This window comes from Gallinula chloropus (assembly GCF_964237585.1).
Source record: "Gallinula chloropus genome assembly, chromosome: 2".
NCBI lineage: Eukaryota > Metazoa > Chordata > Aves > Gruiformes > Rallidae > Gallinula > Gallinula chloropus.
Window position 1 is genome coordinate 88,208,547 of NC_140086.1, and position 144,179 is coordinate 88,352,725.

The window sequence follows — 144,179 nt, forward strand, 5'->3', positions numbered from 1 at the left end:
CTACGCGGAGGGGGCAGGCGTGAGGCTCCGAGGGGCGGGGCCCGTGTGCCGGGGGCGCTGCGCGCCTGTTGGCTGGCAGAGCTCTCGCGAGAGTCGGGATCCGGAAGCGGCAGTGGGGCCGGTGGGAGGTGGTTGAGGAGGCGGCGGCAGAGGTGGGTGGTTGTCGTTGTTGCCGCTGGCGTCGGCGAGCGCAGCGGCGGAGGGGGCTGACAGCGGCCCCAGCCCTGCCAGAAGCGGCCGCAGCGTCAGTTCCGCGCGGGCTTCGCCGCGGTAGCGCCTTGGCAGCGGTGGTGCCGCGTCGGGTTGTAAGATGGCGGCGGCGGGCGGGGGCAGCAGCGTGAACCCCTTCCTCAGCGACTCCGAGGAGGACGACCCCGAGGAGTCTAGGCCCGGCGGCGGCGGCAGCAGCAGCAGCAACGAGCCGGCCGGGTCGGTATACTCGCAGCAACAGGAGGCGGTGGCAGCCGCGGGGAGCCCCGAGGAGCTGCCGGGTTTGCGTGCGGCGGCGCCGGGGGATGCTGGTGGCGGTGCCGGGGCGGGCGGCGGGGCCGGCGCGGGCCCCGGCGCGGGGGAGCCGCCGCGGGTGCCGATGGACGCGATCGCGGCGCAGCTTCTGCGGGACCAGTTCTTGCTGACGGCGCTGGAGCTGCACACGGAACTGCTGGAGAGCGGCCGGGAGCTGCCCCGGCTCCGCGATTTCTTCTCCAACCCGGGCAACTTCGAGCGGCAGAGCGGCACGCCTCCCGCCGGCGGGGCCCTGGGCAGCCTGGGCGGCAGCGTTCTCGGGGGAGCAGGCGGCCGGGAGCCCGGGTCCGGGCAGCTCAGTAAGTGATCCTCCTTAGGGGAGAGGGTGGTGCGGCGGGCAGTGCCGGGGAGGGGTGGTGGCTACCGGAGGGCGGACGGGGTTGGAGGGGGATGCCTCTCGGTGTGGCCTTGGCAGGTGCCTGTCGCTGGGGAAGCTGGATGGCCCGGGAGGGCGTTTTGAGTCGCTCCTGGTTTTCTGGGGGAGGTCGTAGGACCAGGGCTGACAGGGAATCAGAAGATGGGATGCTAGATCCTGTCTTACCCTGGGCCTGCTCACCAGCCTTACTGAGCCTAGCCTTCTTGTGAAGGTCACGTGTGTGCTAAAGATGGAAGAAATAGGAGGGAGTGAAATTTCGGCCTTAATTTTTAGCCGTCTTGGTGTTTCTTGTGTCTTTTTTAGCGCCTGCTGTTGAGAAGTAAGTTGTATACTGCCAGGGGAAGGAGTTGGCTATTAAGGCATGGCTGCTACATTTGAAACCTAAAAATTGTCCAAAATGGGGTGTCAGGATCCAGCATTTTATTTCTGCTGATGCATTCTAATGGCTATGCCATCCAAGGATAGGTCTGAATTTCATGGGTCATGCACAACTAATACAATGTTTCCTATAATTAATGCTGGCGGGTTTACCAACTGCCAGCAGTCTTTGGCTAACCACCTGGGCATTTGGAGTTTGGGGTATAAATATACTGGGTTACCTTAGCTTTTGGGAGGAAAAAGCGGCTCAGGTATTTGGAAAATCACCACATAGCTGATCTTCAAAGCCTTTGAGTTTTAATAGTAGAGCAGATGGCTTAGAATAAAGTTACTTTTGTGTTTTATCAATGTTACTGTTAACAAATGTAGTTCTGAGTGGCTTGTAGAAGTGAGAAGCTGCCCAGTCACCTGACTTGAGGACTTACTGAGTTAATGAGAAGGTATTGAAATGAAAAGAGCTGTGGTTAGCAGCCAGTTGGAAGACTTATTTTTGTGTATTCTGCATCTTGTAAATAGTCCCATATTTTTGTTTTTAAAAAAAGTTTCTAATGCTGCAAAGACATGCAGTTACACTTAAAGTTTGTAAATAGCTCATAGTATCCAGATAGCTGGGATAATAGGAGATATCTAAACTTTCAACTTGATACTACTTGGTTATCTTATTTATGAAAGCTTAGAATTTCATACTTGGCTTTATACAGCTGAGAGCCGTCTTCATGTGTGGCCGGCTTCATGGTAAGACTGGTGAATGCTGGAAAAAGTCACACTTCGAGGCTTTGGGCTGACATAAATTTGTGTTTCCTTAAAAGCTGCTTCCTTGGGGATCCCAGTCAATTTGTCAGATCGATTAAACATTCTCTTTTCCTTGTTATGAGGAGTCCATGATATGTTGTTTCTAGTTACTGATAATGCGCGTGCTCCAGTAGAACTAGAGAAACAGCAGCCTGGGTAACTTTGGTGTTACGTGAGCAAAAAAACCTGACCTCTTTGATCCCTGGACAAACGTGTACGCTTAGATGAGAGCATCTTAATGATTAGTGTCCTCACCTGCTGAGTGATGGATGGTGATGGGACATCAGGGGAGCAGGCAGGGGAAAGAGAGAGAGGAAGAGGGATCAAAACTTCTTTTGGAACATTTTAATAATACTGAAATGTGCTAAAAATAAACATCAAGCTAGACCTTAGGTTAGAGGTTAAGTGAAAGTGTCTTGAAATTTGGTATCTATAACAGGTGAGGGTGTGCTTCTCAAAGGATTTTTTTTGTCTCAACAATGATTCAAAAGGCAGCTCATGCTGAGCGACATTTAAAGGTGACAGATCCAGAACAATGAAAAAAAAGATAGATTTTTAATAGCTCTAGTAGATTTTTGAACTTCCTGCTGTCAGACTTTTTTTTGCAGCCTAGAGCCTAGCATTGACCTAGCAATTGCCACAGTACTGTTTGTTCACCTCTTTTCTGGTTAATGTCAACAAGAGTAACAGCTTCACACCTTCAAATGTACGCCAGTTTCCAAGTGTTAAAAAACAGATTGCAGAAGACTCTGGACTGAAAATTGTACGGTCTTTGCAAGAGTTATTTTCACTTCCTTCTTAAGTATCTGGTATTACTGGATTTAGGTAGAGGACAAAGCCACTGGTCAGACCCAACAGGAAGTCTGAGCAGTTTCCTAAGTTAGTAAAGTAGCTTGGTTCTGCTGAGAGGTCCAGGCTGTTGCACCTGCACATGTGGGTCCTCACTCGGAGACTTGTGGAGAATGTCTGTGAGAGCAGCCCAGGTACTTTCTCTGGTGTTTGAGAATAAACCAGCAGTTTCCGTCATAGAAACGGTTGATGTAGAAAGTAGCAGGCTTTGGCGTGATTGTCATTTCAAGGTCACTTGAACTTTATGCTTCAGTGAAAAAAAATTCTTAATGTGGTCAGATTTAAAAAAAAACCCACCCAGCTATTTCTTGCTGTTGATGTCTGAAATCAGAATTTGTTCTTAACCCTAGCTTTGCACCTGCTCCTCCCAGCCCCCAATTCAGAGCAGTTTCTATGGTTGTACACTGAGGTTTCTGATAATTTGAGTGGTTGCAGAACCTGGTGATTCTTATTGAATGTGAGGTATGTTTGGAATGCTGCCTGAGGATTTTCATGGAGTAATGGAAAGCTTCGTACTGTGCGTTCCTGTACAGAACAGGATAATTTCAGTGCAGGTGTTCATTGTCACTTTCCAGAATCCTTTTAGGAAAGCTAAACTATGAGTGCATGGTAGAAGTTCTTTTTTTCTTTATAGTCTGCTATAAAGAGATTTTAATGAAGCATCTTAGGATTTAAACAACTAACATCATGTGGTCAGCTAGTGACTTTAAAGCTGTTTTGTCTTTGACCCATGCTTCAGAGCACTTAGTTACAAAAGCAAATGATAGTCAGATGACTAGGATTTCTGAGGTTTTTGCAAAAAACACCCTTTCATTTTCCAGCAGCAGTAATGTCACAGCTGGGAACAGAGGTTAAGATACCTTGTAATCAAAAATATGGAGATATGCATTGCCTACCAACTTCGCTCCTCTAGTTTGAAACAAATTCACTTTTTGAAGGGTTGACACTGTTTCTTTAGATGCACAGAACTTGTATCTGACATCCTTCATGTCCTGCACCTCTGCTAGATCTTCCCAGACTTCTATGACAGCTGCTTCCATTGCTTTCCACAGCAGTAGCTTAACCTCTGCTAGACCCTTTTTAGACCACTTTTCTTATGCTACTCATGTGAGTGGTATGGTTTGGAAGTCACTCCTTCATACAGTAGTCTAGATTTCTTTACAAGATTTTGGTTAACACCTATGTATTAAATTCATATTCATGTCCTCTTCCCTGTCATCTTTGAGTAAGAAAGGACGTACAAAGTGAGATACTTGAAATTTAGAAATAAAGAAAATTAGAAATAAAGATGTCTCAGATGCCTCATCCCTGTTCCCAAACCTCATGTTTTCCCATATACACATAATTCAATCTTAAGCATATTGGGTAAAGAATTGTTTAAAAAAAATGTCATTGATGTGATGCCCTTTGATTGCTGTGCTTGGTGAATGCCCTTTCATGAAAGGATGCAGCTCACACTGTGAGAACTTGTCTTAAGATCTGCCAATTTTTTCTGTTCATTGCTACAAAAGCTCAGCATTCTCAAAGCATTAAATAGCTTCAATAAGGGGATTGAACATTTATGTTATGTTTATGCTTTTCAGGAGATTATTTGTTTCTAGTTATTCCAAAATAGAGTTGTTTTCTGGGGACCTGATTCCTGTTATATCAAGCTGATCTGTGAGTACAAAAGTATGAGTTGTTGCAGCTTCTTCACTCTAAGGCCCTGACTTTGTTTACTGCTTAGGATTCTTTTTTCTTGTTTGTTTCAGATATTGTTAAGTATCTCTTTGGTTTTGCTTGTAGCCTTTGAAATTCAGATGGGTCCTACTGGAGAAAGCCAGTGGGAAGAGGGCATTGATTATGTTTTTGTGAGAAAGGGATGCCTTGGTAACAGCTTCTCAAGCCTGAGTTACACTGTGACTATGTGCAGGCCCTTGCCTGTGTATGAATATCTAGCACCACATACATGTAGCCTCTAAACAGTGCGTTGAATCTCACCCTAAATGGCAGTGTAAGAAGATAGGAAATTGGGAAGACAAGTAACTTGGGTTGGTTGAATGACTAGTTCTTTATTAGGTGTTCTGTTGTCAGCTCAAGGTGTTGTGTTTGTTACTTCATGAAAGTAAGCAAAAATACCTAGTCTTGTTGGCTGCTTCTCCAGATGCTGTGAGGTGAGACAGTGGGTTTACTACTTGATTTGGGAAAGGTGTGGCTCTTAGTGAGGACAGGATGGAAGGATGCAGATACGTAATCACAGCTGCTGGTATCAGCAGATGGGAGAGACTGCATGTTGTCTCTTCAAAAGTAGTACAGGAAGCAGGTGAAGGAGTAAGAGGTTTGTATGTAATGCTGAAGAAAAGGGGAGCAGAATTCCCTGCGGACTTGCCAAGAAACAATAATGCCTGAATGAAACCTCAGAGGTTTCATATTGCTTTAGTGTTGCCTTTACTGATAGAGAAGCCAGGTGACTGCTTAAACCTCTATCTGTTTTACCAGCACTAGTATTTGTGAAAAGCTTTCAGTGAGATGCACTTCATAGCTTAAAAGTTATTAGTTTAAGACTTCTGCAACTGTTGGAACTGTCAGATGAGTGAAACCAGGTCTGCTGGAAACTGTTTGTGATAGATCAATGGAAAGGCTAAGCTTTGGCTCTGTTGGAGTGATTTGGGATGTAACGGTAGATAGTTCAGAAGACACGATAGTCCCTCTGAGGGTGTAACTACATGAAGAAATGAAGTAGCATGAGATAAGCACAGCAGTGATGGGCAGAGAAGGACAGACAAGTAGCCACTAGTGCTAGTCAGGCAAATAGCAAGTTATCACTGAGTAGTGAGGGTACTATATACCCATCTTATGCTTTACCCTTTAGTAACTTATTTGCCTGTTCTTGTTCTCTTAGTGTGTCCATAAATATTCTGTGGGGAATTTATCTGCTTTAGTCCTGACTTTCTGTTCTGTTCCTGTGACAGAGTTACTGCTGCCTTTCTGTGTTGGGGAAGGCAGAAGTGAACCTCTACATATAAGCACTGTTGTTAGCTTAGTTAAGAGTTTAACCATGCCTTGGATAAAAGCTTCAGCAAGCAACGTGTTAACTTTTGTCGATTTTGGTGGTATGGAAAGGAGAGGGGTTTGGGTTTTTTGAGGTTTTTGGGGGTTTTTTGGGGGGGCATGGGGAAGGGAAGCAACAGTAAGATTAGGTAGAGTTTTGCATTTCAGAACCAACCATTGAAAGCTTCTTTAAATTCCCCTGTACATAATCTCAATTTCACATAGGTTGTATTGAGTTTCCTGCAGCTTTTCTTCCCCTGAGAATTATCTTTCTTGACTGAAGATGTGACTTGTAAAATCTGTTCAGCTGAGAGAGCTCTTGCTGGAAATCTGATGAGATTCATTACCTGATACAAAAAGATTTGTCTAGTATTTGCAAGCAAGTCACAATCAAGTAAATACTGATATCAGCTGTGTTGGAAGCTGATCTGTGTGCAGTCTGTTAATTGAAAATCTGTAAATATTGGACTCGTGTTTGATAAACTCAGAACTAATGGAAATATGGAAAAAGAATTTTTAGGAAGTTATACTTTAAAACTAAACTAAGATTTAAACTTTCTTACCAATATGTAAAGCCATAAAATCTTATGCTGTTGTGTGTTCCAAGTTACAACTCTTTATCTTCAATATATTATGTGTGTTTGGTTTTCTAGTGTATTGTAAAGATGCAGGTTTAAGAAGGTGTGTTGAATTCTCCTTTAGCACAGGCTAAAGCTTTGAGTGCTTCAGTAAAGGCTGTAGGCCTTGCATTTTTATTTATGATGCCTGTGCCTGAGACATGGCACAAAGAATATGTATTTTTTTTTTGAAGGCCAATCTGAAAAAGCCCTTGGGAAATATGGATCTCTATTGCCTGGTGCACTGTAGGGAACAGGCAATGTCAGTGTACTTCCTCCCTTCCTGAGGTATGATGCTGCATGATGGTGATGCAACTCGTTACTTTGCTGTTGAATTGAAGGAAGTACAGTTACTTAAACTCACAGAATAAGACTCTCTTATACAGGAAGTACTTTTTCATCTTGGTTTGATGTTGGAGGGAAGAGAGAGCTATCAGCTGTTTAGTCATTTAATGAAACTTTTGGAAGAGAAGTCATGGCAAATGTAATCATGGAATCGCAACATGATTGAGGCTGGAGGAAATCTCTGAAGGCCAGCTGCTCCAATCTTCCTGCTCAAGTAAGGACACCTAGGGCTGGTTGTCCAGGACCAGGTCTGGATGTTTTTTGATTATCTCCAGGGATGGAGGATCTGCCACCCTTCTGGGGAACCTGCCTCAGTGCTTTGTCTTCCTCACAGTAGAAAACGTATTTCCTGATGTTCAGAGGGAACCTCCTGTGTTTCAGCCTGTGCCCCTCGCTTCTGGGCCTGTCACTGGGCACCACTGGGAAAACCCAGCTGCGTCCTCTCTTTGCAGTTTCCATTCAGGTATTCATGTACATTGATGAGAGTTCTGCCCTTGCGCCCCGCCCCCCCTAAAGCATCCTCTTCTCCAGACGGAACAGTCCCAACTCTCTCAGCCTCTCTTCATAGGAGAGAGTCTTCAGTTTCTAGCTGCTGGGTTTTTTGGGGTTTGGTTTGGTTTTTTCTTTCTTTTGTTTTTGTTTAATTCTTTATAGAAGCAGTGTGGCTGCACATTGTTCATACTGAACTGGAAAATTTTAAAAATGAACTGGAAATTTGTGAAAGGGGAACATACTAGAATTGAAATAGGAAGAAACCTGACAGAATACAATGCTTGAGAATGAAGTTTGGTATTATCTACACCCTTTAAGTAGTCCCTCAGTAAAGACAGCTATTTAAGGACTAGATTGATAAAATTTTGCTCGATGTCAGTCAGAGCGTAACAGAAAGCTGAGTTACTGTGGAGAACGAAAAAATCCTTGTAATGCAAGTCAGTTGATACACTTTGGGAAATCTGGCAGCAACATTGAGCATATGGAGTTAACTTGATGCTGTTGAAGCTTTCTGATTTCTGCTGAAGCCAGCTGGGGCCTCGAGCTGGAAGAAGGATCTCTGTGCCACACTTCTCCCTTAGCTTTTTTGTTTTGGGAAGCTCTGGTAGCTCAGGCGTGCTACAGAATGTGTGTAGGGAGCCAGACTGGGTTTGATGCTTTCCCCAAGGTCGTACACCCCTGGACCTCAGTGTTCACTGCAGCAGCATTCAAATGGCTTTGTCCAGGGACAGCTTAATTCTTTCAGACTTCCCTAATTTGGGTGCTTCCCAAGGCTGCGCGTGCAGTAAGCCCCCACTCCCAAAAGCAGTACGTTAGTGGTATGGCTCTTCATGAGGTCAGCTAAGGTACATCTATATCTTAACCCAATTCAGTGAGTGTCTTATTTCTGTACTAGGGTGCAAGATGTTTCCTCTACTTGTTTTCGTCTTTCTCATGAGTTTCTGCCATGTACCTGTCACGGGGCTGAGGGCTGTATCTTTTTACTGCAGTGCATCTGCAAAGTATTTGGTTTATGTTGCTGGTGATTGTTTTTTGTTGTTGGTTTTTTCCCCACCAGCAAGCATAGGTTAGTTTTCTCCAAGTAGCTTTAGGGTTTTTACCCTTATGTACTTTCTGTGAATTTTCATAGCTTGTTATTTGTATGAAATGTATTGATTATATGTTTTCAATCTATATTGAATTTCCCATCATGGACAAATATTTTCTGAGCATCTTGAATGTTCTAGGTAATTTGTAAGTGGATGGATTTGAAAGTTAAGTAGCTTTACCTAACTTAGTTTCCTTTTCATCAGAAAAGGACTCCTTTTCAGAACATAGAGACTCTGAAAATTCAGCTAATTTCATTGAGTAAGAACACCTGAAAAAGAGCAAGAGGCACTTGCAGTTGCAAATCAAGGTGGATAGGTTAGATGCTTACAGTTTAGTGCCTGATGCAGTTAATTAAGGCTTTTAGTTCCATCTCAGAGTTGCCATAGCAATATGGAATGTCTTGATCTGGTAGAATTTACTGTGTGAGTTCAAATTGGTTCAAAAAATTGATACGTAAGTCTGTTTCTACCATAAAGTTTTTATGCTAGATCAGGTATCTGCTGCCATGGATCAAGTTTGCTTTGCTGACTGATCCAGCATCAGTAAGCTTGGAACAAGTTGAAACACATCCACAAGTTTTAAACACAGTAACCATTTAAGACTTCTGAAAGGAATATTGCTCCAGAGTTGTCTTGTGATACCATTTATAGGAAAACGTTTAATTAATTTATTATTTGTTGCACAACATACCTTAGTTGCTACATAAGGCAACCACAAATTCAGATTGTGATTTAAAAGTGTTAATGATGTCTGATTCTTTGATTTAATGTAAAAAGGTGTCCTGATACTGGCCAGGCCAGAGTCAACCTCCCCAAGCAGCCAGCCCAGGTGAGCTGAGTCAGCCCGGGCTGTTTCCACACACCACCTGATACCACTCCCCATAAAAGGGGCTGCTTGGGAAGGGTGCTCCTGGGTGCCAGTCTTAGTTCAGCAGGGGTGTGGGGTTGGTCCTCCTGTCGTGCAGCACTCTGTAATCATCGGGTCGGTATGGCACTCTGTGTTATCACCGGGTGTGAGTGTAATTGTCTCTTATTGTTCTATTTTCACTGTGCTTTTGTCCCAACCCGGGGAAGCTCTGTCTCTTTCCCCTCTGGGAGGGAGCGAGGTGTGGTGCTCAGCCACTGCTTGGGGCTGTACCACCACGAAAGGACTTGATTAAAGCTGCAGGTTTTTACATGATTTCGCATCTTATTTGAACACTATCCCTCTTGCCAGTTGGTTTATTCACATACACTGTGCCATTCAGTGCAAATGTGGGGCGTAAGCATGTGCAAGTAAATACAAGAGGAAGTGTATTCTTTCTCCCAGATAGCCTTTGTCCCATTTCCTTGGCTTCTACTGTTTCATGCCCATGACACTGTGCAGGACAGCTGAAAATGCACGTTATTCAAGGACCTGCTTTTCCAAACTAGTTTGTCTTGAAGAGAGGGCTTCTGATGCATGACCATAAGGACTAGTTTACTCTAGGTCTTGAATGTTTTAAGGTGGGTGAAATACTTGGCTTGCTGGCTTCTTTACCATCAACAGAAACAGTTCTAAAATATATATTTATATATATATATATATATATATATATATATATATATACACTGTTGCATTTCCTTAAGACTGAACTTCAGTGGTTCTTTGATTGTACCTGTACCACAGAGAAGAAAAGGAAAAAGAAGTGCCAGGCCTGAGTAGTTTTGAAGGAAACTTGTCAATCAGGATCTGATATCAGAGTACTTGCTACTTTTGCACTTTGCTGGTTTGAACATAAAAATTAGGTTGGATGCCCTAAATGTAAAGATAACCAATACCAAATAAAATATGTTGTAGTGTTGTTCTTGCCAGGTGCATTATGAAGTTTTTTCCAACCTTTGACTTGCAGACCCCTTAAAGATTCCACTTTGATCTCTTTATGACATAATTTTCTTTTGGGTGGAAAAACTTTCCATCAGAGGTTCCCCGCTGCATGAAGTGCTTTGTGCGTCCGTTGGGAGGGTGGAGAGCTTAACTCATAACAATAGCACAACTCATCAGGAAAAACTTTTCTAACGTTATGTGGAACTGCTTTATTACCTTAAAGCATGCCATCCATAGTAATGGTCTGTGGGTTGTAGGTTAAAAAACGTTGCAATAGCCTTTTTTAGCTTCTCATTTTTTATAGATCTGAACAGTATTTTGGAATTAGAAAACTTTGCTTGAATTCTTTCATGTACAGCTTTGATTACATGGTTTTCTGACATTTATAGCCCCCAACTACTTTTATTGTATGGTAGTTCATAACATTTGGAGTTTAATTTACTGCCATATGCTAGGGTGTAGAATGTCTGTTGGTTGATTTATCATGGGTTTTTAGTCCATGGCTATTTCTAGAAATAGCCATCAGGATGATGGTGCTAAGGAATAGTTTTTGATGGTCACAGTTTTTCACTTAGATAACTTTCAACGTCTGTTTTTATTCAGGAGAAGCTAGAAGGCACTAACCTGAGATGGTTTCTAAGTAGAATTGTAGCCAGACTGAACTGAGAGGCCTTGTTAAAATTTCCAGTGCAAATTTAATCTAGTGGAAAGAGTGTATTACCACCAAATAAAATTACTTCTGATGGATCAGGTTGTGTGTGTGATACTTCTAGCAGCAACATTAAAACATCTGTACTTTCTTTGAAGTAAAAAAGTAAAAGAAAAAAAGAAAGTCCATGCTTCTGGAAGCAGAGTCTGGAAAGAGTTCTCTGTACAAATCTTTCGTTGTATCCAAGAACATGAACAATGCTCCATAACAGGTTTTTTCCAAGCCTTCGGTAATGTTTGGCATTCCTGTTTGGGAAGGCTGACAAGTAGAAATATGTTAAATGATCAGGTATAATGTCTCCAGAGAGATGTTTTTGTTGTTGTTGTTCATTTAATGTGAAGTAGTGGGTTTTTTGATCTCCCAATAGAGGTATGTGAGGATGGATTCTGCAGTCTTAAGTGATGGTTCTGTAATAGAATGGTGGGCATGGTTTTATCTAGATTGTTGGGCTTTCGACCTTTTTTTTACAATCTCCAAAAAAGGTTTGTAGCTTCCTATGATAGTGTGATGTATCTGATTACAGCTGTTTCTTCCTACATGTAACCATCTAACTAATGTAAAGCTTGGCTTAAATTGGGAAGGATTTTGCCTAGTGCATGGATTATCCAGTAGAAAGCTGCTTTGGTCTTGACTGGGAAGGATTCACCTTGCACTGCATCTTGTTCCATGTGGGTACCAGTCAGAACCAGGTTTCCAGTAGCCAGTTAGTCCTCTCATGAGTTTAAGACATGGTTAGCCTGCTCTTTCAGCAGTGTATAATACAGCAGCATTCTTGTTTCAGGTTTGCAGATATTTTTTACTACAAATTAATGCTTAGTTAGAGGTGCAAAGTGGGGTTTTTTTTTTGGGGGGGGGGATGGGGTGGCAGGTTTTTGTTTGGTTGTTTTGATTCAAGTGTAGTATGATTATTCCTTCTTGAATTTCAAGGAAAAAGATTAAATTCTTCATGTGTTCCATTTTGGTAATTGTTAGTATGTGATGATATGATTTCCTGTGGTCTTAGAGAAAATATGACAAGTTTTTGGCTGTTTTACCAACTGAAGCTTTAAAAATCAAATCAAATGCTTGCAAATTAAATTAAAATAGCCTCTTAAAGATTTAATTTTAAAATATATTTTTCTTGAGCCATTCTGTCAAGAAGTATCACTTGGCTTGTGTTTTTACCTGATTTACAATACTATGCTTATGTAAAGATTAATTAATAATGTATTTTTGTGGAAGACTGCAGCTTATTTATGCTTAATTCATGTACTGGGAGCCTGTGGCTAATATGATGCCTCTTGGTGTCCCTTTAGGTGAGCTGGTAAAAGCAAACTGGTACTACCGTCAGGGTGAATGAAACTTAACCTCTTTCATATTGCATATGTCACTGGAAGGGGATATATCAGGTTTTGAGGGTTTTCTTTTCTAACATTTTCCTCCTTATATAGTTATAGTCAGCTTTTAGTGAAAGAGCTGAATGTGCCTAGGGAACAGAAGCTGTCAGCAGAAATCTGCATGTCATGCAAGTGACAGTTCTGGGAATAACAAAGGAATTAAAATGCCATTCCCATGGAATGAAGCAATATTTTAAAAGATTGTGTAAGTTAATAAGCAGAACATGGTGGTAAACAGGATTTTTAAGTTCACAAAACTATTGCCTTTTTCAACAAATGGATTATAAACCTTCTTAGGTTTAAGTATTGAATGTGAACCTTGGCTTTCTGATTCTGTTAATCCTTTTACACTGGTAGGCAACTATACACAAGCTCTCCTGTACTATCCCAGTCCTCCTCCTGGCATTGTACAAGTATGAGTTAGGGGGAGCCTAAGCTGATTCCACTTTTTTTGTGCTTGTGTAGCTGTGGCACTCTCTGCAGCGAAGGGCTTTCTGCTGTTGTTTATACTTGCTTGTCAAAACTGTTGTTGTTATGTTGCTTTGCCATTTCTGAAACATTAAACTGACAGCAATTGTTTTGTTTACCATTCACAAGGAAAGCCTTTAGCAAAAAGGAGTTGCTGGTTAAAGAGTGTTTTAATTCAGAATACTAGAGAAAGAAATATAGCATCCGTGCACAGGAGACTATTGGTAAGAACGTGCAAATTTTAAGAGCAAAATGGCTTCCCACTGCTGTGTCACATCATCATTGTTCTTTTTCCTAGAAAAGAAACAGAATTTGGCCAAAGCATACTTCTCCTTTTTAGTGATTTCCCTCTGCAAGTTTCTGCATTGCTTATTCTTTGCCAAATAACTAAAACCTATTTTTTTTTATTTTAGACATTTAAGGGAAGAAATATAGATTGCTTTCCTAAAATAATTGATTTTTTTTCTTCTTTTTTTTCCCCACCATCAGTTCAGAAATTAGTTCTCTTTATAATGCTTTAGTTGAAATACTTTACTGGTGTACTGGAGTATGGCTATTTGTACTTCAGAAAAATGGGGATATTTCACATCCCTCAGGTGAGCTACGTGGCCAAGCACAGCCCTTCCCTTGCTGATTCTTCTCCTTAAAACAGCCCTGCTGGTTTTCCTGGTGAAGGAGGCCATTGTGTTGCCAGCAGGGAAGCATCAGTTTCACCCTCTGATCTGTTGCTGTGCAGGTACATCCCTTAAGCAAGCGTAACATTTGAGGTTGTAAGATGTTATTCCCTGAATTTCTTGAGGATGGCATTAGCCTTAGGAGATGACCCTCCACTGGTGACTGCCCTCAAAGAGAGTGGGAAGGGGTGGGGCAGTAGATAACAGGTGCACCCGTGGTGACATTTTAGGTAGGTGAAGTGATGGGGCAGGCCTGCTACTGTTCAGCTTTGGGCAGCCTTCAGCACAGCTCTGCCTGGCAGTGTGTGTGTGCGGTGACTCCACTGGAGATGGTGTATCTGGCAGGTATTTGATAGAAGCAGCAGGTCCCTTTGCTGCCCCCTCTCCCCTCAGCTGTGGCAGTGGTGGAAGCCTCTTGTTGTCAAGTAGCTGGACCAGCACAGAAGACAAAAGGAGCAGGTCCCTCATCCCTTCCTTTCCTGCTGCTCAAAACACCTTCTTCAAATAGATTGTAGACAAAACTAACGCTAGAGGCAGTGTTGAGTGAGATGGTGACCTGGTGACTGAGGATAGTAAGAGGGTGGAGTTACTGAATGCCTCTGTCTACACTGCTGGAGACTGTTTGCAAGAGCCTCAGATGGCTGAAGCCACAGAGAAAGTCAGGATAAATGATGAGTCTGCATTGTTTGATGAGGATTGGGTCAGGGATGAATTAAGCCATCTGGACATCCGTAAATCCATGGGTCCTGACAGAATGCACCTGAGGGTGCCGAGAAAGGTGGCAGAAGTCATTGCTAGGCCACTGTCCCTCATCTTTGCTAAATTCTGGGAAATAGGATCAGTGCCTGAGGACTGGAGGAAAGCAAATGTTGCTCCAGCCTTCAAAAAGGGCAAGAAGGAGGACCCAGCTAACTACAGACTGGTCAGCCTCACTTCCATCCCTGGAAAGGTGATGGAAAGACTTATCCTTGGTGCTGTCTCTAGGCAAATCAATGATAAGAGGGTTGTTAGGAGCAGTCAGCGTAGTTTTACTCAGGGGAAGTCATGTTTAATCTGATAGCCTTTCATGAGGATATAACCCGGTGGATAGATGATGGGCAGTAGACGTGGTCTACCTTGACCTCAGTAAAGCATTTGACACCATCTCCCACAGCATCCTCGCAGCTAAACTGAGGAAGTGTGGTCTGGAAGGTCGAGTACTGAGGTGGATTGAGAGCTGGGTCAAGGGAAGAAGCCAGAATATGTTCATCAATGAGACAGAGTCTAGCCATATCTGGTGGAGGCCTTCAGGGGTCGGTACTGGGTCCTGTACTATTCAGTATATTTATTGATGACCTGGATGAGGGAATAGAGTGTACAGTCAGCAAGTTTGCTGATGACACAAAACTGGGAGGAGTGACTGACACACCAGAGGGCTGTGCTGCCATTCATCAGGGCTTAAACAGGCTAGAGAGCTGGGTGGGGAGAAGTTTAATGAGGTTTAACAAGGGCACGTGTAAGGTCTTGCATGCAGGGAAGAACAGCCCCAGGTACCAGTATAGATTGGGGATTGGGTTAGAGAGCAGCGTAGGTGAGAGGGACCGAAGGGTTCTGATGGACAGCAGGATGACCCTGAGCCAGCAATGTGCCCTCATGGTTTAGAAGGTGGTGCATTAGAAGAGGTGTGGTTAGTAAGTCAAGAGAGGTTCTTTTCCTCCTCTACTCTGCCCTGGTGAGACCACACCTGGAGTATGATGTCCAGTTCTGGGCCCCTCAGTACAAGAAGGATATAGAACTCCTTATGAGGAGAGGCTGAGGGAGCTGGGCCTCTTTAGCTTGGGAGAAGTGGAGACTGAGGGGTGACCTTACTAATGTTTATAAATATGTAAAGGGTGAGAGTGAGGAGGACGCAGCCAGGCTGGCCAAGGGGCTGGACAAGGGGCAGGGGGTGCACACTGGAGCCTAGCAAGTTCCATGTGAATATAAGGAGAAACGTTTCCACTGTGAGGGTGGCAGAGCACTGGCACAGGCTGCCCGGAGAGGTTGTGCAGTCTCCTTCTCTGGAGACATTCAAAACCCAACTGGATGCATTCCTGTGTGATTTAGTCTAGGTGATCCTGCTTGAGCAAGGGGGTTGGACTAGATGACCTTTCAAGGTCCCTTCCAGCTCCTAATGTTCTATGTTTCTGTGACCTCCTTCAGAGGGAGCTGTGACAATGCAACAGCATGTGTGGCTGGGCTTTCCCCATAGCTGGGGCTTGATTCATTGGTGCTTGTAGAGCCAGTTTGTCCAGGAGATGGCTCAGCTGAATTGCTTCTGCTCTGGTGGCCTCTTACCTAACAGCAGGTAGCACTTCTGTGGCCACACCACTTACTTTAAAGACAGTATCCTATAGTGAAGTAGTGGTAGATGTCTTGTGTTATTCTAGTTTGTGTTGCATTAATTGCAGTAATTTCCCAATTTGATTGAGTTCTACAAATGTATCTAGTGGGATACTCAGTTGAGAAGATACTGTTCAGCCTGTGTGTCTGTTGTGTCTGTTTCATTTCCTTCAGCATTTGTTTGGGCAGCTGTGAACAGTTCTCTGTAGATTCAGGATTTGCCAATGTAACACATAAAGACAGTTTTCATTTTAAATCTTGTCTCTACATTGAACACTGAGGACATAATGACTTCTAACAGCCAAATTGGCTTGGTTTCATAACGACAGCATGCTTGGGGGAGGATGATAACAGGGGCAGGAACTTTTGAAATGGGAAAGAGGATTAGCAATACTGGGAGAGGGAAATAATGGTAGCAGGAAACAGGCCACAAGGCTGGTGCTTCTCAGTATGTCTTTGTGTTATTCACTCTGAATCCAGATATTTCTGTCTCTTTGTAATGCTAACCTGTATGGAAAGTGAGCTAGATGTTTGTGGATATCATGAAGACTATAATGATAAGGAGAATTCTAAAGGCTGAATGTGCAATTTAAACCCTACAACTTGGTGCTGTCTGTGTAGATATGGTGCTTCAGGCAGTTTCTGGGTATTAAAATCTTAAAACCCCATGGCTTCTTTTAGTTTCTGTAAGGACCATTAAGGTGGTAAAACTGATATTCACTGGTTGGGAACTGTGGATAGTTGGATTTAAAGCTGCTGATACAATCTTAAATAGCTTTCGATGTGTTTCATTGTGTACATCCTGATAGAATTTTTGATTACCCCATGCTTTTTTCTACTCAACTTGTTTTTTCTTCCTTTTGGAGGAGAACCTTTGCCTCTGAAGTGTCCCACTAGTCACATGAAAAAGGTTTTGTTACTTACAGCTTTAAATGCAACAATAATTGTGATGTGGTTGACCTTACCTGAAAACTTGAGCATTGTTCCTCTGGTGTTACCTAATTTGTAAGAGATATGCAGAATTGAGCTGTGAACATGGCAAGAATGCAAGAGGAAACAGTTGTACTTCTGCTTTTGCCACTGTGATGCTATGTATGAAACTAGGTCACTTTCCTTAAACATCAGCTTTTCATTGAGATCTCTGTGTGCGTTGTCTGTTTCTGTAACTCGGGTCTAGAATTTGACTTCAGAAAATGATCTGGCAGGTCCCAGTGGTTCCAGTGAAATAAACTGGAGCAGTACTTGCTGAACTAGGTGTTTTGAAAAGTCAGCTCTGAAGACTTGCATGCTATGCATGCAAAATCCATGTTCGCTTTTGAACTTAACTGCTCTAACTGAGGATTCCCGTACATCAGATCTGGTTTATTTTCACAGTGGTCCATGTTGCAAAGGTGCTGTAAGAAGAGTTTGGACTGTGCTGCTAAGTGCTATAGAACAGTCTGGAGAGAATTATTAAGTTAGATTAGCGTCTGGAAGAAAAAATGCAGTAGATAAGACCAGAACCTGCAAACAAACAGTGAGCTTTCAGACTAAATACTGAACAGAGACCTTGTGAGGAGCAACGATCTGTTTCATTGCCTGGATGACAAAGCATAGTCGTTGGGAAAAAAGAATTGTGATTAAATACAAGTTGTACACCATCATACACTTTTTGTCCATAAAGCAGACAAGTTAGAGCTGCCAGGAAATTTACTTTTGGTACTGTGTAGCTTGTATCAATTTGACAAATGTGGTATTCTCTGTAGCTTTTCAAGTGAGTATAAATGCTTTAATCAGTCTCAATCCAGGTGTTTTTACTGACCTGGACTGTATGTAGAGAGGGTGTCACAAGACCTGAAGGGACAACTGCATAAAAAAGAAACTCACTGGTAGATTTTTTTCTATTCTTTTTTTTTTGATACAATGCAGTATTGGTGGTGGTGGTGGGGGGGGAGGTGGTGGAATTTAAATACTTCCAATGATGTTATTCATGACAGAATTTGACTGACAAGTGATAAAATTGCTTCTATTTCCACTGACAGTTATGAGGTTTCTGACAGCCATATGGAATTCATTCTTTGTTAATGTGACAACAGCTCTAATGTAATTAAAATTATTTCTGTAGTGCTATAGAGAAATTAATTTCAGGAGGGGAAAGATACTAAGGTACTTAATATAATTTCTGTATGTTCAGTTGTGTTAGGAACATGTTCTATTTATTTTGGATTCTGTCCCCAAGTTATTTCTTTGCATATTCTTCTAATAAAAAACTGAGTATGTGCTTCAGCAGACTTAGTTATCAAAATTGCATTTTGTTTGATCCTTCTCCCCCCAATGACAACCTTACGTTGGATACTGAATTTTTTAATTATTTTAATTTTTTTAATTAACAATTTAATTCTAGAGTGTGAATATTCTACCAGCAGTAGCATGAACTACACTTGCATTGGCTTAATTTTTCAAGGTACTGAAAACCTTAGTAAATAGTTTATTAAGTGAGTATGTGCTGAAGTTAATAGCTAGATCAGGATATATGTAGACCAGTATTTAGTCACGTTAGCATGCCTTAATATACTAAAAAGGGGAAAAGGAAGTAGCTTATTTGGGGCAGTTACAGGTTTTTCTAAAATGGGAACAGAACTGCTTGCGGAACAGTTTGCATCTGTTGGGTTTCTTGTGTGAGCTCACCTGCACGTCCCAGCCAAGGCCCTCATGGGAAAGGGGAAGCGCTGTGCTGCTGTGGACAGGGTAGAAATTCCACCTTTTGGGGAACAAGGGTGAATTTCTTAGTGTGTCTGTTCACTGAACTTGCTGTAATGCTATTCTTTCCCTCCAAATTGGCTGACATACTCATTTCATGGTTATTTAACTGTTAGAGACAGACTTTAGAAAATGCAGTGAAAGTTCAGTCTTGCAGAACACTCACATAACTTTTGAGTTAATGTTTCTGGAATGAGATGATGTTTTGATGTCAACTCTTCAGGTTTTTTTCTGATGTATTTATTTTTTCCCTTCCCTCTCCTTCCCCCTTAAGATCGCGCTGGAAGCATCAGTACTCTTGATTCCTTAGATTTTGCAAGATACTCTGATGATGGCAATAGGGAAACGGACGAAAGAGTAGCAGGTAAGTTGTTTGTATGATATAGGAATCCTAGAATGCTGGCTTTATTTGTCTTGTTGTATATATACACTGTGGTAAATCTTGTTGTAAATGTACTGTAGCCACAGTGTATTTAAATTAAAACTTCTGAAGATGACAAGACTTCACTGTGGTGGCTTAATTAGTCACTTAATGATATAATAATGTTTTCAGATACTTTACTAAAACTACTGTAAATATTCAGGCAGGTGTACTTTTGTATGATTCCAGAAGTAAGCAATATACTTGGAAATTGTGCCCAGTTTTTTGACACAGAACAGTATCTTGATATTGTGTTGCCACCACTACTGTGTAGCTGATGCATATGTGAAAATTCTGTGTGTAGTAGTCTGTGACTACCACGTGGGTAATAGCTTTCTGATGTAAAGATGCAAGTAATCTCTTAAATAGAATTTAAGCATACATGAAACAAGCATTACCAAACCCAGAGTGACTTGGGATTTCCTTAGTTCCATAAATTGTCTTTGCCACAAATCTTTATGGTAGTGCTTTTCTTCTTTCCCATTTGGTTTCTTGATTGTATAAGATTGTTTTGAAGAAGTGGCAGGGGTTTTGATTCTTGCAGTTGTTCTGAACTTTAGGAGGCTGTGGTATTTTTCATTTCAGGATTTATGATTAAGTCACCAAAGGCAGGGACTGCTTTTGTCCTGTATTTGAAATTATTAGAGTAATCTCTTTTTTGTATGTGAGCCATGTTCCTCTAATCCAGGGTTTTTCTGTGTTCAGATACAAAGTTATTCTCGGCTTCTGCAGAGAAACCCATGAAAGCTCTCTAGAAACTGCTGGAGGACTGTTTGCTTCTTGTCAGTCAATACTGACAATATATCATAATACTGACAAAATATCATAAACACATGCATGTGTGATATTTGTTCACATAGTTTAGCTTTATGAAACCTGAAATGATGCAAGCTGGTGTGTGTCTGATCCATGCTGTTATCTCTGCTTTGAAATATTTTCATGTTCCTAAGCTAAGAAAAGGCTGATGAAACGTAGTTCTTCAAAGGATCTTGATTCTGAAATTTCCTCTCTCAGTCTGAAATGGCAGCTGCTGTTGACAGGGAGAGAAGAAACAAAAGTGTTGGGAAAATTTATTTTTTTTTCTTACCCAGCCAGTGCTTTTGAGGTAAAGGACCAGATTAAATTAATGAATGTGAAGCAGATTTAGGTATTTTGATGCACTGGTCTGTAACCACAGATACCTACCGTTCCTTGATTTATATGGAAATTTCCAGATTCTTAATGCTTTCTAATTACTGCCTTTGTCAAGATATGTAGTCATTTCCAGGAGGAAAAAGTTATAAATACACAGCTAATATTCTAAAGGAAGTGTGTTTAAGGAACCCACTTATTTCTGAATTGTGTCCTGGAATACAAGGAAGGAACAAGTAAATTTCAAATATTTAGCTTTTCATCATCTTGGTGGATTTTTCTTGTTTCTAGCCCGTATTTTTGGCACTAGTATTATTGAAAGTGCTAGCTTGATCTTTGCTTGGAGCTGTCTTTAGTAACTGGATTGGATTAGACCTACTTACAGAAAGTAAAGACCAGTCAGAATTGACATCTAGTTGAACCATTTATCTTCTGATGAAACATTAATGGCAAAATATTGATTACTTTCAGTATGAAATGAATATATCCTGAAGTTAAATATTACATTTAATTAAGCATATCCTAAAATAGAAGTATTTGAAGTATATTAATTGACCACTGTCATATGTAATAGATAAGCAAATTATACAACAGGATATTTACATTCTGTTTCTTTGTTACTTTAAAGAGGCTTTTCCGTGGTTTGCTAAAAAGCAACATAAGAACTTGAACTAAGAAAAACTGGATATTGTTTCTGGATATTTGCAAAGACTTTAATTTTTCTGTGGTATCCTATTTCTACTTAAAATTCTGTTTCAGTTGTAGTTTAAAATCTTTTTGCCTCAATTCTGTTTAAAACCATCTACCTAAGCAATAAGGTTCAAAAAACTGGTAAGTATTTAATTCGACATTAAAAAAAATTGTCAGTAGAGATTTCAGAAACTTCCTATCTGGTTCCTTCTTTGAACAAACTCTGGCTTATAACTTCTGCCTTCAAAGTAGTTCTTAGCTGCAAATGCACTTTCAAACATAATCATAAGTCTGTCCTGCTTATTTCTTCTCATGTTCTTTTAGCAAAAAAACTTTCATTCCTTGGAGATAAAATTGTAATCTGCTGCAGGAGCTTGAGGCCTTGATCTGATAGTCATGTTTTTCTTTTGATAGTTTTCAGAGTGAAGTTTGAATAGTTTCTGTTTGTAAATGCCTTTCTCATTCTGTTCTTTGGGGTTTTTTTTTTTACTGTTTGGACAGAACCCATGATTTCCATATCAATTCCCTAGTCAACCATCCAATGAAGGGTAGGAAAAAAATGCACATCAGTCACTAAAAGAAGGTGCTCCTGACTTAAAACTGAAGTTAAAACATATCCAGTTACAAATGCTTTTATACCATGGCAACATTAGAAAGCACCAAATTTTACCTTTTTTTTAAAAATTCCTCGTCTGTGTTATTTTTTTAATCTGTTTTGCCAATCTAAAAATCCCTGGAAATATCTAGAAAGATTCCTGTTTTAAATGGATTTTGGTATTTAAAATCTGTTAGCCCAATTCATTCCATCTGGCACTAGAATCAAAATTTGGCCTAGAAGCAAATAGTTTTGAAGAGTTGGTGTGAACTTAAGGAAGCTGAGTGGCTTTCTTCTCTATTGTTATCAGCTCGACTGAAAAGATGCAAGTCACAAAAGCCAATCAGGATGTGGATGAGCATAAAAAAACTAACTGTAATTTAGAAAACATCTATTTTTTTCCTCATCTATCTGATTTTAACACAAATAGAGCACTGTGTAGCAAACTGGATAATACATTTGTAATCCATGATGAGTTAAAAATATGCATCCTTAGAGGGTCTGATTTAGTAGATGGAAATAACTTGTTCTCTAAGGCTAATAAGTCTTGTATCTAAGTTCATGGATTAAGTGCTGAAACAGTTGATGTTAAGGTGAATTCGGTACTGAAGGATTTATTAGGCTTAGTAAACCTCCAAATATTCATTTTCATAAAACCATCAGAGTTGGTAGGACACCTGTTCCATTCTTGTGGAATAAAAGTTCACCTAGCTTGAAGTCAAATGCCTACAGCATTTGGTGTAAATAGGTAATCTGAAATTCAGTCTAAAGTATTAAATATTCTGCCACTTTTTAAATTGGTTGTGTGCACAAGTATGTTTGATCTAAAAGCTCTACTTTCCATAATTCAAAATATTTAGTATTGCTAGCCTGTCTTTGACATCTACTTTTCTGAGAATCTGATAATTTTAGAAACATAATGCTGTGTTTTCAGTGATGATGAAGTTAGTTCTCATAATCAAACTCCATTACAGTAATTTGTGTTCTTGGATCTCCCTGCATATTAGCATTGGTGTCTGGTTTGACTATGTATCTCAGATTGGCAGAATAAAATGCTGTCCCTGTCAGGATTTGAAGGGAGGAGACAAGTTCAAAAAGCACCTGATTATTTTTGAGAATTTCATGTATCTAAATGCAGGTTCATAGTTTCTGCTTTTTATAGAGCCTTTTTGTTTGTTTGAATACGTACTATGCAGTCAGAATCAGAGGAGCATCTTCAAGAATAACAACAAACCAACCAAAAGCAGAACACAAAGGCCTCTGAAACAGCAATCGCTTGGTAACATTCTGTGTTTGTCCCAGACATGGGTTTGGTTTTGTCATTTTCTGTCATAAGCTCTGTTAAGCAGTTGAAAGCCTCCTAGATTTCCTTCCCGATCGATAGTCTTCAAGGGTTGAACCTGAGGATGAGTCTGCAATAGTTCAGGTCTTCTCTGTAGCTGGTCCTGTCTTATTAAATTAAAATCATAAATGAGGCTGATGAGTCAAGCGTTGGCTTCCCACTACTAGAATGATAAGTTTTCTGTTGGCTTGCTCATGAACTCTCCTGCTGATCATAATTTCTGTAGCTCAATAGTCATGTCTTGTAGTCTAGTACAACTTTCTGGTTCAGGTCTATTGGTGTTACATCCCACAATGTTTCACACTGACTGCAAATATGGCCACTTGCTAGGACTTATTTCAGGCAAGTGGGAATTAGGAAACCTCAGGTCTCGAGCTGGATTGTGATTGTGGCTTCACTGCTACCTATAGTCAGAGTATTTATATTTCTTCTGATTGACTCAAAATGTACAAATCTGTCAATGTCATGGGATCTTTTGGGGGGCATACTTGAGGACGCTGAGAGTTCTACGTATACAAGGAGGAAGAACCAGGAAACAGCAGAACTTGTAACAGTATGTTAAAATATGAGGAAAGCTGGGTAAGCACAACAGCCCTTGATACTTAGAAGAACGACTTGTAAAAGAAAGTTCCAGTTGTCTGTAGTACTTCATACTGAAGCATTCAAAAGTGTGACAGGATAATTCATAGGTTGAGTGTGATAGCATAATTGGAAAAAATACTCTTGATACAAAAGCAAGTACTGGAAAAATTTAGGAATACTGTTTATTTCTTCAGTTTTTTGGCTTGGCCCAACAAGGCTGCTGTTCATCTAGATTACAACTTGTGCAATATCCCACATCACAGGTTGTTCTTTATAGTGAGCTGATCAGTCTGTGGTTCAGTAACTTATGAAGTCACGAGCAAATACGGGTGAATAGAATAAAATCCTTGAGAAAGTTTCCTTTTTAAATTTCAGAGCTGAGCAGGCAAGCTGCCCACTCCTTATGCACTTCTCTTTTAAGGTGTATTAAATTAGCAGCATGAAAATGAAAAATTTTAAAATTGCTAATCTGTAAATCTTGGTATAATGCATAATTGTTTGCTTGAAAGATTCAGGTCTTTTTAAATAAGTCTAATTATTTTTTTTAAATAAGTCTAATTACTATTAGCTGTAGGGATCTAAGTTCTTTATAGAAGGAAAAAGCAAAAACCACTTCAATTTGGAACATTTATCTCCCCTAAGGCAAGACATGTTGTTCAAAAGTGCCTTTCCTTGTAGGAAGATTAACCAACCTCAGAGCTCTACATTTCTGTTCTCTGCTTTCCTCCTGTAGAAGAGAATCAATTTGGTTCTTTCCTTTCCCAGGCTGTCTGCAGCGAAACTCTTCTGTTCATCACTTTTAAGGAGTGTCAGCTCCTCTCAGCAAGTACTGGAATGAGTTTTGCACATTATCAGTTCAGTCAACCATGAAGTTAAAGTTTAATTTGCTTTATCGATGCTTGCAAAGGCTTAATGTGTCTAAGGTACATAGGCTTTACAACAGATGGAGAAGGGGACGGAGAGATCAGGTCATTTATCTCAAAAGTCAGTACTTGACAGTGGTTACAAAGAAAGAGGTTGGAGGTTGCTTTTTTATATAAGAGAATGTCATATCATCAGCAAATGGGGATTTCCAGTGTTGATTTCATGGGTACACGCATTGGGTTAAAAATCGTTGCACATTATGGCAGAAGATTACACTTCAGTATAGCCTCTGAAATAAAGAGCTTTTAATGACAGTTTAAGATTTGATTGAAATTATGTTGTAGCTATTCATAAGTATATATTCTTATGTAAAGAAAAAGCCTACAAACTAGCTTCTTCAAGTAAAAAGCTAAATTTGTGACTGACTGAAATGCTTCGGTGTTTGTATGGTGGCACTTGTAATACCGGTATTAGTGAGACTAGGAGATGAGGTACAATTGTGACAATGCTGTGTTGTGACATGCTGCGAAGTGACAACTTCTCAAATGTAATCTGTCCAGAATTTTCCACTGTATGCAGAGAAACATGCAGCAGAGTAATCTACTTGTAAGGTTGAATGGGTAAAGTCCAAACGGCTTCTAAGACTTTTCAGCATCATGACAGTTCACTAAAAACTAATTCTTGCCGTCTGACATGGGTTTGTCTGACATGCGTGTTTTGGCTTTCTACACCTTCAGACATGTCTTACTCCTATTTTCTTAATGGGATTCCTGAGTTTTTCCTAGTTTGTGTTGTTTTCCTAACTTTTTTATTATTTATATCATTCTAGTGCAGGGCACTCCTGATCTGCAACTGTTCTGGTCATTGGAAATATTTTACAAGAGTAAAATGTTACCACATAGTCATTTCCATGTAAAGAATTACTTAATTTGAATTCTTTACAATTTTCAAAAACTAACAAATTAGTAGCTTGCAACTTAGAATCATGTGAATTAGTAACTCAAATGCAAGGAAGTGCTAAAATTGTTATTAGATACTTTACTACAAGAGCATCTTCTAACTTTGTTGCACAGAAGTATTTGCAGATCAGCATTGCTGAATACTAGAGAGATTTTACATATTTTATTCATCGTATCCTCAGTTGCGCTTTTGTATCGCTGCAGTAACATTCTGTGCATCAAACAAGTTACTTTCATGTAGCAAATGTGGTGTACTGTAGTTACCCCTTCAGTTTCTATTGATAAATGCAAACTGAGTGAATCTTCTTTTCCATGCGTGCTAATTATTGAAACAATCTTAATAACCGATGTTCCAAAGAGCAAACTTGTAGTCTGCAGTAGCATTTCTTACAAGCAAGAGCCAGTGCAGTGCTTCTGCCATGCATTGTCCTCCATGTAAATGCCATGTTCGGTTGTTTCCAGGCAGTGATTAAAAATCCCATATTTCATATATGTATGTATATAAAATATTAGTAGAAGCAGCTACAACATTTCTAGTTTTTTATGGGTAGAAAATAAAAGTTAGATAATCTATTTAGAACATGTTAGCACTTCAGTATGGTAGCTGTTATATGCTCATCTCCTAGTCAGTATGAGAATCCTTTTTTCTGGTGGCTCTATTTAAATGTGATTAGATTAATCTGAGAATTAATGAAATGCTTGTAATTATCTGGTAATCCCTTAAGTAGGTTCCCTTAGATGCTCTAGCTTTAAATGGCTACAAAAAGCCATTTAATACATGTTTTGCAAAGACACAAGGTTTAAATTTTGAAGTGACAATATACATCTGAAATCAACATCAGAACAGTCCAGTGCAAAGAAAGTGCTACTGACCCTATCTGGAGGAAACTTTGGAACATGAGGAACATATAACAGTGACCAAGGGTTGGAGAGGTGGAACAGGTCATTAGGGCAGCTAGAATTACATGGTTTTAAATCTCTAAAGCTGATTCTAGATGACTGAAAGTGTTGGATAGTCTAGAATCCCTGGAAACTTTTAAGAATAACGGACCAAAGACATCTTTGTTTCAAGCTTCTCTGTAAATACTGTAGGAATCACAGAATCACAAGGTTGGAAAAGACCTTTAAGATCGTCAAGTCCAACTGTTCCCATCCTATGCTAAACTATATCCCTAAGTACCTGATTTACCCTTTTTTAAACACATCTGAGGATGGTGACTCAACCACCTCCCTGGGAAGCCTGGGAGAACTGCATGTTTTGATTTTTAAATTTTTTTTTTTTTGTCTTCTGCATCTCTTGATTCAACTTTTGAATGTAGTTTAATACATTTAACTCCAGAGTATTTTTAAATAGAGATTTTAAACAAGATTATTCTTAGTAGTAAAATAAAGTTTCTTTTAAGTTATTTAAATTACTAAAATTTGAGTTTATAATTTTATTTTTTAAAAAATATGTAATCTCAATAGGACAGTACATTCAGAATGTAGTTAAAGCTTTGCTACATGGAGACAGCTTCCTCTGCTGCCAGCATGTTTGCTTCATTTAGATCTGCCCTTTGATTGCCCACATACTCCCCTTGCCCCAAGAAATCAAAATATTTGACCAGTGTGAGCTCATTGTACAAATGTGGGGAAGAAATAAGAAGCATTTCCCACTAATATGCAAAGTTAAAAGCAAGCAAAAAAAGGAGGAAAAAAAGAAAAAGCCCCCCAAATCCTACAGCGAGTCCTTGTCAGACAGCTTGAAATTTAATTTAGCTCTACCTTATGGCCAATGAAACTATGGAAAATGTTCACCAGTTTGCTTTCAGGCCAACTCTGCTGCATGTGTTCATAAGTTCCATAAAGATTGCATGCTTTCTGTTTAATACAAACTGTATATTTTTTTTCACACCCATCCTTGCTTTTTATATTTTATTTTTGTTTCCCTTGCCTTGGTTGGATGCCTGTGTGTGTTTAATCCAAATCCCTGTCCAGTCCTGGAGTTTGAACTACGGAAAGCCAAGGAGACCATACAGGCCCTCCGAGCAAACCTGACTCAGGCTGCAGGTGGTGTACATAAACCTTTTCTTAAGTCTCTACTTTGAACAATGTAGAAGTAGCTGAGCTCGTCCTCTGTGAGAGAGTAAAACGTAGTTACTTTTTTTTCCTCCCCAGAAAATGAAGTTCCTTTGCAGGAACGAAAAAATTATAAATCAAGTCCTGAAATTCAGGTAGGTGGCTGGTGGTAACTGAGCTTTGCATGGACTTTAAGATGGATATGCTTCCACAGTTGGGAGGAAGATGGACCAAAGATGTAGTGTATTGTTTTCTTTTTATTTTTTTTCCAGGAGCCAATCAGACCTCTTGAGAAAAGAGCTCTAAACTTCCTAGTTAATGAATTTTTATTGAAGAATAGTTACAAGCTTACATCAATAACATTTTCAGATGAAAATCATGATCAGGTAAAGCTGACTTGTTTGTGTTTTGGGTTTTTTTACATGCCTGCTTTCCATATTCTGATCTTGTCATAAACTCAAATAAGTTTAAATGGTATTTCCTGTGCATGTAGTTCACTTCATACATATTGAGTAAATACGTTACCTTTTTCATACATAAAGCATGATTTCAAAACACTGCACTTTGAGGAGTATTTTCCTAAAGCTTGTATGAGACAGACAGAATGCTTGCATTCTCTAAAAAGGAAGCAAAACAAGAAGAAAGATACTGAGACTTAGAGGTATTTATAGATTTTCTTGGATTCTGATGGACATCCTTCCAGTTAAACTCGAGAATCTGGAGGTAATGAGGTTTTGAACGTAACCTTTTCCTTAATTCACACTCAGTTAATCTGTGCAGATACACAGTATACATACTGTTTGTCATCTCCTGGGCATGTGTACAAGTATGCTTGATCATTCTGTATCATTGAATACAGTCTTGGAGATGCTCTTGGTAATAAGGCGTTATCTTAAATATTTCCAAATAGAGTTGCACTTCAAGTTTTCTTTAACGTGATCAATTTTATGTCTTGGCTTGCATTTCATGGGCAGAAATTCTTAAACTGTTGGAAGGTTCTAATTGCATTCTGACTGTTTCTGGATGAGCAAAACACTTTGTAACATCAACATCCAATATATATTTGGTGCAAACTAGACTATTGTGAGAAGAATTAAATATGAAGTTCAATGTTAAATATTTAATTTCAACCAGTTCTATTTATAACTGCTCCTTCTATATTTTTCCTACTATTCATATCCTCATCTGTAAAGTAAGTGGGTTGTTATATACAACTTCTGAATCATCCACTTCTGGGTTTAATAATGCTAGGTTTCATACCAATACTTGTGAGGATACAGCGCCCTCCCCCCCCCCCCCCCCCCCCCAAGAAGAAAAGATGAATAATTTGTCCTTTTTATGTGTTCTGAGCTGAAAATGTTTTATATTTTAATACAATTAGCAATAAAGAGGACAGTTCTTAATTCTAAAAAGTAAATATGAACATATTACAATTAATCTATAGAATACACATTTTTTTCCCTAGATGATTCGCCCTGGTCTTTCAAAAAATAACCTTGCCTCTAATAGGTGTATGTAACCAGACTAGAGTACAGTGAAATTTTGCAGCAGTTGGAAAAAGTTTAAAAAAGCAAAACAAACAAAACAACACAACCAAAACTGAAAAGCCCCTCTCCCCCCCATCTACCAACTAAGCATTGGTTTTTAAATCTAAACATTGGAATTTCACGTCATTGAGACCATCACAACTCCTCTATGACAGTACATGCGCTTATTGATATGTGTGGACATGGAAAACCTTGTAATAATGAAGTTATAACTTGTCAGTGAGAAAAGGAAGGATGTATATTGATACTTTAAGGCAGGAGGCCCTAGGATTGGTTACACACCTACACAATTAATACAGGTATGTCCAGATGTCACTGCAAGTATGCTTCCTATGGGTCATCTACAGAGCCATTTGACTTTCTGCTTCTGGAAAATGACACCTGTGCTAGTGAATGGGATGTGAACCAAATGATCAGGAGAAACCCTTCCATCAACTGTACTAGAATTTGATCAACGTGATATCTGATTCTATGAAAGTGTTCACATCCTAGAAAAGAAGGCAATTGTGATCTATGTGTTTGTGGAAGATTCCCTCTTTAGTACATTACCTAGAGATTTCTTTGGGGTGAAACGGCTCTGGGTCATGAAATGGATCCTTGGTTTACTTTTGTTTCTTGCAATCTGATTTAAGCTTTCATCTCCTTTGCTACTGTGAAATCTTGACATAATTAGTTTCTCTTATTCCTTTGAAGGATTTTGAACTTTGGGATGATGTAGGATTGAACATTCCAAAACCTCCTGACCTGTTACAACTCTATCGTGACTTTGGAAACCATCATGTTACTGCAAGAGATGTGGTGGATGTATCGGTTGGTGTAGAAGATGATGAGTTAGAGGCTGCTACTCCTATACTTGGGAGCGTCCCTGTATTTGACACAACACAGTCAATAGAAGTAAGAGATTGTGTAAAATAAAATGTTGCTGTGGTTTACTGTACAGCTTAACTTTGTTGTACTAAACTCTTTTGTGTCTCTCTTGTTTTTAGCAATGTTTAATAGTGCAAAAATTAGAAGATCAAATTAGTGTGTTAAACGGTGAGAAATGGTCTTTGATGGAACAAATCCAAAGACTTGAGAGGTATGTATTTATCAATCTGCTCCACTGCTGATAGATGTTGGAGTTATTCCTCAATGTTTTTCTAGCACACACATGAAAATGTATGACTCACACATAGAGAATTACTAGGAGCTGTTCAGTCCAGGGCAGTCTTTCTTTTTTAATATGTGATATTTGGTATTACAAAAAGGGAAGAGACTTGAAACTGACTGTTTATCTTTTATTACCTACATCATTAAAGCTTGTAATCAGTTTTGTGTTTTCAGTGCAATGTCTTTATTACTTTGAAAACAGAATATATTCTGTGTTTTGTGTAGGTTTTTTTTCTTTACTCAGATTTATTTTACTCCTTAGTACTAAGGTATGTACAGCTTGCAAACATTGTTAGAAAGATGTTTGTTTTAATAACATTTCAATACATAGTTTCTTTTTACGGAGCAAGGCTAGTAGAAATGATAGTGTCTGCCAACAACAGTAAAAAGACATACCATAAAAGTTTGGTCAAAACATATCATTCTGTCAGCTGTAAGATACCATTCTTAAGAGATGCTGCAATCCAACATATGGGGCAAGCACGTAATTTTCAAGTGGCTTTATTCACTTGCGAAGTTAGTGTTTCAAAGGCAGGTTCTGTCTTGTGACAGTTTGTGTCTCAGAGCTCAGATTTCAGCCAGAAGCAGATAAAACTATTGACAGTGGCGAGGTCCTGGCCCAGGCTGCCCAGAGAAGCTGTGGCTATTCCCTCCCTGGCAGTGTCCAGAGCCAGGTTGGTTGGGGCCTTGGGTAACCTGGGCTAGTGGAGGCTGTCCCTGCTCATGGCAGGGGGTTGGAGCTAAAGGTCTGTGAGGTCCCTTCCAACCCAAACCAGGCTGTGATTCTGTAATTCTATTCACTTGTTTGATGAACTCAGACTGTAACATTTTGTGTACTACTAATGATTGAGTAAAGAACTCCGTCCAAGCAGTGCTCATTTGAACAGTTTGTGTGAGATGTTACTTCTGTTAAAGGAATTTTGGAACATACTGGAGTTGAAGAGGGAGCTCGAGTACATTGTTCTTATTTCTGTGCTTCAGTCTTGTGGTTCAAGCAACCTTCTCATGAAAGCTACAAAAATATTTTATTCTTTTCCTTTTTTAGTGAAATAGAGTTTCTCAAGAATGAAAACTTTGCTGCGTCAACAGTTTACGGTGTAGCTCCCCATCCTCCTTTAAAACAAGTGCCTCTCTCGGTCTCAGAGGACAATGGACGGTACTTGGATATCAAGAGCTCTGAGAATGACAATAAATATGGACACACTGAAGAAACAAGCCTTCCTTTATCAACTGAAGTGGATACAAGGACTTCTAAAGATGATATGCTAAATTCTGTGCCCTGTAAAGAAACAGAGAAACTGTCCTCTTGTGCTCCATCAACTAAAACTGCAGTCCACTTTGATAAACCTAATAGGTTAGTGTTGTTTTAAACTGGAATGCTTTACTATTCTTGTCAATTGGATAGATCTTTTTCTAACAGTAAAATAATTCATAGATAAAATGTGCTTTGAATGCAAAGAAAAGACTTTAGTGTACAGACCTGATATTTTCATCTTGTTTATAATCCCTTTAGGAAGGAGTACATTTGAGTAGCCTACGCTTTTAGTATTAATGTGAAGGGCTTGTTTTCACCTCCTACTTGTTTCTAAAACCAGTCCTGTTCCTTGCAACAACAACAAAAAAGCTAAAATCAAAATGCTGAACAGGAAGACAGGATATTTCTATTCTCTTAAACTTTAATTTCATAATGAAATTTCATCTCATCTGCTTGAAGAGTCATTGGGAATTTTTTTACTTTTCATGTGTAGATGTGTATAACTCTCCTGGAACATATAAGAGAACTGTACAAATGTTTTATCATTAGAATGGGTATCCAAGGACACTCTGCTTTAAGTTTTTAATTTGGGGCAAGTCTTCACTGTGTAACTATGATTCTTCAATTAAAGTAGGGTATTTATGTTGTGTCATTAAATGGAGACTGAGTTTGTGTGAATGTTCTTGAGAAAGCCTTTCCAATCTACACACTCTTTTAAAGCTGTTTAGTCAAGAGGGGAAGTAACATCTTCATTAAGTAATAAGTAAACCACTGTGTAGTGTCAGGAATAAAACAGACCACAAATTTAATGAGCATATGTACAACTTCTAAAATTGCAGTTGTGAACAAAGGCACCAAAGTAGCTCTCCTTTTGGTCTTAACCATTGCTATTATTAGGGGAGCAGCTAGCCTTTCTGCTTTGTATTCTGTTAGCTCCCTCAGCATTCTTTTGCTGGTGTTGGTACAATAGTATGTTTCTAGAATTATCTTCCATCTGAAAATACCAAGTAGAAATATATGTGCGATAATCTGTGCAGATGGAAAAAATCAACACCAGCAGCAGGAGGGAAGAAGAAGAAAAAGAGTTGCTACTTCTGCTAGTAATTAACTTTCCTTGCAAACCCTAACTATCCTGTTTTCTCTGGATTTCCTGAACTTCTTGCACTGAGTCGTAGGGGCAGTACCTTGGAGTATTATTAAAAAATTCTTCTCTTCTAGTTGAATAAACGAGTACTTAACAGGAAAGTGTAACTCAGCTTAGATTTTTCTGGGAAAATTTGCAGTGGTTCCATAAAAGCTTCCCAGATTTTATTATTCATTTTATATTCTAGCAGAGTATTGAAACTATATAGTAATCAAAACTTGGAGCTGTCATATACTGATTGCTATAAACTTGTCTACCTACATTCATCTGTGGTTTGTTGCAAGTTTTATTTGGGGGTGTGTTTGGTTTTGGGTTGGTTTGGGTTTTTTTTGCTTAGGATTAATTGGGAGTCCCAGGAGACATTGAGTGCATGAATATAACATTGATGGTTTGGGAAGAGTGAGGATGGATATCAAACCAGGATGAGAACCCTGTGAGGAAGGAAGCATGAGTATCTCTGGTGGGACTTAAGACAGTATTCTCTAGAAAACCAGAACTTGTTTTGCTTCCCACAGTTAGTTATTTAAATATAACTGCATGTGGATTTCTTTGAAAAGTAGTTGAATAAAACCTTGAATCCTCATTGAGTTTTAAATTCAGAAGGATTTAAGAAGAATTACGAAGTTCACTGCAGAAATAAGTAATGCACATGTATGTAGCTATTTTTCTGTTGAGTTTTGGGTTTAAGGTGTCAGTGAAGGGTCAAAGGGAAACACATTTGACAGTGTTTTACAAATCTGTATCGCTACATTTTTTCCTGGATTATGTACTTAATTAAAAAATTGCTGTATTATTACTAAGAATTCCATTATTAAGTATTTTGAGTATTAAGTGGGTATAGACGCATTCTAGAAGTGCTGGATATTTATTTCAGTCTATGGGTGGCTGTTCGTAGAACTGCAGTGTATTCAGAGTGGATTAAGAGATATTAAAACTTAAGACTCTATCCTAAAAGGCAAGACTGTTGCTACTGTAGCTAGGGAGTGGATTCTTGGCATGAATCTTGCCCAGATGGGAAAAGAGGATAGAAGAGCATGTGAGCCTGCTTTATGTGACTGCCCTCAGAGCAGCCGCGGGTGCGTGCCCGCGAGTGAGGACACGGCCATCCCTGGCAAAATGCCTTGTCTGACAGATTGCAGGAGGAAGCACTGGCGGCAGTTTAGATAGGCTGCACCATGTGTATTCATTCAAGTCATTTTAGGGATTTGGTAGTTTGCATCACATACAAGGTGTTTCTGGTATATAGCAGGCATTCCAGGGTTTTTTCAGTAAATTCCCTCTCTTCCCAAGTGTTACGTGGAAGAGAATGGTAGTGTTTGTTTCCTGTATTCATCACAATTTCTAATATTTGAACATCATCACTACTGACTTTCCACTGACTTGTGTGCAGGAGGCCTGGATGGCTTATTGTTTCTGTCCAGCATACATCAAGTACTTTTCTAGACTTCATCAAGGAGAGAAAATTTCTCAACTCTAAATGTAGGCAGCAATTGTAATAGGACCCATGCTGCCTAGGGCTTGCTGTTAATTAACACATAGGGAAATGCAGGGACACGTTGACATGCAGTTTTCAGTCTCTGCAGAATGGGGATAGAACTTTGCCTTTATGTAGGATTTTTATTAAGATTTTAAGTGGGGAAAAGAGCTGGGAAGGAGCTGACCTAAGGAATAACCACTGAAGTGAAGGACAACCAGGGCAAAGGGCTGTCCGAGGCATTGCCCCTCTCTTAATGTTAAGATGCTGCTTTGTAAAACTTGGTGTAAGTAAATCTTAAAGCCTTGAGTAGAACCTGTAAATCTGTCAGTTGAGAATCCATTACAGAATAAGGACTAATGTAACATTAAACAGAGATACTTTGCAACTTGCTATGATCATTTTGTAACTTTTTTTCAAGTGAACTCTTGCACAAGACCAAGCTGGCTGGAATTAAAGCAAACTTACTTCATTGAAATTTAGAATGCTTTTTTAAAAAAAAAAAAACAGTTAAGAAAGAAATTTGAGTTTTAAGTTAGAAACATAAATTCTTATTTAGCATATAGTCAGAAAAGAAAAAGTAGCCTGGTGCATTTATCTGTATCCCCATGGATTAGTTCAAACAATTTTAAGTAGGAACTGAAGTGCTTCCTCCCTTAAAATCATACAGTGTCATTAAAGGATTCACACAGCACCTGGTGATAGCCAGATGCTTTCTGTGCATGTTTTGGAAGGCAAATGTTCTTTTTTCCTCTTTAAGTATAGTGGATGAGACAGCATTAGATTAGCATCTAAATGCAGGCCTCAGATAAGGCTGAGGAACTTGCTGTAATTGGGGAAAAAATAGGATGCTGCTGGGGCTGCTTGCCTGGTTTATGTAATGGTGATTGTTTTCTGAGAACAATTTCTGCCAAATTATCTTCTGATGAGATTGTTTTGAGATGCTTATCAGGGGGTTATGTGTACGCTTAAGGCTTTGAGTTGCTTCGCTGTGCTGGCTGGTGCTGTGCATGGCCATGAGGCACTACTTGTAGAGATACACATCTTCGTTAGGGATTAGGCAGTTAAGGATAGTTTTAAGATCCAAGCTGTATGTTTGAATTCAACAGTTTAGATCCCAAAGTGGCAGTTGAACAGTCTCTCTCTAGTCCTGAAGCTCCAAAGTGACTGACTACGCCACCTCGACAAATCAGAGCATTAAGCAAAACTACTGTTTCTTGTGACTTCTGTCCCCCGTCCCCCCCTGCAGTTTGCATAATTGTATGCTTCCTCTTGTATTGCTAAAGCTTCCTTTACTTCATGTCTTAGTCCTGTTTCTGTCTGTGCAGCAGTTTGAAAGATGGTACATTTTTGGGAACTGAAAGTAACTCTTTAATTAGGACACCCACTCTTTTTTCTTGCCACAAACTAAACACCCTAAAATTCAAAGGTAATTTTAAGCAAAAACTTCTGCAGTGTGCTTCACTTCAGACATGTTTTCTGAATCTCGTTTTTACCTAGCTGGATAAACCGGAGTGGAAGGACTTGTTCACTTTTCTGATCTGTGCTTTCCCCCACTCCCCCTCCCTTTTTGATGATATTTCAGGAAATTGTCACCAGCTTTCCATCAAGCACTACTGTCTTTCTGTCGGATGTCAGCAGATAGCCGTTTGGGATCAGAGGTATATTTCCCAGTTGACATAAATTAAAGATTTCTCATATTCTGCATGGCAGCAGTCGTTAAACATGCAGTAACTGCTTTGAAAGAAGAGTTATTAACATGTATGGAGACATATATTTATGTGCATGAAATGTAAGATATAAGGGTATGATTTCAGATTTTAGCTTAAATCTGAAGCCTGTTGATACATATGTAATTACTGGGAAGTTTTGAGTCTCTACAAGTGGATTCATGCTCTTGAAGTTACTGCCAGATCAAAAGCTGAAAGCTTAATGTGTGTGAGTAAATTAAGTATTTTCTAGTAAGTGATCAGCCTGCTGCAATTATTATTATTCCTTTGAAAGGATATTTTTCTCTTCCTGTGCTTCTTAACTTAAAAAACCCAACCAAACAACAACCTTGGTTTTCTAGGTATCTCGGATTGCAGACAGTGAAAAAAGTGTCATGTTAATGTTGGGACGTTGCCTGCCTCATATTGTTCCTAATGTGCTGCTTGCAAAACGAGAGGTGAGGAATCCTGATATATTAATTTTTATTTTTACCAGGATGTTTTCCTGTTCGTTGTGAAGATAATGTATCTAATTTCGTGAAAGTCTGTTACTTGCAATCATGTTCTTACTTTTATGCATGCATCTCTGCTCCTAGAAAATGGTTTTACACCTCTGTCAGGTGAGTTCACTAAACCTGCATGGTATCCTAATATTTCTTCCCTTGCTTAAGGTGCTTATTAGCATTCAGCAAGGCTGTTACTGTAGGTCCATCTGTTTGTGGTAGCACATATGTTTTTATTCAAGAGGATCATGGTTACTGTGTTTTATAAAGAGCAGAGGACATAAGTTCAAACATCCAATTTGGTTTATTTTATCGATCAGTTTTAATAAGGATTATTTTTCAGGTTCTTTTGCAGCACTGTGTACTTCAACAATATGATTATTTCACCATCTTTTTCTAGAAGCTCCATGTATCAGCCAAGATAAGATTCATCAAAAAAATTCCTTCCTAAGAAAATTATCGATCTTGCTTATATGTTTTTGTTAAATTTAAAGTGAAGCTAAATAAAATGATGAAAATGTAGTGTTTAATTTGAATGTAAATGAAGATGATGATTTGTGTGATCATTCATTTCATATAATGTGAGAAAAGGAAGACTGATTGAAGATAGGGAAAAAAAGACTGGTTTGTATTGCTTTGTTCTAAATACTGCACATTACCAATGTGGGGAAAAAAGAAAATTTGTACATCTCAAACAACACTTTAACAGCCTTATAGCTGACACTGAAATAAAGGGTTTGAAGTCGCATAGCTTATTAAATAAATTTTACTCCTTGTCGAGGGGACCTACAGTACGGTAGACTTAGTACTGCGTTTTGCACATATTCATTTTAAGGCTTTAAAAAAATCCTCAGGAAATTTGTACTGATCCTGTAATCTAAAACTTTGTAACATATGAATAATCATCAGCAGCTGACATAGCAAGTTTGAGATGTACCGTGGCTTGAAAGTTTCAAACTTAATAAAAGGGTTTGTTTTGGTTTTTGGGGGATGTGGGTGTTAACTGAGTGCTCTGGAAATGATTCTGTTAATAGTGCTTCAGAATAATTCTGTGAGCCTGGATCAGTGCTTAATTTCTGATTTATTTATTCCTTTCCTTCCCTCTGCTTGGCAGGATGTGGTATTTTGGCTTCTTTTCACAGCTTGTAGTATAGTCTGTGTAATGCATTTAATATTTTTGTGAGCTTTTAGGCTATTTCCTCCTTATTTTGTTTAACAGTTGAAGTTACATTTGATTACATGTATTTTTGCCTTAAATGAATCATCTGTTTCAATTTGATTGAAAAAGCCACAGGTGAGAGTTGTGTAACTGGATTGCATGGTTAATGTTCCAAGAATTGAAATTTGCTTTAAAAATAGCTTTTCTGAGTTACCACCCATTGCTATTGTAATGCCCTTTCAGATGTTGTCATGGAATTTGAAAGAAAACTTGGGTAGACCATTTGTCAGCTTTTTGTAATACTAATATTAATAAATACTAATCTAAGCCTGGGCTCCCTTCAGCAAGGTACAGTTTCAGGTCTTCTCCAAAACCTACTTTATCATGAGAGAGTCTTAGCACAATTTTACAGAGAAGTGGTATAAAAATATCCCAGAAGATTGTGAGTTTGAGAAAGATACGTTACGGGTTTGGGTGGTCGCTTTGCATTGTAACCAGTTTGCTCTGAGAAGTTACAGTGGTAGTATTTAAGATCTTACACTGTCTGTGCTAGGCACCAGAATTAAACAGAATTTTGTGAGAACTCCCTAAATTACCTGCCTTTGTTCTTTAAGTATCCATCATGTTGAATCCAATTGCAAAATCTTAAGCTGAAAATGCTGTGCTATATGTTTTCATTTAAGAGAAACTGGGTTTCTCTCTGTAGGTTTCTCTCTTTACCAGAGATTCAGAAACTGTTTCATCAGTGCTTTTAACCCTCTTAAGGTTGGCAGGAGGTTGACTGACTTGATAATAAGTGGTCCAGTAAATATTACAGTTGACATCTAAGTGACCAATTACTGTCAGTATGTGTGATGCATTTCTGAAATTACTTTTCTGTGTATCGATCCAGTTTCAATTGTACTTCAATGTCTATAGTTTAGGTTCTGATAGAAAATAAGAAAGAAGGAAAAATACAGTACTGAGCAGGGTTGCTGAGAATATCATTTTAGTTGTTACTAAAAGAGCAGTTCAACTGGGTAAAAATGCATAATGTAGGATAATTGTCTGAAAGCAATTTGTAGTCATTAAATTCTCATGTATTAACATATAAATTTAATTTTGCTTTTATCCCAAGAGCCTCATTTATCCGAACTGCTTGGAAACACGTATGTCAGTGTTGAGATTTGTATGTGAATGAGAAAGGAAGCTGCTGCAAGTCAAATAGTCATTGGAATGAACAGTAGCAAAATACTAAAAACCTGTTTTTCAAAAAAACTCCTCCAACCCAACCCTTTGACTCTGTGTGCAGTCTGTGAGAATGCTTCTTGCAGATAAGCAGCTTGAGTTCACAAAATTTCATCTGCATTGAAATCTGCTTCCTCAATTGTTTTCACCACTTAGAACTAAAATGCATTTAAGAGTATAAAAAAAAAATCAACCTCTATGTATACCATAGAAAGATTGTTTGGGCTAAACCATAATTATTGAAACTTTTTTTAAAAAATTTTTTTGCAATAACTAATGAGTGCAATGCCAATTTCTCACCCTTTATAAGATGTAAAAATCATTATCTTTTTGTCACGTGACAGGAGTAACCTTACTTTTGTGTGCAGCTCTGCTCTGCAATATGTAGTCCTTCACTGGCATTTGGGATGGAGTAAACTTTTTGGCTTAATATCAGGAAACACTTTTCCCTCTCTGTACCTTTCGTCTCGCCTCTTATTTCAGGGCTGGTTTCTGTAACTTCCATTTGTGTTTTACAAACTTAGCAAAGTCATGATATGCATGGCTAAATGTACTGAGAAACAGATTTTCATTGCAGTCCTATGTTTTAAAAGCCATAAAATCTTGGCTTTGTTAAGAAACTGAAAAAGAATGTGGTGTCAGAGCTTGGCAGCATATTTAAGTGGCTGTTTCCAGTGACTGTATCAAGCAGATGTTATTCTGGTTGAATATGGATGAAGATATATAAATTTGAGTTCCTGGGCCAACAATATCTTCTAAATGACTTTCTATTTCACAAAGTAGAGGAGAATAGAAAAATACTAATGAGCAATTAAAGTATTTTCTGTTACTCTGTAAAACAGAGGTTATGATAGGCTTCTGTATACTGTGTTTCTGAAAAACAGGGATAGTGCTGACCTCAGTGTGTTTGCTGGTCTTCTTGTTTACATGGGGCATTGGTTTTGGTTTGGAGGGCTTTTCTGTTTGGAGGTGGGGTTGCCCCTAGCACACGAGAGACACGACTACTTTTAAAATTATGTCTCTTACTTCCCTTGTCTGGATATGAGGGGCAAGTGTAGTTTTCTTAGACTGAAATAGTTGTCTTGTGGAGTGTCCTTTTTGTCTCTCATCTGAAAGCTGATGTCTTTTAATACTGTGTCTTTAAACTTAGCATAATACATGAATATAAGTAGTTGAATTTAAGCTTTATTAATTGAGTTGCCAGTTGCTAGTAGTTTTACTACAGTAGTTTTATATGCAGGTTTCCAAATGGTAAATATGAGGAGAGAAGTACAAAGGTGTTTTTGCAGCCAAATCTGGATTGGTTCTTATATAAATGCATCCCTTTTGGATCTATGAAAGGCTTAATTTGGATCCTGGAGTAACAGACTCATCCCATGAAATGTAGTTAGAATTGTCATTTTAATATTAATGACAGCCAGAATTCTGTCATGTATTAATGCTATGATTAAATATTTTTCTCTTTCTAAAACTAAAAGGATGAATTCTGAACTTCACATACGTTCTTTGCAAGAGACTCTCCATCAGTAGTTTGTTAGTACCTGCAGCTATTTATTTTACAGTTGTCAGAGGCTAAGTTACAGAAGGATATTAACAATAGCATTAGTTCACAATATAAACATTGACTATTAGAGGAAATTAAAAGGGACACACTTACAAAATGTATCATAATGCCATCCTGGTTTAGATATTATAGTCACCCATTGTATTGCCGTATTATTAGGTTAATGTTTTAAATAATCTTAAAGATTAATATCCGAACCTTTGGAAGGTAATCAGTCTTAACACTTAACACTAGTTAAATTTATTATTTGAGATAATTATTTTGCTTATGAACACTCCAGAAAAAAGGTGCTAATTTTGTGAGAAATTAAGATTTAAGACAACTTCTGTCAGGATGTTAGACAAAGCCAATTGCAATGAAGGCAACAATACAGAAAATTCCCCCCTTGTAAGAAAATTGTCTAGAAAAGTAGACAAATGCCTGCTACAGGATGTATTAAAAAACCACAACAACCATACACAATTTTAATATTCTTTTTCTTTGATGCTTTTAAAATATAGGAGGAACCATTTTACATATAGTTGAGGTTATAACCAGTTCCCATTAAAAAGCTACTTTCTTTTACCTATAAAATCCATATGCCCATGTAAATATTGACTTTATTGAAAGCGAATCTGTTCAAAGAGTGAATTCTTTTCAAAGATAACAGAACACCTTGTAAGTTAGGGAGAAGATGTCTAAACGTACAACGGTTAAAAACCCCAGCGTTTCTTTGGAGACCCCTACATGGACAGCCTCACAAAAGTGGAACAGGAGAAGATGGGTCGTTTCAGTTGTCCTGTGCATGCGTTAGGTCAGCTTCATAGCATTGTCCATTGTTCACCTGTACGTCACAGTAAAATGACTTTTTTTTTCTCTCTAATTACACCTGGATGGCTTCTAGATATAAACTGCCTTAGCTATGAACTTGGCTTTTCAGTAATGGAGGTGAGACCTCTGGCACTTGATGGTTTATTTCATGAAGTGTCAAGTCCTGACAGTGTTCTAATGGCAGCCTGCTTGGCATCTAGTGGGAAGACGGTGTTGCAGTTCTGAAAGTCACTCCTCCTGGTATTGTTGACTAACACCACCATGAACTAATTAGTTTTCCTAAGTCAAAGGCAAAAGGGAAAAGAGGCACTTAGGTTGAACACGATATTTAGGAAGAATCCCAAATTAAATAGAGGGGGGAGGGTTGTTGGGGTTTTTAAAAATTTGTTCTTGCTTTATGAATATCAGCACAAGTGGTATTCCTTCCCAAGGAAGGCAGAGTGTTTCAAAGAGCACTGGAAGTCCTCTCCTTGATGATTAATAATTATATCCAGTCTCCATAACAGCATTATGAACTTTCCTCCTGAATTTAAGCACCCAAATGATAGCAGTACTGTGTCTTGTTGGAGAACTACCACTTTTTTCAGCACTTCTCTGCTGGTTTTGAGAGTGGAAAATCTGAGATTTATTAAGCAAGTCTATGTTTAAGGCATGCACATTAGCAACAGGAAGGAATGAGCTTGAACCTTTTTTGTTCTTAATCATCCTGAATATCTTGAGAAGAATCTGTCCCCTTTTGTCTTTGGGAGACTTCACTTGACCTCTTTTGTCTGTCTATGAGAGCAGTTTTGTTCTCGTCCCACAGAAAGTCCCTTTCTGCCTCCAGTTTTACCTTACTGTCCATTAAGTCTATAGGGAGCACATAGAACGCTGTTCAAGACTTCTCACTGTTTCTCCACTCCCCTTAATAGAAGGAACTGTAGAAGGACTGATGCAGCGATGCAGAGAACACTCTCTTCTCCCATAGTATGCATGAAAGAATGTGACCAATGGACAAGAAAATACAGCTAATTCCATCAGCTATAATAACCAGCTTTCTGCAAGGTAAAGAACCAGCCTTGTATCTGCCCCATGTTAATGCTGTTAGGTTATTCATTAGCCTCTAATAGTACGTGGGCAAATATTCAGAGGTGTTTTCCTTTCATACAAACTCAGCTGGAAAAAGACTTCAACTTCCTTAAATTTGAAAGGCACTGTTTTGAAATCTGGCAGCAGCTTGGAGTGAGCAGTTGAGGTTATTGAGTAGGTACTCAAACATACTAGGAAAGGGAAACCAGTGTGATGGCTTCAATAGATGAAACAAAAACCCCAGATCATAAAAAAGTATGCATGTCCTATTGCATGGGATATACTCTTTAAAAAAAAAATAATTGTAAGGAGTACTTAAGAATAATTGCAAGAGCAGTTGAATAATGTGCACTTAAAGTAGATCTCAAACTTGGATCCCAGGGAAGTGACACAGGGTTTTTTGATTTAAGGATTTTTCTATAAGCTATGTTCTTCTTGGTGAAGTTAGTAATTATGTGTTGTATCTACAAATTGTGATCTGATATTTAGAGTTGCAGAATTTTTTACTTTTACAATTTTTTTTTCAAAATTTTTTGAGTTAAAGCAGTGTTTGCAGGAGAGAAAATGCCTCTGTGAAGTACAAAAAAAAGTTAAATGGCTTAATCCCCTTGCTTTCTCAGAACTTGAAATAGGTCAAAGCTGATTAAGTATAAAAAACCCCCCAACGAACCCAAAACCTAACATGCAAATTGTAGAGAGAAAGGGGCTTTTGACTGAAGAAAGTTTAGCTCTGTGTAATGTAATTTGTAAAGTTTAATTAATGCAGGTTTCTCATTCACATAACTTGCATTGTACTACGCTGATTTAAAAATAAACCCCAGGACTGTCTTACTTGAAAATATTGAGAGAAAGAAATGTCAACATCGCTGAAATTTATTTCTTCTCCTTTTGTACTTTCAGATTTTCTTGAAGTGGTGGGTAGGATATTCTCACATTAATTCCTCTGCCTCATCATAAATTCCTTAATCTTTACTGCAATCACATTAAATACTGCCAAAATATATATCTTCCAGAATGTTAAAATGCGTTTTAGGATGTGTCTTAGTCATCTGTGTGAAAAAGTAGCATGTTATAGAATTCTTGTAAAAAGAAAGCAAAAGCTTATCAGGAGTTGACTAGTTTAGAAAATGCTCTAAAGTATAGTATTGTTCTATGTTTAAAATAAACATAGCACTTGCTATTTAGGAAAACAGAAGTTGAGCAGTGAGGGTGTCTGTAATGTTTTTTCCATATGTCCATCTTGTTTAATGGGCTTACTCTTGAGAAGATCTTTAAAAGGTCTTTTTGATTGTCTGCAGGAAAAGGTTATTGCAAGTATCTATAGATTTTTTTTCCAGGTTTTGTATAATCTTTCCTAGTAACTTAAGAAGTGCTGCCCGCTGTCATTGTCTTGTTTGTCACAACTTACTAATGTACAAAAAGTATCTTTGCTGAAACTGGCTCAAAAAATCTATGGCAGGTGGGAGAAGTCTCATGTTTTCTATGCAGACACCTAGGTTTGTCTTGTTCTTTTTCCCCCACACCTCACAGCCTGATGTCCCTAAGATATTAATTCACCTTGAAGTTGTGTGGCTTCCAAATTTGCTTGGGGTAAAGGCTCATGTCAAGAAGCTCAAGGAAAGGGACTTCCAGTCAATATTTTAGAAACATTTGTTTTTTCTGGGAATGAATACCATGAGCTTTGAAAGCATATTTAGAAAGGAGGAGGTCTTCACTATTGTGAACAGCCTTAATTTTCTTGTTGTTCATGTTTTACACAGTATTTTCTTGGTAGCTTGTTCCATAAGGGAATTGAATTGATCTAAAAGGAGACTTTAGCTTCAGATATAGCCTCTTTATTGAAAAAAACCCCCACAAAACAAAAACCCAACAAAAAAACCAAACAAACCACCAAAAAACCACCCCAACAGACCTTTTAAAAAACCTCATACATAGAAGGTATCTGTCTGCAGGCACGTTTACCAATGTGTGTTGCTCGGTGCTTATCCAGACTTGTGCACACCACTGTGTGTTGCTTAATATTCAACCTCTAACTCCATGGCATCAGAAAGAGCTTCTTCCATAGGAGTTGTGTTCCACAGATGTTTATGGAGCATCCTTCAGTTCAGTAGGTAGTGAAGACTTATTTAAACCATGATCGTCCTTTCTAATTCTGGTTACAGATGACCTCCATATAGTAATTGTAATCTTCGCAGAGCTGCTTATTTATGTCCTGGTTCTCCCCTGATTTTTCCCAGCAGGAAACTAATTCTAACTTTTGTAGACCTTCACACTTTTCAGGTCACTTCAAAAAAAAAAAAAAAAAGCGATCAAGACTAAAACATCTTCTGTGTTTTGGTGTTATGTGGCTAGATGTATCTTTTTAGTTGCTTTTGCCATTAATGAATATATCCCCAAAGTGTTTTTACTTTGTTTGGTTTTCCCCTACCCACAACTTTTTAGGAACTGATCCCACTGATACTGTGTACAGCCTGCCTCCATCCTGAACCCAAAGAGAGAGATCAGCTTCTACACATACTGTTCAATTTGATCAAACGACCAGATGATGAGCAAAGGTGTGTTTGCGTTTGTCTGCTGCGGGACGTGAAGGGAGGGTTTTTTCTTTGTCAAAGAAGCATAACTAATAGCAAATGGGTATCATGGGATGTTTTTAACCAAGTTTAACTTAAGGTGGTATAGTGTTGACAAATTTGTGGACTTCAAGACTTCCCACTTCCATGATCTGTATTCTAGTCACTGAAATGTAAGAATGTGCTTGGTAAGCTGCAGTTCCTTGAATTGAAGCACTTTGTTAAAGTGAGGTTTAGGATTATACTTCACAGCAATGCTTGCTGTAGAAATCAGACTTTTTTTAAAACATTAGTATATCTTAGGGATCTGTATGTTTTAACTACCATGTTTAGTTGGGGGAAAATAGCACAGGAGAATATTATTCTTCCTATTTACAGTTCAGTACTATTATAGCAATAAAAACTTAAGTTGGAAGCAGTGATTTAATTTTCACAAGTGTGAAGAGCACTGTTTTACTTTGGTTAAGAATTTGAAAAAAGCATGCTTTTTGTTTTATAAATTTAGTTCTTAGTTCTTTAGTTCTTAGTTTCTCAGGAAATCTGAATCTTGATAAGAATATTCATAAGGTTGAAAGACAGTACCCTAGCTGATATGTTTCCTTCTGTAACTGTGGAAAGATTTTTTTTTCATATTTGATCTGTAGCTCTTCTGTTCTTTTAATTAGGTATGTTTTGTAATGAATTTGTATCTATTGTGGCTCTGTTTTTGTCTTCAGACGAAATGGACTTTATGAATTGGGTGGAAAGCACTCTGAAACTGAAATGTTCTGGTGCCTTTCTGAATTATTCACATGGTAAAATTTAGAGATGAGATACAGTTGAGTGAGATGGCTTTGGAAACAAAAAAGTGCACAAATAAATAAGGCACATGTAGATTGAAAATACAGAAAGATGGAGTTACTGTTTTACTTCCGATTCCAATATAATGGTTCAGAAGCAGATTTGTATAAAATGTTTTGAATGTTCTGTGCAGATGGAAAAACGAAAATTATTCTGTGGTTGTCAGGGAAAGGAATTTACACCTTGCTTGTAGTCTCTCATTCTTAATTTATCACAGGATTGGTGGCCTATCAAGTAGATTTTTCACATGCCTGTTTAACTGCAGTTAGGTGTGTCTTTTCCAGCAGCTAAGAAAGAAAAAAATCCAAGCTGTTTTTTCCTTGAGGTTGTTATATTTTATTTTTTTTTTTTTGTGAATTAGAGATTTCTATCTAAAAATAACTCAGTTTTCATCAGAAATTTGGGAAGAATATTCTGCCATAACCTCCAGGACAAAACGTGTATGCATAATAGTACTCACACACATAAAACTCATTATCTGTTTCAAAGGTGCCATAACACCTGACTAAACAATAAGTGAAATTCCATCAAATAAAAGATATTCTGAATAAAAATTAGATAGAAAATAGTTATTTGGAATTTCGGTTTTGTTGTTTGTTTTGGGTTTTTTTTTTAATACTTCTACAAATATGTATGGAAATAGTTGTTTATATCTAAGTAAGTTTAAATAATATTTTAGTAGCCTTGTGTGATATGAAATAAGTGAAGACATTTGGGTTTAGTCACCAGAATGATAGTATTAATTGTTTCATTGTTTCTGCAGTGCTGTACAAGCCTACACTATACATTAACAGTTGATAGCAAGTAGATTTTTTCATTTAACTGCAGGAGACTGAAATGTGACATTGTATTTCTAATAATGAACCCACTATATTTAAAAGAAAATACTTATTTTTTAACTTGTATTTTAAATGTTTTTCCATGTAAAGTATGTTAACAATGATGCTGAAAGGCTGTATAGTATTTTTTGCTTATGTGAGAGGCTTCCTGGTGCATGCAGGTGTAGCATATTACCAGAGTCTTGTATGCATATATTTAAGAAGGCCCCTTTTATCCTCAAGGCTTTGCTCATTAATGTACTGTTCAACTTTTCAAAACATCTATCAAATTCTCTTCTGCAAAGGAACAAATATGTTAGCTTTACTTGAACTTCTTTTTGGACAATTATGTCGGTTTTGGAAGCTAAGGATCCATGAAGAAGTCAGATTAATGTTTGGGTCTTTCAGAACAAGGTTAAAACATAGTTCAAAATGTGAACTCTTGAACTTAGCCAGAAGCAGCACTCTTGATGGAAAGAAGCTAAAATATATAACTTAGTGTATCTAGTGTGACATTTTGTCAGTCATATGATACCCCCACTTACAGAACACAGACCTAACTTCCTTATGTAATAAGGAAAACTCCAGTAAGTAAGTTTTTAATATACCCTTTAGGAGTAACAAAAAAACCCAAACACTTGTACTGTGTAATATATGATTCAATTGCTTACCAGTGCATGCAGTCATATTCTAAAACCTCTAGAAAGAGTTTAGAAGCATCAAATTCTGTCTGTTCTCTCACATCTGCCTTGTTCCTGTAGTTTGATTGATTTCACTTGGGTTTCTGTACCAGTGTAAAGCAAACTAGCACTCTGCTGAATCATATTGATTTGCTTGATGTTCCTGCTCGTAAGTGCAGAACGTGGAGAGAGGTCTTTGAGGACCCAGCATCTTGTTAACATTAAGGATGATAAGTAGTAAGAAATTTTTCCCATAGCCAGTCTAGAGTGCAATTTTTGCAGAGCTTAGTGGTAATGTTTTTTGTTTTGGTGAGTTCTTGTTGAGATCCTTACAACCTTTGCTTCCCCTGAAATACCAGCTGTTGTCATATACTTTTAAGATGGTTACAGCAAAAAATTAAAAACATTATATTTTTATAATTTTGCAGTATCTTAAAGTTCCCTACTTTATTGGCAAGACAAGAGGAAAACTGAGTTAATTTTGAGATTTCAGGAAAATTTTTGAGAAGGCTTAAAAAAAATTCTGTGTTTTTGGTTTTCTCCATTTCTCATGCAGAGTATTTCAATTGATTACTTAATTCTGCTATTTGCTTTTTTAGTACCTTACAAAAGTATACTTTCTTGCCCAGTTCTGTGACTGGGTGCAGTGTGTAGAACCTGTCAGGCATTTGAGTATATTGTTTGTTGTAGAAACCAGAATTCCCATGGGCTTTTGTCTCCATATTGCTGTCTCGTATTAGCTGTTGGTTTCTTGAGTCTTATCTAGTCGTTGCGTTTTTGTTTTCCCCTGACCTTTTTACCTTGTTCAGAGGTCTAGTGCTCTGTATTTGGTAGAGGGGTAGGCAAAAACCCGCAGCATGCGACCACAGAGCTTGCTCTGATTGTTAGCTGAAAGAATGCTGTGGAAAAAAGCAATCTTTTTAGTATAATATTTCTTCTTGAAAAGATGCTGAAAGTGCATGAGTGTTTTTGTTTTGTTTTAATGGAGTATATTCTATAACTGCTTAAGAAATAACCAGCAGAATCTCTGCCTTTCAACCTTAAGGGCATACTGTTAGCTGTAGACACTAAAATGGTAACAGATTAATTTGGGCTTATTTTCCACAAAGTAATAGTGAACAAATTCTCAGTGGCATCCTAATCTTACTGTGGAGGTGCTAAAATGAGTGTCTCATGCCCACACACTATTACTTGAAACCAGTTATTTAAGTGCTGGTGCAGGCACTATACAAGTAAATAGAACTGCTAAATTGCATGCAAAGTTGGTATCATTCCAATCCTATTAACAGGAAAAACAGAAGTTTAAAAAAAACCCAACAAATTTAGCAAGATAAACACTCATTAAATAATAGTTTAAATGTCACAAATGGCAGTTAAGTACCATTATCGTGCCTGTTAAATTGACAGAACTGCCATGGTTTCCTGCAAACTTCGAGGAAAGGTAAAAAATGCAAGAAAATAAATACAACTGACTCAGGTCATCATATATATACTACTGATTGATTAATTGCTTCCCTTCTATAATGGGCTTGAGAAGATTTCTGACAAGAGTAGTGTCTACTATTTTGGGAGCGATGTTAGTGTTGCAAAAGTGTCATAAAACAAATTACTATTTTTAGAAAAAATTAATTTAATTTCATGAATGCTTTTAAATAAAAGCAGAATATGTATTTAAGTGGAATCCTGATAGGATGCAGTAGTAGTAGTAGTTTTGATCCTTTTACTGTAATAAGAATCATAGCATTTATTAATAAGAATTAAATGAGGTTACTCAGAGATGGACAATCTTGCGTTTCAGGAAATCAGAGATTTTCAAAGCACAGATTCTCAGGTTCAGTTTGGGATCTGCAAGTTTCTGGAAGAGGCATATTAAATAGATAAGGTAGAATTACAGTATAGTTTGGGGTGGAAGTGACCTTTTAAAGGTTATCTAGTCCAAAACCACCCCCCTTTCTTGCAATGAGCAGGAACAATAGTGGCTGTCAGTTTAAGATTTAGCCTTTAAGTCAGTGTGTATGGCATGAAACTTTGACTGTAGACAACTACTTGTTACCTGACAGCTTCTGTTTTTCCTAATTTGAATATATTCTATTTTTTATAGATACTTTCTAAACAGATTATTTCTACTTTCTAAACAGATTAAAGCTTTAAATTTGTGTTTTCAGACAGATGATACTGACTGGGTGTGTGGCATTTGCCCGACATGTTGGACCAACACGTGTAGAAGCTGAGCTTTTACCACAGTGTTGGGAACAGGTAACTGATTATTTTGTGCTTTATGCTGGAAAATGAGTTAAAAATTCTTAAGTGTTTTTTTTGAGAGGGAGGTTGGTTTGATTTCAGTTTTCAATGAATGGCAGTATTATTCAGAAAGATATTTGTATGTTCTTTATCTTCATTATATATATATATACTTTTATATAACATTAAAACAAACTCACAAGCAGAAAATTTGTCAGATTGTCTGGAGATTCTAGTTACCTGCACATACCTGCATGTGCTGCTTGTGCTGAAGTAGAGATAGGCAAGCATTCATCATCAGTGTGGCCTTAACCTATTGCCAGGTAGGTGCCTTTATCATTTACACTGTAATTTCCAGACTGTGGGAAATCTATTTTAATTCAAAGATTTCATTCACTGATATTTGTATTGTATTAGGTCCCTGGAGCACTGTCCACACTTCAGCAAGTTTAAATTATTAAAGAGAAAATTAAAGATGAAAGTAGTTGTAGGTAGGCGTTATTTTACACCTGTAATCTTACGGCCTGAGGCTTTCATAGAAACATGGAATGTGTTAGGCTGGAAGGGACCTTTGAAGGTCATCTACTCCAACCCCCCTGCAGTAAACAGGGACATCTTTACTGGAGCAGGTTGCTCAGAGCCCCGTCAAGCCTGACCTTGAGTATCTCCAGGGATGGGGCCTCCACCACCTCTTTGGGCAACCTTTTCCAGTGATTCGCCACCCTCATATTGAAGAATACTTCCTAATATCCAACCTAAATCTCCCCCTTTCTAGTTTAAAACCATTACCCCTCATCCTATTGCTGCATGTCCTTGTGAGCAGTTCTTCCCCAGCTTTTATAGGCACGTTTCAGGTACTGGAAGGCTGCTATAAGGTCCCGCAGGAGCCTTCTCTTCAAGCTGAACAAGCCCAACTGTCTCAGCCTGTCTTCATGGGAGAGGTGCTCCAGCCCTTTGATTATTTTTTTGTGGCCCTCCTCTGGATGTGCTCCAACAGGTCCATGTTCTTGTGTTGAGGGCTCCAAAGCTGGACACAGTGCCCCAGGTAAAGGTCTCATCAGAGCAGGGGGCAGAATCACCTCTCTCCATCTGCTGGCCACACTTCTTTTGATGCAGCCATGGGTGCAGTTGGCCTTTTGGGCTGCAGATGCACATAAAGCTCATGTCCGGCATCTCATCCATGAGTACTCCCAAGTCTTTTTCCTCAGGGATGCTTTCTAGCACATCATCTCCTAATCTGTGTGGATAACGGGATTGTCCCAACCCTGGTGCAGGACCCTGCGCTTGGTTTTTTTGAACCTGACGAGGTTCACCTGGGCACATTTCTCCAGCCTGTCCAGGTCCCTCTCGATGGCATCCCATCCCTTGGTCACATTGACATGTGACTCAGAATCGTGGTGACCTTTTCCACAGATATTCTGAATTAATAGAAATAACTGAACAACCAAACTGAAATGCTCTTACTGTTTTATTTGAGGCACAGAAACAGAACAAGATGAATTCTAATGAAAATGTATGTGTTTTCCTACTGTAATGAAGTAAGTTCTTCATTGCCTAGAAGGCAGCGAATAACTAAGCCATGACAGAGTGGTAATGCTTGCTTTGATGGCACAGTCTTTCTGGTCTGGTAACTGTCTTATGAAAGAAACAGTGGACAGATACACTTTTTCAGTGTTTCTTTCATAACAGAGCCATCTGTGTTTCACAATAAAGCCCAAGCTTTAATAATCCAAATGCTTCCTGACAGAAGTGCATAGTATATGCAGCATTTGTGTTTGTACGTGTGATGTATCTATTGATTAAATGAAGAACTCATGGCAATAGCAGTTGAACACAAAATAAACCACATTTTCTTATTTTAGTTCTCCTCACAAAATTTAAACAGTTAAAAAAAGAAAAAATCTCACCTCAGTAAGAGTGCATCTTCATCATCCCAGTTCCTTGTTAATTGCTGATGCACAAGAGAAACCAGTCCAACTGTAACAGTACGGTATATCAAGCTGCCAAGCCATATGTCACCATGCATGTATTGAATACAGTTTGCCAGACTGTTTGCAGTACTGAAACCAGGACGTTATTTCCTCCTGCAAAATACCATCTGAATCTCATTGTCACAACAGAGTTTGTAGAATGAACTCAGAAGTACACTTAATTCTTTAGACTTTCTCAGTAGAATCTTTAAAGCATTTTTACATTTGGTCTCCAACCAAAATCTATTTACAGATGCTAAGGACTGAGCCCTCAGAAGATTCAGCATTTTCATCTACACATTCTGGAGCTTAGAGTTTGGCTACCTGCTCTTTGAAGATAGAATTTGGTACCTGGCTAATTTAGATCAAGAAGGGTCTGTGAATGCAGAGGTACCACAGGATCAAGAGGCTCTTATATGAGCTGGTTTCAGTCACATTATAGAGGTGTGACATCGTTATGCTGGATTTGAGAGAACTTGAATAGCACAAAATCCTTTGGGTTTAGTAGGTGTGCTGCCTTTCCCACTTGCTCAGCAGGACCTAGGCAGCTGTGCTACACTGGTTGACTGGGAGCACTAGAGGGCACTTGTGTAGCTCCTAGAGGAAGGTGAACAGGCACAGTCAGTGTTTATCTAAGAGGTGTACGAGTATCCCTCTGTTGCAGTTCATCCTGACCACATTTTGAATAGTGGTTACTGCAAAGCAAATAGCCATTCTGTTTCTCTTCACCAGATAAACCACAAATATCCAGAGAGACGGCTACTGGTAGCAGAATCCTGTGGAGCTCTAGCACCTTACCTTCCAGTAAGTATTAATACAGGCTATAAATACAAGGCTAGTGAAAGCAAGGTGAGGGTCTGTTGCATAACATAAACATGGTTTATAATTTTAAATACTCAGAAGTGTTTGTTGTGCGTTGACAATCACGATATCTTTTGCTTTGTATCACATGCATGAGATTCTGTGACTTAGACCACTTGAAGGAGGAGACAGCTTATTATAAAGGAATACAGGTCAATCTAGCTATGAAATGTCGTTAAAAACTGTGTTCTGAAAATATAATTTTCGCTTCAGTAAAGATTTTGTTTCAGTAAGCACCAATTAAGGGAATAATCTCTGAAGAAATAATTGGCTACCAATAACCGAGTTCTTGGACGCTCTGGAATGTTGCATGAAGAATGCTGCCACATGGAAGAAGCATCAAAATTAAGTCAGTGGAAAACTAGAATTTAAAGCTTAGAGAGAGGAAACTAACCCGAATCAAAACCCTGCTTCTCCAATTTAGCAGTGCAGTGATTGAAGATTCTAAGTCTAAGCCTATAGTAGTTTTTTGCTGTTAGTTATTTTTGGTTCCATATGAATGAAAGGATTTGAGTTCTGTGCTTAGCAGGACAAAAAGCTCTCTAATGAGCTACTGACATCTTTCATTCGTCTTCTCCCATGACAGGCAAATGTATAATTTTTATAAAGGGATCAGTGGTTGAAGGAAGGAATTTTGTTTGTGTGCACTAATAAAGGTTCAAATTATTTATAAAAAATTATATAGACCCACATTTCTTGTGTTATTGGGTTTAACAAATATGTTTCTTGTTTACAAACAGAAAGAAATTCGTAGTTCATTAGTACTTTCCATGCTGCAGCAAATGTTAATGGAAGATAAGGCAGATCTGGTACGAGAAGCAGTGATCAAAAGCCTTGGCATCATTATGGGATATATTGATGATCCAGACAAATATCAACAGGTATCATTTGTTTTGGGTTCTGTATGTATAAAATATCTTCTATAATCATTTCATGAATAGGGAGATGATGTTTTTATTAAATCTTTCCAGATACTTTAAAAAATTTTGATGGTTTATGTGAACATTCTTTTTGTTGAATAAAGACCATAGAGAAAACACATACACATGTCATTAGAACCTCAGGTATAAGCCTTACACAGAAGCTTCTCTAATAATTGATAATTTGCCTTCAAGCATGTATGACTTCATTGCTCACCTGATACTGTTGGCCAATATGATATCATTACATGCTAACAGAGATTTGTCTGCTGCAGCAAAGCCTGCTTGTAGTCACCTTAATACTGCTTAGTAATACTTCAGATGAGTGAATATGAAGAACTTCTAATCCTGTCTTTGAGCTCTTGAAGGCAGAGCAGTGTTGATTCTGATAGCTGTAGAGAAACACTAGCAGGATCACACACCTGCTGTTTTCCTTTGTAGATGGGGTGGGAATATCTCTTGAAAGGCTTCCATGTACTACCTTGTTTAATTTTTATTAGTGCAAAGCTTTAAAAAGTAGATTATAACCTTTCTAGTCTGCATGTTTTGTGTGGGAAACTTTAGTATAAATTTAAGGAAAATAATTACCTTCTTTATTGTCTTTTGCCAGGGCTTTGAACTGCTGCTTTCAGCTTTAGGAGACCCTTCTGAACGTGTAGTTAGTGCAACACATCAGGTATTTTTACCTGCTTATGCTGCCTGGACAACAGAACTGGGAAACTTACAGTTCCATCTTATACCTACACTGCTTAATAAAATTGAAAAATTGCTCAGGGTATGTGTTCAGCTACATTGGAGAATTTTCCTTGTATCTTTATTGCATATGCAGGCTCTCTTCAAGTAGCAATTACTTTTTTTTTTTTTATGTTCTATGGGCTGAGGTGGAATTTTCTGGAGATTCTTATTGTAACTCCATAATTTTTACTTGTCTTCTGGAAGAAGGGAAAAAACCCCAAAGCACCAACACCAATACCCCTGAACATACTCTTCTTTAACAATGTTTGCTTTATACCTCAATAATCAAAGTACAGTTCAGGAAACTCTGAGCTATGACCAGAGGATATGTGTTACTCTGAGTACATTTGCCCTATATTTATTCTTCAAGTGTCACATAGTATATATTTAATAAAGTGCAATATTTATTAAACATAATATACATAGAATTAAATTAATGACTTGGGTCACTTGTAATTATGGAAAAATTGGTAGTTGTGGAAAATAGGGTATCTCATAGCAATCTAGTGAAAATGCTTTTTTTTTTTTTTTCCAAAGTGTATCTAGTTTATTCAGTGTTTAGATACATTAGTGTCTGAGACCAGGCCTTTGCATTTCCAAAATGGGCTGAAAAATGATTTTTCAGAATATCAGTACGTTCATTGATGTGAACTACTAAATACCAAAGGCATATTGCTTGAATCTTTTGAGTAGAACTGACTTAGAGGTGACAAGAGGGTTTGGGTGGTGACAGAAAGGAAGCTTGTGGTTAGGATAAATTTACACTATAATTAGTGTCTCTGTGTAGAAGCTCATCACAGATGTGTTGATCTCTTGCCGGGGAATATATGCCTCAGCAGTATATCATCCTAACCAAAAACTTTGTGTCAATATCCTGCTTGTTTCAGGAAGGAGAGCATGGCTTGGATGAACATAAGCTCCACATGTATCTGTCTGCTCTGCAGTCATTGATTCCTTCACTGTTTGCACTGGTGCTGCAGAATGCACCTTTCACGAGCAAGGCTAAACTTCAGGGAGAAGTACCACAAATAGAAGGTAAATGCTTAATTCCTCATATTTGGAATTTTTATAGACAAGCATACTTAAGTGAAAAATCTCAAATCACTTAACTGCAAAGGAGGAGTTTCAGGAAACACTCCATAGTCTACATTTACTTGGAATTTGTTTGCATTTAAGGTTAGCATATAAACTTAAATTGCAGAATCTATGTATAGCACACTGTCTGTATAATAATGATTTAAGTTTATGTCCCCAGGCCTTTTTACTAATCCACCTGTTCTTTATGTTGTATTTTCATCTATTGCAACTACAGAGAAAGAAGTTCAGAAAACCTCTGTCATACTGTGCATTTTCTTTAATGTTGCTGAGTTGGCAGTGTTTTGGTTTGTTTTTTAAGGCAGACCAGCATAGGAAGATGTGTCTTGTCCTGTCGTGACTTTTTTTCTTTGTTCTGTTTTGTGTTTTTTTTTTTCTTTTGGGAAAACATCTTTACTTCTTTTCCTCCCTCTACTTCTAATTGATTTCAGTAAAATAGTCTGTGAACCCTTATGAGATATTTAACTAAATACAATTATAAGCTTATTGATGCAAAAGGAATATCTAAGTTGTGAATATTTACAAAGCAATTGCCATTAGAATAAAGGAAAACTAAATGGTATCCTTTTGATATTTTTTCTGTCTTGTTTTAGCAGTGTTACAGGCGAAATGGCTTTTTTGTTCCCAGTGACATAGCTTTATGTAATCCAAGGAGAGTCTTTCAGTGAAATACTTAATCCTAATACAAAACATAAATTGTGGGGAAAAAAATAGTGTTGTGTCTTCCGATTTGCCTTTTGCATGTTTTTTTGTATTAGTCTCTCTTAGCAAATCCTTAAGTAATGCTTACTTTTCCCATACATTTCTGTGTCTGACACACCTGATTATTGCATAAAGCTTATATTTAATCTCTCATTACTGTCTACTACTTAAAAGTAGTTGAGAAAGCAAAGCAGTCCTTAATTGGACTTCCAAAGGTTTCTGAAGAACTAATTTCTACTAATTGCCAGTAATATATTGCTCAAGAGGCCCTGCTTCAGTTTTGGTTAATTCTTACAGATAAAAAGAATTATGAAGTGGGAAGAATGCAGCCTAGTGCAGGAGGTTAACTGTCTGTTATGTATCTATGTAATATCTTTGCAGACTGAGTGGCTCCATAGTGAAGTTATACTTAGATCAGCAATTCTAGCCTGTAGAATATTTGTCCTGTTATAAATACTTTTAAAAGGTATTACAGGTAATACCTGCTGCATGCTGAAAGTAGTGCTGTGTGTGAAGATGCAAAGAAAGGGTCACAATTTTAAAGGATAATTTGGAAAGTAGCCAGTGATACTTAGTGCACACTATTAATGTGAAAATACAAAACATGCTGTGGTAAAACTCAGCTGACCTGAGTCATTTGAAGATGAGCACTTTTCCCATGAGTGGCCAATGCTTAAATAAGGAATTAAAAAAAAAAAAAAAACAAACCAGGCTTCAGCCTAGTCTGACAGTTTCTTTCAAAAGTGGAAGAAATAACCTCATGAATTTTTCATTAATCTACTCATTGCAGGAACTGCAAGCTTGCTTTCTTGAATTTTGCAGTAGGAAAGGTGGTGGTGTTTAATTTTATTGCTGAATAATTTTAAGTAAATTTGACACATTGAGAATAATAAAAACAGTGTTGATTTAGCAGGCTTTCAATCCCCAGACACTTTGTTTGGTCTCAAATTTTTCTGAGGGCTTTTTTTTTTAAAGGTGGTGGTGGTGGTGATGATGATTACTACTACTACTTTTTTGTGGAAGGTAGTGTGAAGTTTTGGAACAGTTAGATGATTAACGTATAGCAGTAGAAGTCAGGAAACCTTGCCAGGAAGTCACTCTGCTGAAAATCTATGGTGTGTTCTTTAGGATCATAGTATCACAGAATGATTTGGTTTGGAAAGTATCTTTAAAGGTCATCTAGTCCAGCCTTCCTGCAGTGAGCAGGGACGTCTTCAACTAGACCAGGTTGCTCAGAGTCCCATCTAACCTGACCTTGGATGTTTCTGGGGAATAACATCTGCCACGTCTCTGAGCATCCCGTTCCATTGGTTCACTGCCCTCATTGTAAACAATTTCTTCCTTGTATCTACTCTGAATCAACCCTCTCATAGTTCAAAACCGTTACTCTTTTGTCTTACTGCAAGAGGCCCTGCTTAAAGAGACCATCCCCATCCTTCTTATAAGCCATCTTTACGTATTGAAAGGCTGTGATAAGGTCTCCTTAGAGCCTTGTCTTCTCCAGGTTGAACAACCTTAACTCTCTCAGCCTGTCTTCACAGGAGAGGTGCTCCAGCCCTCTGATAGTTTTTGTGGCCCTCTTCTGGACCTGCTCCAACAGTCCAAGTCTTTCTTATATTGAGGACCCCAGAACCGGACACAGTACTCCAGGTGGAGTCTCAACAGAGTAGTGTGACAGAATCACTTCCCTCAACCTGCTGGTCATGCATCTTATGATGCATCCTAGGATATAGTTGGCTTTCTGGGGTGCAGGTGCATTTTGCTGAGTCACGTCCATCTGGACATTGAGCTGTTGACCACTACTCTCTGCATGTAAACATCCAACCAGTTCCTCATTCACTGAACAGTCTATCAATGAAATTCATATTTCTCAAATGTGGAGAGAAGGATGTTGTGGGGGACCACATCAGGGGCCTTACAGAAATCTGGGTAGATGACGTCCATAGATCTTCCCTTGTTCACCCTTCTAGTCACTCCATCAAGGAAGGTCACTGGGTTGCCCCTGGTGAAGCCATGGTGGCAATAATAATTCTATAGTTTTCCTGTACTGGCATTTTCTCTTTTTAAGTGAGGGCAATGTAAGCTCTTCAGAGATGGACTTAACTCACTGATATTTAAAAAGCATAGAAGGCTCTAAAGAGTTTCAGACTTTCATAACTAACTTTGTTGGCATCACCTCCAAAGTATGTTTATCTTCTGTGATCACGTGTTTTCTGCTGTTACAGTCACTAGATTTCCCCGACCTGTGTCACCTCTTCAGGACGTGGCCATCATAATTGGAAGCCGTGAACAATTAGCAGTGTTGTTGCAACTGTATGACTATCAGCTGGAACATGAGGGTACCACAGGCTGGGACACTTTGCTATGGGTAGTCAATCAACTGTAAGTTAATTTGTATCTTATGATTCCCAGTTTTAAAACATGTCAAAATAAATAGATCATAAGCATGATCGTGTCTTATTATTAAACACAGGACTTAAGTATGATTGTGTTTAAGACTTATTAAAGAGGAAAGTTTGCATTTTGTTTAGGCATTTTAATTTTAATACAGAATTGACTTTGGTTTTATTGTGCTATCTAGAAGAATGTAACTGCTTGCTCCAAAACCTTGGTTTTCATCTTTGCACTAGTGTAGCCAGTTCTGTGCTGAAGTGAAGATTGCTGTGTTCTGAATCTCTCAAGAAATGTACTGTTCCGCAGTAACAGATGTTTGAAATATATAGAGCAGGCTTTTCTGGCCCTTAAACCCTTGCTTTCTTCAAGGGTCAGGAATTGTACATAACTTGCAGATACTGTTATTACAACCATTACTGGGGTGTGTGTATTTAAAATAAACAGTAGATCTATACCCGCGTAACTGGAGAGAAACAAAAGATCAGAGTAGTGTTTAATATCCTCTTGTTTCTTGATCTTTAGGCTACCACAGCTTATAGAAATAGTTGGCAAGATCAATGTAGCATCGACTGCCTGTGTCCACGAGTTCTCTAGATTTTTTTGGAGACTTTGTAGGACATTTGGGAAAATTTTTACAAACGCTAAGGTAAGATATTACCTACAGAAAGATTACATTCTACAGAAAGATAATAGAGTTGTTATTTGCGATGTGTCTGAAAATCTGCACTTTGTGTGACTGTTTATACTTGCATGTCACACTGATGCTTTTCTGTAAGTACTTTCAAACCTGCTATTTTTAAATGTCAGTTTGCATCCTTTTGATTTCTGGTTTTGACCATTTGGGGATGACCTTCTCAACTTACCGAAGAAGGAAGGATTATTTTCTAAACTGTATTATTCATAATCTTCTGTGAGTATCATAATGCATGAGAGAGATCATCCGAATTCTAGTGATTTAACTTTTTTCCTCCTTCAGAACAGCACACTCTTCAATGATTATGGTATACATAAACATTTCAGTCCTTACTTGGTTGAATATATAAAGTTGATGCTTTCCCTACCCGAAATATTTTCTATATAGGATATGTAACTGTTTTTATCAAGGAAATGTGTTTTTCTCAGTAAAATAACTTCCAAATCTAATTGAAAATATTTTAAAGGGAAATTATTATACACTAGAGGATTACTTAAATATTAAAAAAAAGGGTTAGCATTATGTGCTTCCTCCAGAGAGGAGATTAAAACCAGTCTCTGGTCATTGAAAGCCCCTTGTGTAATCTTTAGTTCTCTTTCTTCTATACATTGATTATCACAGCTATATTTTGGAAGAGAACGCTTCATGGACACTTGGAAGAGAACACTTCATGGACAGAAAAGATATAAATAAACTATATATATATATATATATATTATAGTTTTACATATTTAATTTACCAAGATATATATATGTATCTTGGTAAAACTATAAATCCTAAAGCCTAATGAAGAATATTGCCAAGAGACTTCAGCTTCTGCCATCAGAAGTGCTAAATAATGCTGCCTCAGTGTGGGCACTCACTAGAAAATTTTACTCTCTTATGTCATATTTGACTTTTTGTAAAAGCTGGCCATGCTTTTTAAATGCTTTTTTCTTTCTGTACCTTCAGAATGTCTTTTTCCCTGTTATTGTGAGGTTTTTTTATTATCAATTTTTTCCTAGTTAATTGACACTAGTAACAGGTTTTCATCATCCTTTGTATAGGTAAAACCACAGTTCCAGGAAATCTTAAGGTTGTCTGAGGAAAACATAGGTAAGTAGCTTTTTACGCAAATGGAAAAAAACCATCAATCTCCTGTGCAAGTAATACTTTCAGACCACAGTTCTCAAATCTGTCATCTCCCTGAAAGGTTGAAAATCCAATTTCAATTTGAATGGAACAATTTGAAGTTGCAGACTCTGTGTGTGTGTGTAAAATACAAATCCAAGTATCTCCTGAGTGTTATTTTAGTACATGTGTGTATATATGTGTATGTGTGAATCATTTATATATAAAAAGGTGTGAATATAATACTTGTGATACATACATAGTAGTCTACCATATATATATATAAAAAGAATGCATACTGTGTATATATCACACGTATATATGGATCTATAAAACTTAAATTCTTCCCTGTGTTTCATTAGATTCCGCTGCAGGTAATGGAGTGCTAACAAAAGCCACAGTTCCAATCTATGCAACAGGGGTCCTTACATGTTACATTCAGGTAGGTTTGCTATTCTATTTATTTGTTAAGTGTGTAATAAAGTGTACAATTTATTTCACCAAACAACTCTTAGATTTTTTTTTTGTGAAAAATTACAGTGCTCTTGTGCTTTGAAGATAGGTAGATAAGTGAGCAGGGTTTAAAAGCCAACACATTTAAAAGCAAAGTTCTCTAGTCAGGGTGTCTCTTACATTTAGGTGATAGTCATGAGTGTTAAAACCTGAACTCAGTAAATCTTAACATGACATCTGGTATCACCACCACTGCTAACTCTCAGACACTGGCAGCTGCCATGTGCCTCTTATCAAAAATATTAATGATATTCCATAAATGCACTCTTGGTCACTTAACTGACCCCTGAAAACATAACTTTGCAATATGTCCTAAAACAGTTAAGCAGGTAAATCATCATTTTGGGCATATTTGGAGTCTTAAAATTTTTGTGTTACTATGTACAAAATAATACTTTGCTACTTAATACTCCAGTAACCAGCAGTTAAGGACTGGCACATACATAGTGTACAGGAAAAAATAAATTCTTCATTATCTCACAGATGTTTAGTGGACTGTGAGCGACCACAGACTGACGGGAGCCATGCAAGGGCTTAAGTACTCATCTTACAAGTTTCTTTAGTAAAACAATGTGGGTAATTTATGCACGAGTATGTGCATAGTTGATGAAATAGAGAAACACAGTCACTTCTTGTGTTCGCTTTGAAAGGTTCTTGGTCTTTAAGCCACATTTTTGAAGTTGTTAAGAAGATGGTTAAAGGCAAAGTGTAGTTTGTTCTCACTGGTAGTTTGATGCTCTCATAGCCATAGGTCTCATGGCTGCAGCAGTGCTTCTACTACATTCAACCTTGTGTGCTTTTTTCAGGAAGAAGACCGCAAGCTGTTAGTTGGGTTCTTAGAAGATGTAATGACAATGCTTTCACTGTCCCATGCTCCTCTTGATAGCCTGAAAGCTTCCTTTGTGGAACTGGGGTAAAAAACATACCTTGGAGTTCATTAGATCTAAATAAATCAGGAGTTTTTATTAATGCTGCTAATCCGTGTGTAATTTTAGTAACTGTGATGTTTTGGGTGAATAAAGGGTATACTTGTTTTGGGATTTTTTCTTGGTGTTTCACAAAAATTAAACTTTTCATCTCTTGATTAAAAATGTACTGATGATAAATTCTGAAGTGTAAAAAAAAAAAACCAAACCAAAAACCCCCCAAAAACAACCCCCAGCCACCTAAACAAAAAACCTGAAAAGCTCATTCATTGCAGACAAAAATTGAAAATTCATTTTGTATTTCCCATACTGTTAGGATGTGTTCTAGATATGTACTTCAGTGTCACAGTTTATTGACAATTATATTCTTAAATCTTGGGGCTGGTTTTTTTTTTTAATCAACTTGAAAATACAACATATTTTTTAGACAGCACGATGTTGCATGTCCTTCAGAATGAGATGAATGTTGTATGTCCTTCAGACAGGATAAAGTTTGAAGTTTTAGAGTTGTGAAGCAATGGATTCCTGAGTCTAGATTTTGTAAGCAAAGAACATATTCAGGGCTCGTGAGTACTTTTATTTTTCTTTTTTTTTTTTTGATTGCCTGACTGTTTTCTTGTAGTGCAAACCCAGCTTATCATGAGCTGCTGTTAACTGTCTTATGGTATGGAGTTGTCCATACTTCTGCTCTTGTTCGATGTACAGCTGCTAGAATGTTTGAGGTAAGTGTTAGCCAGACTTTTTTACACCTTTTTAAAACTGGAGTTTGTTTTTAAAAATGGTGATTTGGATAATGTTGCTACATGCTTATAAAATTACAAATGGCTTAAATTGTGTACTGTGTGATGGAGCAGGAAGTTGTTGTGCAGTTTCTGTGTCCGCTGTTCAACAGCACATCTGTCACTGAGCAGTTTGTCATTAGCCACTTGCAAGGTGTTTCTGTAGTAACTGTGTGTGTGTTCTGTGATCTGCTGCTGACTTGATTGTTGCATTCTGATTATCGCGTGCTTGAAAAACCTTTTCCAATTACAAAAACACATTTCACTGCTAAACTGTGTTCACACTGGAGTTAAATACATTGTCAGATCTGTTTGCTTGGGTCTGTAGATGCACGTAAACAAACATCTCTCTGAATTTTAATGTTTGCTATTATGCCTTAAAATATCTTTGAGTTATTGTTTGTTTTTTTCAAATTAACTTGAACACTGCTCATATTTTATACTCATAATAATAAGCATTTTTTAATAAGCATTAGCCAAACATGTGAAAGACTTCAGTTACACCAGGCTGTTGTCTTGAGTGCATATTCTTTTCAAATTCCTTTGCATGTTGTTTACTTTTAGGCAGTCCTGCATGCTATTTGATTGCTGGTTTCCTAGTATACTTCCATTTTTACTAAAACATAGGCAGCTTCATTGCAGAGACTTTCTTTGGTTGAAAATAGTATTACATGGCCACGTTATTGCTAGGCATAGCTTACACGTTCATAGGTGGCAGTATGTAAATTTGGGAAGTCACCCGTGTAAAGATGTGGTAACAGTTTCACTTTTGGAAGATCCCTTCATTCAAGGAATTTCTGACATCTGGGAGGCTGCTGAATAGCAAAGCCCAGCCATTAGATAGTAGGATGAAGAGCGTGTCACCCGTAAGACAGCTACACCAGAGCTATAAAACTTGTGAGCAGCACAGTGATATGCAGCAGCAGCAGCACAGAGACTGCTGAGACTGGGGCCTGCCAGGCTGAGTTACCAAAGCTTCACAGCCTGTGGAGGGTTAGGAGGAGACAGAAGCAATTTTCACCTTCAGGGGCAGGAAGCTCTGCTACCATTTTTAAGGTGCATAAGTAATGATCACTCATTCATCAAGAGGAATCAAAACAGGATAAAAATTTGCATTGTTTGTTTCACTGTAACCTTACACTCTGCTACATGGCTTTGCCTAGCCAGCTGTTTCTGTTGCTTCAGTGTTAATGTGTGTAGTCAGTAGTTTCACATTTGAATGTTGATGCAAATGGATTTGATTGCTGCTGGTTTGAACATGAAGCGCATAGCTGAGTTACAAGATTTGTAGGTCTGTTTAGGTTCAAGGCTAGGAACACTTATCTTCAGAATGACACTTGAGTTACAAAGCATGTTTTATTTTCTGTAAAACAGAACTTGCCATGCTTTCCCATAATTAGAAGTGTGGCAGCCCACATAGTCACGAAGCTGAGATCACTCAAAATTGCTTGCTAATTATGCAGATCCCAAGCAGGGTTTTTTTCTATAAAGCACCACATTACTTCTAGGCTTTTTTCAAAATTAGTAGAGAAAACTCAAGGCCCTGAAAATAGTAAGTATGCTCTATTTTAATCAATAGGAAAACTGGTAACTCTGTACATGAGAATAAGATCGTTGCAGTCAAACAGGGAGATGTGTCCTTAACAGCTGTTTGAAGGGTAGCCCATGAGCTCAACACATCAGCACTTTAAGTTGCTGCCACTGTAAATAATGTGAAATGTATTAACATTAGAAAGTAGTAGATGAACTGATGTTCCTAACAATTTCTGAATGACAAGTACAGGAAGCTGCAGCTTTCCCCCTCCAGGTGTTTTGCAGCAATAATGTGTGCATTTGTACACAGATTAATAGTTCTCTCCAGATTCATCCTTCTCCAGTTCCTACCTGTAAGGCCACAGTGTGTTCAGCACATATGTGCACCCGTGCATGCACGGACATGCACACACAAACATTGCTTAATAAAAACTATTGCTTTGTATAGAAGGCTTCTGGAAAGTCATGTTCCTTCCAATCTTTCACAATTTAATTTGTTTTAAGTTCAGAGTTGGTAAAACAGGAATGCTCAAACGAATAGGTGAATGTAAAACCTTCTCTGGGTAGAGGGTATAAATATCACCTGCTTTTAGTACTGTGTGACAAGCTGACAACTACTGCCCATGCCCCATGGTTCTTATTTGTTCTGTGGTACACTGCTAGGGGGAAAAGCATAGAATTAAATTTGTGTTCATGATATAATTTGAGTAATTAGAATATAGCTAAAATGTTAAAATGACATTTCAATTTGCTCACTGAAAAATCAATGATATGCTTTTTTATGTTTATCTCCTAAAACCAGCAAACATGTGCTGAGTTAAAGGATATAGAAAACAGAGATATCGAGGCTTTCCCCTTTTTTATTAATGCAGACAAAAATAACCTGTTTTGCTGAATATGAAAAAAGGTTTTCTTATGCACAAAAAATATTAAAAGGCATCTGCTACATATGCTGCAAGCATATGCTTAATATAGAGCTACATAAGTAATGTTTAAACAAAAATATCACCTGGGAACATGGAAATTCAAACCACTTCCATACATTTCTGGGCAATAATTTTCACTTTGATCGCAGTTTTTAAAATATATCTTTCATTAGTTTGCAAAAAGACTTGGTGAAATGCATTTTATGGATAATCCAAGGATTGTCTGTTTTATGCCTGCATAGAACAGCAAGGGATACTTGGGATGTTTCTTCTACATGCTGCTTGGATAGCGATGAAGTCTAAATTAGTCCTGGATGACTTGGAGGAGAGCTTAGTGGCACCTGGGAAGGTGCTGTTTGTCACATGGTAAAAGCTCCGAAAGGTCGCTCAGTGTGCACTGGGCAGAGCTGAGAGCATCTGTTCTGCAAGGGATGGCCACCTACTCTGATAAACACCCTTCCACTGCCTTAGGAACAGCCACTAAACTGCCAAACTCCAGTTGGCATCGCCCTATACATTATAACACTTAAATAATAATAGTATTTGAATTATACATCCATGTATAATAATTACTTGCTAAACGTTTGAGAGTTGAAGTTCTAAAAGAGCTGAAGATAGAGAAAGAATCCTCATGTTGTTGAATTTGTCAGGTTTGTGCCAATTGCCAGACCACTTCAGCTTTCTTCATGCCTTTGCATTTATGAAGCACTAGTGTAGCACTATTTGCTTAGCTTCTAATTTTGGTTTGCTTTTTGTGTTTTTTCTTTCTCTCTCTTGGTTGTGCCGTTCTTCTTCCCATGATACTGTGCTCGCTCTTTCCGTGCATCACCTGTGATACCCCCCTGCTCCGACCATTCAGCTGTTGGTGAAGGGGGTACATGAAACTCTGGTAGCTCAGAGAGTTGTTCCTGCTCTCATTACTCTCTCCAGTGACCCTGAAATGTAAGTTTCCTGACTGTCTTATACATGTAGCATCCCTCTCAATACTTAGGAAGAAATAACCATCAGTTCTGTTCCCTATTCTAGCTGAACAAAAATTGAATTACTTTTAAAGAAATGTAACTTTTAAATCACTTATTTCTAAATAAAAAGTTTTAGTGTAACCCCTAGAACTAAACTGGACAAAATTGCTAAATAAGCTTTAAATAGAAAACTAAAATCAATGTTATGTAATTTTAATGGGGGGTTTTAAATATTTAGTCATATTGTCTTACAGCATTTCTAGCAGAAAGCTGAATATTAACGTGTTCCATAATGCTCTCAGCTCTACTGCTGCAAAACTACAGATATATGCATTATTGAAATGCAAAATAGTTTTGGCTGGATCTAATTTCTGATAGTCAACCACAGTGCTTAATTTCCTGGGCATTCTGATGCGATTATTTCTTTCAAGCTATGGAGGGATGCTTTGCTAATCTCACTAACAGGTTGTTACTAATAAATGCTAGAGCATGATCAGAGTCTTAATCGTTTTAATGTCTTGTGTGGGTGACTAAACCAAGAAAAACCCCAAGAGCCTGCCTGCCCATCCTCAGTCACAGCTAACCCAGTTCTTCAAGTTTACCAAACCATTTTTTATTGCATGTTGACTGGTTTACAGCTGACTCTTCGAGGCATGAATGAAGCTTTAGTTGACAAGCGGGTTGCTCCGGCCCTTGTTACCTTGTCCAGTGATCCTGAATTGTGAGTTTCAGATTGAGACCTTGAGTTAATCCTGTCTGTCTTTTTTTCCTGGTCTGCTTTTTTTGTTTTGTCATTGCTAGAAACTAATTTAACTTAAAGTACTAATTCTTAAATTTTGCTTTATCTAAAATTAATTTTATTCTTACTGCTTACTACATCTTAAAGACTCTCTTTTTCTGTTTTAGTTCAGTAAGGATTGCAACAATTCCTGCTTTTGGGACCATCATGGAAACTGTTACTCAGAGAGAGGTAAGACAGGGCTGTTGTCAGGGGTTATTTTTGTAGCATAAGAAGTGGGTGATTTTTTGATTAATCCAGAAATCCAGTAATTTGTTAATGAATTTGGAGGGGGGAGGGGGCGGAAAGCAACTACCCAGCTTCTAAGTTATTACTTCCTTTGTTATATCATCTTCCAAAAAGCTTTCCAGTTTTGCAACGGCCTTAAAAGACGTTTCCTTCTAACTATCAAACCAAACATAAACAAAGAAAAACAGATCTGTAGAGGGGGGAGGTCTGTGCTAGAAGATGGGAAATCCCATGCTCAAAATGTTTTTTAAAACATTCTCCAATGGACCTGGATTTCTCAACTGCATTACATTAACATAAAATAGCTTTACTTGAAAGTGCTAACCAAAAAGTCACAGTGGAACTACCTCTACATAAGTATACTGTATCTTTTTAGATGGTTTAGGGTGTTCTGCTTGGTTTCAAACTAATTTAGAAGGGCACAACTCTCTTGTAGTTCCTGTCATATCTGCTGGTTTAGCCTATGGTATCCAAGATGGCGTTAAAAGGCATGATAGTGACAGAACTGAAATTATCCTTGAGGGTAATGTAAATATGCAATTCCTCCTCCTTTAAATGACAAAACTTTGGTAGTGGATCAGAGTTCTGGAAAAGACACCCAGGGTTCTGCTGCAAGCACTCGAAACACTGTGGTTTGGTTTATATAACTGTACAATCATATTTCTTCTTGAAGTTCGTGCAACTTTTTGTACAGCTTGCGTTCTTCCTGTAAATTCAACATACTCTAAAAGAATGTGTTAGAGGAAATGTGAGTAAGAAGTCAGTGGTGACTCACAAGTACTTGGAAGATGGATAAGTTACAATTTTGTAGCTTGGAATGCATGCCTATAATCAGTTTGGGAAGAATACTGTTTTGTTACCACACACAAATTACTGTATCCATTGCACTAATTATAATAAGCCTTAGAGTACAGAGGTGATATTGCCTTCCAAAATGAATCAGGAAATGTTATTTTTACAACTTTGAATGCGAATTAAATACTTATGTCATCTTAGATATATTTGTATTTTCAGTTTTTCTAGTCTTTAGTTGAAGAAATCTGTTTAATTCCGTTGGCTTTATGATGCTTAGGCATTTCTGTCTTCTGCAGAAAAAAATAAATCGGTATAGTAATTGAGATACATTAAACAAAGAGTTAATTCAGTTCTAATTAAACAGAAAAACTCTTACTATTAACATCTTTGGAGGAAAACTTCATTATCTGGTAAAAAATGTGAGTATTTAAGCCAAAGAAACCTCAGGAGGAAGGACTGTCTATATGGAAGCACCTGTCTGTCATAAAAGATAGATTGGATTAAAACACCATTAACAGTCTTTAAAATTTAGAGCTGCATCAAAGAGTTTAGAATATTCTGTCAGAAGAAACTAAATTGACAAAAGGTCCAAGTTTCATCATCTGAAATAAGGAATAGTCTAGAAATACTCTGAACTAGTGTCTTAATTCTTTTGTGTACTTTTCCTTTCTTTGGATATATTTAAGCTTCTGGAAAGAGTAAAAATGCAGCTGGCATCTTTCCTGGAGGACCCTCAGTATCAAGACCAACATTCCCTACATACAGAAATCATAAAGACATTTGGAAGAGTCGGACCTAATGCTGAGCCCAGATTTAGAGATGAATGTAAGTTGCACAGTGAGAAGATGCTGTCTTCCTCTTTCTGTCCCAAAGCTAATAGTATGCTGGTTATAGTGATTTTTTTTCTCTTCTTTTTTTTTTTTAACTTTACAAAAAATATGAAAACTTTTGTTTTCAAAGTTTGATATATCCCAGTATTTAGGACTTTCTTAATATAATTTTCTCTTTACCTAACATTGATATGTAGATAGAACACCAGCACATGGTGATGAATGATTTCAGAGCCAGAAGGGACTGGTCACTTTGCTGCAGACCAAATTGGAAGTTGTCTTGTTTTTCCATTACTTGACATGTAAAATGCCTTCCTCTGCCCCCTCCCCCACTGCTTCACTCACTGCTAGCATATAAATTTTGAGTGTTCCACCCATCCTAAATGTAAGAGCATCCCAGATTAACAAAACATCTTTTAGTCTATCTCCCTGAAATGTAAAGCACATAGAAGAGCAAAGTTGATTTGTTACGCTGTCCTAAAGTTACTTGTAAATGAAACATAAGAGGCAGTAAAGCCTCCCGGGGCGTCTAGTTTAGCAGGCTAAACTCATTAGATAAGCTTCCTCTGCAATCAGTGAGGCTTTCTCATGGCATGCCTACCTCTGTCACTAGCTTATCACCTGCATTTGTAAAATAGAAGTGTATTTCAGCCAACTTTAGCAGCAGGAAGTGTTGCAAAATATTTCCCGTAATCTCTTACTGTTTCAAAGGTACTCTGAGGTACCTTTTTCTTGTAGGTGATGATACCACAGTTTTATTTCAAGTTTGAGTTCATCAGTTAAATCCACAAAGGCAGTCCCATCAAAGGCTGTTATCCCACACTAATGTGTGATGCTTCAGATGCCCGCGGTCGCTGCTGAGCGACTGTTCAGTGCTAAGAAAGTCAATGGGAGGCAATTTCAAATACTTACTCCAGTATTTACTTGTACAGTCGTTATTCCACACTTGCACAAGTTAGCTTTGGTCAACAACCAGCAGTCTGTGGATTCGAAGAGACTGGATATCGCCACACACCTGTTTGAAGCCTACAGTGCTCTTTCCTGTTGTTGTATCCTTTGTTACTGGAAGTTTAGCTGTTAATTCTTGGTGGGAGGATACTGGCACTTGAGAAACAGTTAGCTATGCTTGTTTTTAAGTGTGCGATGGAAAACGTGATGTGTGTAAAGAATAGGTTTGCACAGAAGGTGGAACTGGTACTTAACCCCAACAAAGCCAAACTAACTTGATGTTAACTTAAAAGTAAGGAAAAAAGAGAAGAGTGGTATGGCTGTACAAAATCTGTGAAGGTAAATATGTTTAAGACCTTTTATTATTAGTCCTGAAGTGGCAAATGCTGTCCTGTTTTCTTGGGTTTTGCTGCTGTAGCGTGACTCTGTGTCCAGTAGAAAACAACTGTATTATTTCACATCGTGATCCTTACAATACCTTAACAACCTCGTTTTCAGTTATTTCAGAGGACTTAATGGTCAATCACTTTTTACCAGGACTTAAGTGTTTACGAACTGACATGGAACATCTCTCTCCAGAGCATGAGGTGAGCAGCTATGTTTACTGAGTATGAGATGCAGGTGGCAGCAACAGTTGAGATGTAATGGTGTTTAAAGCCAAAAGTTAAGGAGGGCTACTCATAGGTAGGATCCTAGCTTTGAGGGGATTTTTGGTAACATGTATCATGGTGAGTAGGCCACATGATTCACAAATACATGTTAAATTATTTTACTTTTTTTAAGCCAAGTACCTCTGCAGAGAAGTACTCAACTGTCAGAAATGTAAGTAGCAGCACAGACCTTGGAGACTGAAGAGAAAGGACATGGTTTTTACTGTCTGTTTTTTCATGATAACAAGGGAACGCTAAAATCAATGGCTGCAATATGTCCAAGGAAGTGCAGGTGAAAATTGTTGGGGTGCAGGAAAGAAATGACAGGCCAGCTCAGGGAAGAGGATGAAAAAAGTGTAGTCCTGAAATACACGGGATGCACTCCATATCTGGCCTGCTGTGTCTGATCCTGGGCTCCTCAGTATGAGAGGGGCATGGACATACTGGGAGAGTCTAGCAAAGGGTCTCAAAAGAAGTTGATGGAGAGGCTGAGAGAGCTGAGACTGCACATCCTGGAGAAAAGAGGGGATCTCATTGATGTGTAAATACACAAATACCCGAAGGGAGGGTGCAGAGAGGAGGGAGCTAGCCTCTTTTTAGTGGCTGGCCAAGAGACGATGGGCACAAATTCCCTCTGACTATCAGGAAAAACTTCCTCACAGTGAGGATGACTGAGCACTGACACGGGTTGCCTAGAGAAGTTGTGGAGTCTCCGTTCTTGGAGATATTCAGAAGCTTGTCCAGACACGGTCCTGGGCAGTGGGCTTATAGGTAGCCTTGCTTGAGCAGGAGGGTTGGACCAGCTGGCCTTCAGAGGTCCCTTCCCACCTCAACCATGCTGTGATTCTGCAGATTGTGAAGAGCAGATCATAATAAGCAGACAGGACAGCATGGGAGCTAACAAGATCTGCCCTCATAGAAGGAGACAACAAAAAGCAAGAGAAGAGTTAGCAGGAGAAACTGAAGAAATGTGAGGATTTTGGCCATCTGTCTAGGCACTTTTTTTGTAAATACTTGAATAGGATGAGCACTAATAGAGATTGGAACACGCAGATATTAAGTCAGTAGCTGAAAACAAACAACATAATTTAGGTGCTCTTTAAGGGAGTCATAGTATCATACTTCAAGTGATGGAGGAAAAGACTTCATCAAAATGTGCAAAGGAACAACTTTCTAGTTTTTGAAAGTTAATACTGCACTTCAGGAATTACTTCATACTTGACAAAAGTAATTACTTTTCCTTCTAATTGCAAGTGGGACACAATGTGATTATGTTCTTTAGGAGTTCTAAGTTCTTACACTTGGTAACAAAGTCCCTTCTTCCAGTTACGTTTTTCCAGTCAAATAGCCTGTAGTGTCATTCTTTTATTTTCATTTTATTTATGATATGTGGAACTGGAGGTGAATTAATTTGAGGAACTTTCTGACTAAAAAGGAAGTAATCTGATGTCAGAGGCCTGAGCCAGAAGGGACAGTAGTGGTCTGAGCATCAAATGCCACAGAATTGTACTACTTTACCCCGGGTAGTACTGGAGGAAGTTTGGCATTAATGATACTCTGTATTCAGAGAGAGCTGGGACATGTATTGTGTTTTGGGAATTTTAAGAATATATTTGAAAGCTGAAGGCAAAAGATGGATTTAGTTCAGTTTTCTTTGTTCTGCCATATTCTAATGGGATAACTGATACTAATACTTCATTTTTGTGTAGTATTTAGTACAACTTCTAAGATTTAAGGGCATAGTCAGTTCAAAAGATGCCTTAAATTAGAACAAAAGAGCTTATTTGATTGAGTCTTGTAGCCAGAGAAGGTACTGAAGGTTTAAATACGCTTAAAAATAAAGACAGGCAGCTCTTAATCCTCCTTTACTACTTTCTAACTCTCTGTGTTTGATTGGCTTCAGGCTTGATGCCAAGTGCTTTATTTTTTTATCCAGAGGGAAACATAAACTTAAAAGTATTTACTCCTGCTGCAGTGGATTAGAAAAGTTGTTACAGCTTTTACTGTACAAGTGGAAATCTGGTGCTTTATCAGCTCCTTGCTGCAACAGGATATTTGTAGGCAACATGGTAGAGACCTCTGACACCCAGTTAGTTCTAGTGTCTGTCTTTCAAGCCTTCTGTGTTAAAATTGTGTCTTCTGAAGTAAATGTGATTTCCTGTTTCAAATAGCTAGATATTTACATAAATGGAATTAACCCTTTTCTAATTAGTTTGGTCACTGTGGTGTTGGTCATGTTTCAAATCCTAGATCAGTTACAGAAGTGCAGTTACAGCAGTGTATTTTCACATTCACAGAGCCTTAGCTTTTATGGTTCTCAACATCAGGAAGAGTTTGTTCTCATCTTGAAAATGTAACATTTCTAGACTTGGATTGTGATCCTACCAGGAAGCGTTTATGACTTGTCCCTCATACTTGCTTTCCTTTCATTCATATAAACAAAACTGCAAGTTGGGCATTTAATCCAGAGTCTCTCATCTTTAAAATAAACATTTCACCTTGTGTGGACACTTTTTGATATTTTGCCAGCATCTCTAATTCTGGGATATGTCCCTTCTTCCCCCTTCTCTACTATTTCTTTTCAAAATAATTGGGTTTTGCCTTGCGTGGTAATGAGATACATTTGGTATTGAGTAAAAATATTTAGTCCATTTGCAACATTGTTTATAATGCTTAAGCACGTGTTATGCCTCATCAGGGTCTCTAAATACAGAGTTACATCTCTAAAATAAGCCTCTTAAAGGAGGTCTAAATGATTTCATTGCCAGTCCTATGACCAGACAAAGAGAACCTAAGGGAACAGGTGTGAGTGGTGTGCACAAGTACCATCATGTAAAATTCCCATGTGATATTACATGTATATGTTTCCTCCATTGAACCCTGATTTAAGATGAGTTGATTTGGGGAAGAGGGAAGAATTGCTCCACTTCATCCAAGTATTATGCAAGGAGCTGTGCAATGGATGGGGATTCTATCCTGGGATTCAAATGATTCTAGGTCCTTTCTGAATTATTCCCCCACTTGATCAAGACTTCATGTTGTTGATATTTGGACCTTCTACATGTCTGTACGTCTATCTCAATAGTTACACATCTATCTCAAGGTGCTCCAGTGCACAGGTAGAAATGCTAACGAACAAAAATTACGGCCACTGTGGTTAAAAATTTCAGTTTTCTTTTGATACAGAAAGAAAAGCTTTCTTTTTCATTGGAATTCTGAATGCATTTCTCTTGTACCACTTTCTCTGGAGTTCAAGTATTTACATTCTTTTTTATGCAAGCCCTTTGCAAATTTAGTGGGAAGAGTTGTAGTCTTGTTAGTCATACACAGGTTTGAGGGCTGCTTTCTGAAACATTGAAAGGGTACAAAACACCTGCTACCCACACTGTTTCAAATGTTGAAGTAATACTTTTAGAGCAATAAAGTGAACAGTGGCACAGATACACGGACCAGGCCGCATCTTAGTGTAGGGGATGGTTTCAAAGACTAACGGGGACTTGACAGAAACAACCTTTTTATGTATATAAATAGCTTTTAAAATAATTATTACTTGGTAGTAACCACTAGTGACTGGTCTGTATTTCAGAGATTGTACTTAGTGGGGTTTGTTTTTTCCCATGGTCATGTAGTCAGGTTTTGGTAAGGCACTACTAATTTTAGTTGGATTTCGCTTTGAGATTTATTGTCTCAAAGTGCTTAGTTTTCTCCTAAGCTGTGAGCAGAGAAAGTTTCCATTTATGCAGTAGTGTATGTGTGTGTGTTTATAGTTTCACAGTCTTCATTGCTCCTGTTTTGCCCAAGTGTTTTTCTTTCCATGTTAACACAGTACTGTTGTGGGCAGGGAGTTATAATTAATTGTATGATTCCTTTCAAAGTCTGCTATTGGGAAAGATTCCTTTATTTTTGCTATGCTGGAGGAAAGTTGGTGTGAGGCTGAGGCTGTTTAGTCTTAAATATTCAGCAGAAATCTTTAATGCTGCACTTGCTTGAGTAAAGCAAAAAAGCCTTGATTCGTAGAAACCCTGGAAGACATCACTGAAACGATACCGAGTTTGCTTTCGCACTTCCTTTCTGGTACGATGTCTCAGGATGGCATTGTGCTTTCTTCTTTTCTCTCCTTGCTTTTTCTTTCATACATAATGTGGGTAAAGATAACCAATGTCAAAAGGCACTTGAAAGGCCTCCAAAGAAAAACAGAGGGAAGGTGAATGTACGTCAGAGTTAATTGCTTATAAATAGCAGTATTGTTTGAAAAAAAGGAAGATAGAGGTATGTCACAGAAGGGAGTTTGCTTCTGCTGTATTTTAGAATGCCAGGGAAGCAGGAGGGAGTCTTGAACTCTTAAAACTTTAAAAAACATTTTCTTCCTTGAAGTATTTTGAATAGCTTTGTTGTTTCTAGCCACAAGGCGTTACAAGGCAGCTGGAATTTAAATGCACTTGAAAGACAGCAGAGAAGCTTTTTAAACAATTTTGCTCATGTCAGAATTAGTTGTAGATTACTAGATTTTGTACAAAGCATTTATTGAAAAGAAAAAACATCATGTATATCTCTTCCTTATGTGCCTTAGGTTATTTTAAGCTCCATGATAAAGGAGTGTGAACAGAAAGTGGAGAACAAGACCGTCCAAGAACCGCAGGGGTAAGACTTCCACTTCCCTTTTTTCTGCGCCTCCTGATGAGTGTTCCGCAGCCCGTATTCCATCATGGTGCCCAAGGTCTGTGACCAGAAGTTGCACACTGACATATTTGAAAGCAGACTTCACAAACTCAAACAAAAAAAACTTCACAAACAAAAGATCAGTTTGGGGTCGTTTCTGTCTCCAGTGTGTAAAGCACATGACAACATTATACATTTATTTGTACCATAGCAGTGATGTTCTTGTATTCCCTTGTTACTTTTTTTCTTCAAATTTTTCCCCATCTAAAGTACTAATTGAATTTCTGTCCCATACCTGAGAAAACAGGCGGTGCTTGGCTGAAGTGCTCGGAGCAACACATGTGGCACACACCTTGCAACCCTCTCATGGGGGTGGTCTGCAGGCTGAAAGAATTGTTCTGGTCATGGTAATGACCTGAACAGCTCCACACCACTGTCTTTGCCTGCCTGGGACTAGTACACACAAGAACACTGTTGCTCCAGTGCACAAACCCGACCTACCTGTGTGAATACACTGTTCAGTAAATGTGGTTGCTGCTTAGGGTGCACTTCAGGAAAGCTCCCATTCAAATGCCCACTAAACCCAGCTTCCTGTGAGGTATCAGGCACACGGTGCCTGTGCATCAACCCACCTCACGTGGTAGAGGTGGTGTCGTATATGTGTGTCCCCTGATAACAGAAGGAGGTAACAGACCCACGAGTGTGGAAAGCCAGGCATCACTACAATGTCATGTGTGTGTTCTTTTGCCTGCTTGTTGCCTGGAATGGCATACCAATGAGTAACTTCTCACAGATTACTATATTGCTTCAGAAATCCCTAGCAGTGTTGTCAGGAGGAGTTTGAGAATACATAGTAGGGGTTTGAGTGAGAGTAGGTATTTGAAAAAGAAGAATTTGCCCTCAGTCCTAATACCTTGGTATGGGAATCAAGACAATGACTGACACTTGTTTTTCTCATGCTTCCTTCTGTAACAAATTGATAGAATTTACTTGAAAGAGCTCAGGCAAAGTCCTGAAAGTAACTGTTCCTTTGAGAACAACTGAAATAGGAAGGGTGTGCAAGAACTGAACAGAAGAGGTGGGGTGTGGTGAGAGTCAGTCTCATATACCAAATAAAATATCTCAGGCTTTACTAGTGGTAATTACCCTGTTTACCAGTGTAGCTGATAATAAATGAGGTGTAGTAAGGACTGAATCAATTTGAGAGATGAGCATCAGGTCAACTCTTAATGATGTACTGGAAATGAACTTTTAGACTTGAAAAATTAAATAATTTCAAGACATAAAATGTCCAGGTTCTACAACAAATCACAACCCATAGTGTATCTCTTTTGATAAGACAGTTGATTATGTCTAGTCTTATTGAAACCCTTGTCTACGGGAGAAGGAATACAAAAATTTCAAGATCTGAAGAATACACAGTCCTCCTTTCCTGTTTCCTGTTCGTGTGGCAATATGAAGTACAGACTGTATAGACCAACTGTATTCCAGTTGAGAGGCTATTTTCATGGTGAAATAGGTATTTCTTTTCCATATTAATTATTCATATGGCAAGAACAAATTTATTTGACTTTATCACTCCACAGGTGTATTCCTTGCTTGCAACATAAATAGCCAGTCAGCCAAGAACCAAACACTTCATGTGTTCATGCTGTTGTTTTCCCAGGGGTTCAGTATGTCACTTTCTCAGACATTATATTTATTCTTTGCATCTTCTATAAAATGCAGCTTTCTAGCATGCATAGCTGTGTGTCCCCCGTAGCCACACTCTGAATGCCCATCCCCTTCCCATGAGCTTCAGATTCTTCAGCAACTGTGTGGTTTTGGTTTTTATTTTTGAAGACTGGTGAATGCTTGGCTTGCCTTCAGCTGTATCAAAGGTTGTTTCCTCAAAAAGCAACTTACCAGGGATGCTTGGCAAGATAGAAACTTGCTAGTTGCCCCATTAGACCCATTCTACATTTTGCAAGCAAGCATTAGTTTCTTAAAGCTCTTGCTTGTACTGTGTATCTTGCATAGTAGGTACCCAGTACGTAGAGAGTTGCAGACTGGTTTGGGTTCCAAGGAAGCTCCAAGATCATGCAATTTCAACCCCTGCCATGGGAAGGGGCACCCTCCACTTGACCTGGCTGCCCGAAGCCCCATCCAACCTGGCCTTGGACACTGCCAGGGAGGGGTCAGCCACAGCTTCTCTGGGCAGTCTGGGCCTCACCACTTGCACAGGGAAGATTTTCTTCCTTATCGCTAATCTAAGTCTGGCTTCTTTTGATTTAAAGCCATTATCCCTCATCCTGTCACTCCATGCCCTTGCAAACAGCCCCTTTCCAGCTTTCCTGTAAGCCCACTTCAGGTACTGGAAGGCTGCAGTAAGGTATCCCCTGAGCTGCCTTTTCTCCAGACTCAACAAACTCAACACACTCAACCTGTCTTCGTAGGAGAGGTACTCCAGCCCTCTGGTCATCTTTGTGGTCCTCCTCTGGGCCAGCATGAACAAGTCTATATCTTTGTTGTACAGGGGACCCCACCACTGGATGCAGCATTCCAGAGCAGAGGGGAACAAACACCTCCCTTGACCTGCTGGTCATGCTGGTTTTGATGCAGCCCAGAACACAGTTGGCTTTCTCCGCTGCAGGTGCATTGCCAGCTCATTTTGAGCTTCTTGACCAACACCCATCAAGTCTTCTCCTCAGGGCTGCTCTCAATCCATTCTCTGCCCAGCCTGTAGTTGTGCTTGGGATTGCCTTGACCCATGTGCAGGACCTTGCACTTGCCCATTTTGAACTTCATGTAGTTTGCATGGGCCCACCTCTCAAGCCTGCCTAGTTCCCTCTGAAAAGGGTATCCTTTTCCTCCAGGATGCTGACCACACCACACAGCTTGGTGTCATCAGCAAACTTGCTGAGGGTGCACTCGGTCCCACTGCTGTCACTGTAATTATGATAAGGCAGAATTAACAGCCAGGCTCCTTGTAGATCTGATGACAAGCAGTTGCTGGAGATTCACCAACTCACCTGTGCAGGGACGCACCTCCCCATAAAGCAATGGCATAGTATTTTTATGAAGTTGATTCATTAAGATCAGTTGCATACATGGGCATCTATTACTTTGCAAATATTTCCCCTGGTGGGGTTTTATGGACCCTTTTTTAATCTACATACTGCCTGATGTTCTCTTTTTCACTTTCATTTTAATTCCTTGTGCAATGAAGAAGCCACTGCCTCAGGCTTTGACTGCAAAAAGAAAAAATGAAAGGCAGTGTGTGTATCTAAATATATGACAAAGGGGGTTTTATCTGATAATTATTTTTTAAGTTAATTTGTTACTTCTTGAGCAAATTCTTGACAACCTTTTAGAAAGTATGAAATGGATTCTTTCTCAGGCCATGCTTATTCTGAAAGAAATTTATTTCTCCCAGAATGTGGTGAATGTCTGTGATATGAAAATGGTTTCTTTAAAGAATGCTGTTAACCTGGAGGCTTTTTACTCTTACCTGCATTAACTGAACTGCAAAACCTAAGGTTAAAACACAAAATTCCTTGTCTGAACTCTTCCTAGGTGGTTCTCTTCAGTTGGACAGGGTTTTTTTTGAAATTGTTGTGCCATTTTCTGCATGGCCAGTCTGAGTTGATGGACTTCTATTCCACGTAGGGTTTAGACTTACCGTGCTTTAGCTTCTGTCAGTGCAGACATGTTAACCTAAATGTAAGAGGTCTGTATTACTCGAAATGTCTCTTAAGAAAATACTTCAGAACCACAGTTAGTCCTATTAAAGCATTGCAGAAACAGGTAAATGTGAACATGATACAACAGACAGTTTGTTTTCTTGTAGAATGCAACAGCTGAGAACTGTAAGATTTGAGAAGGATAAGTCTTTGCAATGTATTGCTTCATTCTTTAATTAGCCTTCCACTTTCTTACTCAAAATGAGACTGTGGTTGCATTCTTTTATTGAGCAAAATTAGCATGACATATTTTACCACTGAAGAAATGACCTTTTCATATACATGTGTCCTTTTTCTTGCTAAGCCCTCGCCAATTTCAGTTCCTAATTTCAGCGCTAAATATATGTTTGACAAAGGATTTAAATGCAACAAGGAGCCAAATTACTGATTTTTGCTCATAAGAGAATGCACACACAAGAATAAACCTGGAGGCAAAAGCCATCATAGGATGTAGGGGATTATCTTGTCTTTGCCCTTTACTGCTAGAAGAGGTTGGTCAAATAACATGGGCTCACAGAAATAGTGTTTTTAAAAAATTCAAACTTTGTCATTTAAAATATTGAATAGACACTTTTCCTTAGCAGTTAACATTATCTTTAACAATTAACAAGGTGTTTCAAAGGGTAGCAACTTAGGTTGCAAACTGATTTTTTTATAAAAATGCCCAGTATGAATGTTTGGTTTGGCCTAAAGTTTCCTCCTCAGAACAGGCAGAACTCTGTGTATCATCTAATTCATCTAGGCACTGGTCCAAAAATTCAGTGTTTACCATTCACACCTTCTTTTGAGAGTTGTGAGGGGGTTTTGGTCTTTTTTTTCTGAAAAATTATCAAATACAAGGACTTTTCTATAGGAATACTTGTTTCAAACAAGGTATGTTATTGCATTACTGGGTTCTCTGATTATTTTTTTTAAAGACATGAGACTCAAAAGATTTGATTCCATATCGCTTTCATTATGTTTAAATGTTCAATTTGTATAATAACAGAAGTGCTTTTGAGGCATATTTAAACTTTTAAGTATGTCGAGTGTTGTGGATTGTCCTTATATTTACAGTAACATGACATATAGACGCTCTTCTGGTTCTTAATTTGTAACATCAGATGGCTGATATCCCCCAAATCTGTTCTGAAAGTCTGTGGAACGTTTCCTGGTTTTCCTCAAGCCAATTCTGGATTACTGGGATAATGCTTAAAACTACAAATTTGTCACAGTGACTTGACTTTCTTTCCTGAAGTGAGCAATTTTATTTTCTTAAGGTCCTTAGTGCTTGGCACGTACCATATTTCCCAAATCACTTTCCCTAGTTACACAACTCCAGGATACGTCATACTCCGGAATAGCTTCTTGTCAGCTTCTAGCCAGTTGAGTGTGTATAAAATATTTCTTACATAATTTACATGCCATTGCTTTATCACAAAATCAAGAGCAGCTGCAAAAAAACCTGTCTTAAGTAGTAGTAACTTACCTACTGAGTTTGATCACCTGAAAATAGGTGATCCCTCAGTTGACTCGATGTTTAATCAAGCCAAAGATGTCTGACTCTGTGATTGTGCTTGAAAGAAATACTTCACTTAAGAAGTTTATAAAATAACTTCAATTAAGCTACATGCCTTCATCACTGCCACCTAAACAGAATCAAAATATTATTATTTTAAAAATAAAATGTCAATTTTAATCAGATGTTGTCTAACAAGAGAAAGACCCTTGGAACAACTTTCAAAAACTTAAGCTTTACTAAAATTTCAGGCATTGTTCTTTCAATAAAATAATGCTTAAGCACTAAATACTAGTTAATGTGTAAATTTACAAAGCTTTCAGAAAATATCAGCTAATCATAAGATTTAAATGAGATGATTGGTTTGAGTAACCTGTTCTATCAATAGGAGATGGACTGAAAAAAATACCTGAGTAGAATTCAGCTTGAAAAGTAGAAGGGATGGGGTGGGGTGGAACGTTTTGGGGGATGTAGTTCTGATACAATTAAGCTGTCTGCAAATCCACAGTACAGCTTCAGTGAGAAGCTTCCTTCCCTTTTGGGTTTTTTCAAGTGTTCTGTTTAAAAAGAACCAGAATTGTTACCTAAGCACTGTTCTTTGTGGTATGAAACAGGGAAAAAATACAGAATGCATCTCTGCTACCTTTGAAGAAATAACTCTGATTCTGTTGAAACAATTTGGACTTAACTTCACCTTGACCTGCCTTGATGCAGAAATGCCTAGCAGATCTACTTAAACTCTGCAGACCAGAAAGTCAGTTCCTGGAAGCTGGTCTGGGCCAGTAAGACAGATCTTGTGATCTTGGGTATAATTTTGAAATGCAAAGTCCACACTGGTCTTGCAAGGGAGGATTTCGCTGGCAATGTTTTGCAAAGTTGGCCCTGTCTGATGCTGAAAAATGTTTGCCATTTTAACTACAAATATGGACAGTATGGAGTAGTTATGAATAATCTTGCTATCATGCATTTGCCTTGTTCTGCTCTGTCTTGAGGTAGATTACAGGTTTATGTATCTGAAGTTGAACTTGCTATTACGCTGTAAATAAATAAATAACACCCCACCCTCCCCACCCCTAGTTAATTTTGCAGCATTTTGATCATTTCCTAAGTTTGTTTGAAGTAATAGGATCTTGTAGGTTCAGCGTTGATTGGGTTGCTCCTTCTAGTCCAGTTTGTGGAAAAAATATTGGACTCTCCATCATTCTCTGGTACATATCAAGTAAGAATACCCAAGCAAAGGTAGGTAGTAGGAGTCGCATTCACAGCAGCCAGAAGGAGAAAGCTATTTTCCCAGCAAGGAGTAGACCTAGTAGGACTCAGTGCCCCAGAGTGGGCTTTGCAAGAAATTTAGCAGAGGATCAAGGGAAGGCTGAACAAGTGATGTAAAATAAAGATTCATTGGGAATGACTAGATTGACAGTCTGCACCAATTTTAAACTCTGCTTGGGTGAAAATATTTGGAAACTGAGAGAGGGGTCACTGGTTTGTACTTACCTTGCTTTTACTCATCTCTATGTGTCTGCTAATGGTCACTGTTGGATACTTGGGCTAGAGAGATCCTTGGTCTGAAACGGTACTACTGTTTTATATTAAATAAACAAGGATTAACGTTTCTGGTGAGAAGGAAAAGATGATCTTTCACAGAGGTATTTGTCCCCAGAGCAGTTGCTGAACAGCCAACAAATGCCAGTGTGATAACTTTTAAAGGGAGCAAAAACTAGTGTGTGCAAAAATAGTTCCCAACTTTCCAGGAGGGCTGTGAGAGCTTGGTAACTCATTTAGCAGTGTGTCCTTGGGCTTGGTGGTAGTGGTTTTTCAGTTCTTCTTGCCAGACTAGTCTTCTGCAGCCTTGAAACCTCTAAAGTGAGAAACCAATTCAGTTGCTTGTTAAATAACAGCCAAGTGTTCTTTTTCCTCTGTGGTCTTACGTCCCTGCCTCTTTTGCCTGCCCAGGTCCATGTCGATCGCAGCGAGCCTTGTGAGCGAAGATACAAAGACCAAGTTTTTGAACAAAATGGGCCAGCTGACTACATCAGGTGCAATGTTGGCCAATGTGTTTCAGAGGAAGAAGTAAGATGGGAAAAGGAACTCCCAGCTAACACTAAGATGGACCTCACAGAGACTGGTTCCTGTACTTGAAGTACTTGCCTTTTAATTTCTTCTGTCTTATGTTCTTGTAGTATAATTTTATTCTAACCTCCAAAGATATTTGCACTGCTTTTGAATATCGCTGTGTATCTGTTAATTTTGGGTTAACTGTGGTTGATATAAAACTGAAATCATAGTCTGTACCGAGTCCCTGTTCTGTGTTCTTGTCTTTCCAGCATAATTTTTTTTATATAGTGGAAGGTTTCTTTTTTTATTTTATTTTCTGACAGGATATCAGCAAATATCTGTATTATACATGGAGTTATTATGACGGTACTTAAAATAATGTAAATTTGAAGTCATTGTCATGAAGTAATAAAAGTGGAGATTACTTATGTATTTAAATTATGAGAGAGTAATGCAGATTTTTTTATTGTTTCTAAAAAGAAGAGGAAGAGCCACCAGCATTTGTCTGTGCTTCTAGGGTTGTTTTTGTAAGTATCGTGCATCTTGAATCCAGAGGAACTGCAGTATCTAATGTACGGGACTGCGCTGCATCAGTCTGCTGGGAATGCTCATGTTTCAGATGCTTTATGCTGACATTGTAAATGCTGTACAAAGTCCTTCAGATGAAATTCTCACATCTGTTGTGGTTTTTTGAGGGATGTTTTCTTTCGTTGGGGGGTTTGTTTTCTTTTAAAGCACTTTAACAACCAGACTACACATCCAGAGGCACATCCACTAAGTAAAGGAAAAACATGGTAAATTAATAACTGTTAATAAATGTATAATCTACTACACAAGGGGCCCAGTACAGTTCTGCAGGCAGGGGAAGCTTATGCAGGAGAAAGAGTGCTTCCATCTCGCTCTTAGTGTGCAGCCCTGAAAGCTAAAATTAAGTTGCTTGGATTGAATCTCAGTTCAAATTTAATTTCAGAGTCTTTGGCGTTATGTTAAGAGAGTTTGACATGCAGTTTCTTTAAAATGTTAAGCAGGCTGCATACATACTTTATAAAAACTACTTTACAAGGAGTGTCTTCAGCAACTACCAAATGTTTTTGTTAGCAAGGAAGCATTAACAACTCAATCCTTCTATTCTTATGTCACTCTTTTTTTCTTTTATTTTCCCTCCTTGTGTCAATGTAAGCTTCCAAAAGTAAACTCAAGTGCATGCATGAACTGGTATGAGGTAGAAAAATAGAAAAGCTCAGGCATTTTCTGACACGGTACCATTCGGTGGGAAGTGTTAACATCTTTGAGGACAGGGGAAGCAAAAGGGGCAAGGGAAGAAAGTGTTCACTCCTGAAACAGTACGTGGATGGAGTAGCTCCACTTCAGGTACTGCCCTTAGATGGGAAGACTGGAACTAGTTTGAGGCCTCTAACTCCGTGTTGGTGCCTGTGGGCTCTGTATACAGCCTTGCCTGCCATGTGTGTGTGTTGTGACGGGGCCTGTTGCACACTTGCACGCTCCTGGTCCATTTACACTGCCCTGAAACATTCTTCCTGGGGTCACAGCCGGCTCCATGCCTTCGTGTTGCTTGTTGCCATGAAAGTATACTGTTAGCAGACTGACTGTGAAATGGAGACATTCCCGAGGAATGGGAAGTGGTGACATTCCTCTCTATTGTTCTGTTGTCAATAAAAAGTTTTGTATACCTGCCTTGTCTTGTTACTTCTAGTCTTCTCCAAAAAAGATTATCGCAGCAAACCAGCTGTCCCAGGAGACAGGTCTCATGCACAAAATTCTTCAGCCATGACTTTTTATATTATTTTTTCTTTCACATAGCAGATGGCAGACAGAACCAGCTGAAATTTCCATCTCACCCTGGCTTCCTGACATGTGGCTTTATTGCCATTTTCATGCAGGGTCCCCTCCTCCCCTGTGCCACCCCTTGGTTTTAATTTATCTTTTATTTCTTATGTCTGTCCAGTAGTTGCAGTGCCAGAGACAGATAGCTCTGTAGTCGTACGGCCAAACTGACTTCTTCATGGCTCAGCTGCTTTCCAAAGCAGCACAGCTGCCTCCAGGCTGCCTGTGAGAGCAGCTCCCAGCCCACACTGAACTTTGGCTAGTGTTCGGAAACCTACTTAGGGGCACGAGCCAAAACACTGTGACAGCAGTTTAACTGCAGAGGGTTGTGGGATGAGACTCCAGTTTGTGAGGACAAATGTAGCATCGCTGTCTAGCTAGGCGTGCAGGCTTTCCAGGCCCTTGCAGCAGAGTTTGGCTTTTGCTAGTCAGCATTTTGCTTCATGCTGGTTGAGCCAAGGAGGAGTCTTGAGAATCCTGGGAATGCCAACACTTTGTGGTAACTACTGCGATGAAAACAAAAATCTGTGTAGGCAACAAACCTTTTGCAGGGTGTCTTCAGGAGTTTTGCCTCCTGAATTTCCAGGCTCTGTTAGTATCTTTCGGTTGCAGGAGGTTTTTTAAAATGTTTTTCAGTTTGCCAAATGTTGACAAATTCTCAAGAAGATGGCAGGAACTTGTTTTATGTGTTGGGGTTTGGCTTGGTTTGGAGAGTTTGGTTTTCTTGGGGCTGGATTGTTGGGTTTGGGTTTTTTTTTCTCCTTAGTTTTCCTGCTGGCTATGGCACTGAAGCATTCAGCAACGGGAAAGAAAAGCAAGAAATCTTTGAAGAAAAGAATTATCAGAATATTTTAAATAAACCTTTTCCTTCTGTTGTTGAACAAAACCAAGTAAAGTAAATCTTTTAGGAGAAAATGCTTCATTGAAAGAAGACAGTTGGATAGCCAGTTTGGAAAGCAATTAATCCCTAAAGAGTTCTCCTCAATTGCTTTTGATTTTCCCAAAATAAGGAACCTGTAAAAAAATAAATAACCAAAATGGTGGCTTTATTAGTTCAGCCTGAATTTCTACAACTTCTTGTCTTTGAATTCAGGATATGTCAAAAGTCTCATGCTGTTCCTAGTGTAACTTCAGAACCTTACTATCTTTTATTTACCCTTTAAAGGACTGACTGGTGCTTTTAAGCAAAGACAATCAGTGGGCTGAAGGTAAGTGGCTGCCTGGATTAGTTGTTCGTGATCTAAATATATTTTCTGTAGGTCAAACGCAAGGCTGACTGATACTATGTTTATGGTCTGTTCTGAAAGAGTTTGTTTTCGAAAACGCTAATGAGGCAAGTGACTCTTTTCTTATCTCCCGATCCAGGTTAACAAAGGGAGCTGTTTAAGAAAAGCTGCAGGCTCCGCTGTCAGTCTCTTCTACTCCCCTTTCACACCAGGAAAAGAAAAAAGGCTGCTTTTGCTGTATGTAAATGTATATTCTGGTCAGGAGAGCTAAAAGGGGTTTTTGGATGGATTACTGGCTAGAGAGAATGAGAACGATGAGGTTTGCAGATTAAAGCCTTACACTCGAAAGATAAAAAACTCATCCATTAAAAAGTTCAGTTATGAAGAACAGAGAGGAGTGTTTGTAACGTATTGTGGGAATTCATTGCTACATGTGGATGAGATGATTCAAAATGGTGCAGAAAAAGCAGAAGTGCGGAATGTTTCTGTGTCTCTGTGTTGTGACAGCGTAGTGACGCTCTTCTGTTCCAGGAGTGAGCGGCTCCTCGTCCTAGTGCACTTCCTAAGGGTGGGCATCGTGCATTTAAAGCGTTTTGAGCAACTTCCCACGTGAAACTTGTTGATGTTGTAAAACCACCAGAGTTTTGTGGGGCAGAAGAAAATCATTCATGTGCTGATAGAACGAGCTGATTGGGCTGGTGTTGATCCAGGGCAGAATCACGGAATTTCTTGCATCAGACCTCAAGGCTGATGAATTCCAGGCTGGCAGTAGGGGGCTTCGAGGCAACTGGGCTTCAGGGAAGCTGCTTTGGTGGCTCGCGGAGCGTATGCGGCTGATGTTGCTGGCGAACACGTTTGGATTTGTAGCTAATTTGTTTTAGACTAAGATCCGTCAGCAAAGGCCTGGGGGAGTGCTGCTGTTGAATAAAGAGGCCAATCAAACCCCGGGTTTCAGTGCTGTGTGCTAACCTACCGAGTGTTAACAAATCTCGATGAGTAACCCCTGGGTGAGTAATCGTTTTCCAGAGGAGCCGTTTCTAACACGTTCTTCCTCACAGATTTAACACCACTCAGGTTTCGTGCTTATAGGTAAGCTGTAGGCAAAGGTGATGTTGCTTTTGTGTAGTTTGTCACAGACAGGAGAGGCCATGGCAAGCAGCCCGTGTCTTTGGAGGCTTCTGCGCTACAGGCTGCGCTTGAACTTCCATCGTACTTCCAAGGGAGGGAAAGGCTTCCTTACACTGGAGATTTCTGGCTCCTAGAAACTTTGAGCATGAGCAGGTCCACTGTAGAAGCCAGTGACTTGAAAAGGTGACTTGCAAACCAGTGTAAAAGGGTCAATGTCGTGACTGCAGCCTGTCAGGTTCCTTTCCTGGCACAGCTATCACCTGCTCCTTGCTGTGTCCTGAAGTTATTTATATTGTGGTCTTGTGCTGCCACTCTTTGCCCTGCGCTGTCATGGAGATTTTTCCCACTCCTCAAAACCTGAGACACTTCTTCAGCTTTGGTTCCAGCTGAGGTGGAGAAGGTTATGATGGAGTCCTCCCAAAGCTGCTGCGGTGGGAGCCTGTGGGATCCTGCGTGTCATCCAACTTGGCCTGTTAACGCCTTCCCTTTTAATGTGCTGCAAGGTGATCGGCACTGGGAAGGGGGAAGAAGCAGCTGCAGCATTCTGTAGGCAATAAGGTGTCACTTACATCTGATCCTTTGCTGTGGGATGAATGCGCTCCATTGATCCAAGTCTGTCATCTCAATATTCAGGTGAGTTTTCAAAGTAGTTCAAGATCGTTACATGTGGTGTTAGATACAGTGATGGGGTGACCCTCTGGAACTGGTAATGGGGTGTTGCACAGTGTTTCAAAGGACTTGTGGTTTCAGCCCTCTTTGCTGAGGGCTGTGTGGGTGTTTGGTGGCCCTAAAGACTCCTCTCCAGGCAGAACAGGGCAAGCTTCCCCTTTTGTGCCAGAGTTGCTCTTGTCCTGAGGATGAATATGTAACTTTAGTCTTGGAGGTCATCAGGTTGGTATCTTACAAGCATGAACAAATATCAAAGTTAAAATTTCACCACGACTTTCTATTTATTTCCAGAAGGATGTAGGCATCGTTATTCCTATGGCGGTTGGTGATAACCTATCAGTTCAGTGTGTGCGTGCACGTACTTCAAATATTTGATGTATCAGCAGTGTCTGGTTGTGACCTTCTTTCTTTTGAGTCCTGTGAGCTTCAGATTTTTGATAGGCATTTGGCACCAGGACGTTTCTGCGGGATTACAAAAGGTGTGTTGTGAAAGCCACACCGGTGTGACTAAGGAGCTTCATTATAGTTGCTGTGTCATGAAAAATATCTCTGTGTCTGAAAAATCTCAAGGAGATTGGCCAACAGTCTGCTATAGAAACTTGCATTTTGCAGGAAGAAAACAGGTTCAAGTTGATGGCTTGGTTTTGTATGGGGTTTTTAATACGTATGTATTTTTATTAATGGATTCATTTGAATAGCTAGGGACTTCAACTGAAATTAGAACCCCTGCACTAGAGGTGTGCAGGAACTTTTTTTTCTACCTGTTTTCCTCTTTAACTCGGTGTAGAAAGTTCCACACGCTGGATGATCCATCAGGGCCCTCCCCCTGTGGCAGGTGACACAACAACTGGAGGCTGCCTTTCTCCCTGGCCCCAAGATGGACCCTGATGCTCTGTGAGCTGTGCTGCAAGCTGCCTGCCCTCCAAAGTGTTCCCCTGATTCAGAGGACTCTGAGGTTGCATGTGGCACCAGGTCTCTCCCTCACCCACCAAGAGACAGGTACTCGTTATTTACAAAGCCTGTATTTAGTTCAGAGTCCAAAACCCCAACCAGCCTTTCCGATAGCCAGCAGAAGTAGAATGTTTATCCAACAAAACTCTTTGTTTCATCCCTCACCCCTTGACAGGATGAGAGAGGCAGGAGAATGGAAGCACCTTCACAGCACTTCGGTGTGGCACGAAAAGGCATCCTGGGGTACAACTCTGTACCTTTTCAGTTTGTTTTTCTGCACAGGTTTCCTTCGCATCAATTTGAAGGCCCAGGTCTCATAGGGATGCTCTGAGCAGTCCCTTCTGGGGACATGGGCATCTTGAGGTGTTGGGGCCCTTGTGCAAGTGAGGGGCAGGGGACTTCAACAGCATGGAACAAGTAGGGGGGACACGAATGTGAGCCTACGGGTGCTGTTCAGATGCCAAGTTGACCGGTGTATCCAAACCATTCCTTGCCTTTGCTTTTCAGGACAAAAGTTGGGAAAGAAGGGAGTCAGCTGGGGATTGGTCTGGGAGGGAATTTAGTCACCATTTTTTAGTCACCATTTATCCATGCTCCTGGAAAAGAGACATTCTTAGACTGATGCTGAAGTGTTTCTGTTTTCAGACAGTTACAAAACACCATATCACATTAAATGCTGTATTTCTTTTAGATTATGATTTAGTGTGAACTTTCCACTTTTTTTTTTTTCTTTAGGAAGGAGAAGAGATGCAACTGACTGCAGAGCTGCTAAGCAGTCAGCCGTGTTCACTGTTTGTTTTCCACAGCAGGCTTCACCAGGGAGGGGAGCCCGGTATTATCCAGGGGAGTATTCTGATTCTGTCCTACCATTAAGGCTGAACGTGGTTGTCTCTCTCTCTTCTCTAGATGGAGCATCCCAAAGGCCAGTCCATTTTAGGCTTGCATGCCACAGTGGTGAGCAGGAGCAGAAGATACCCAGATGCCACCGTAAGTCCGGAACTTTCAGATTTCAAGCATTTTGGTCTTATTAAAAATCAGTGTTTTGCAAAGGTAGAGGAAATCCCAGGGTTCTGTGATAGAAACAAAAATCTTTCCTACAAAAGAAAATGCTGACAAGCCAGTCTGGGGGTAAATATTTAGTTTTTACTTGTGCCCCATAGAATGATACAGACAGACAATAACTGTAAGAGTGTCGAAGGCACTTTCTCCTACACGTTCCCTAGTTCATGTTTTTAAGCATTCACATTTCAGCTTCTAACGATCTCCTGCAATACATAATTAAGACTATAAAGCACCCAGTAGTGGCTTCTGCGGGTTTTGGCTCAGAAACATTAAATTTAACTTAGAGGAAAATGTCTGAGCTTTCAAAAAGAGCCTATTTTCACATAGTGGGAGAACATGAGGGAAATTTCAGGCTGAACAAGAAATACTTCAGGGAGGAAAGGGATGAGAATGTAAAAGTAATTGAGCAAGGTGCTGTACTGAACTGACTGGAGCTCCACTGAGCTGAACAGGGCTTGGCTTGACTCAATGCCTTCAAAGCCTTTACTCAACACCTTCAGAGCGAGCCGATAACATGTCTAACTGCTCGTGACAGTGTGAGTTTGCTCCTGTAAATCTATGGTTAGAATGAGCAGCTGGTAAATAAGCAGCCTATAGCCTTGCTATTGTGCTAAATGTGAAAAGGGGAAGAGCCTTAGCAGACTGTTCTGTTTAAAAAGAAGCATTTCCTTGTACCTTAAGTGCAAGCATTTTAAAACAACTCAGCCAGCCCAGGGCTCTGAGTTTTTGGCAGTGAGTGGACATCGCTCCAGCAGAAGGATCTCCACCCAGTGCTACTCCACCATCTCACCAGGCTCCCTCCAGGACCAACAGGGCATAGCATCACCGCCAGCCTCCAGGCACGTATGGCACCTCACACCTTGCCTTGTAAAGCCCCCAGTGAAGTGGTGAAGTCAGCTTTGCACTTGTTGCCTGCTGGGCAAGCTGGGTGCTGCAGCCACCCTCCTCATCCCCAACCCAATTTCTGTTTAGTACTAAAGCAGTAGCCTCTACAGCCCAAGTATGGTGAGACCCCAACTTCTCCATCAGGTCAACAGAGCTCTGGCGCTGTTATTGCAAGCTCCGTTCCTTGCTAAAACCCATCAGCATGTCCCTTGCTTTAGCTTTTCTTGAGGTGAATGGGCAACAGGACCAGCTGCCAGCCCTAAGCCAGGCACATCATGCAGTGTCATTGTGTCACATAGCCAGTTGTGGAGCACTGAACCCACAGAGGGGCCACCAACATCCAAAGGACCATGTGGTGTCAGGCACCAGGCAGGGGAATGTGAGCACTGAGACCTGCCTGAGCCCAGATCAGGCAGGGCCCAACGCTTGCAGAGGACAATGAGGGCGGTAAGTGTTGAAAAGAACTTTAAGAAGATTAAAAAGCTCTGGCTCAGTGGCCCCCGGAAGCTATGTAGAGGTGAAGTGAAGGTTGTAGCTTTGTCTTGTCCTGTGGTCAGGCCCTTTACTGCTAGCTGCAGGAGAAACCCAGCAGCCGTTTCTATCCCAAGTGCTCCCTGGCTCGGAGGTTTGCCTCTCTGAGAGGAGGGGCAGCAGCACAGCTAAGAGGGTTTTTTGTTGGTTTTTTTTTTAATATTCTCTTAATCTTTTGTGTTAATTTATTTGCAAATGTAGAGCTGCTTACAAATAACTTGTTTTATCCTGGTCAAGGGTTAAATCTAAATACACAAGTGAAAGAACAACTTCCTTATTTGCTCAAGCCAGAAGCACGCTCCCAGCTTATTTCACAGCGGCATGTGAGCGCAGGGACTCTGGGAAGGTGTAACAGCCCGCTCGGCTCTGCCGGATCCTCACCCCCCCCCCTAAATCAGCACTGCCCTGCCCTGCCCCAGCACAGAGGATTCCCGCTCTCTTTGAAAGGCCAGGGGCACCCCAGGCCGTCCTGGGCTTTGAACAGCATGCCACCAGCTGCAGCCACGCTTGCTGGGCGAAGTGGTTGCTGCTGGGTCAGCAGTGTGGGCGAGGAGTCTCTTTTGGGGTGAAGAGGCCTCTTTGTGCTGCCCTGAGTCGGGTCACAGGGGCTGACCCCATGCAGGGTGTAGGGTGTTTTAGGAGAGCTCCCAGAACTCATCTTTCGCTTTTATTTCCCCTGGCAGCAGTTGCAGCGGCCCAGCTCCTGTCCTCAGCCAAAGTGAAGTGCTTGGTGGGGCCTGACGCGGTGCCGAAGCACTGAGGCTGGGCCCCTGTGCCCCCCCGGGGCTCTTGCCTGGGAGCAGAGATGGGATAGGGTAGGGGACGGGAGGGGAGGCTTTTCCCAGTGCCACAGGCAGGTGCCAGCAGGAGGGCGGTTGGGCCAGGGCGGATCAGCTCGATGTGGGAGGCAGCCCGAGGCTGAGGCCCGAGATGTCTTCTGACAGCGTGAGGTAATATCCAGAGGTGGTGCGAGGCAGGCAGCGACCGTGGGGCAAGATGCACGGCGAGGGCTCGGCGCCCGGTAAGAGGAGAGCTGGGCAGGGAGGGCACGGGGGCTGGGAAAGCAGGTGGATGGCCGGCCCTGCGGAGAAGGACTGGGAAAGCAGTCTCCATCGGCAGGAGGAGGGACCCAGGCATGGTGACTAAACTTCTTGTAAAAGGGGGTGGAGAAAGGAAAGGGAGGGACAAGAAGAGGGGGAGAGAGCAAAAAAAAAAAAAACCCACACAAAAACCTGCATGTCAAGTCTGAGGAAATGCTGTGGGAACTACAGCCAGGCGCTCTTTTTTTTTTTTTTTTTTCTCTATTTCTTCTTCTCTCTTCTCCCCTCGTGTAGCTGAGAGGAAGGAAAGGAAGAAAGAGAAGTAGCTAGCTCAAATGTGCCTCGCTCTGCTGCCGAGGCGCGGGGTCTTGACTGGAAGGATCTAGTTTCTCTTCGGTGGCAGGAAAAGGAGCCGCAGGAGGAGGCAGAGACGGACACCCAGACATGCCCGTCCCGTCAGGCAGCTGCCTCCTTCTCCTTTGCCTCGCTGCCGCTGGCAAACAGGTAAGGCTGCGCGGCCGGGGATGAGGAGGGGGAAGGTGGGTGTCGCATCTCGTCCCCAGAGGTTTGTTTCTTCGCCTGTCGCTGGCAGAGGGAGGTGAAATGGGGACCCGTGACATCTTGCACCACCAGCACCGGCAGCGCGGGGTTTAGCGGAATAGCTTCGCCTGCCTTTTTAGGTTTCCCTCTGGTTGTTTATTTTTTGGTTTGGGGTTTTGTTTTCTTTTTTCCTCCCCCTGCAGCTCGCCCCATCTCACAAGCTTCTCTCACTTCTTTAAAATCGAAATAGCCCAAACCCCAAGCTCCAAAGGAAGCCAAAGAATCTGCAGGGAAAACAGGCGGCTTCTGCCCAGGGCAGGGTGTGAGAAACCAGAAAATATTTGCAGCGAGGTTGTTGAGGGATATAATTTGCATGTAGAGTAAAAATAAGGCAGACTCCACCCTACCAAACAGATTTATTCAAGAGAACGTGAGCACACTTGTCCCTCAGACGTGGGACGACCGCGTATGCTCTTCGTAGCCCAGCTACAGCCTTCAGACTGCCCCGGAGAGGTGCAGTCTGCTTCGCGCTCTGGCCACCCCACCAGTCCAAATGTTGGCAACCCCTGAGCAGCCCCAGGAGGTGGGATGGCGTTGTGACCCCAGGTCCACAGGTGGAAGGCTTGAAGCCCAGACCAACTATGTGACTTGCTTGGAGGTTCACATGTCGCTCATGGCAGAGGCAGGAACCAAATCCCAATCCCAGGTCAGCTGCCCCAAAAGGGCAGCTCTTCCGTCTCAAGGGAGGGATCTGAGCGAGGCTTGGCTCTGCGGTTCTTTGCAAACAGAGCGGGCTCTTTTTGCAGCCTGGTGCGATGCCAGGTGGCTAATGGTCAGCGTGTTTTACGGCTGGGATCGTTGCTGGCCTTCCCCTCTTTTCAGAAAGACCATTTTCTACAGCCAGCTCTTGCTGAGCCTTGTGAATGGCACACGTCGGGTTTCCTCCAGCGGTTTAAATTTGCAGAATCTTGCTTTGCTTTTTCTAATGATACAGCTTAAAAATGATTCCTCTCCCTTCGGGTTATTTAGACCCTTTTAGACCGGCAGGCTGTTTGCAAATCCCGTCCTACAGGCACTGTGTTTCCTCTGTTAATTGGCATCTGGCAGCCTCGCTACCATTTGTATTTCTTTCATTTGAACTTCTAGTATTTCTCTGCCTCTCATTATTCTTGATTAGTTGTGTCATTTTAAGTGCTTCAATCGACATAGTGCTATAACTGGGCCGTGGCTGGGTTCCGTGAGAGCAAGGTGCAGCTTCCAGTAGAAAAAAAGGTAACAAAACAAAAAAAAAAACCCTCTGCTGTCTACAGCTTACAATTTAATGTCTGACCGCATAGTCCTGAGAGACTTTCCTCTGGATCCCTGGTCCTAAATATGTTGCCTAAAACCACACAGCCCTTTTCTGCCCTCTAAAACATATGTTTCATTGTGTCCACCCTGAGGCTCCTCTTAAATTGCTGCTTTCCAGGTGTCCTCCATATGTATATGAAGTGATTTTTACATCTCAGCTTTCAGATGGTCTGTCCCATTCCTTGGTATCCTCTATACCTGCCCTGGTGTTCAGGACCGGTCAAGGTTCATTGTACCTTTGCTTCAGGTCGCTTACTCTTGCATATTTGCTTCCTTCTGGAGCCATTTGGGTTTGGGACAGTTGTTTCCTTTGGAGTTTACTCATTGCCTGGAACCTGCTCAACTCTTGACCAAACCTTGGAAGTTCAGATTTCCGTGCTATAGCTCCCAGCACGTTTCTGGTACCCTGATGTAGGAGCAAGGAGGAGCTCCTAGTTATTTCTCCCAGCTTAATTCATGGTCTTCCAGAGAATGCAAAACAGGGAACTTGTATTTATTTGGGGATGATGTGTAAAGCCTTTCCACTGCATTCATGTGCTTAATTCTGGGTCTGTCAGTGGTTGCACAGGGTGCACCTCTCCATAGCCAGTGCTCTGCACCAGCAGCACACAACAGTAGGAGGTTCTGGGAGAGTTGTAAGCTTACATAGCAACAAGCCAAACTTTGACAAAGAGACGGTTAACCCAATATCCCATCTGCAACCGTGAGCAGGACAGGCCAGTCAAGGATGGGAAAGGAAGACAAGCCTTGAGGGATGCTGCTCCTGGCCAGCCTTTCAGGTTCTGCTTTGCCTCACTGATGTGAACAAGGGTTTCTTCTGACAGCGCTGTTTTCTCATGGAGCAAATTGTGAGATTAAGCGTGGTGGGGCTGAAGTGTTGGCCTGATGCACTTGTGCTAGGGTCTGTTATATGGTGGGGTAGTGTTAGGGCAATGACATGTGCAATGTATTTCCTCCAAAGAAGAGAAACACTCGGATAAGTGAGTTAATGAGTACTCATACTGCTGCTGAGAACAGACATGATCATCGTCATCATTTTCACCAAAGAGGAAACAGGAACCGAGAATTCGTGACTTGCTCTAGGTCACACACCGAGCGTGGAGCAGAACTGACAGGGGCAGAGCTCAGCCCTCCTTGTCTTGTGCTTCAGCCACAAGATGATCTTTCCAAGTGATTCGTCTGGGGCGCCTGGCAGACAGGGACGGTGGTGTGCTTTCTGAGGCGTGATCTGCTCAGCTCCTTTGAATAGAAAAGTCACATCCCTTCCCTTGCTTAGTCCTAGTGAGGAGGGTAAATGATCCTGTCCGAAGGGGGGTTACAGCTAGTGAGAAGCTGCACATTTGCTAATATGTAGTAAACCAATTGTCTGGTTAATGCCAAGGACTTGTCACACAAGGGAAGACAATGGGATGGATTCTTCCACTGCTCCATAGTATTTACTTACTGCAAGCATGTGTAATTCTTTGCAATATTTGCAAATCTTTGGCCAAAAATACAGATTATCTTTTAATTCCCTAAAATACGCAGTCTTTATGATGGGGGGCGGGGAACGACATCAAAATGTCCATGCTGTGTTACATCATATGTTTTCCTGGTCTGGTATTCCTGCTCCGATCAGGGCCAAAGGAATCACTCAGTAGAGCAGAACTTCAACAATAACTAATCTTAAGCTCCTGGATTTGTTCTGTTGTTAACATCATGGGTTTCAATGTTCCTGGAATGGAATTAGTTCACTTGTCAAAACGCCCTTGCAGGAAGTGTTCCTGCAAAGTGTTCCATTGCTTTTGCACTCTACCCCCAAACGTGTAAAAAAAATCTTACAGCACCTAATATAAAAGGAATATAATGTGTAGAAAACTGAACCAATCCACAATTTAAGAAACCTCTGCCGCTTCTCTTTTCATGTTAAGCATCATCTTCCTGATGTAATTTCTTCTTTCCCACAAACAGGAGCAAAACAAACCTTCACCACATTTCACAAGTCAGTAGCACTCACAGCTTATCAGCCATCTCGAGGGTACCGACCAACATCACTTGTGGCACAGGGCTTTCTTCACACTGAGACAGAAGGAAGAAGAAAGAAAAACACAAACTAAAAGAAAGGGCAGGTCAAGCAGAGAGGTGAACTGTGGCCCTAAGGATCTGCTGCTGTCACCTGTTACTGGCATCCCAAGCACCCTCAAGCTCGGGAAAGTGGGTTGTAATTTGACCACACTGCAAGAACCAGTGTAGGCAGTAAAAGGGATGCGTGCATAACTACAGCCTAGAAAATCACAAAAACCTGGAAGTGGTGCCCTCAGGCAGGCATTTCTGCCTTAATGTCATTTAGAGGAGTCACATTTGAGTCGCTTTGCTACGTTTATCCATCTGTCCTGAGGAGTTTGAGTGGTGGAAGACCCTGCTGTGGCATGTACACAGGTGGCCGCATCAAAACCCTGTGGCAAGGCTGTTCTCCTCCCGCCTCCTCCCTGACAGCCCCCTCTCTGTAGGACACCTCCAGGATGTGTTTGTGGTGACCAGAGCCAGGAAGGCTCCTGCCACCACGTGCTGTGACGGCAGGATCCCCGTGCTGTGAGGGGCCCTCTCCATGGCGCGAAGGCTGCTGGACACTTGAATGGGTGGCTGCTTTCAGATGCTGGTTTAGCTTACTGGTGGCAGGCAGTGGGAAGAAGAGGGAAACAGAGATGGCCGGTTTGTCTCATCCTCAGCTGTGACTGTGCTTCTTGCGCAGGCTGTCCCCTTCCTTTCAGTGGAAACTCGGCTTGCCGGGCGGCTCTGGCTTCTCTTGCAGCTGCTCACCCGCGGGCTGCAGCGCGGGCTGGTTGGCGCTGCCTGCGTGGAGAAGCAGCTGCTCTGAGGAGGGTTCATTATGACCGGCGGGCAGCGCAAAGGCAAACATTTGTGTGCATGGAAGTGCAATATAAAAATTAAGTGCTGTTTAACCAGGTTGCACTATGGACTTTGGGTAGGCCTCGGTCTGTATGGCACAATAGCCTGCCTGCAAAAACTGGCTCCTTTTTATGACTTACTCTCCTTTGAAAGTGGTCCAAAGTTCACCTAGTAGCAGCCTGTTGTTGGACCTCTGCGGGATGGAGCAGTGATGGCTGGAGGCCACGGGGTGGGCTGCAGGGGAGGCCTGCTCTGCCAGCTGTGCTGCACACAGGGCAGCCTGCTGGTGTCTGCCCCGTGGCAGCAGGGCTTGGTGTGACGCCTCAGCTCTGGGGAAATGCAAGTTTCCTGGTTTTTCTTTGTGTGTCAGTGCAGCAGGCAGTCGTGTTTGTGATGTGGTGCCTTGTGGAGGGCTCAGCACTGCGCCAGAGGAACGATGCTGACTTACGCCCAGTGCTCCAGGACGTCCTGGGTTTTGTGCCATACCTATGCAGCCACCTCAGCTGCTCTTCACAGCCCTTCCCTTGGTTACCTCTTTTTGTTTGTGTTTTCAGGGTGTGAGTTCTCTGGGCTGAGGGCTTGGCTTTCTTCGGTGTTTGTACAGCGCTTAGGATGCCATGGCTGCACACAAAGCCATAGGAGGCATTAATCACCACAGGATAGAGCCCTGTCCTTTTCCCACCAAAGTCGTGGGCAGGTCTGCCCATCTGGGCCCAGGCAGGGAGCAGATATGTGCGTGTGTGTGTCCGTGTCCAGTCCATCTGCCATCAGACAGACAGCAGTGGCCAGCTGTCAACCTTATTCTCTAAGTAGTCTTCTGCCCGTGACTCCATCAACATCCCCATGGTGGGGGCACATTCCCCATGCCCCTCAACCAAACACACTCATGGTGGTTCCTCTCCTCTTCCCTGCAGTGTCCCCGACAGGGGCTGCGGTGGCAGAGGCCAGCGGGCAGGCATAGAGTGGAGACCTGGAGCTGCCTCGTGGCTCTGCAGGTCTTGCTGGCTGCTCCCCCTCTTAAAATCTAGATAAAAGAACCCGTGGAAGGCTGTGCTTGGTAAAAGAGCCAAGCTAGCTGGTTTAATCCACCCTGCAAGAGCCAATTAGCCAAGAAGGGGAAAAAAAATAATAAATGAGGTCATTCACCCTCACCACTTTGTGGCTACTCCAAAAGAAAAAAAAAAAGTATGTAGGGTCTGCTCAAGAATGACAAAGAACAACATTTTTGAGTGCAGATGGGTGCAGAATATATTTAGTCAGTGGCCAAACTGGAGGGAAAAGAAAAAAATCTTGTATGGAAAAGAAAAAATACTGTGAAGTTTTGTTAGGCAACCCATTAATCTGGAATACAGATAGGGAAAAATGTGCTACTAGGTTCATATGGAGTCCTAAAAATTGCTTATGTAGCACCCCAAGGAATCTATTTTGAGCATGTTATTTTGCCACAGCGAATAGTTTTGCCTTACAAGCATCGTGTTCTTCAGAAACTTTTCACTGTTTGGCAGCAAGAGCAACAAGATGATTTCTTGGATCTGCCTGCGCAGGAAAAAAGATACATTCTCCCCCACAGTCCCAGCTGCAGTAAGAGAGGCAGCTTAGGAAAACAAGGCAAAGCCCACTTCAATCGGGGAGGAATCTTTCCACTGATTTGACTGGCCCATGGTCCCCAGCAGAGCTGGTTCTTTGTGGTGACAGCTGAAGGGTAAATGGACCGATTCTCAGCTCAGCCTTTAATGCAGGTGACAATTGCTTTGTGCTGGAGAAGGTGCAGATCCAATTGTGCAGTTCTTACTGTAACTCACACCAAGGCAGAACATGTATGCATCCCCTCTACCTGACCATCATCCAAAGTAAGGGCTACAGCCCTACCACTACCCCTGGTATTTCTGCTTGCAGAATATTCAACATTTGTTCCATGTGCAACACCAAAATCCAGGAGAAGGAAGCCAAAGCAGAGCATCAGGCAGTGGGAAAGCAGGCTTCTCCTTTTCTCTACAAGCTTTCTCATTCTCCCTGAGACCCCAGCTGGGATTGCAGGATCTTGCCTCACCCCGTAAGAGATGAATACGTTATGTTGCACTCTGCTGGGATGCTGGAAGGAAAGAGTACGTAAACATAGAGATGTTTAAGCATAGGAGGTCCCACTGAACTCCTAATCTGGTGTCCAGAAATAGCAGAGCCCAAGAAATCTTTCATGGTCATTTCTCTTCCGTGGAGGTGTTCAAGGTCACACTTGATGACGCTCTGAGCAATCTGATCTAGTTAAAGGTGTCCCTGCTTACTGCAGGGGGGTGGAGGACTATGTGACCTTTAAAGGTCTCTTCCAACCTAACACTTTCTATGATTCATTAAGACTCCAGTTGATAAAGCATAGAAATAAACTGCTGAACTGAAATGCAAGAGGAGTGCACTCCCCATAAATGATTGTGTCTTTAGTGCTTTTCTAATAATTATTTTAATGAATGGAGATAGAGCTACTCGTGGCGTACCTGGGGCGGTGAGACAGCTAAGCTGTCCTGTGGAGCGGTGCTGTTGTGCCTACTTAATCCAGAAGAGGTTTGCCTTTGCAGACCTTTTCACGAGCACATCCAGATGTTAGCCTTGGTCATGCCAATGTTGTGCATTTTTCTATTTCTGCTCCTTGTGAACTGTTGTATTGCTATCAAGCCTTTTTGTTAAGCATTTTGGCTTGATGAGCTTTTGGCATTTTACTCTCTGATTCGTCTTTAAAGTAAACTCCTTAGTAACTATTCCTGGCCTTTGTCTTGCTGTGGCAGTGAGGACACGTAGGGAAAGGCGCCAGGTTTTGCACCCCAGTGCGAGCACCAGTCACGTGCTGCCAGCCTCCCGGCCGATGGAGACGTCAGGTGTACGCGCCTGGCTCTGGGCTGGGGATGACTTTGCCTCCCAGTGAGGAACGCTGTGCACGTGGCAGCTAGTTCCCAGTCCTTAGAGGAAAGCTGGCTGATTCACACGTTCGGTCGGTAGCCCTTCTGGCTCTGCCATCTATCACCTCCGTCATCTCCCATCTGATATACCTGAGGTTCCCGTCTGCCTTACCCCCACCGTCCCGCTGCGAGAGTGGCCAGTGTGGCACTTCTCCTTTGCGTAGCCTGACGACTAGAAATAGCTCTGGTGGGTTTGAGATTGATGAATGGTCCTTCCCGTTGGCAGAGCAGCGCCAGCAGCTCAGGTGTTTGCTTTCTGCTGCGCGCTGAGGAAGAGGGGCAGGGGGAGAAGTCCAGGCGGTGCATTTACTGCCATTTGCCCGCTTCAGGGCTGCAAGTTACAGGTTTCCCTTGAAATCTTCATTATCCGTTTTGTCCCTCATATTCTTTCTGGCCTCTTTAGGTACTCAGGCTCTAGCAGGGTTTCAAGGGCTCTATTTTTAAGTGTGAAATAATATTTAGTTTTCAGCTGCTGCCATTTCCCGGCTATATTTTACCACGTGGTGGTAGTTCTGTGATGTGGTTTACTGGTCACTGGAAAGTTGACATCACCAAAAGCATTTCATTCACAATCTAAGATTTTTGTGATGAATTACAGGCCTGCGAGCGAATAACTGGAATTGCCAAGCTGTGATCTGTGTGCTGCTTTGAGTGAAATTTTAATCAGCAGCGAAGACTGCCCGTGAAGGAATGGCTGCCTTCAGCGTCCGTGTGATTGTGATTAAGTCTTTAACATCAGTCTCCCCTTCCCCCTTATAAACTCGTGGTTGTAAAAATTTCCAGAGTCGGTCATGGTGTGCACCCGTTACTGGTCTGTGCCTCCACAGGGTGCCTGGGAGCACTGGTCACGGAGCAGCGCCCATCAAGAGGTAGATTCTGGTCTTTAGTCTGAAATCGCTTCTTAGGCAAGCCTCTGAAACTGGCAACGAGCTGAAGAAGTCTGCTTTCTGCTTAGTGATAGGTAGTAAACCAGAGGGCTGTTGGCCCGCAGTTGGCGTGAGGGAAGAGGGGGTGGCTCCTGTTTAAAGAGGAAAAGCAGCAGACAACGGTCGAAGCCATCCCATCTGGATACCAGGGTGCTGTGCTTGTAGGGGGCTACTCCAGACCAGGGAATGCCGGCCAAAGCTCTGTCCTCTTGCCAACAGCACACTAAGGCCCAAATCCACAGAAGTGCTGTAGCTCTACAGCAGGCAAGACTCAGGACCTCAAAAGCGAGTGGTTTGAGTAAGCTCAGGCTCTAAAGTGTGAAGGACAAGTAGTGTGCAAAGCGGGAAGTTCCATGGGTGGCTCTCCCCCAGCTAGGTGCTTTGGTTCTGCAGTACTAAATGGAGGGAAAAATGGTGTTTTGCTCAGTGAAATGATGTCAGGTAACTTGACTATTCTCCACACTGAGCAAGAAGGTGTCATCTTAAGATAGTTATGCCTTGACGTGTCCCTTTGTCTCAATTTTTTGCAAAGCTAGGAGTATTGCTGATGAACAATCCCCATTGAGGCCTCAGCTTCTTGTTCAGAAGTGACATGGGAAAAAGGCTGTGGAAACCCCCGAACTTGTTCATCCAGATTTTTTCTTTTAAAGGAAAGAGGCCCATGCAACTCTATCTTCTCTGAAATGTCTGTCTGAATATTCATTTGAGCGAGAAAGTAATTTTAGCATCCATGACACACAGCTTCTGCTGCCATCCGATTGCTCAACAGCACCAAGAATAAATATTTCCTTAAGCCTGAGGACAGGAATCTGAACGCTGCTGGTTCCCCCTTCAGAAGCACCTGTGTGTGTGTGTGTTTTTTTTCAGTGTATGAGTAACACAGTGGTGCTTTGTAGCTCTGAGTCATTGAAGCTCTCTGACCCTACAAGCACGCTCTTGCTTAGCGTCCTTCTCAACAAATGGAAGTGGGGGGGGTAAAGCAACTGGAAAGGCTGCCTGCAGCTCAACACTGCAACACAGTCCTCCTGCAAACCTCGACATGAGCATGCCTGTTTTTCCAAAGAAGTCAATGGGTGCTACTCATGGGCTTAAAGGTACACAGGTGTTGGCGTGCTTTTCCGAACCGGATCCACCAAGCCTGGAGGAGGTTTGTCTTTCCGCCCCCCACCCTCCCGCCCCGCATTCTTCCCCTGTCAGATATACTTGTTCTGAGGCAATATTAATCAAGCAGAAAATCTGACTAGTTTTTTAGGAACTGGAGAAAACTTGTGTGCTTCACAGGCTTTTTAAGCTACAAATAAAATTTACACAGGATAGGTAGTGCTCTGTGAAGCATGCATTTGCATGTGCTTGTATTCAGTGGGAAGGTTCGTCAATAACAAGCCCATTAAAAGAATGACCAGGCTGGGGTTTTTCCTCCTTTAGTCACTTCAGAGAAAGTTGACACCTTTGCATTCATCAGGGCCCCTTCTCTCTCCAGAGAAGACCTCAGTGGTGTCCAAATCACTCTGACCCACAGGCCAGCACCCAAGGAGAGGAAGGATGTTCCAGGGGTTATGGGGCGAACTTGAGACTTGGGAGAGCTGGTTTGGTTTCCTGTCACCTCTGTAAAGCCAGCCGGCCTCCGGGTGTGAGTTCCTCATCTTCAGAATTAATTGCACTTCCCCGTCTCAGAAGGCCGCTGCGGCGGGAATGCAGTGGGGATGGCGAGGCGCTGGGGTCATCGCGCTGCCAGTAGCGAGGGACCACCTCGGCCCCCGGGGAAAGCTGCCGGGTGGTTTGATGGTGAGGCACACACAGTGTCCCCTGGCAGAGGGTTAAGCAAGGGATCGCCTGGCGTCACCAAAGCTGTGTTAGCAAAAGGGCCCAACTTCACTGGAACAGCTCCCACCCTAAGAAAACCCCGGGTTGCTTTTGTTTCCCTTCCTGCCCTCTGTCCCCAGGCTTTCGTGCTCAGCGGGTGCAGCCAGTCCATACCAGGCCAAAATCCCTCTCCTTTGGGAAGAGGGCTGGGCTCACGTAAGGGTTAGCACGTGGGTGCCGAGAGCCTTGTCTTTGTGCTGTTGAGCATAAATCAAAGGGGAGGGAGTGCTGCAGCTCTGTCAATGCATTGGCTTGTGTGAAAAGGGGAAGGACACAGAAGAGACTGCTTATTGACATAGAGCATAGATTCACGCAGCTGCAGCTGTGAGGTACACCACAACAATAGCCCTCTTTGTATGGTAAAGCACGGAGGTATGAAACAGTTCCCAAAAGGTATCCCAGCAGTCAGCCTGCTCCCTTAGCCCCGGGGCCAGGGGATTGCTGCTGCTCCTCAGGCTGAGCTGTGATTCTCAGAAACTATTCCAGACCCTTCAGCTGAATGCTCTTCAGCAGATTTGCATATCCTTCCTTAAAAAGGATGACTTTGCCCTTGTTTGACACTTCAGTAATTTTTTAGTCTTTTCTTCTAAAGAGGAACTATCAAACTGGGGCAAACGAGGAAGAAGAGGATGTTCTGTTACAGAAAGCAAGTGACTGGACCCGGTGTTGGTCTCGTCACTTTTGTTGCTATTTCAGCTGGCTGGGAATAGGGGATCAATTGCTCAAGATAATTTCCCTCTGCCGCTGGGCCCTGTGGGGCCACCTCTGCCCTGTGCAGGCCAGCTCGGTGCTTGAGCGAGCTCTGCAGGCTGCTGCTGCTGAAGTGCAGTACAGAAAATGAGCTCCTTCGATTACAGGAGCGTTTCCAGCGTTTCCCCTGGGACACTGAGCAGTGTCACAGCTCAGCAGCCAGGCTGGCCCAGCTTTCTCGTTCCTAGATGGCCTCTCACCGTGCCAGCGCTGATCCTTATCCTGTGTCCCTCCTGGGAGGTGCTGCGCAAACACCAAATGCAGCCTGTGTTCCAAACCCCTTATAATCACCAGAGCGGTACTGCTAATGAGTGCAAAGAAAGAGATGAGGAAATAAAGGGGCAACAGAAGCTTTCTTGCAAGACTGGACACTTAGTTTGACCTGGGGTTGTTCTAATGATTAAAAAAAATCAAGGCTATGAATTGTTTCTTGCCTGCCAAAATACACTCAAGACCTCATTCTGTGCCAGACACAGCTAGTGCAGTTTTGATAAACACAAGTCACACACCGACCCGCAGCTCAAACTCCAAGCCCAAAGGTGGCCTTTTAAAGACAAAATTCAGTGGGTTTGGTTGTCTTAAAGTTGCAAGACCCTTCCCAGCATCAGAGAAGGACAAGGTGCTTAGAGAAAATTATTTTCTGTTTGAAGAGTTTGCTCTTGCTGAAACTAGAACAGGATAAAATAGGAGAAGTAAAGACTTGGGGGAAATAAGGGGAGAATGCTCAGTGGGGGAATGGAAACCACTATCAGTAGGCACTGGGCTGTCATATGCTGTTAGATGGAAAAGCTCCCTTTCACCAGCAGCAGAAGCTTTATTGCAGCTTTCTCCAAGTAAATGAAATTTCAACAACTGATTCCAATAACGAAGGATTCCTTGCTATGGGCTGGATTTTGAATCATCTTACCTATTGCACCATCAGCAACTAATAGGTAGTTGGTAGGAAGGTATTGAGTTTGTCTGGAGGATCACTACAGAGAAAATCCCAGGCAGCTGAAGTGGGGTCAGCAAGGGGCTGCACACAATGTTTAGCTGGCCAGGTCCACCCCCGAGCCATGCCCCAAAGACAGGCTGAGGGAGTCACATGTGCTGGGCTTGCAGGTAGGACCCCACTGTGGAGAACCGGGAAGGGGGTATGAAGGCCTGCAGGAGCTGGAGGCAGTGCTATGATCTGCTTTGCAGTTGTGCTCTCATGCAATTGTTTCAGGTGTTTTGGGAGGGTGTTGGTTTGGTTTTGTTAGGTTTGGATTTTTGAGCAGCAGAAAGCTGTTGGCTTAATTGTATCACCTCTCTGGATGGCTGCCTGAGTTCCTTGAGACCATCTCTGCAGGACACAGTGGGAGCCATAAAAAGCTGCGTAATTAAAGTTCAATATTTTCTGGCACTAGCCAGGGGTATTGTGTATCCCAGTGGGAACCTGGGAACAACTTCAGGAGTGTAAATCGTTCACCTTACTTGTTTGCGTAATGCTTGTGCACTAAAACTGTCAGCTGCCCAGGTCTTGGTCTGAGCTCACATCTGTGGAAGAGACTACAGGAGTATCTCAACAATGCCAATTGTTTTTCTTTACAATTGTTTTAAAGTCATAGATTTGAAATAATACAGTACTTTAAGAAAAGGTTGTATAGCAGTTCAAAACTTCATGCCAAATTGCAAGAGCGAGTGAGTTAGTTATCACCTGGCTGTATTTCAAGTCCCTCTGTGTACAGCATCAAGTACATACTCTCAGCATGTCTACCAAGCACCTTTGAAGTCATAAACCTTGGGTAACGTTTACTGCTTAGCTGTCCAAAATGCTGTGCAGAAGGAACGTTTTCCTCCTCTCTGCCAGCACTGAGCCTAGGTAGGGCTGAAGCTCTCCAGGTGTGTTGGTTCTCATGTCCTCTCTCTCTCTCTCTCTCTCCTTCTCCTCCCCAGCTGTCACTACAAATCACCCCGCCGTGTGAAAGTGAACAACACTATGAATACTCGGGACGGTGCTGCACGAAGTGTGAGCCAGGTACGTGAGCACTGGGCTGTGCTGGCTTCATCCCTGCAAAGCTCCCAGGGTCGCTAAGGCAGCATGCTCTTGCCACACTGCTAATCTGTTGGCACATAACCCCAGAGGCGCTCGATTTTGGGCTTACAAGTGCAGGAGTGGTCCTGCTGACCTCAGCAAAAGCCACAGCAGCTGTTGCACTGGGATGGCACTGAACTGCTGCGGGAAAGCAGCTTGAATCTCCTGCTCCCAGGCAGCAAGGTTCACGGGTGTTTCAGTGCCACACAAAACAGGGGCCAGGCTGAGGACCTGAAAAGGTGTCAGGAAGAAATGATTGCCCACAGCAGTACAGCAGTGTTAGCCCAACCTGTTATTTTTCCCTAAGCTCCTTAGGCATCTGGTGTGCAACTTGCAAACGACCCACTTGTTCTTCTCTCCTTCACAGGAAAGTTTATGTCTGCTAGATGCACTGGCACTTCGGACAGCGTGTGCCAGCCATGTGGCCCAAACGAATATATGGATGTCTGGAATGAAGAAGATAAATGCTTACTACATAAAATATGTGATCAAGGTGAGAAGTTCATGCCTTGAATCCAGATTGGTGAAGCACAAAGATGGGAAAGTGGATCTAGGGATGTTGCTTTGTTCAGGACACTGGAGACTGGGCTTGAAGAAGAGCCTGGTGGAGAGGGAGGTCCCCAAGCTGCAGAGGTTCTGTGCTGAGCACCATGACCATAGTCTCTGTGCTGCTGATAAAGATTATCTTCACTGGGGCCGTTCACTGGATTTTAAAGGTTGTCCTTTTGCCCAGCATACTGCACATTCACTTCCCTAACACGTTTGTCTTGCCCTTGCAAAAGCTCAGCTTGTTTTCTACAGCAGCTACAAGGAAAAGCATTGCTCAGGATTGCAGTCAGTGAGGAGCCACGTGCTGATCAAGGGTCTCCCGTGCTTCTCGAAAGATAACATTCCCTCTAACGCCACTGGCTTTGTGTCTGACATGCATGCTGAGCATATAGGTGGAACAGGAGTTTTGTAAATTTGAGGCTTATTGTCAGAGAGATTTTTACTCCCATCTGCTTTCTCTTTTAGGGAAAGCTTTGAGAGAAGTGAACCCAGGGAACAGCACGTTCCAGCGGCAGTGTGCTTGTACGGTGGGCTACCACTGGGATGAGGACTGCGACTGCTGTCAGCGAAACACCATTTGTGCTCCAGGGTTCGGAGCTGAGCACCCTGGTAAGATACAGAAAGGGGATGCACAAAGGGAAATGTTTGGCTCAGGCCTACAGGATGAGGACAGCATCGTGTGGGGAGTGATGTTAGAGGGGATACTTCAGACTTTGAGACGGCTCTCCACAGGAGATGCACGTCTGAGTTACTCTTACTACTGTGTATGACCATGCGTTTCAAAGGCTTCCACCTCTGCAGTTTACATACTACCTTGGGTCAAGTGACTCTTGCGACATATGGCATGGGCATGGCAGGAGTAGCCAGGGGCTCAGTGTGCTTCTGATGTTTGCTGAGGTGTCTGACTGTGAGTCACTAGGTCCTGCGTCACTCCAGTGTTCAGAGAAAGAGTCTGTTGGGAATTGTGCCTGAGGTTGGATTTGAGATCAGTTCTTGTCCAGTGACTTTGCCTTGCCATCTTGTAAGTTGAAAGTGATGAATGCCTTCCAGGTAGTGTTCTCTTTTAGGTGACTTGTAACACAAAGATTTATTTCAGACATTTCATTTAGTCTCAAATTTGATCAAAACCAAAATGCTGGTGTTTTGTGGGTGGAAAATAGAGGCATTCCAGTCCAGAGTTGTAACAAACACTGGGAACAGTCACCCCAAGCATGAGGAACCCCCAAAAAAGCAGCACAGAATAGAGTAATGGAGAATGAAATGCTGCACAGGCCTGGAGCACAGTGATGCTGTTTTTTTCCTTTGGTCTAGCAAATCCCACTACAGCATTTTGTTTACTGTGGCTTCATAGAAGTGACAATAGCAGTTAGTGTCACTGTCTGTGACGTAGCAATGACATGAGGAAGTTGATGGAAGGGGAAGGATATAATAGCAGCCTGTGATTTTACAATAACCACAAATGGCTCCTGGTCATTTCTCACTTTGATCGCATAGAGAAGTGCTCAGGTGAGACTAGCACACATTTTTCTGCTCACATGGGACTGTCATTTCTCCTCTAGTGTAGTCTCAGATCCTTCTCTCTTCAGGGAAGCTTTCAGGGGTGTTGGGGGGGGGGTGTGGAACAGGAAGATGGGGAGCACAGCCACCTTCCCCTCACATGAAAGGAACCCCAGAAACTCAGCCATGAAGTTTTTCTTCCTTCACCACACAGTGCAACAAGACAAGGACACGATGTGCACACCATGTCCCAAAGGCTACTTCTCAAAGGTCGCTTCATCCACCGACAAGTGCAAATCCTGGACCAAGTAAGTCCCTGTATCTTGTGAAAGGACCACAGCAGCCAGAAGGCAGGGAGGGAGAAGCTGGGGCGAAAGCGTTTTTCAGTGGGGTGTGTCAGGCAGGGAATTCTCCTTGAATGGGGGAGGGGGTGGGAAGCCAGAGAGAGCAGTAACCACAGAACTGCTGAGCTAACACACCTGAAAATAAAGAAGGTGTCTGAGCTTCTTAAGGATGGAGAAACGCGGGATAAATGTTGTATGCTACAACAGAAAGTACCACGCTGAATAAGTGTAAGAGCCATAACAAGCTCCCTCTTTGAGAACCTGCCCTCTTTGTCTTTTTCAGCTGTACAGCTCTAGGAATGGCAGAAAGAGTGCCTGGGACTGACAAGTCAGACGCTGTTTGCGCAGAACAGAAGCTGCCTGAACCATCGGAAGATGGTAGGTGTCCTCATGCAGGGGGTCTGTCAGAAAGGACGGGGGAGGAGTACCCTCTAGGGGCGGTGCTTGCTTAGGGGTTGTGCTTGCTGAGGGGATGTGCTTGCTTAGGGGATGAGCTTACTAGGAGTTTTGGCTGACCTGAAACTCCATTCCTGCTGCAGATGACTGTAGGGGGAACAACTGTAGACCAGGACAGTGTTCTTGGGAAAACCCCAACTTTAACAATTATTTAAGCCTGACAGCTCTAGAACCCATGTGTGCTACTAAACAGAGCTTCACACCTCTCACTGAAACCGCATGGCAAACAGCATTGTTGTTACACCCCCTGATTTCCATCACATTTACAGCGCCCTCATTTTTCCAGCCTGCTCATTTCCATACATGTTAGCCATAGAAAGGCTACCAGCTTCTTTCCATGCTGCTTTCACAGCAGTGGATACAGTCTGAGCTGAATGTAGCTCTCCCTTCTTGCCCCACTGCCCATTCCCTTTCCCAGTGTGGGTATGGTATCAGGGATGATTGCCTGGCATGCAGTGATCCTTCATAGCCTGAGACAAAGGACAGATTTTGCCAGCTGAATTTTGTGGTCTCCATGAGATACATGGAGATTCCGTCCCTGGAGGGTGAGCAAGCACAGCCCATGGGATGCCACCAGATTGCAGTGGGACTTCCAGAGGAGTACGATTGATCACACCTCTCTGAGACACTAAGACTGTGTTTTGTATGAAGATGGCTCAGTACCAGGTACCTTCAGTAAGGCTGCTTGTCACAGAACTGTGTGAGTGCTAGAGCTGTTGTTCTGTTATACTACCTGAAAATCAAATAGGAAGGAAGAAAACACCTCTTCTGCAGAACAGCAGGTAAAATGAACAAGAACTGTCATACTGCTGAGTACAAGCCACATGTTGATGGCACTCTCTCTTTTGCATCCTGCAGGAACAAACAGGATTTTATACGTGTTGATTGTCATCTTGTTTTTTGTGGCACTAATTGGCATTGTCATCTTCATCATATACTACAAGAACAAGGGAAAAAAGCTGACAGGTACGTGATAGCTAGTGATATTCATGAAGGTGACAACCACGTGGCTGTGTCTGCACTCTGATTTCATGGGTAGCCACCAGGCTAGGAAACTCAGGAGCTATTTTGGAAGTTCTGTGCTATCCCTGTATCTGTCCATATGGATGGGCATCAGTCAGCACAAATCCAGGCTTCAGATTCCTTCCCCCGTGGCAGGGAGCGCATTACACTTCCGCATAGTGCGTATCGCTCGGTGTCCTCCTGCAGCCCTGGCCCTGGGGTGACCGCCTTGGGGGTGTCCTGGGGGTGTCACAACCTCTCTGTGGATGAAGGAGGGTTGGCGCTGGAGGCTTTTGTAGCAGCACTGCTGCTCTGCACCATGTGGCACAGCAGATCCCGTAGCCAAAGGGAAGCAGGGAAAGACACAGGGGGTTTTTGCCACCTCCTGTCTCCTCCTCCCCTCTTTCCATGAACCCTGGGCCTTCATGGGTTCAATTATGAGTTTCAAGATGAACTCCTGATGTGTTTTTCAAAACATGCTGGAAGCATTGTTTTTAGCTGAAGGCCAAATTTCTGATAAGGTACAGAAGAAATACCAGAAGGAATGGAAACAATAATAAAAGTAGAAAAATAGAAAAATTCTAGCAAAGGCTTACTGGATAACAGGGGAGCATTGAATATATTATAAATATGACTGAAATACCTCCTGTGGTTACTCAACTCTGCATTAAGCCCTGCATCTCCTTGATTAAGGATATGCTCCTGATATTTTTTTTTTCCCCCTGTCATGGTTTTGCCCCAGCTGAGAGCCGGACACCATATAAGCTTGCTTTTTAGGGGAGGGGGAGGACAGAGTTTGGGGAGAGGGAAAGGGAAGGAGAAGAAAACCCAAGGAACCAAAACCTCGTGGGTTGGGGTAAGGATAGTTTACTGGGATAGCAGAGAGATAGATATAATAATAATAACAACAGGACTTTATAGCAAATTATATGAAACTGGTGATACACAACACAGTTTCTCACCAAACCACTAAGGCCATACAGCCCAGAGCCGTCCCAAAACCGGACCATCCCCAAAGCTGCATGTCCTGGAACTGCCTGCTTCTCCCCCCACCAGTCCCTCTGTGCTGAGAATGACATAATTGGCATGGAATACCCTCTTTGACCAGTTTGGGTCACCTGTCCTGGCTGTGTCCCCTCCCTTCTCAATAGCAGGGAAATATGAACAACTGAGAAGCCCTTGACTGTTTGGCAACAACTAGAAACATCAGTGTGTTATCAGCACTGCTCCCATCCCAACTCCCAAACATGCCATTCCATCCGCTGCTAGAAAAGAAATTAACTCTGTCCTAGCTGAAACCAGGACACCCCATGAAAGCTTTTCCTAGTGTCATTTTTCCATCATCTCCTTTCCTGAGCCCTAGCAATTTATGAAATGTTTTGGGAGCAGTGGAAGGGAAGACAGCAACCACCTCTCTTAAAGTATATTTCATCCCATGCTTTAGAAATAGGCTGCCTCTGCCATGCTAAACACGGGTTGTGCTAAATCTGGAATTCCTGGGATGGGCTGGAGGAAATGGTGACTCTCCTTGCAAGCCAAATAGTTACTGTGCAGAGCAGTTTGGGGGGGAGGCTCTTCATTTGGCATTTCTGTTGCCCTCCTGCTCTGCAGTGACAGTCCTCCACTGCCTTTGCGTGGTAACTCCCGAAGCCCCAGAGATTTGCAGACTCAGGGAGAAGCTCTGCCTCCTTTGGGACTGGTGGTAAACGAGCAGATTTAACTTCAGAGGAACAGTCTCGCTGCTGGGAAGTGGCGGTGGCTGCACGGCTGATCTATCTCCAGACATACAAAACCAGCACAAGCTCCAAATGGGCGCTAGACCCGCATCAAAAATTCTCCTGAAAGTATAAACAGAAAACAAGAAGACTTGCTAATTGTGTTAAAGTGCTGGTCTTTGCCATAAAGCATGGCACAACTTACAACTTTTCCAGGGGGAGATACTCTGGTGGAGTCAGTTTCCCCATTAAGTACACCCTGAAGAAGTGGAGTATGCTGCATTTGAGCCTGCTGTCCCGTGGTTTCAGTGGCTTACCCTCTTCTCTCCAGGCTCCTCTCTGCTGTCTGAGAATGGTCTTTGGGCCATCCATGTGACTTCTCTTGAAATAGACTGTATGGCTGCGAGCGGGTCGGTACTGGGCCAGTCATAGCTGGATGTGACATATGACCAGGAAAGAAACCCCATTTGATGTGGAACACAGCTTAACCGTGGGCTATTTTAGGAGCTTGGAAACATTTGTTCCATAGAAATATACCCTTGTTCCAGTTACAATGAATCCTCAGCTAGACCGACGCTGGGACGATTGAACAGTCAGTAAAAACAGCCTTGCTGGTTTTCATTTAATATGATACTGTGGATCGTGAATTACTGTGGGTGTTTAGGTCTGTGGCTAACTTCAGTGCCTGCTATATGTTACAGCTACTCTTCTTGGTTTCCCTACAGCAGACCTACAGAACTGGGCTAATGAAGTGTGCAGCCAAATAAAAGGAACAAAGGTAAAGCCAAAGATGGTAACGTTTTCTCTCTGGTTTATGTTTCCCTCGTGGCATTCCTGACACCCCTCCAGAGGCGGGCTTCACCTTAATGTTTGGCTAGAAAACAAGTTTTAAGTTCCTCAAAAAATGCTCCTGGCTTTGGCTTCTTCAGTCTGGTTTTCTGTAAATGGGAGGAATATGAAATCACCATTCTCAAGTAGCTTCTGAAGCAGCAATCTGGTGTCAGGCAGCTTTAACCGTGGTAAAAGCCTCCGTGATGATCAAATATTTATAAGGAGAGTTAAACGTGAGGCCACCGGTTGCTGAACATCTGAGGCTCTGCCTTTCTAAATCCTAAGAGTAGGAAAAGTTTCAGTTGAATTTGCATCTTTTTACATACCAGAGTTCTCACAGGAAGAAACCTGGATTTGGGGCAACGCCAAGAATGCCAGGCATGCAAGGCATTAGGCACAGAGCCAGCAGATGAAGAAACTGGCTGTGAGACCTCTTAATTCTAGTGCCTACAGAAATCCCTCTTGTCCCTTCAGGTGTGGAAAAAAAGTGAGTCCCTCCCCAGGAGTTTTTCTCCAGAACAGCCCCAGATCCCATGCTTGAAACACTCAGATGGGGGGCAGTGGTGTTAAGTTCATGTGCACTGCCTGCTTCGCGCCCTGTATGTAGAATGGATTGAGAGCAGTCCTGAGGAGAAGGACTTTGGGGGTGTTGACTAATGACAAGCTCAACGTGAGCAGTGTGTGCTTGTAGCTCAGAGGGCCAACCATATCCTGGGCTGCATCAAGAATAGCGTGGTCAGCAGGTCGAGGGAGGTGGTTCAGCCCCTCTGCTCTGCTCTGGTGAGACCCCACCTGGAATGCTGCATCCAGCTCTGGGGTCCTCAATACAGGAAAGACATGGATCTGTTGGAGTGAGTCCAGAGGAGGGCCACGAAGATGGTCAGGGGTCTGGAGCAATTCTCTATAAAGACAGGCTGAGAGAGTTGGGCTTGTTCAGCCTGGAGAAAGTTCCAGGGAGACCTAATTACACCCTACCGATACTTAAAGAGGTCCTACAGGAAAGTGGGAGAGGGAGTGTAGTGACAGGACAAGGGACAGTGGCTTCAAGCTGAAAGAGGGTGGGTTTAGGTTAGACGTTAGGAAGAAATTCTTTACTATGAGGGTGGTGAGTCACTGGCACAGGCTGCCAAGAGAGGCTGTGGCTGCCCCATCCCTGGGCAGTGTCCAAGGCCAGGTTAGATGGGGCATTGAGCAACCTGGTCTAGTCAGGGTGTCCCTGCCCATGGCAGAGGGGTTAGAACTAGATGGTTTTTGGGGTCCTTTCCAACCCAAACTGTTCTGTGATTCGATGGACTGAAGGGTCCCATGTGCATGCTCTTCCCCACCACCCCATCCAGGAGCTCTGCCTACCTTAGCTGTGAAGACTCCAATTCTATTTCCCAAAGAAACCGAACCATCCCAACAACCAAACCCACCTTTTTGAGCAGGCAGTTCCTCTTTTGTCTCATAAGTGTTCAGGCAGCCTCCTGCATTGGCAGCTGCTCAGATCCTGCGGGACAGGGGAGTGAATCAACAGCAGTTAGTGGTGGCAGCATCTGCACTCCTCCATCCTGGAAGATCTGAACAGACACTAGAAATTAAAGGTAGCAGTTCCCAAATACCCATCATTACAGCAACACTTGCATGAACTGAAGGAAATCATTGAAGCATTTCCCAACCCTTTTTTTGCTGAGCTGCAGCCAAAAATACAGCTTTACTTTGACAGGTCTTACTGATGGTCCGCAAGGAACAGCAGAATCCAGCGACTCTTCTAGATTTATTAACTCTCAGGTGCCTTTTTAAGAACTAAGAATAGTCATCTCCCAAAACTAAATGCAATTGCCCCCCCTCTGGCCACCAGGTTTTTTTCCTAAACACCCGCTGAGCTGTGACATCACTGGCCCCAGTTTCACAGCAGAACAGAATTAAACTCCAAGACTCAAATAAAGCGGCGCTGCTCAGCCTCAGCAGCTCCACACTGAGGAAGCACTGAGATCTGCCTGTTCCTTCTTTATCTAGAAAATCAACCTTCTGCTGATCTGTTCGTTAAGCATGTGTTTTATTTTTAATTGCTTTCAGGAGCCCCCCAGAGATGCATCCGTTACCCTGAACATCACAAACGACACTGTGCTCCAGACCTCTGAAGGTGTGTGTCTCCTCAGCCCCACTGGTTCTCCCAGCCCTGGGAACTCGTGCTGCACCAGCGGCCACGGTCCTTGCAGGAACGGGAGCCCCGGCACGGCACCGTGTGAGGCTGGAGGCAGCCTCCAGGAGCTTTCTGTGTTACCTGGGACTGACGCTGAGCACTTCTCACCAGTTCCCACAGAAGATGAGTACACGGATAAGGATCTCAATGCCGCTGATTATTTATCTTTACTGAGTCGGACTGCCAGTAAAACAGTGTCGTCATTTTCAGAGCCAGTGGAGGCAGGGGAGAATGACAGCTTAAATCAGTACTTCTCAGGGATTGGGAGCGCAGAGGACATATCGGTGTCTCAAGGCTCTCAGCCTTCCTCTGACACAGATGGGGCACACACTGCCACGGACAAACTTCTTCAGAAATCTTGCCAATGTGCCCACAGTTGCCTGAAGGAAACAGACAACAAAGACACAGATCGTTTTACAACAAACTGTGACTCAGAGAAAACCTGTGTGAGGTGTGGCATTTCATACAGGGAATCTCCCAGAAAGTGCAGCAAGCCCTGTTGGGCTGTGGCTGACAGTGTGTCCACCTCCTCAGAAACTGGATCCCATGCACAGTGCACCTGTGGCTTGAATTTTCTCTCTGCTGGTCAGAGCAATATAGCAAATGATCATGGTATGGAAGATGCACCTTCAGAAAGTACCAACATGAAGTACCAGAACACAAACAGAAGCGCTTCAGGGACAAACAGCAGCACTTCAGACCTCCCTCCAGCATCTGGTAAGTGCATTAGGCTTGGTGTGTGCTCAGTCGTATGGGCTTGTTCTCAGTGCTAGCTCAGTGCTGTCCCAATGGTCAGACCTGGCAGAGAGAGAGAAGAATAAAATGGTGACTTTTCACTTAATTGCCCTGAAGCTAATCTGTAAAACCAAACTGAAAAGGTAAGGCCGTTTGGTTTGTGTGAATCCTGCAAATGGCAAGAGCGCTGTAAGGGACCATTGTCCTGCCCTGATCCAACCAGCAATGCAGAACCCATCTTCTGGCTGTCGCTGCAAAGGCCAGGCAATTGTGTTACTGAAATATTTTGGTGGTAGCAGGTATGTGTGTTGGAGAAAACTTATAAGGAGGTGATTGAGTGAAGAAAGGATGCAGAGTGCCCGGGCGGATGATTTTCCATCCAGGAGTCTGCAGGCACCCTTTGGCCATTAGTTCTAAGTCCAGTTGCATTTATATGGTGGTCAGTGAAACTCCAGCTGGAGCTGTAAGCTGGTGGCCACAACTGGGTCTAAGAGATTATGTTCAGTTTTCTGCTTTTAGCTCTTTCTCTTTGTTTTAATTTGCTAGGATGTAGGTCTTCACCTAAAAATAATTTCGTATAGACCTTGGTTCTTCGTACAGCAGTGCTCTCTCCCCTAAACAACTCTGAAACATTGTCACTCAATTTACTAATTGAGTTAAATATATGAAAATAAAAGCATGAAAACTGTCAAAAACAGGGGGAAAGAAAATCCCTAAAGCAAAACTAGCAGGAGGGAAGTTCTAAGCCTTTTCTGGGTGAAACCTTCCTCCCTCAGCCTTTTTTTTCAGTATAAAAGCCTGCCATCTGCCTGTCATGTGTTATTAGTCATTTTAGATTATAATCTCTTAAAGTCAGATGCTCTGGTTTTTATTTATGTCGATGCACTGCCAGGCATACTGAAACCTTGGTTTTGACTGGGAGGTGAGTATTGCTGTGATACACCCAGCAGTCATAAGCAGTTGCCCTTCTTTAAAACCCTGACGGGCCTTAAAGTTTCTTACAGAGGCATTCCCGTCAGTCTGCCAAAGCCCAAAAGCAAAACTCTTGAAGGGCCTTTCCTTCTCAGCCATGTGGGAATCTGAAAGTGCGTGGCATTCATCTTTCTAAGAGCAGCCAGTGCTGCTGCTGCTGCTGCTTCGGTTTCCTGAAATCCTGACGTAGTTTCGCTGCCTGGTCTGTACACAATTCGGCTGCAGGAAAGAGAGCGCGGGTTGTCTCTGTGTTGTTGTTGCTGGAAAGCGACTCTGAGGTAAAACTGAAAGTCAAGATGCATTTGGCACGGCAGAAGTATGGCTTTTCTTTATAAGCCTGACACAAAGAGGAAGAGAAAATGTTAAGGAACAGCGGGGCAAAGAGGAGAGCTTGGATTGAAGCGAGGTGCTAGCCAGTGCCATCTTAGGTCTGCAGCACGATTCTCTCCGTGGGATTTTAACTGCGCCTGTGCCTTCGGGTACGTACAGGCTGTAGTGCCACCTGCTGAAATCTGAGCACACGCGCAGTGGTCCTGATTCGTCATCTTTTAGGCAGGTCTCCAGCAGGTACTGACCCAGCGGTGGGCAGTGTGGGTGTGAGTTAATGAATCTGTAGGTACGTTGGCGTGCTGGCAGAGGTGGTGATTTTCTGTCTGCAGAATAGCCCTGCCCCGCTGGCGATACCTGGCTGCAGGAGGAGTGAGAAGGGCTTAGCTGTAGCTGCCACACTGAGGCACCCCAGCCACACTGGGGCTGCAGTGCCATTGGTCATTTTTCTGGGCCACAGATGCAATAAATGCACAGGCAAAGTAACTTTCTGCAGAGTTTTTCAGAGGTACTGAAGCCCCACAGTCATGCTAAGGCAGAACGATGCAAAAGAAGGTGGAGGGAAAACGGGAAACAAAAAGGCCACGGGTAATTCCATGGAGTTTTGGTTTTACTTCCTTATCACTCAGAATGACAACAAAACCTGCAAGCTTTGCCCATCCTGCGAAACAACTGTAGGGGACCACAGTAAACCTCCAGACAGGTGCCACTTACAGGGGTCACCACCAGAGATGGAGGTAGATCTTCAAGCACTCTTTCAAAGTCCCCAAGTCAGAACATGAAGCGTTGGTTCGCAGCCACCTCAAGTCATGTGTAGGGCTATAGCATAGAGCGTGAGTGCGGGAAGACTTAGGTGACTCATGGTTAGGAATGGTTTAGCAGAGCCTTTCACTTCCAGATCCCAAACCAGCCCACTTTGGCAGCTCTTAGCACCTAGAGGTCATTAGATGGCTTAGAGAAAATTAATCGCCAGCATTGTTGTGTTTCTTAGTGAATAATCGCCACATAAATTAACCTGTTGTAATTAATATCATCAGGTGATCTGAAGAGATCGAAATGCTGAAATGTTGCAGAGAATGGTGCCTTCTGAACATGTCCCTTACACTTTCTGAGCTGGAAGCACATCTCTTAGTGCAGCCCAGGGAGCTCATTGTGTGTCTTTTCTGTGCCTTTTGAGCCTCAAATATCCTTTTGTTTCAGCGCGGCGCCTTCAGGAAACAGCGAAGATTTGCCAGCCGCTTTCAACTAAACATTGTAAATGTGTTAATGTGTTGTGGGTTTTTCTTCCATCCCCACTGTCACATATATTTCTAAACTCTTGCTCTCATACTGAGTACTGGTAACTGTTTCTGCAGTGCCTTCTATGAGCGACAGGCAATCTGTATAAGGAAAACCAGTTATTTTTGTGCTCTCGGCATGCCTAACAGTTTTATTGATGGCAAACAGCCGAACCAAATCAAACACAGGGGAAGCAACCGGCGGGGAAAGAACTCCCACAAAGAAAACTCTCAGTGACACCTCATGCTAATCCACAGCGCTTGGAAAGCAGGCAAAGAGCGAGCAGTGCAGTGGTTTAGCTAAAATAAACAGGCTTGCTTGAGTGGGGGGCTGTTAGAGAGACACTTGAGTGCTGCCCAGCCTCGGTTATGAGCAGGCACAGGTCCTAACTCAGCACAGCTGGAGCCAGCGCCCGTTGCTGATGTACAAACATCACCCGTGGCCGCTGGAAAAGCAGCATTTCTCTGGGCTGGGCCATGCCCAGCTGCAGTGAAAATGGAAACATCTCAAGTGTTGACAAATGTAATGAGGAAAGGCATGAAATGTCTAAGAGGAGTCGGCTCAGTCTGCAAGTAATGATGAAGTGAAGCACAGCAGGAAAAGCATTTCTCAGGAAGAGTGGGCATAGCCTAGGAAGATTTTTTTTTTTTCACTTGGTTACTTTGGATTGTTTCAAACTGTTCCAAGTTTGTTAGCTTGCTGTTGAAAGCTTGTTCTCAGCTATATTCTTTATGCTCTGAGGGAAGGTTTTTTTCCCCAGAGCCTGGCCCTGCCATCACTTGAGTCAGCAACCCAGTCCTTGAATGACAGAAAGGTTGAGCTTAAACTGAGAAGTCTCTAACCACAGTCAGGCTTACTGAAACCATAACTCTGCTAGGTTGCTGTCATATAGACTCTGTCTCTTCACTGGAGTCACCATATATCCATGTAAATCCATGAGGACATTAAGCGAGTACTGGGGTGTACCTACCTACGTGGAGGATCAGGACAGTGCGAGATAACCATGTAAGCTCCATGTCATTTGGACACTGTGTGACTGTATGGCCTGATGTTAAGCCCTACAGTATCCGTTCAGTAAGCCTGCTACCTAGCCCACACAGTAGGATTGATTGTTTACCAAAGGGGAATAAACCTCAGTGTGGTGCCTGGGACAATAAAAAATTAGATAGATAAATCTCCTAACTAGTAGTAACGACCCTTTCCTCTCAAAGCCTGGGCAGAGGCAGTTTGCATGCAGCTTGTGCTTCAGGCAGCACAGGGAGCATGAGATGTTGGTGCTCTCTGCCGCTTCCCAGAGCGCGACTGAGAAGGAAAATGTTTCCAGGCTCCCCATGGGTGACAGGCTTGGCCCTGAGAAGGCAAAAGTGGAAACAATGAGAAGGTCTGGCGGAAGGTATTGATTATAAGAGCAACCCTGTGTCATGGGGGAAAAATAATGGAACAAGAGTAAAACCGCCACAGCGGATTAAGTTTGCTGCGCTTCGCGTCAACCTCACGAGGGGAAAATATTAATCCAGCCTGTCTTCTTTTCTCCCCCCTCCTTCCCCAGGAAATGTGACTGGAAACAGTAACTCCACCTTTATCTCAAGTGGACAAGTAATGAATTTCAAGGGCGACATCATTGTTGTCTACCTTAGCCAAAACTCCCAGGAGGGAGCAACGGTTTCGGGGCCAACCGAGGAGAACGTGGGCAGCCCCGTGCAAGAGGAAAACCTCAGCCGCTGCGAGACCTTTGCCGGCAACGCGCAGCACTACAAGGAGAAGTGTGCCGAGCTGCAGGGCCCCTGCCCGGCGGCGGGCAGCGGGGCGCCACGGTGGAACTCCGGACACCTGGCCCAGGAGCGGGGCCCGTCTTGCCGCTGCCAGGCCTCGCAGCCTGTGCAGGAGGAGGGGAAGCTGGGACACTTCTCGGAGAAAGTGTTGAACTGAGGCGAGCCGGTGTCCTTGCTGCGGGCCAGGGTGCTGCCAGGGCAGCCAGCCGGAGGGTGTGGGGCTGCTGTGAGGCTGATGGAATTCCGGGTGTCGCGACAGATTCGGAAACGGTTGCTGCCCGTGGTGTCTCCTGGGAAATTTTACATCCGGAAAAGGACCCTTGTGGCCCACGTGCTGGCGGTGGCGGGTGCTCTCACTGAGGAAGTTGCCGGTGGGGACAGGCGTACGTGTGAAGCCAGGCATGCTGCCCCCGTTTGCAGAAGCAGCAGCAGAGCTCTCTCCCTCGTGGGGCGGCAGGTTCCCTGCCTGCCCTCTGCTCCCTGGCACCTCTACCCTGCAAGTGGCAAAGGAGAGTTGAGGAGATCCGTCAGGCCAGGGAGTTTGTGAGGAGGAGAGCAGTGTTGCTGGCTGGGCATGCAGGGCGCGCCTGGAGAGGGGGCAACATGGTAGAAGATGGCACCCAAAGGGGCCCCTGAGCTCTGCCTCAGGGTTTTCTTTTTGCAACTAAAGTTCACGCATTTTGCTGGATCTTGGGTCTCCTCGATGCCTCTGGTAGTGGAAGGAAGTGGAAGGAAACAGCAGCCACATCTGCTGCTCAGCCTAGTGCCGCTGCCGGCAGCTGGGCTCCCCATGGGGATCAGGCAGGTGGTGTCAGCCCTTCCTGTCTTGCCCCAAGGGAGAAGATGCTCCAGTCTCAAACCAGCGCCAAAGCCAAGATCCTGTTTTTTCCCCTTATTAACTTGTGGGTATGAATAGCTGTGGTGCTGCCCCAAGTGCATGACAACAGGCAGAACAGAGCTGATATGCCTTACCTTGCAAGCATATCAGATTAATCCTGAGCAAAGAGCATTTATAGTTTTGGACCCTGATTCACCTCTGCCTTACTGCACCTCACCAGGGGAATTCAAACCCCTCGAGGTGAAAGTGAGGTGTCCCTGACACGCTGCTGCATAAATAACGTCACTGAAGACACTGAGCTGCTAGCGGGTGGAGGAAAGGCCTACAATAGCCAGCTGTGGACATTTCCTGAGTGACAGGAGAGGGAGGGATTACCCAAATGCAGAGGATGTGGTCAAACAGATGTTCCTTCATCTGCCCAAACAATTTTGTCATTCCTTCTTATATTTTCATTAACAAGCAGAGCTTTACTTAGGTAGCGTGAAGCGGTTTTCAGAGCTCAGCCCGGCTGAGCTGAAATCAGAGCGTAGCCACTCTCACAACTGAGAGCTGACAAGCAATGGCACCAAAGGGTTGGGTTTAAAGAACAGTAGTAGTTGTAGTAGTTAGAAGGGAGTCTCAGCTACTCAGATGGGTTTGGTTCGGGTCCTGTATCCTACAGTCCCTTCCAGCAGCCAGAGTGGGGAGAGGTGAAAGGAACAGACTCGAGGAACTCCGAAGAGGAAAAGAACATTTTTAATGGTTTCCTGTCAAGGGATAATTCTCTGACGTTCTCCTGCACGCGAGCGCAGCAGGAGGCTATCTTCAGTCTGAGCGTTCAGGAAAGTCAGTGCTGTGTTTCCAGTCAGACAGAAAAGGGAACTGATCTGCCCTGATGGAAAGCATCTCTGGTAAGAAGGACCCCCTCCAGAGGGGTTTTTAAAGTAGAGGGGTTCACCATGTAGCTGCTCCGCTGGTAGTAGTGCCGCTCAGCGGGTGAAGAATATCTATACAGCTGACAAAGTGACCACTGTGTCATGATGAGCTTCTCATCCGTAACACAAAAGCATGGGCTTAACTGCCTTCACCTTTCAGGAGAACAGTTCTGTGTTATTTATCCATCTGGCATATACAGTTCAGCACAGACACACGAGACTCGCTCTTGGGTGGCTGGCAAAAATGGCCTATGATCAGCCAGTCTCCCTTTCACCTCTGCACTGCCTTCAGAAAACTAGATTGTCCTAGCCTAAACATGGCCAGGCTGGTAGGTTGTTCCATCAGTGATGTCCTAAGGTACCTCTCCTTCTTAGAAGGTGTGTTACCGAGGCTCTCTTACCTGTGATAGTCTTTTGTTTTTCCTGCTGGATCCTTTAACAACCTCTTTCTAGCCTCTTCTGGCCTAACTCTGCATCTTCTTGGCATTGGTATAATATGGACAAGGAAGCAGAGACACCATCATGCTCATACAAGGGTAGTCCGGGTATTTTCCCAATTCATCTTCATTTTTTTTATTCATGTTTGCCTGGAAAGCATTCAACCAGCCCCACTTACAGGGCAGGAGGGACTGAATTCTTGTGTTTGGCTCTGGGTAAACTACCTGTCTGCAGGTGTGTCATCTCCTTCTCCCTCTGCAGCTTCTTTCTTCCCGTGGTTTGTATCTGCCACCAGAAAGCAGGCTCAAAATGATGATGTCAGAGAAGACAGTGGGAAGTTTGTTGCGTGTCCTCAGTGAGGACACCTTTTTCACTCAATGAATCACAGAATCCTCCTGAGCAAGGCTTGAAACTAGGATCATCAGCAAGCAGGAGAAATAGGTTGTAACGATTTCAGCACCGTGGCTGCTCCCCAAAGGGAAATGCAGTGTGCCAATAGATCTGATTCTTTGTCTTCCTCTGGGGTCTACCCAAAACTGAAGAAACCATATCACGCTCATTGGCGTGCCGCGTGTTCATAGAATCCCCTGAGTTGGAAGGGACCCGTAAGGATCATCAAGTCCAACTCATGTTCCCTGTGTCTCTGCCTGGCTGCTTAGACATAGACCCCCAAAAGAACTTCTTTATCCTCACGATCTCATTTGTTGTGTCACTTTGGAGGTGGGGGCTGGTTTGTAACATCTGTTTGTACACCGGGACCCTATGCACTGGGCACTAATTTGGAGGCTTCTGGCTGCTATTGTAATACACATAACTGATGACAATAAAAATCTTACAGATCTACTTGAGTGAAGGCTTTATACAAATTAATGAAGAGAATTCAATACATTCTTATATAGCCATGTTCATTTTGACAGTAAACCACCCCAAAACAGTGAGTATAAACCCATTCCTGGTTAGGTTTTTCATCACACTCTTTGTATGTGGAGTTACTTTAACAGAAAGCACTTCCCTTCCCCAGTGCTGCTCTATTGCACAAGTGCCTCCACGCACCCGCGGGGAACTGAGCAGGAGCTCTCGCAGATGTGGTGTGGGTAATGCTTCCTACCTGGGCCTGGGCGCTCCTTCCGGCCTGTTCCTGAAGCCGCCTCCGGCACAGCACCCAGTTTCACAAGTCCTTCAGCCTGAGGAGTCACAACATGCCTGTCCCCCACAGTGAGTCTAGGAGGTGCTCTGGATACGCAGCCACTTCAGGCCTGGAAGGGCAGCAGCAATTCTGCACATAACCACGGGACAACGAGGAACAGTCTTTTGCTCAAGGGCACTGGAGCAGCCCTTCTTGTCCCCATGGAAAACAATATGGAATTAAAGATGAATGTAAGGCAATAGCTGCTGTTGATCTGTGTACTTCACTGTGCATTCACACAGAGATGGGAAACCACTCTGCAAGCTTTACAGCACACCTGGGAATAGCATCACTAAAATGTCCTAAATTCTTCTTGGCCATTCAAGTTCATATCCCTTTATGGTACTGATGGTGTCTGAGCAGCTGTACCCCTGTGTCTATTACAAAACAGAATGCTGCTGAAGGATGTCCTTGTGCTCTTCAGGTATTTAATAGAGCTGTGGTTTTATCAAGTACCTCCACTGATATTAGGCAGAAGTGCTGCCTCCCCAGCACCCTTAAAAGCCATCTACAGCAGTTGGAGAATTCGCTTCTGCCAGCACGCGATACTGGACGTGGTAAGATGGCTGCAAATTCTTGGTGTGGAAAAGTTACTTCTGGAGTATGTCATGTGTGTCATTCACAGGCACTTAGCCATAGACAGTGGAAAACTGAGGTGTACTTGACTGAGCTGCCCGAGGTTTCCTGTGAGGAGCCCTGAACCACTCCAAACCTTGTAAACTGGTTCCCCAAACCTCCTTCCATAAGGCCGTTGCCCTTCTTAGTCCATCGGGGATGCTTTTGGCCCAAAAGGCAGGAGCCAGAGCAACCTCTCCACTGCCTGCCCAGGGTGCTGCTTTGCAGCACTCACACTTGGAGATGCAGGCACCACACATAGCTCTGCCTGGCAGCGTTAGGCCTATGAGGAGTCCCACCCCTTGCCCCCCACCCCGGCTCCCAGATGCTAAATGTTAACGATTCCCTTTGGCTGAGTTTCGGTGGGATCTCTGGGAAAAGCCAAGCTGGTAAATCCTGTGGCAGTCCCAGTCTGAAGCGAGGGCTGCACGATCACAGGTTGCTGATGGGAAGGAGTCCCACTTCAGACAAAAAGATTGCTGTGGATTGCATTTATCTTCTCTGCCCCTTGCCTGGTGCTGACCCAATGCCCAGAATGAAGAGTGAGTTGCTGCTATACAGCAAATGGTTTCTCCCAGCCCTCCACCATGTGACTCTGTGCTGTGGTAGCAGTCACATTGCTGAGTGGGAAGGTTGATTCAGAAAAATACCCATTTGGTTAACGGTACTACTTTGCATGCGATTGCTGAGCCTGGGTTGTAAGAGGCAAATCAAAAAGCAGCCTTTCTCCCCCCAAATCCAGAGGAGGAGCTGCTGTTACTGCCTTGGTGTTGCTGATTGCACATGGTATCTTCACCTGAGGAGATGGTACGGGAGAAATTCTTCTCCTTCCCTTTTTTTTCCCCCCCTGTTCTTGGAAGGGCTTTTATACCTTCTTATTTCCTTCCCACTTGCACCACCTATGGGATGATTTACTTAAGCTGAATATGTGTTATTTTTGGTCTTTGTTAGGCCTTCAAACCCATTCTGCCCAGCAAGAGAGGCTCTGCTCCCAGGTAGTCAATACGTCATTTTCGCATGTACCTTCAAAGGCCTCTGCTGTCACCTAGTGTTTGTAACCTAGGGGCTCCCCACGAGGATCCCCCCCTTGACAGACCCTGGCAGGTACCTGCGTTTCCCATTGCTCTCACTTCAATAACTCTGGTTGCCCGGTTTTGCCTCCTGCAAGGTGTCAAGTGATGGTGTCATCGCTGCAGCAAGGCTTGCCAGCCCTCCAGACTCGCCTTCAGGCCCTCCAGCACTCTCGTCCCACTGTCAAACATTTGTTACCTTTTTTGGGGGGTTTATTGTAAAATGTGAGCATACATGGGCACAAACATAGGAAAAATACTTCATTACAATTCTCTGTGGCTTGCAAACAAGGCAACAAGAGCATAACATGAAGGAACCATGTTGCAGGGGATGAGTATAGTCAGTGTGCCCAATTGGATGTGTTTTGATGCTGCTTCCTCCTCTTCTTTTGGCTAGCTGGATCACGTTCCTTCGTGGTGAGCCCTACCAGCTCACTCCTTCACCTGTCTGGCTGCTTGATCCATTGGGCCCTAGCTGCTGCGTGCCTCGAAGTTACCGGGCCTGTCATACCTTATGTTTCTGTTGGCAGGCTCAGATTTCTATACTGCATATGCAGACAATCACACACACAAAATTGTTCCTGATTTCAGCTTCCCAGGAAACTGTTAGAAAGGCCCCAAAGGAACTCAGGAATGTTGGGTAACCCCTGTACAGGCTGGACATATGCAAGTCAATGGGACTTAGCAGAATGCATGTGAGGCTGCAGAGAGGGTTGGCTTATGTCACCACAAAGCCACACTTTATATCTTTGATAGGTCATGGAGTTACGGGGAATTCCCATCTGACTGGAAAAGGGCAACTACTACATCCATGTACAAAAAGGGCAAAAAGGGTTTGGGAAATTACAGATGAGTCAGTCTCACTTGAGTCCTGAGACAGGGGAGGGTTAGGTTGGGTATTTGGAAGAGGTTCTTTACTGAGAGGCTGGTTGGGCCCTGGAACCAGCTCCCCAGGGACGTGGTCACAGCACTGAGCTTGGCTGAGCTCAAGAAGTGTCTGGACTCAGTCACACGCTCTTGGCTGGCCCTGTGTGGAGCCAAGAGTTGGACCTGATGATCCCTACGGGTCCCTTCCAACTCAGGAGAGTCTATGATTCTCTGAAGCTATTTTCAGGCACGAAGGGAAAAGCTACTGGGAGAAGCCAACACCTTCCTCAGCTAACTCAACGCTCCCCAGCTTTCAGCAGCTCATTGTTTGCTTTGTCGTGTTGCTACCATAGAGACTTGGGAGGCCGACCTCACTCATGAAGGTCAAGGCAAAGGAGGCCTTTTCCAAAAAAGGAAAGTCTTCAGATTTCCCCCGGTCACTTGTAACTAACTTGCCAGCCCCACTCAGCCATGGACACACTTTTTCCTTGTCCTCCTGCTTGCTAACATACATCAGTATCTTCTTGCTACTGTTGACATCTCTTGCAAGCTTGAGCTTTAGCTGGGCTTTAGCCTTCCTCCCTGCATCTCCGCACGCCCCACTGGTATTGCTGTGTTCTCATTTGGAAGCCTGTTCCCTTTTACATCTCTCCCATGTTCCTTTCTTGCACCTCAGTTCTCTCAGGAGCTCACTGTTTAACCAGGCTGGCTTCTAGCTGTGTCAGCTCCTTTTCCTACTTAGGTGGATGGACTGTTCTTGTGTCTGGAGAAGGTCTCCTAATACTCCTAAACACCTTTGGTTCCCAAGGCAGGCTCTTCTGGGATGTCTCCTGAGAGTTCCCTGAGCAAGTTGAAATCTGCTTTTACAAAGTTCTGGGGCTTTATTCTGGTGCTTACCTTCTTCACACCCCTTAGGATGTTAAACTCTTCGCACAGCAGCGAAGGCTGCCATAGCAGACATCTACCACAAAACACTTCCTTGATGGTGACACCTCAGATTTTGACCCAAAGGCACTCAGCTGACCTGCCCTCTTGTCCATGTCCTCAAAAGACTCATTTACATGGAACATAACCCCTCCTCCTTGTCCATCTTTTCTGTCTTTCCTCAGAAGCCTGCAAGCTGTCACTTCTGATACAGCTATTTCCTCAGCTGGTTTCTAAAATGACAGGAACCCTCCCTCTCCCCCCCCTCACCCCCCTCACCACCCTCCCACCCCCCACCCCCAATTTCATTGCGTACCCTGCTGTTGTGCTTTTCTCTGGCCATGGGTCTGAAAGCTTTATCTTGTGCCCACAGATGGGCCAAGTTTCTCATTTGTAGGAAGGGGAAGGTAGGAGGCAGGGATGGGAGCTGGTACAAGGAGGAGAGGCTGAAAGGGCTGTGTGCCCTCTTCTCGCTGCCCTCTGGGGTTGGGGGGGAGAAGACGAGAAGACACCAACTTACTGCTGCTGGAGATGTCCCTGCCTGCCCCTCAAGCTGGGCAGCAGCATCCTGGGGGCTTTGCTCAGCACTTGGTGAAACCTGGGTCCCCTCTTTCCCACAGAGGAAGAAGCAGACGGGATCATCATTTCCATCAGACGAGGTCAGCCCCGTGTGCCTCTCGCTCAGACAACATCAGTGTGTGCAAAATGAAGGGAAATTGTCCAGAGGCAGCGCAGGAGGACCAACCATTTCAAATGCAGAATCTGCTGCCCTAATAGGCTGTCCCTGTTGTTCTTCCCCACGTTTTAATGGCAAGCTATTTAAATGTAGTCCTGATTATCTGAAGCACCTTAAATGAGGATTTAGAAGGTGTTTTTCAGCATGCAGGCCCGTCATTACGGATCTCAATTACTTAGTCTTTCTGGAGCAGCCTGCTTGCTTTATTCTCTCTGGTTTTGATCAGGTCTAACATTAATTACTCTCTCCTTTAGTGTTGTAGGTGCTTCTAAAACACAGAAGTTCTTGGTCCCTGTGGGAAATACAAAACCCCATTTCCCCAAGGATATTTGCTTTTTGTATTATTTCAGTTCTTCATCATTTTGAGGTGGTTTGGTTGGGTTTTTTTTGGAAGTTTAGCTGGTGATAAATGAGCAAGACAACAGATGGTAGAGCTCATGCTATAACACAGAAAATTTTTCTTTAACAAGAGTGTCCACTTAAAAATGCAGCTGCCTGCTGGGACACGGCCAAATTTCCTCCAGAGAACGCCCTTTGAATGTATCAGAGAACGGGATGGATGCAAGTGGCTCAGCAGGCTGCTCGTAAATGTTTCCTGCAACCCCCCGCTCTTTTCATCCTCACCCCAAGGATCCAAGTTGTCTGCTGGATGGGCGACACTTTGTGGATACGTTAGAAGCCTGTCCAGTTCATCATCTTCACTTCCACAGATAATCATCGCCAGGGTTTTGTCCGCTTTGCGTGCAAGGACCCTTCAAGTATGATATAGAGAGGCACGTAAACCCATCACAACGCTTAGGTTTTGTCAGTCAGGCCAGCCTGGTGACATCTAAATGCTGATGCATGGTAAGTCTGTTCCCTTCACAGTGACATTCATTGTCAGGCCCCGATCAAGTCTACTGCACTACATGCTTTCATCTGCCTTGTAGTAAATTTTGCAGCTGGTGCTTTGTTGATGAAAAAAAATAGAAATTAGTATTTTTGTTCTTCTTTAGGAGATTGAACATGAGGAAAAAGAGACTCAATAATTCCATCCTGTTAACCATTTTTAAAAGTCTTGAAGACTTGTTTGATTTGGATCTCCATTTTTTGGTTGCTGTGACACTAAGCACTCTTACATGGCACCATTTTGTTCCCTCACAACATAAGTTTTTGTTTGGGTGAAGACGAATGAAGGGTGGGATTGCTCTAAATTCAAGATGGAGCTGGTTTCAAAATACAAATCTCATATGGTTCCTTTACTGGATGATTGGACACACAAATCTTTGCCCTGCTTTATTGTGACCAGAAGAATCCTTGCTGCGGGGACTGCAGTACTGCTGACATGAGTCCCTTGGACTTCATGCAAACCAAATTACAGCACCAGCCCTTTTACCTCATGTCTGAATAGCAGCAGCTGGCTGTGTTTCAAACAGCAAAGACACACTTGGGTTTGGGCTCTTCTTTTATTTTACTTATTCTTTTAAGCTCTAGTCTTCTTTCCCTCTCCTAAGCTTATCATTCCTTTTTTGGTGTAAATACAAAGGTCGTGGTTTGCAGTACGGTGGTGACTCATTCTCATGTTGGAGCAATGTGATCAAAATGGTGATACACCCTGAGTGGTGTGGATTCCCTGCGGCCAGCGAGCGTGAAGACTTCCCTCATGGATGCTCACTATCCCGAGCAGTGCCAGTGTCAGGTATGCTTGCTTGTGGACTTCTGGCTGTGTGCAAGAGCCAAGAAAATGCTTTTAACCTGTCAGCACTGTCTAGAAATAAGCAGCTTACTTTTTGCCATTGGGTAGATGCACATAACAACCTCAGAGGCCCTGTTTATGTGTATACATGGGCGACTAGATGATGCCCAGCATTTAGATAACTCCTCGAGGTTGGGGTCAACCGAGCAATCCCTCCAGAAACACTGTAGCTTTGGCCACCTGGGTAGCATGTGAAGGTGCCAACACTGACTCTTAAGGCATGGGGGCAGAGAAGGCAGTACTTTGTGATCAGCTTACCGAGCCCCCAGCCTTTGCGACCTTCCCTCAGTCCACCTGGGAACCAGATGTTTGAAAATTACCTAAATCTGGAGGTGCTGTGGTGCTGGCTGAGCTCCCCCTCGACTGCCCCTACCTGGCTCGACAGATTTCTGCGCAAGCCCTGGCCTCCTCCCGTTTCCCCAGACTCCACCTGTACCACAGGGGTGTGTTGGTTTGGGAGGCAGGAGAAAGGCACCAGGAGGAAAAGCAAGGGGAATGAAAACCCACAGCCCAACACCCCAAACCATAGAAAAACTCCTCTGACGGCAGCGTGGTCTGTGCACTGTGCTGTGCGGGTTACCGCCTCTCTCACACCCTAGCTTCTCGCACATCAACTCCCCCACCCCTTCCCACCCCTCCTCTGCCCTGCCCGAGGCCTACGCAGGCCCCGCCGCCCGCCTCTCGCCTGTCCCCACCCGGCTGCCGGCAGCGGCCGCTAGATGGGGCCCGGGGAGAAGCCCGGCACAGCGGCCGAGGCATGTACAGGCGTCACGGGGGGAGGAAGGGGGGGGTGTTTGGGGAGGGGGGGGGGGGTGGGGTTTAGCTGCCAGCCCTTTTCTCCAGAGGAAAAGTCCTGTCTGACCAAGCCGGCCCTGAAAAATAATCTGAGGAGGGGAAAACCCGCAGCGTCCTACGGCAGCACGGTGCGACATGTCGTGCGCTCTGGTGCTAAGTCTTCCTCCTGTCCACCCCGAGTCACCGCTGCCACAGCTCAAGCCTGTATCCCTCCTGTTTTCGGGCCAGCATGTACGCAGAGAGTGTATCATTCTTGTGCTCTTAAATATTACATCCTTTAATCTCTTTTCACCCATCGACCAGCCCTTAAGTGAAACATCCTCATTTTGTGCCAAAAGCCCCCAAAGGGTTGCTGTCACAGAGGTCTATAAAGACAGTAATAGGGATTCCTCGAGGAAATGTAAAGAATATAGACATAAACCAGAAAAAAAATGTACCTAAACCCCCTTTAGCTCCTTTGAAATCCTTTATTCCCACTGGGAATAAACAGCCATGACGAGTAACACAACCGAAATGGGAATGGGATGGAATAATAACTTATGAACAGATGCCGATGGTCTTAAAATGAGATCTTATCAACCGTCAAAGTCAGTGGGACCTTGGGCTGCACACACACAATGCACATAATTATGTATTTTATCAAATGGATAAAGTCAGGGGCTCAGCGAGCTGGGCTGCAGCCAGCACTGTGTGCCACTCACTAATATGCCTTACAAGAACAGACATTCAATTAGTAGAAAACAAAATCTGAAGAGGAAATGATTGGTTTTATCGGTCCAGTGCCAGCTAGAAATTAAACCTTTGAAGTCAAAGACTGTTTTGTGCTGGTATTAAAGCTTTCTTATCTGACTCTTGTCCTGCGGGGGCAAAGAATGGCCTCCATTCGAAATCCTTTCCTAGAGGTCTTCTCATTTTTGAGCTGCCTCTGAGATCAGATATTCTGAAAAAAAAAAAACCCCACACTTTTCTTAAGAGAGAGGAAGAATCCCTGAAATTTACTGCATTGAAAATTGCAATATGGAAGTAGTTTTTGCCTGTTGAGTCTGACCTGGACATACTTCCCTGAGGTGAGAATCGCATACTGTATAATAAGCCCAGCACAAACAAAACGATTCCCTTTCTAACTACACTAGCTTCTGCACTTTTGAGTCCAGATGACAACACTTAAAGATGGAATACACTTGTGTGCATTTTCCTATTGCCATTTCTGTAAAATATGATGCATATACAGAATTTAGCTTATATGTGAAGAGTAGACATATGTCCTCAAAAGGAAAGCATTAATGTTGTTCATTTGTGAATAAAAGACTCCTTTGAGTTCCCTTCCAACCCAAACCAGTCTGTGATTCTATTATTCTAACGCAGCTACTAGAAAACATTAATTTTTAAGGCAAAAGTTGGCAGCCTAGTAATAAGCTGATAGACTTTCATTGCACTAGCAGTGTTAAAAATAGTAGAATATTTGGTTTTGAATTCAAACTTAATTGAAAACAATTTTTGTTTTGCCTACAGTAGCTTTTGACAAAGCAGAGGCTTTACATATGTTGTTTTGAGGCTGGTGAGCCTCAAATGTTTGGTGGCCACAGAGGAGTCTGGCAGGACAGAGGATGAAATGGTGAGAAAAAGGGAGAGCCATCAGGCACCCCAGGGGAAGCAGAAGGAAAGGTAAGTTACCTGATGGATGATGACATGAAAGGCTGAGGAGCAGCAGCTGGAGAGGACAAGGAATTAAGGTTTGGGAGCAAGAAGCAGCAAACAGAGAAGGAAGTCAATCCAAATACAGTGGTCAAGTTGTGCAGCAGCGTGCCTCAAAGAGAGTAAGGGTGATGAAATCCAGTTCCACTGTGAACTGCACTACAAAGAAAAATGCCCAGTCTGGGGGTATAGCCTTACTTCACCCTGCTCCTGGAGAGATAGCCCATGCCGAGGGCTTAAACCCTCATCCCACTAGAATACTACCTTGTTCATTGAGTTTTGAGAAGACTTCAGCTTTCTTCTGTCTCTCCCCATGCTAGTTTACAAGTCAGCTGTGAAAATTACGGTTCCTTTCACAAAAGCTTTTGCCACAGACCTCAATAGACATAAATGAGGTAATGACAGCTCTGCTACTATGGAGGAAAGAATCAATGTCACTTTTCAGATTAACGGTGAGAAAGATGCCTGTCTGCAGGGCGCGAGCCTTGGAGGCTCTCTTTTCCCTCCCTAAACGGGGGTCTGATTAGAGCAGCTTATCCCCTGTTAAGACTGACACAGTGCCAGAGGTGCTACGTGCTGCCCAGGGCTCCTGGAATTGGAAAAGCAGCTGAAATACTGCGCGTTCCCATCGAAACCATTCGGTGTTCTGCACCCAGCAGCGCTGCTTGTGTGAGCGGCTCACATATGAATTTTGGGACACGTCAGGAAAAATGCTCCTGTGAAAAGGCCTCACAAAACTGAAGTCTGTAAAACAAAAAGGCCATCATGTTTCCTCTCCTGAAGTTTTTGCTCCTCCACTGAACAGCAGCTGTGCTCACAGCCCTTCTGCCCCACCTGCCCGTGGTGGGAACCGTCACCTGTCTTCCGCTGCTGCCTCCGGGGTTACGGTGTTAACATGGCAGCCTGGTGATAGCGAGGGAATCACCTCCAACAGTTTTACAGGAAAGAAAGATCTAAAGATGGGTTTGAGCTGTTGAAAGGGAACTTCTTCACAGGCAAAACGGTCATTGACTTCTGAGAGGTTTCTGTCTGGCTTAAGATTGCTTCCCTGCCTTCTGGTTAACACACCGCGATGCTCACTGTTTGACATGCGGTGATGTCTCACATATGTGCTGTTTAACACAGTGTGATACACCAGCACTCTGGTGGCCCCTGTCCCCTGGAACAATGACTTTGCTCCTCTGTGCCACACCAATGTGGTATGACCCCATTCCTCTACCCACCCTCTCAGTTTAAACATTGCCCAGATAATAGTACCTGAACTGCAGATGGTGGAGGTGGGCTTGCTGCACCACTCTTGAGGGATCCTGGCCCTATGGTGTCTGTTGGGTAGAAGGTGGTGGTAATTTTCCTGAAGTATCTGGCAAGGTCACTGTGTTTTCAGAAGGCCTTGCTGCTTAGTCCCATTTGCATCCACACAGGAAGAGATAAATTATCTAGCAGTTAATTTAGATGAACTCTGAGGGTTCTGGTACCCACACAGTCCTGTGGTACCCTTGCAGTCCTGCTTGAATCTGATTACGTTTTTGACATTCATACTTCCTCTGTAGATTGAGGTTTTGCAGCCCTGACCTATATTCACTGAGCCATTGCAGCCTCAGCTCTTCAGCATCACGTACTTGTGATTACCCCTCCATTGGTGGCATCCAACCATATAATGAAGTAGAGTGGAGCATGTACCCCAACTCCTGGCTGCCAGACCTTAAACAGAGCCATTGCTGCATGGCCAGGCTTCAAGGTAAGGTTTCAGCCAGTGATGCGGGGTGACCAAGGAGCTGGCACATGGTCCTTCAAGGGACTGTGGTGCAGGTACAAAAAGGAATGGGTGCCCAGGCAGTAGCCTTCTAGATGGCTTTCACATCAATCTCCAGGGATTTATATTGTGTGGTCTGTGTAAACCCCTTTCTTATGTCGTGCACTCCCCATATTTTAATTTGTTGAATATCCCCTATTGGTGTTACAGAGAAGGAACAGGAGGAGCTCCTAGTCTCCCTTCTCCAGATCCTTTCTCACTTCCCATGCTGGCCCTCAGGTCCCCTCCTAGTTTTCTGCTTCCTAAAGAATACAGCCTCACTCCTTCAAATCTCTCATTGATTGAAAGGTTTCTTATTTGATATTTTTTATTAATTCCCTCCAAGCCTCTGTGGTACCTTTTCTAAAATCTTTTGACTGGTGAATACACAATATTATACCTGAGTCTGCCCAGTCACTTGAAATGGTCTTAAAATCTTTTTTTTGTCTTTTTTTTTTTTTTTTTTAAATTGCAGCTCATTCTTTAAAGTTCTTAATGTGTTGTCAGCATTTTTGATACCGCACTGAGCAAGGATGTTCACTTTTCATCACTACCTGGGTCGCGGTACGATATCGCCGTGGTTCACTTCAAGCCCGTAAGGTGCTTGAAAATGCTCTCCCTGCTCCTCCAGCGTGTATTGCTTTACACTCACCAAGGCTGAATTTCATTTCTGCTCATCTAACTAGTTCATGTGGCTGAAGATAAATAGCAAAGACTTCCAAGAGAGCAATTTGCTGGAAGAAATGAGGCCCTAGCGTTGCTTGCCAACTAGTGTGTTTAAATGGGGAAAACTTCCTAAGGAAAACAAAGCTCCCCGCCCAGGCTTCACTCCAGGAGCATGCTGAGGTGAAAAGGTGGGGACCTTCTGGTTTAGACACTCAGATTTCATGTGTAAGCAATGTAACGAGGCACAGTGCCCTTTGTGGTCAGGACGATAGTGTGAGCCAGGGTTGCTGGCTGGTGCCTCTCATTTGCAGAGCCGGGGCTTGTTAGCGACCCTGACACCCCCATCCTAGGGGTGTTTGTCACGAAATGTGTCAGATGGAGCGGTGGTGCTGGCTTCCTTCTGGAAGTGTCTGTAGCTTTGAGTCAAACAAGAAACGAAGGCTTTGAAACTTTCTGCCTGGGAATAATCCCAGCGAAGGATATTCAGACAGCGCGCGGATCCAGCATTTCATGTGGATTTATTAGCACAGCTTCCCCTGCAAGCCAGAAAAGAAGTCAGACAGACATTTGGGGCATAAACATGTCTTTCTGGCAGTCTTGGATGGCTCGAATCTGGGAACACCCACTCCTCCCTACTGTCTAGAGCAAAGAGGTCACCGAGATGTTTCAGTGTACTTCAAGGATTTTCTGCAGGGATGACAACCCACCGTACGCAGCCTGGAAGCTGCTCACCTTCTAACATGTTAACTAATTATTTGGAAAGGCCCCAAAATAATCAGTAAATGACAGCTGGGCGCCATTCTCTGATCTGTTTTGTGGCACTACAGTTCATTACATCACTAAGGAGTGCTGTCACTTGCGCCATTGAAATGGGGATATTTAGGATATGAGCGTGTTCAGGACCACAGTGATACTGTTCACCACAATCTCTTCTCCTCATATATCCCCCTCTTTCATTAGAAAACTGGGGAGGACAACCTGTAGCTCCCAGCTCCTTCCCTTTTTTTAGTTGCAGGGTAGGGTGGGGATGGGATGGCTTGCTGTGAAAAGGACTCCAACACAAACACCATGCATCCCCCTGCGAGCATCCCAAGTATTGCTAATGCACTCTGGCCAACAGTGCTGCTGCAAGCAGGTGTAAAGGGGGCAACACACCCAGACACTTACACCCAACCTCATGCCAGGGTATCCTCCCGCCATGGCCGCCTTTGCCAGCCGCTGCCCCATGGCGCTGTTGTACCTTCTGCACCTGCCTCGGCTTCACAGAGAAGCTATTTTAGAGCCTGCCAAATTCAGTCATGTTGATCTATTTCTTATCCCTCTCCCTGTAATATCTAGTTGCCGTAGTTACCTCATGTATCTAAGGCAACCAGATGTTACAGACGGAGGCACTGAAATAGCATCAACAAGTGCAAAAATTGTTCTAACTAGTTTGCTGGAGTTAAGTGGCTCAGGGCTGTTGCCTCTCAGCTTTGTAATTTGCCACCTTCTCTGATCAAACCTGCCACCTGCTCCCATCTTCCTCCCTGGGTCCTTCAGGACACCCCTTCCCCTGGAGCCGTAGCTGGGGAACTACCTGACCATTTGAATCAAGGATGTACTTCTGGTGCCACAACATATTGGAGGATGCAGGAGTGGGGGGTGAGGGGTGTTTATGGTTAGCACAGGGCTGGAGGTGATGACCTGATTTTATTCATTTTGGGAAAAATCCGCTTGCTAAATGAGGGAGGTTTATCTCATTATCTGGTTTCGTGGAGTAAGGAAACACTTGTAAGTCAGATGGCTGCCCCATGGAGTACCCGCTGACTCTGAGACATCAACAGTATTCCCATTTTCAGAGGTAAGTTTGGCAATTCAAAATACTAGGCATAATACTAATCCCTATTCCCATCTCATTGAGGATCCCACTGAGTCAGAGAAAAGGAAAATGTTTCTTGCATCTGGTTATTTGCCTTTATAAAAGGGCAGCTGCTCCTGATGCCTGACAAGTTGGGAGGCCAGGACGAGACTCCCCACAGGTACGCTACGGCACACGGGGGGCATCAGAAATGGGGGTAGCGCAAGCTGCTGCAAGAATTAGAAGTGACAGCAACTATGAGTGTCCCAGAATAACTGTTCTAGGATAACTACTCTGGATGAGTAATATTTTCAAGCTGTGAGCCAGCCCCAAAGGGAAGTGATTTCCCGGGCGTTAGGGCTCCGTGCGGGTCACCCCACTCCCAAAGATCAGCATGCAGGGATGGTTATGCGTGCCCTCCCTGTCCTTCCCCGAAGCCATGCGATGGGATGGAGAGGCTCCTGTGTGCCAGGTCACCTCAGAGAGAACATGCCCTTTGCCACACGATGGGTGGGAGTTGTGTCACCACCAGACTGCAGTCAGAGCTGTCCCCAGAAATGCTCAAAGGCCTTTTTGGAGCACCTGAGCCCCCCATAGTTTTCCTCTGTGCTGTACGGGCAGCTTTGCTCCCAGGAAGCACACATGGGCAGAGCTGCTGCTTACCTGATTCCAGCTCTGCCTCGGCAGAGGGTACTTGCAGGAGGCAGGTGGCTGCCATGCTGCAGCGAGACCCCAGAAGAAAGACTCACTCCCTTGAGGAGAGTGAGATGGGAGCAGGGTGGCTGAAGTTCATCAGCTCTGAGCTTTGACAGCTTTTTGTGTGACTAAAGTAGTTTTGTTTTAAACATGAAAAACAGGGTGGGGGGGCGGGGAAATAAACCCAAGCTGGGAAAGGAATAGCTGAGCCGTGTAAACTTTTGTGGGGTTTTCTATTTTAAATAATGTGTGATGGAAAAAGAAGGGTTAAACAGATGGGAAACTGCTAAACTAACCATAGGTGTATTACAGGGAAAAGTAAAATCAACTCTCTAAGGTGCTGCCTTTATTCCATCAGGAGTTTCATCTTACAGCTGTTGTCTTCTAACTCCCTCCTGTTTTCAAAGGCTCTGATTTCCATGGGAGGGCCCAGGGAGGGCTCCCAAGCAATTAATTTCACATGGCAGAAACACCTTCTGCTCAAGGTTGTAAAAGCACAGGCTAGCCCTCACACCCTTCTCAGACACCCTTCTCAGGACTGAAGGAAGGTGTTTGGCATTATATTCGTTTTAAACCTATTATTAGCATAACTTACACCCTGAACCTCTTCCAGGTTAATTCATTGTATTCTTCCAAATGAGAGACACCCCCCTCACTGACTTTATGTGAGTGCAGCAGGTCAGACCTCCACTGACCCTGAGCCTTTTCTTACATTGTTTAGGATGCAGGAAATGAGGCATCAGGGAGCTGCCTGACATATGGGTCTCTGTGTGGCTTCTGTAAGGGAGGTATGGCTCAGGCAGTCTGGCTCGGGCCTTTAAAGCGATGCTGGTGGCCTTGCTATAAGGGAGAGCTGCCTTCAACACCTCTGCTCGTAAACTCCAAGGTGTGAGATCATCAGAAGCTGCTTAACAAGGTTTCTGCTGCCATGCCTGCCTTGTTCTTCAGCTGCTAGTTCCCCTTTGGGTTGCCTGAGTTAGATGGAGGGCATTCCATTGCTTGCTCTAGCCGGTGTGACAGCGCTGGTGGGGGTGCTCCTGCCGGGATGGGAGCTACAGGAGGGAAGAGGTGTCACGAGCACCTTTTATGTTGCCTGTTGAGGGGAAATAAAACCCCAGGATGGGCCCTGGATAAAGCAAGCTGGACCATTACCGCAAGCAGTGTAAGGAATTGCCTTTCTTTGTCCTTTTTGAAGCTAATTTATATCACTGGGAAGTATTTTACTTTGGGAGATGTGGAGTAAGCTGGCTCAGCCTGAGGGAAGGCAGAGGAGGGGATGCAACCAAACCATACCTTGAATAGCTTTTGGTAACTGCTGTTCTCCTGAAGGGAATGCTTTATTGATGCCACTGTTAACAAGAAACTGTTTTGTTAGCACCACTGAGAGCAAAGGGTGCTTTGCACCCTGTGCATTTGTGTTCCTGCCGAGGGAAGCTGCTGTGGTGTCATGGCTGTGATGCTGTGGTGCGAGCTCGGAGCCTTGTTGCACATCCAGTTGGTGTGGGTCAAGCCCACCCCAGCTTTGCTGAGCTGTGGTTAAATATCAGCTGCCTGGTTTAATGCTTGCTTTGTGCATGTGCTGCTTGACAAAAGGTATTTGGGATGTGAGCAGAGCTAGAAGGGAAACGGGGTGGGGAGGGAGGGGGGAGAAGATTTCATGTGTTTCACCCAGGATTTCAACTTAACTGAGGACTCGATCAGAAAGACACCACAAAATAACCAAAAGTGCTTGTGCAAAAAAGGCTTCAGAACTCCCCCTCTTTCCAGGAGAAAGCCATAAGGCCCAGGTGGAGGGAGGTGAAGGCCTGGAGGGACACTGGGGAGGGAGATCACAGTACTGGAACAGGCTGGAGGGTTTGCAGCCTGACATGGAGTAGGTTATTTACTGAACTTGGTAGGATATACAGTAGGCCTGCATGAGCAATTAGTGCTTATTAGCAGTTCCCTCTGCTGGCTGAGCTAATGAAATTATTCCTTCGCTTCTAGAGGTGTATTTCTGGTATCGCAGGGGTGCAGCTGCGTTGAGCAGTGTGGTATGTCCACACATAAATTAACAAGGATGGCTACGTAAAGCAGTGCCACAGGGGAACTGTGCAGCAAATAATGAAAACATGATTCTTTCTAATGCCATCCAACTCTTCTCTCTGGTAATAAAAACCTGAGCAGCCTCAGTATCTCATTCTAGGAGTGATTCTGACGTGCATTTCCCTGGATGATTCAGAGACATTGCTGATAATCCTTTGAACTGGGTTGGTTGCTGCATCGTTTAGCAGGGTTTTTTGGGGGTGTGTACCTGCTCTTTGTTACGGGGCTTTGAGCAAGGATGTAAGTCTACCCATTGTTTAAATATTTCATAAAATATTATTTTAAGAGATTCTGTATTTTTAAATGGAGCAACATGCTCTCTTTTTTTCTTCAAAGAACAATAAAGTAGACCATTATTTGTCCTTCTACATCTCTTAGACAAAATGGAGATATGGTGCTTTATGACATCATTAACAAGTTATGAGGTAATTGGTATAGACCCCTGAAGGCTTAAGTCATCCTGAAATAAGGAATGAAGTCTGGGTCCTTCCCCAGCTTCTCTTTACTTTTGTGCCATTAATTTGCCAGGTGCTTTTGGACACCTCTGTCTGCTTCTGATCTCTGTGAAACGGGGTTGATATTAACTCAGCTGTCACAAATCCCTTTACAAATAAACATGAAGGAGGCTATGGAACTGTTAGTTACTTGTGTTCACTTCCAGGGAAACCAGCTTGAGCCCAGCATCTCTGGCAGCCAAAAGTTTTGTATGAGATTCCTGTGGGTTCCTGTGCAGAGCTCTACCACCTCCCCTGCCCCTCTCCATCCAGCCAGGAGATGGCCAGAGGTGAAACAACTGCCCTTCCCGCTGCTAGAGAAACCCTGCTTTGCTCTGGCCCAGGCTGCAAACTGAGCATGTGCTTCCCGTGCCGTGGCTCATGCTCCTCAGGAAAACTTCAGCTCCATCCAAACTAATAACTGAATGCAAGTGTCCCAAGCTAAAACCAGGCTTACTGTGGGAACGGCTGGATGCTGCCAGAGAGAGCAGCCGCTGCGGGAGGTGAGGACAGCCAAGCTAAACAACTGCCGTCTGGTCCCACATCCTTCTCTTCCTCCTCAGGAGCAGCAGCCCTCCTACCGCTGGCCATGAGGCCAGGATCAGGGTGCCCTGCTCATTGTCCTGACTAGCCAAGGGGCGAGGGTCCCCTTCCACACCCAGCTGTGCTGCTGCTGAGGCTTTGGGCTTCGAGGAGTTCCAATGGCATTTGATGCTCCAGAGCCCTTAGCTGTCGGTGCTACAAATCACTTTTGCTTTCTTACCCCAACCGTGGGAATTTGCATACAGAAAGCCCCATCAGCCCCATCAGAGGATTAAACAGCCAGAAGCAGGCAGTGAGGTTGTGAGTAGAACATGTTTCCCACCTAAAAGTGAAATGGTTGGTGGAGCCATAGGGATTTTTTTACTAACCTGTGAATAATAATTGTACTGCTTCTCTTGCTGGGGTTTCACCAGCACATTAAAGCTGAATTGCTGCAATGGCAGGAAGCTTAACTTCAGGAAAGGTAAAATGTCCTATCATTTAAAAAATATTGTTGCATAAGCTGTTGCGTGTTATTTATAGATGAATTTTTTTCACCATTACCAAATTGAATTAATTTGATTTATACTACTAATAATATTAACCAACCAGACAATAATGGTAATAGAATTGCAAATACAACCACTTCTCTGCGAGTCCTCATCCCCTTTGTGGTCCAAGCTGCCAACCCCTCTGTGGCAAAGACTAGAGGGTAGCAAGTTAATTCCTCCCGCCCCAAAGTAACTCCTGATCTTCCAATTTACTGAAGCACAATCAATGTTCAACTTAATTTACCCATTGCTTTACACGTTGGGCTATTCAAACCATTAAAAGTGAACCCTCCTGATCGAAATGGGTCAGGGCATTTCATTTTAGGGGAGAAAACGGAGACCAAGCACATGTAGAAATACGTTCTTAATGTGTGCTTGCTTCCTGGCATGTACCCACGCTTTATAGATGTCAGTCAAAGGGGAAACTCAGAATTCCCCTGTGAAAACTCAGAAGTATTAATATGGAAAGGGGGAAGCACTAGTACGTAGTCTCACCACTTCCAGTATTTGACACGAAAAGTGCCGGTACTCACGCTGCAGATGTGGGGTGGTGTTGTACATTCTATCGAGCAGTCAGTGTACGGTTGGGGTGTACAGATCGATCAAATCCAGGCTAGAAGAAGCACCTTCACTTCACTGAACATTGTTTAAATCAGTTGTTCCTTGGGATTTGCTATTGAATTGACTCCTGTGCTGTGAAAGGGATTTCTCAGCTCTTCATGGTGGGCCAAGCTGACTCTGAGGTGCTTGCAGTCACAAGATACTCAAACATGCATGGAGAGGATCAGGAGGAAATAAGCCTGGGAAAACAGCCCTAGGAAAAGGGATTCACCAGCAGCAGCCAGGAGGATGTGTATTGGGTTTAAGCAGCAATTTCCCACCTTTTTCCATTAACAGACCTCATTTTCACCTTCTGCCAGTGGGTTGGGAGGCTGCTGGGCAGCAAACCCAGTGGCGACCCAGGAGCCCAGAAAGTCCAGCTGAAAACCACTGTGGGGGGTGGGGTGCACCAGTAAGGGTATGGCAGGTGTGCTTGGAGTGGTCCTGCCCCACCCCGGGGACCAGGGATGGATGCAGGTTTGGGTCTGGAAATGAGATGGGGGAGAGAGCACAGGCAGGTGGGGAGATGCTCAGCCAAGGAAGATAAGAGGAGGAATCTGTGTAACAAGGTGCAGTAAGAAACTTGTGTTGGATTTCAGAGACTGACACGTGCTGTCAATAAACCTGTGTGTTAGAGAGAGAAAAGGAATGCAAATTCATTTTGAAGACCCTTAAAAAAAAAAAAAAAAGTCTTTTGGAGCAAAGCTGTGTTTAATTTGGTTATAATCCCCTGAATTGAGATGTATTTCAAGTTGACTGAAGACTCCCGAGCACGGCTCACAGAGGAAACCTGATCATTTTTGGCACAGGGAAGAAAAACTGTCTGTTAGAACTAAGTTCTCTCAGCTGGCACGTTTATCACCAGAGATCAATGAAAACCAGAGGATAAATAAAAGCAGATTTTTGAAAATGAGCGGAGAGACGTTCAGGCGCCAAATTTCTTTCTTTCTTCTTTTTTCTGGGTCTCTTATTTTATTTTTCTGCCTTGGGGAAAATGAAATTGGGGCGTGTTTTATTGACAAGCCTGCATCTTATTTGCACGTTTGCAAGACTGATAAACGAGGGGCTGGTGTCCTACAGGTCTCAGATTTGCTGCCCCATCAGGCCTGTTTGTTCATCCCGCTAGATGCAGCCACGCCAACGTGGTGTGTCTCTCAAGGTGGGACAAGATGTTCTGCTCTAACAGGAAGCACGGGGCCCAGTTTTTAACCACATGGCAAGGCTTAGATGGGACTGAAATTACCAAGCAGCCTGCTGATGATTTTATGAAAAAGTGAACTGCGTTTTCCCAGGGTGATTTGGGATTTCTAAGGGAAAGAGGGAGTAAACAATATGTTTGTCTTTAATAACAAGCTCTGGTAATGTACTTGGAAGGTGGGCAGTGCTTTGGAGATAACAAGGGCCAAGAGTACCCCGTGCAGGGGGGATCCAGGATCTCATGCAGTCTAGAAGCATCCTTGATTCCTGTCCTTGCACACATCTTCTTGTGTGTCTTCCTCTCCTTAGATTCAAATGTCCTGGGAGAGTTGAGCCACCTGACCTCTCTCCTCTGTGTTCTCTTTCCTGTATTAATCAGTGCAGCATTTCATTTCCATCTCCTTCAATACTATTGCCATACATTGTCCATCTTCCTTCCTTCTCTCCATCTAACTGCTCCCACTTGGCTTTCCTCCGCGATTTTGATTCTGGCTTCTTTTGTCCCTATCTTTACTGCCACCTGCACTCGTGCTTTGAGCGCCACCGTCCCTGTCTCCACCAGCCCCCCTTGAGCCGTTCTCTGCTGGGCACTGCTGTCCCCACTTTCTGGAGAGCTGATGGAACAAACGTTAGGTCTTCTCCAATGCTACTTTTCCAACTTCTTCAACGGAGCTCGCTGAAGCCGCGCACAAGGCTATTTTATTAACGGCTTTCACAAGGTTAGGTTTCCTCACTCTAAGGCAGCCTGCTTTCCTCTGCTGCTGGTAAAAGGAAAAGACAAGGGCTAAGCCACCAGGGTGTCAAGACCAGGGCATGGCACAGACCAGTATCATTTCACTGGTTCCCTGTATTTCCCCATTCATTGTCCCTTGGACCTGGCTGACTATCTGTGCTGTGATCTCACCATCCTTTTGTTCTGGGTGATGGACCCATACCCTTGACTGGGATCCTGAAGGCTTTCTGTAATTAAATATTTAAGGAGAGTAAGAGTAGTTGAAATCAGTCCATTGCCAGCTCTAGTTATGGCTGGAGTAAGACTTTAATATATAATTCAAACATGGAAATCTTCTATTCACTGGTTAGTCCTGTGCTTTTTGTATATAAATGCGAGCTTTAGGATTAATAGTTTATAATCTGGGTAGGTTTGGATCTATAGTTTCTTCAGAGCAACAAGTCATGAAAAAACATGATCAGTCTGGAAAGGTAGAGTCTGTTCCTGTAATACATGGTATTTGAACTAGAGCCCGTCCAACAGCTGCCTCCAGTAGACACATAAATCATTATGCAGGGAGAAAAAAAATAAATTACAAGAAGCGTGTGTGCCACATTTGTAATCAAAACTCCATCAAGTTCAGCAAGGGAAGGGACATTCCAGTTCAGGAGTACCAGTTCAGGTGATGAGTTTCTGACAAAAGAACATGAAAATGTTACGTGCAAGATTTCTTGAGGCGAAGCTGCGGTGTACGGAACCAGCCTGGGTGTAGCGGTGAGAGGTCAGCATGCCTGGTAGCAAACCTCTGTTCCACTATCCTTTATTTATTTATTTATTTTCCCCTGAGAGCAGCACCTCTCTATTAAAGTCCTTAGATATTACTAAAAAAGTCTAATGCAGGGGGAAAAATGAGCTTGGGTAAAACAAAAGCTTGGTTCAGTGAAATGCTGTGATAGAAGAGAAGTTGTTCCTTTTCTGGTTGAAAAGAGGGATCTTACCAAGACTGTCTCTTTAATTTCCCCATAATATTTGAAGCAGGCTCCTACTATTTAACGAGCTGCAGAACACAATGACAGCTATAATTTGGCTAATTAAAAGCGACAGGCAAGGATTCTTCCTCAAAGACAGGAAAAAACCCACTCATTTCTCTTAATGGTTGGCAAGTCTGGATTTTCTCATCAGCATGACCAAGTGAAGTTCTTCCCCTGCCAGGCCAACGCCTGGGGCCTGCTGCCATGCACGCACGCTGGCCGTGCAATGGAGCGTCCCACAGACACCCGTGGGGTAGCTACGCACTGAATGATGCCACGACCTGGAGCTGTGTGGTGGGATCCTCGCAGGTACCAAGTGGTGTTCAATGTGCCAGGAGGCATCGAGTCTCCAACAGTTGGTCGATTCTGTGTTAGTCTGCACCGCCGCACTGTTGTTGTTGTTGTTGTTGTTGTTGCTCTTGATCCTTGGAGCAGTGGGATCAGAGCTAGCCCACGTATGCGTGCATGCCAGTCACACCATATGTGTTTCCTTTATGCTTTTGCTGGACAGTTCAGTGTCCCATCTACTAGAAAAAACATCTCATTGATTTAATGCCTCCACCTCTCCCCAGTCTACCTTCCTTCACTGATTTCCCTCCCCCCATCCCCATGTTAATTATCCAGTTCTACATATCCCATTTCCTCCTCACTCCAATTTAAGCTTAAATTCTGGTCAAGGCAGCTTTCTTCTCTCACTTCCTGTTTAACGCTATTATGTCAGGGAAGGAGGGTTCTCATTGTGCTGACCTAAGTCCAAGTTGGGACTTGCTGCTCTGAGCTGTGCTCAAGACTCTGCAGCCTAAACCCTCAGCACCCGGCCTTGCAGCGGGCAACACGAGATGAAAAAAAGCCCTCCTCCCTTAGATGTTCTGAGCTTTACCATGTTGCTCTTTGCATTCTGTTGTGAGACCTTCCCATGGAAGGTTTTGTGGGGATGTAAAATGCTTTCTTCTGGGTGTGTGTTTTCTGTAACCACTTATGCTTACACCAGCCAATAAGCAATGTAAAAGCCAGCAAAGGCGACTGGTGGCCACCATTCTGTGCTTGCATCACTGTGCTTAAAATGTGACTAAAACCCAGTGATTGTGACCAGCTCTGTGATAACATCCCACCCCTCTGTCCCACGTATTTTTTCACCCTTCATCTCCATGAGATATTATCCACTGCTTCTGCCTAATTGTTCAGTCAGTTTATGCGTTTCCCTGATGCCTGTCTGTGTCACTTTGTCCCGACCACTTCTCCTGCCAGCCCGCCCACGTCGGTGAGCATTCCTGCTCTCCACCTATCGCATTCGAGTGCCGCTGGAGAGCTACTGTGTCAGAGCAGCCTCTTCCCTGCCTGCTGGCAGATGAAAATGATTATTCAGACAAGGATGCAATAAGCTGCACCGTGCTAGTCCAGAGGGAGCAGATGCCTCTCGGAATGGCAATGCATTCATAACATCCAAATCAAGTAACTGTGCCCCTTACAGCTCTTTAAGTAGAGCAGGATAACTTACCTGTGCATTAGCACATAAGCAAATGCTGTATGATCCATGCTCCTCTGTTATTGTCTCTGAAAAGGGAGCACAAATAAAAAAATACTTAAAGTTCTCTGAGCATTCAGCATTACAGTTGGGCTAGGATTCAGGAAAGACTCTGGATTTGCTTGGATTTCAGCAAAGAACATTGAAAATAGAGACTGTGTATGTGTAATAGGGGAGAGGGCCTCTGCCAAATCAATTGCTAGTTTAAGTAAGCTCAAATGTGATATCTAATTACTGTGATGTCTGCTCGGTGGTCTCTGCAAAGAACAGGTTTTGAACTTGAGGAGATGCCCAGCGCACAGCTAGCAATAAGCTCCAACGCGACTAACTCTGACCCAAGCCTGCAGATTTCACACTCAGGCTTAGAAAACATCCTGGTTGCATCTCCACGGCAGCTTGAGATGATCCAGGGCAGGGCCGGAACAAGCGCGGTCCCAGCCAGACACTCGCTTTGCCGCGGTACAGACTGTGCCCGGTGGCACGACGGTTCAAAGAACAAACCAGAAAATTCATGGACACAAACCTGAAATTACCAAGTTGAAAAAAAAAATAATGGTTTTATATGAAAAAAAAAAAATTAAAAAATTACAAATCCAGGAACTCTTTCTGCTCACTCAGCTGCCTGAACCACCTTGCAGTAGGATGAGGACACAGCTGACACAGCTGAGGCATGCGTGTGGGTGAGGCACAGGAGGCTCAGGCCTCTCTCCTCAGTGTTGGAAGTTACTTGGCAGCTTTTCTCACCCTGTGAGTTGTTCTTAACCTTCCCAGCCTTTCCATCCTGCCTCCCTTGGCCTGTTTGAAACCTGGCTGGTTTGCATTTTCCTTTTTTCCAACTCTGTTCTCCGCAATGGCCTCTCGTAACTGCTGCAACCTGCTTTCCGGACAGCTGCTTTTCCCCCTGGTGAGGACTGAGGTTGCACATTTGAAAGACTCGTGCTAAAGAGGGCATGAGGCTAATAGGCA

The 144,179-nt window shown here is 42.6% G+C and overlaps 2 protein-coding genes across 2 annotated transcripts; both read left to right on the top strand.

The window, feature by feature from the left end:
• Positions 1-310: 310 nt before the first annotated feature.
• RELCH (RAB11 binding and LisH domain, coiled-coil and HEAT repeat containing) lies at positions 311-82,056 on the top strand (the record flags this gene model as incomplete). Its single annotated transcript, XM_084279811.1, has 29 exons — positions 311-824; positions 18,940-19,029; positions 27,227-27,298; positions 27,407-27,462; positions 27,580-27,693; positions 29,548-29,748; positions 29,841-29,932; positions 31,049-31,357; positions 35,462-35,537; positions 35,948-36,043; positions 44,359-44,471; positions 48,990-49,080; positions 51,768-51,839; positions 52,637-52,777; positions 53,427-53,591; positions 54,439-54,586; positions 57,574-57,730; positions 58,265-58,388; positions 59,484-59,532; positions 59,910-59,989; positions 60,867-60,973; positions 61,609-61,708; positions 65,084-65,166; positions 66,093-66,156; positions 67,695-67,833; positions 68,771-68,887; positions 69,285-69,373; positions 74,007-74,077; positions 81,269-82,056. The coding sequence occupies 29 exons, from the start codon at positions 311-313 to the stop codon at positions 81,387-81,389; spliced, it is 3,651 nt and encodes a 1,216-aa protein (XP_084135937.1). The 3' UTR covers positions 81,390-82,056.
• Positions 82,057-91,151: 9,095 nt separating this feature from the next.
• On the top strand, positions 91,152-117,849 carry TNFRSF11A (TNF receptor superfamily member 11a; the record flags this gene model as incomplete). The annotated part of the gene is made up of 10 exons (XM_084260224.1): positions 91,152-91,211; positions 103,891-103,972; positions 104,397-104,522; positions 105,044-105,187; positions 106,290-106,383; positions 106,703-106,797; positions 107,734-107,841; positions 110,318-110,370; positions 112,482-113,325; positions 117,470-117,849. The coding sequence occupies 10 exons, from the start codon at positions 91,152-91,154 to the stop codon at positions 117,847-117,849; spliced, it is 1,986 nt and encodes a 661-aa protein (XP_084116350.1).
• Positions 117,850-144,179: the final 26,330 nt, after the last annotated feature.